Source organism: Schistocerca cancellata, unplaced genomic scaffold, assembly GCF_023864275.1.
Source record: "Schistocerca cancellata isolate TAMUIC-IGC-003103 unplaced genomic scaffold, iqSchCanc2.1 HiC_scaffold_1148, whole genome shotgun sequence".
Taxonomy (NCBI): domain Eukaryota; kingdom Metazoa; phylum Arthropoda; class Insecta; order Orthoptera; family Acrididae; genus Schistocerca; species Schistocerca cancellata.
The window spans coordinates 5,922,386-6,058,020 of NW_026047147.1; the positions used below are offsets into that span (position 1 = coordinate 5,922,386).

The 135,635-nt window shown below is 51.9% G+C and overlaps 21 protein-coding genes across 21 annotated transcripts; 4 read left to right on the forward strand and 17 right to left on the reverse strand.

The window, feature by feature from the left end:
* Positions 1-51,966: 51,966 nt before the first annotated feature.
* On the reverse strand, positions 51,967-53,391 carry LOC126159860 (trophinin-like). The gene has a single exon (XM_049916670.1). The coding sequence runs from the start codon at positions 53,389-53,391 to the stop codon at positions 51,967-51,969; it is 1,425 nt and encodes a 474-aa protein (XP_049772627.1).
* A 2,916-nt stretch (positions 53,392-56,307) lies between these two features.
* Positions 56,308-56,916, reverse strand: LOC126159861 (uncharacterized). Its single transcript, XM_049916671.1, has one exon. The coding sequence runs from the start codon at positions 56,914-56,916 to the stop codon at positions 56,308-56,310; it is 609 nt and encodes a 202-aa protein (XP_049772628.1).
* Positions 56,917-57,055: 139 nt separating this feature from the next.
* Positions 57,056-57,871, reverse strand: LOC126159862 (uncharacterized). The gene has a single exon (XM_049916672.1). It carries the CDS (start codon positions 57,869-57,871, stop codon positions 57,056-57,058), a length of 816 nt encoding a protein of 271 aa, XP_049772629.1.
* Positions 57,872-57,905: 34 nt separating this feature from the next.
* LOC126159863 (uncharacterized) lies at positions 57,906-58,934 on the reverse strand. Its single transcript, XM_049916673.1, has one exon. It carries the CDS (start codon positions 58,932-58,934, stop codon positions 57,906-57,908), a length of 1,029 nt encoding a protein of 342 aa, XP_049772630.1.
* An 86-nt stretch (positions 58,935-59,020) lies between these two features.
* On the reverse strand, positions 59,021-59,998 carry LOC126159865 (ice-structuring glycoprotein-like). The gene has a single exon (XM_049916674.1). The coding sequence runs from the start codon at positions 59,996-59,998 to the stop codon at positions 59,021-59,023; it is 978 nt and encodes a 325-aa protein (XP_049772631.1).
* Positions 59,999-63,792: 3,794 nt separating this feature from the next.
* LOC126159866 (60S ribosomal protein L22-like) lies at positions 63,793-64,389 on the forward strand. Its single transcript, XM_049916675.1, has one exon. It carries the CDS (start codon positions 63,793-63,795, stop codon positions 64,387-64,389), a length of 597 nt encoding a protein of 198 aa, XP_049772632.1.
* An 817-nt stretch (positions 64,390-65,206) lies between these two features.
* On the reverse strand, positions 65,207-68,386 carry LOC126159867 (ice-structuring glycoprotein-like). The gene is made up of 3 exons (XM_049916676.1): positions 67,472-68,386; positions 67,110-67,358; positions 65,207-65,476 (listed from the first exon to the last, which is right to left on the reverse strand). The coding sequence occupies exons 1-3, from the start codon at positions 68,384-68,386 to the stop codon at positions 65,207-65,209; spliced, it is 1,434 nt and encodes a 477-aa protein (XP_049772633.1).
* A 4,695-nt stretch (positions 68,387-73,081) lies between these two features.
* LOC126159868 (60S ribosomal protein L22-like) lies at positions 73,082-73,678 on the forward strand. Its single transcript, XM_049916678.1, has one exon. It carries the CDS (start codon positions 73,082-73,084, stop codon positions 73,676-73,678), a length of 597 nt encoding a protein of 198 aa, XP_049772635.1.
* Positions 73,679-74,495: 817 nt separating this feature from the next.
* LOC126159869 (ice-structuring glycoprotein-like) lies at positions 74,496-77,495 on the reverse strand. The gene is made up of 3 exons (XM_049916679.1): positions 76,581-77,495; positions 76,219-76,467; positions 74,496-74,765 (listed from the first exon to the last, which is right to left on the reverse strand). Exons 1-3 carry the CDS (start codon positions 77,493-77,495, stop codon positions 74,496-74,498), a joined length of 1,434 nt encoding a protein of 477 aa, XP_049772636.1.
* Positions 77,496-77,529: 34 nt separating this feature from the next.
* Positions 77,530-78,558, reverse strand: LOC126159870 (ice-structuring glycoprotein-like). Its single transcript, XM_049916680.1, has one exon. The coding sequence runs from the start codon at positions 78,556-78,558 to the stop codon at positions 77,530-77,532; it is 1,029 nt and encodes a 342-aa protein (XP_049772637.1).
* Positions 78,559-78,644: 86 nt separating this feature from the next.
* Positions 78,645-79,586, reverse strand: LOC126159871 (alanine and glycine-rich protein-like). The gene has a single exon (XM_049916681.1). It carries the CDS (start codon positions 79,584-79,586, stop codon positions 78,645-78,647), a length of 942 nt encoding a protein of 313 aa, XP_049772638.1.
* Positions 79,587-83,685: 4,099 nt separating this feature from the next.
* LOC126159872 (uncharacterized) lies at positions 83,686-84,084 on the forward strand. The gene has a single exon (XM_049916682.1). It carries the CDS (start codon positions 83,686-83,688, stop codon positions 84,082-84,084), a length of 399 nt encoding a protein of 132 aa, XP_049772639.1.
* Positions 84,085-89,329: 5,245 nt separating this feature from the next.
* Positions 89,330-90,235, reverse strand: LOC126159873 (uncharacterized). Its single transcript, XM_049916683.1, has one exon. It carries the CDS (start codon positions 90,233-90,235, stop codon positions 89,330-89,332), a length of 906 nt encoding a protein of 301 aa, XP_049772640.1.
* Positions 90,236-90,436: 201 nt separating this feature from the next.
* Positions 90,437-90,835, forward strand: LOC126159874 (uncharacterized). Its single transcript, XM_049916684.1, has one exon. The coding sequence runs from the start codon at positions 90,437-90,439 to the stop codon at positions 90,833-90,835; it is 399 nt and encodes a 132-aa protein (XP_049772641.1).
* Positions 90,836-94,559: 3,724 nt separating this feature from the next.
* On the reverse strand, positions 94,560-95,534 carry LOC126159876 (uncharacterized). Its single transcript, XM_049916685.1, has one exon. It carries the CDS (start codon positions 95,532-95,534, stop codon positions 94,560-94,562), a length of 975 nt encoding a protein of 324 aa, XP_049772642.1.
* Positions 95,535-100,777: 5,243 nt separating this feature from the next.
* On the reverse strand, positions 100,778-101,647 carry LOC126159877 (ice-structuring glycoprotein-like). Its single transcript, XM_049916686.1, has one exon. The coding sequence runs from the start codon at positions 101,645-101,647 to the stop codon at positions 100,778-100,780; it is 870 nt and encodes a 289-aa protein (XP_049772643.1).
* Positions 101,644-103,017, reverse strand: LOC126159878 (ice-structuring glycoprotein-like). The gene has a single exon (XM_049916687.1). It carries the CDS (start codon positions 103,015-103,017, stop codon positions 101,644-101,646), a length of 1,374 nt encoding a protein of 457 aa, XP_049772644.1.
* Positions 103,018-109,587: 6,570 nt separating this feature from the next.
* On the reverse strand, positions 109,588-110,511 carry LOC126159879 (uncharacterized). The gene has a single exon (XM_049916689.1). It carries the CDS (start codon positions 110,509-110,511, stop codon positions 109,588-109,590), a length of 924 nt encoding a protein of 307 aa, XP_049772646.1.
* Positions 110,512-110,615: 104 nt separating this feature from the next.
* On the reverse strand, positions 110,616-111,557 carry LOC126159880 (ice-structuring glycoprotein-like). Its single transcript, XM_049916690.1, has one exon. The coding sequence runs from the start codon at positions 111,555-111,557 to the stop codon at positions 110,616-110,618; it is 942 nt and encodes a 313-aa protein (XP_049772647.1).
* Positions 111,558-112,491: 934 nt separating this feature from the next.
* LOC126159881 (ice-structuring glycoprotein-like) lies at positions 112,492-113,433 on the reverse strand. Its single transcript, XM_049916691.1, has one exon. The coding sequence runs from the start codon at positions 113,431-113,433 to the stop codon at positions 112,492-112,494; it is 942 nt and encodes a 313-aa protein (XP_049772648.1).
* LOC126159882 (trophinin-like) lies at positions 113,430-114,458 on the reverse strand. The gene has a single exon (XM_049916692.1). The coding sequence runs from the start codon at positions 114,456-114,458 to the stop codon at positions 113,430-113,432; it is 1,029 nt and encodes a 342-aa protein (XP_049772649.1).
* Positions 114,459-135,635: the final 21,177 nt, after the last annotated feature.

Genomic DNA, 135,635 nt, shown 5'->3' on the forward strand with positions numbered 1-135,635 from the left:
AAGCGATGAATATGATGGGTAGTTTCTGTTGGAACGAACGACGACTTTTGCGATTCGCTTTCCACGTCTGCATACGAGTTTTAACCGCTGTTTCACTGCAATAAGACATTATCACTCCATGTTAACAAACCGGTGCTCGAAGCTCACGTAACGTATGTGACTGCCGACATGACAATTAACAAGTAAGAAGACGATAATCTTTTATATCTCGTCCACTACTATTGCGAAAATACTGAAATGCTTTAATATGCGGACAGTGTTTAATACAGCACACAATCGTTTGCTGCAGGGAGGTGGAACTGTTATGCAAGCACGACGCCAGAAGTGATTAGTGGAAGTCAGTGGCATTTTTCACTGAAGAATACGATGCGTAATCTCGATTCGACAGAACGATAACTTTTGCGAGTTTGTATGTGGAAGGCCTAACTTTGAATGTGGTCTTATATAGACGAAGTACAGTTACGTCTACCCCACAGACGTTATTTATCGTTTAAAAGTTTACCTGTTTCTAACGCCGAAAATTGTAAAGTTTGACTGGTGGTTGTGCATTTACTATAATTTTTTTCCGTTTTCATTTTCTCCATAAAAACGCCATTATTTGCAAGAAAGTTCTAAACTGCCGATATTGTGGAGCGCCAGCGGTAACAATCAATCACTCGCTGAGACAGCGACAGAGCCCTGGGGGCCGCAGGAGACGGACAATTAACGGAAAGATAAACTCAACTGTCTATATTTCTATGATTTGCAAGCGCGATTAAATGTGCTCAAAGTCAGTACCGTGTCATAATGGGAGTCCGACGCTGGTTTTCCGATTTTGTGTAACCCGTGAGGGCGTTCGAGTGGCGTGGCGGAACGCAGGCGGACATCTCGTCTGGAAGTCATTCAGTGACGAATGTGAAGAAAGGCAAACGCAAGCAGTGGTGTCTGAGCGATGTTTTGCCACCCAGCACCGTTACACGCGCCAGACATGACGTGACAAGGGTGCTGCCCACAATCTCAGGAGCTCCGTACGTATTCTTGGATAAAATGAAAGTCCTTAAAACGGGAGAAAGAGCGACGACGACTGTTCAAACCCTTGTCCGGCCATCCTGATTTAGGTTTTCCGTATTTTCCTGAATCGCTACAGGCAAATGCCGAGATGGTTCCTTTGAAAGGGCTCGGCCGACTTCCTTCCCCCCCCCCCCCCCCTTCCCTAACCCGATGGCACAGATTGCGTCGCTGTTTGGTCCCCTCCCCCCATCCAACTAACTAAAACGGTAAAATAATGGAATGCTGTGGTAGTGTTATTTCCCTTCAAAATATAGTACGAAAACCGGCATCGGTGACCAGGTTTCGGGTATCGATACGATGTCGTTCACATGACGAAACGGAAGCGGTAGTGGCAGACCGGTTTCTGAAAAGCAGATTTGCTAGCCGTATGTAGAACTGTTAAAGAACGTTTCATATTTTGTTTGACACAATGAAAGCGATTATTAACATACTGTTTCTTTTTCAAAGCGGAAACACAGAGAAACAAATGCTTTATTTTTAAGCTTAACATTTCTCCTCAGTTCGTCATTCATAATTTTCTATAAAAAAGATATCAGAATTTCCGTGTCCATATTATGTACAAGGTCCTTGACCGTTGTATGAAAGAACTGCGTCCGGAGACATAGTCTTCTTCGAGTTGTTTAATCCGTTCCAACGACTTACTCCTTAAAGCAAAGCTGAACACCGCAAGTCGCATACTGCCATCTGTCGGCCATTTACTACACTGCGTCCTCTTCTGCAACACGGGGCTCCATGAGAACGTGTCTTTCGATGCCCCTGGTTCGGACGCGAATCACGCCCTTTCAAGAAATTAGAACTGAACATCCGTACGTCGAAATCTCTTGTTGTGGGCCCCGAGGTAAGGCTGCAGCCTATTTGTGTGAAAGAAGGTAAAGTGAGATACTGTGAGTGGACAAGACTGCCACGTCAGAGAGACATGCGGCTGCGATTTCAAATCCGCCTCCACACGGCAACAGAGAATGTCGTATAACGCAGTCAGGCGACGCAGAATAAATTTCAGACTCTCTTCGTTCTGGAGCAAAGCGTTAGCCGGCGCTTTCAAATAAGTAGTAGCATATTAAGACATGAAATAAGTTTATAATTTGTATTTCTTTTGTAATAGACTCGGAATAAATACATTCTTTGTTTCGTCACATTCGACACTACCCGGAACTTTTTTTTTTTTTTTCCCTGAGAGGGAACATTTGATTTCAATGACAGATGCGAGTCTATTCCCTATGAAGTGTACTTTTGAACTACTTAAGATAATACGATGCATTATTTCTCATTCAGTTCTTCAGTAAAAAGGCACCACTCATGGCATGGAGTAGCAGAAGCCAGCACCCGTCTGATGAGTCGCTGGGAGAAACGTTACCTGAACGGAGAATGAGCTAAACTAACAACCGGCGGCGGACTTCAGAGAAAGCGGTCGCGAGTCACGGGTTGGGAGCGACCGACTGTCTGGCGGATCATGGAACGGAAAGTCTGAACTCCAACAACAGCAGCGGAAGGCAAAGGCCGGGCAAGTTCTGTTACGCAGGAGGACTATCCAGAAATTTGTGGGCGGCGATATGGCACCGTGTGGACAGACTAAAATCGGCGTAACTGATCAGTGATTGGGACACGGTACTGGAACGCATCTTACAACTGGCAGCAGACGCGAAATTGTGCTGTGTTTGGAGTTTCGCACATTAATCCGCTAGCTTGAGTAGGGAGAGACTCCAGTGTTTCTCTTTATCAGATATACGGACTGACATCTGTCTTTTACGTGGAAGATCGCATTTTGCAGATAAATTATAAAGATATGTTATGAGCCTAATCCTCCCCCAAGAACCATGGACCTTGCCGTTGGTGGGGAGGCTTGCGTGCTTCAGCGATACAGATAGCCGTACCGTAGGTACAACCACAACGGAGGGGTATCTGTTGAGAGGCCAGACAAACGTGTGGTTCCTGAAGAGGGGCAGCAGCCTTTTCAGTAGTTGCAGGGGCAACAGTCTGGATGATTGACTGACCTGGCCTTCTAACATTAACCACAATGGCCTTGCTGTGCTGGTACTGCGAACGGCTGAAAGCGAGGGGAAACTACAGCCGTATTTTTCCCGAGGGCATGCAGCTTTACTGTATGGATAAATGATGATGGCGTCCTCTTGGGTAAAATACTCCGGAAGTAAAATAGTCCCCCATTTGGGTCTCTGTGCAGGGACTACTCAGGAGGGCGTCATTATCGGGAGAAAGAAAACTGGCGTTCTACGGATCGCAGCGTGGAATGTCAGATCCCTTAATCGGGCAGACAGGTTAGAAAATTTAAAAAGGGAAATGGATAGGTTGAAGTTGGATATCGTGGGAATTAGTGAAGTTTGATGGCAGGAGGAACAAGACTTCTGGTCAGGTGAATACAGGGTTATAAATAGAAAATCAAATAAGGGTAATGCAGGAGTAGGCTTGATAACGAAAAAAAAAATAGGAATGCGGGTAAGCTACTACGAACAGTATAGCGAACGCACTATTGTAGCCAAGATAGATACAAAGCCCACGCCTACCACAGTACTACAAGTTTATATGCCAACTGGCTCCGCAGATGACGAGGAGATTGATGAAATGTATGATGAAAGAAATTATTCAGATAGTGGAGGGAGACGAAAATTTAATAGTCATGGGTGACTGGAATTCGGTAGTAGGAAAAACAAGAGAAGGAAACGCAGTAAGTGAATATGGAATGGGGGTAAGAAATGAAAGAGAATGCCGCCTGGTAGAACTTTGCATAACTTACTCATAGCTAACACTTGGTTCAAGAGTCATGAAAGAAGGTTGTATACATGGAAGAGCCATGGAGATACTATAAGGTTTCAGATAGATTATATAATGGTAAGACAGAGATTTAGGAACCAGGTTTTAAATTGTAAGACGTTTCCTGGGGCAGATGTGAACTCCGACCACAATCTATTGATTATGAACTGTAGATTAAAACTGAAGAAACTGCAAAACGATGGAATTTAAGGAGATGGGATCTGGATAAACTGATACAACCAGAGGTTGTAGAGGGTTTCAGAGAGAGTATTAGGGAACGATTGACAGGAATGGGGGGAAAGAAATACAGTAGAAGAAGAATGGGTAGCTCTGAGGGATGAAGTAGTGAAGGCAGCAGAGGATCAGGTGGGTCAAAAGACGAGGGCTAGTAGAAATCCTTGGGTAACAGAAGATATATTGAATTTAATTGATCAAAGGAGAACATATAAAAATGCATTAAATGAAGCAGACAAAACGGAATACAAACGTCTCAAAAATGAGATCGACAGGAAATGCAAAATGGCTAAGCAGGAATGGCTACAGGACAAACGGAAGAATGTAGAGGCATATATCACTAGGGGTAAGATAGATACTGACTACAGGAAAATTAAAGAGACCTTTGGAGAAAAGAGAACCACTTATATGAATATCTAGAGCTCAGATGGAAACCTAGTTCTAAGCAAAGAGGGGAAAGCAGAAAGGTGGAAGAAGTATATAGAGGGTCTATACAGGGGCAATGTTCTTGAGGACAATATCATGGAAATGGAAGAGGATGTAGATGAAGATGAAACTAGAGATATAATACTGCGTGAAGATTTTGACAGAGAACTGAAAGACCGAAGTCGAAACAGGGCCCTGGGAGATTACAACATTCCATTAGAACTACTGACAGCCTAGGGAGAGCCAGCCCTGACAAAACTCTATCATCTGGTGAGCAAGATGTATGAGAAAGGCGAAATACCCCCAGACTTCAAGAATAATATAATAATTCCAATCCCAAATAAAGCAGGTGTTGACAGATGTGAATATTACCGAACTATCAGTTTAATAAGTCACAGCTGCTAAATACTAACACGAATTCTGTAGAGACGAATGGAAAAACTGGTAGATGCCGACGTCGGGGAAGATCAGTTTGGATTCTGTAGAAATACTGGAACACGTGAGGTAATACTGACCCTACGACTTATCTTAGAAAATAGGTTAATGAAAATCAAACCTACATATCTAGCATTTGTAAACATAGAGAAAGCTTTTGACAATGTTGGCTGGAATACTCTCTTTGAAATTCTGAAGGTGGCAGAGGTAAAATACAGGGAGCGAAAGGCTATTTACAATTTGTACAGAAACCAGATGGCAGTTGTAGGAGTCGAGGGGTATGAAAGGGAAGCAGTGGTTGGGAAGGGAGTGAGACAGGGTTGTACCCCATCCCTAGTGTTATTCAGTCTGTATATTGATCAATCAGTAAAGGAAACAAAAGAAAAATTTGGAGTAGTAATTAAAATCTATGGAGAAAAAATAAAAACTTTGAGGTTTGCCGATGACAATGTAATTCTATCAGATACAGCAAAAGACCTGGAAGAGCAGTTGAATGGAATGGACAAAATCTTGAAAGGAGGATATAAGATGAACATCAACAAAAACAACACGAGGATAGTGGAATGTAGTCGAGTTAACTCGGGTGATGTGAGGGAATTAGATTAGGAAATGAGACGCTTTAAGTAGTAAATGAGTCTGGGTATTTGGCGAACAAAATAACTGATGCACTGCTGCAAACACATTTCACCAAAAGGCGTTAGGCGTTTAGGCACGGCGACAAAACTTCTCAAAGACTGAAGACCCATTCAGACCGCTGTGCACAGAGTCAGGGGGTGTCTTGTCACCGGCCACTGTTTGCCGTGGCCCTCGCCACTAAGCGAGAGGCTGGCTGTGGCTATAAGCACATTTCCAGGATCGATATCACAGAGTTTGCGTAATAAGACAGAACAGCTATTCGCAGATCGGTTTGGTAAGACGGCCCTATGTACTACGCAGTAGCAGCCCTACTATTTGACGTTCACAGAAACAGACTGAGTACCAGATACACTTCCCTACGTCATTATTTTACTGAGAAAACGGAGATTCGAATACTAGATAACAATTCTATCATCGCAAATGTCCCGCAGATGTGTTTCTCTCATATTGGGCAGTGACTTCGAGATAGTCTCGTAGATATAAAAGTCGCGCCGATTTGTGGTACAGCTTTGCGATGTCGACTGTTGAAACACGACGGATAGCACGTTTAATAAGAGGAAATAAAAATGACAAATTTGTTGTCTTGGTCATCAAAAAAATTGCGGGTTTGTTTTAACATATATCAAGAATGTGAAACCGTCTACGATAGAATTTCGAGATGTGAGACGCTGCAGGAATAATACTAGCATGTTGCCAACAGAGAGCACGTGACCTGTTTGTCGAGGCGAACACAAAGCCACGAGGAGCGTAAAGTCTTGCGCTTGTAGGCCGGTGAGTTAAAACACGATCGGACAGATATCTACCATTTACACGCTTTCAAAGTGTGTTTGTATCTATACTAACAAAAAGAGTCGTATTAAATGGGGAAAAAATAATCTGTCCAGAAAAGCGTGATCTTTTTAGTGTACTTAATGTATCGTTCTAGTGAGAAGCTAAAAGGCCCTGCTCACTCGATTCCAGGGCTAGGATATGTGGCAGTGCAGAACTGTTCGTAATGAATGAGACGCCAGTCTGGATGTTACGACGTCACCATAGGGTATCAGCAAGAGACGCCTGCCGTTGCCTTTAGTTAATGAAGTACTATCCAAGAAAATAAAAATAAACTGCACAGATACTCACTAAACTCTTGATAGTACGAGAGAAAATAATAAAAACTTTTTCTTTTCGCGTCGGAAAATGCCATAATAAGGTCAACATATCAAGCAGTCAGCTCCTAGAAAACGAGTAAGGCCACAATAATTACATGTAGGCGACAGAGTTGGAAACGCTTCCATACAAACGGCTGAGATGTTTTTAGAGTGTATCGAAGCTAGAGCCAGACGAAAAGTAAGCCCTCGAAATTCCTCAACTTCCTACAACGACGGAGCTGCTCGGGTGCTCAATGTATTGTCTTAGTGTGGCCAATAATAGACCAAGCTCTGTCGGTTCCAGAATACTTGCAAGCTATAATAACCAGTTTCCTAGGCTAGCAAATTCGTCTCAGATGCTGGTTTGACGGCGGTGAGTTTTCTGCACTGCTAATGGTGCATTTGCTTGCCGAGGGCCAAAAAAAAAACTTGGGAAAACGGTGAAGATATTACGAAACCTGAATATGTTTAGGACGACAATGCGAGAAAACAGTAATAAATGTAAATATTCGCTGCAGTGTTTTAGGCTAAATTAATTACGTTATTTATATTCAGATACAACCAAGCGACATCAGTTCCGTGAAAAGACAGGCCGCAGAGACGACAATGTGCGGCGGCGACTTCTACCGCCACGCCGACTGTTGTCGTAGCGTCGAGAAGCTACAAAGGATCTCCGAGAGCTGATGACGTTTCAAGCATGGTGGAAGCAGCGTCGCAGACATCGACACCTTGTTTACCGTTTTAGTTAGTTTGATGGGGGAGGGAACCAAACAGCCACGTCATCGCATTAGGGAAGGACGGGGAAGGAAGTCGGCAGTGCCCTTTCAAAGAAACCATCTCGGCATTGACCTGAAGCGATTCAGGGAAATACGGAAAACCTAAATGAGGATGGCCGCATGCGGGTTTTAACCGTGGTCCTCCCGAATGCGAGTCCAGTGTGCTAACCGGTGCATCACGTCGTTCGGTGTACCGTTTTAAGCACATTCATTTTATCGAGGAGTGAGTGCGGAGCTCTTGAGATTGCGGGCAGCACGTCATGTGTAACGGTGCCGGATGGCAAAACATCGTTCCAACAACACAGCTCACGTTTGCTTTTTTCCACATACGTCGCTGAATGACTTGTAGAAGAGACATCCGCCTATGTTACTCCACGTCACTCGACCGCCAGCACGGGTTCCACAAAATCGTAAAAGCAGCGTCGGATTCACAAGGGCACGGTACTGACTTTCAATGCATTTAATCGCGATCGCAGACCGTAGAAATATAGAAGGTTGAGTATATTTTTCCGTTAATTCTCCGTCTCCTGCGGCCCACAGAGCTTTGTCGATGCTTCAGCGACTGATTGTTGCTGCTGGCGCTCCACAATATCGGCAGTTCATAACATTCTATTCTCGCGAATGATGGCGGTTTTATGGAGAAAATGAAAACGGGGAAAAATTATAACAAATGCACAATCACCAGTCAAACATTACGTTTATCCAAGTTGTAAGCGAGTAAAGTTTTAAACTGTAAATTACCTCGATGGGGCATGCCTAACTGTATGTAGTCTATACAAACCAGCATTTAGAGTTAGGTCTTCTACACACAAACTCGAAAAGGTATCGTTCCGTCCAATCGAAATTACGCGTCGTATTCTTCAATGAAAAATGCTACTGACCTCTGCTAATGACTTGTGGTGTCTTGCTCGCGTAAAACTTCCACCTTTCGACAGCAAACGATTGTGTACTACTTTACACATTCTGTCCGCACATAAAGCACTTCAATATTTCGCAGTAGTAATGGGCGAACTATAAAGATTTATCGCTTCTTAATTATCATGTCGGCATTCTCATACGTAATGTGAGCTTCGAGCACCGGTTTGTTAACATGCAGTGATAACGTTTTATTGCTGTGAAATAGCGGTTAAAACTCGATTGCAGACGTGGAAAAAGAATCGCAAAAGTCGTCGTTCGTTCCAAGAGAAACTACCTACCGTATGCATCACTAGAAAATGATATTACCTGATATAAGCCACAATAATCTACATAATCGATCTCCTTCCAAAGCTAATTGGTTTGTAGACTCATCATCGTAGACTGAGGAAAGACAGGAACTGACGAATAAGTACCCGACAAAATAGAATGTAAAATTGTTAATAATCATTCTGGTCGTAACAAGGTATTATAAAGATGGTTTAAATTGATTATATTGATACCTACAAAATATACTGGTGTTCGAATGTGATGATATGCTCGATAAGGCGAAATAAATGATTAGATACAGCGAAACACGTGGCGCGTGCTCCAGGGAGACAGCGGTGCCATGTGACGTCACACGTCCGTCTGGGCTGCCGCTACGTCTGTAACGGACATCAGCCGCTGTGGCCGCCATTAAGACTTGACGGACGTCTCAGCTGCCACTGCGGCTCTGTGATGGCAGACATCTGTAGCCGAGTCTCAGTATTTTGTGCTCGTTGTTCTTTGTTGCCGCCAAAATTGCAGCATTCATTCACACTATGCTGTACGTAATTCGGTTCGCCCTTTTACTAAATATTCAGTTTATAAAGTTCAATATGAATTACATGCACAGGTAACTGTAAAATCATTCCTGTGTCGCAAAAGGAATTGCTGTGGCAGGAGGAATTATTTCCTGGATGACTGCATGGCAGACGCAAGACTGCTGTCTCGTGTGAGCATTTTGCTCATTCCTTACCTAAGAAAAATACGAGAGTGGTAGTAGAAATAGTCAACTTCGCCATGAATTACTGGCTCGGTTATGTGTAGTTCATAAGAAATAGTGTAATTTAGTTGTGTTTAAATGAAAGTTGGCAAGGACGGTAACTGTAGTGAGTTTGTCTGTGGAGGACCCAACTTAAAACCTGGGTTTGTGTAATTGCTGATAACTCAATCGCATCACGAAGCTCATCGTTCAAAATTGTCGCCGCATTAAACTAACAGAAACGTACTGTTTGATTCCTAGTGGCCCCGTCCGTTACTTCTTTGTTTTCATTGCTTTAACAGAAGCCCAGTTACTCCGGAGTAACTCTGGACGTAACTGCCTTCATTCTGTGGCGCCAGCAGCAACAATCGACCGCTCATGCAGCGACAGAGCTCTGTGGTCTGCAGCAGACGGAGAATTAACGGAAAGATAAACTCGGCTTCTACATTACTATGATCTGCATTTGCGATTAATGTCTGAATGTGCTTACAATCAGCACAGTGTCACTATGCGAATCTGGAAGTGGTTTCGTGATTTTGTGGATCGCGTGCTGGCTTTCCAGAGACGTGGCGGAACATAGGGGGACAACCTGGCTGGGTGTCATTCAGTGACATACGTGTAACGAACGTATGAAGTGAATAACTTAAACAGTGCTGTTTGAGCGAGTTTTGCCATCCAGCACCGATATACAGGGCGTGGAGAAACAATTTGACCAAGATTGTAGGGCGAAAGGACAGCATGTAACATAGGAATTTGTGTATGGCAACTAAAAGTCGTAAATGTATATTTTCAGTGGTGCAGGAACGTAATTGAAATCTGACATACGGAGATCCTTGTTCAAAATGATAGGTAATTTACAGAAAATGTATACATAAACAGAACGTTCGGACTAACCAGTCGTCACGATGGGAACAAGATACATTTAAAACATCACTAACACGTCTATCGTATTCAGCTGACGAACGAGATAGTACTTCTTCAGGAATGAGGACAATCACATGTCCGTGTTTCTTGTTTGGATATATCTCAAAAAAGTCAAAATTAGTGAAAAATGAGGCACCACTTGGTTAACATGAGTATGTATAGAAAATGTTCAAAGTGACCACCGTTTTCATGCTGGCATAGTGGTTTAAGGATTTAATTGCGACCTGTATTTTCTGTACTCAGATTCCTTCATTTGATACTGTCTTCGTCAGACTGGTTTTCCGCGACCTGTGTACGCCAGACGATGCCTTACACTCTGTTGTTCGAATTCTCACGAGTCCAGTACACTTAATCTTTGGTAGAAAGTGCTAAGAAAGGCAAAATGGCGGGAATACGTTAGTAGCGACTAGTAATTTTAAAATTCAGTCGACAATAACTACGTAAAAGGTTATGTGACACTTATAACGAAGCACTACTGAATTAGACGTGAATTACGTTTCTTGATTACAAAAAGTCCTCTAGTAGAGTGGTGGACGCAGAAATGTCGGACAAGAGTGTCTGTCACGCTATTGTAGGGCAACGCATGAGGCCCCACAGAACAGGTATTAGTGAAAGCAAGCACCGTTGGCCGGTTGCCAAAGCGTTTAAAATTAAAGACGAAATAAATTTATACCGTCTATGATGTTGAAGTAATGTTTCGGAGCAGCATGAATACGGTGAAATTGATTACTCTTTCTTAGTTCGATATCTATCTACGACACAAGTACGATACTCTGTGGAACCAAGTAGCCCCTACTCCAAGTCCTGACCAGAGGCAAACACTATTCTACTGTTTTGATTATACTGAAATGTTGTGACTATTGCTTCTAGCCCTGCATCAAGGCGGGCTAACAGAGTCGGATACCTGCTGCGAGTTCCCATGTTTGTACTGAGCAGTCAAGGCGAACGGCGCGCCACAGACGGCGACCACGCGGGACGCAACATTGGGATGACCAAAATTTCGGAAACCACTTTTCTGTAGTCGTGTTTACATGTTAAACCTTAATCGATTCTACTAGCCGGAACGAACGTCTGCGGTACGTTCCAAGATTCATACGTTTCAGACCCATGGTCTCCGCTGAGCAACTCTCGACGATGAAACAAACTTGGTGGTGTTTTCGTATTGCGAAACGAAGAGGTCAACAAGTAATGTAGAGTACGAATCCCTTACGGACGCCAGTGAAAATATAAGATGGAAGAGTATGACGAGAAGATCAGACGTAAGGGGATGTTCAAAAGTCTTGTCCAGGCCCACTACATCGTAAGTGGCTCCTCTGCTAACCGACCAGGATTACGCTCGTTGTCGAAAGCAATGCGAGGCGGGCACTGGTGGAAGGGTTTTGCACCTGAAAAGATTAGGCGTTTAGGGATGGCCAGAAAACTTGTGATAGAGCAATCAATCAGTGTTGTGTGCTGGAGCCTATGCCCCTAAGCGAGAGGTTGGCTGTGGTTATAAGGACATTTGCAGCATCGATATTGCAGTGTTTCCGTGATAAGACAGAACTGCTATTGGCAGATCGATTTGCAATGACGGCCCTATGTGGAATGCATTAACAGTCCTTCTATTTTACTGTCAAAGAGACGATTTGAAGACGTCACGCACATCCCTAAATATGTATATTATCAACAAATCAGAGATTCAAACAGTAGATAATAATTGTATGATAACAACTTTCTCGCAGATGTGCCAGAAGCAACTGTTGGACACATGGCCCACGGAAGGAAACAGTTTCTCACACTACCTTTAAATTCCGCATCCGCACAAAACAGATGGTATTGTCGACTATTTTTATTACGTCTTCACAATCGATGCCTGTTGATAAAATACACGTTGACAGTGCGGACATGACTAAGATTTCGCCTGTGGAATGATTTAGAAAGAGTACATAGATATAAAAATCGCACTGACTTGTGGGACAACTCCGCGATGCGACACGAGTGACAGCTCATTCAATAAGAGGAAATCAAAATGATAACTTTTGTTTCACGTGATAATAAAAAAAATTGTCAGAGAGTTTTAAAATGTGTCAAGAATATGAAGGACACTAAGGCAGAATTTCGAGGTTGGTCGAAGGTACGAAAAATGGTGCGAGTCCAAATTTTTTTACTGGCCATCTAGCGGCATATAACGCATTCAGGCAGCGTGAATGAAGCTTTGGTGGCGTTCGATCACGCGACCGTCTCTGCCCAGCAACAGGACAAAAGAATATGAATGACACAAAGTTTTTGTTCTAATTTTCTGCCGCCTTCTCAGTCAACTGCTGTTTGTCTCGAACGTGATCTTTGTTCTCACAGGTGCAGTGTGTCAAGGTCCTGGATAGATCTTTCTTCATCAGGAGCCAGTTACGAATGGAATATGTCGAAACAGAGAAGCAACTGTTGGACACATGGCCCACGGAAGGAAACAGTTTCTCACACTACCTTTAAATTCCGCATCCGCACAAAACAGATGATATTGTCGACTATTTTTATTACGTCTTCACAATCGATGCCTGTTGACAAAATACACGTTGACAATGCGGACATGACTAAGATTTCGCCTCGATTCAACCGTTGCAAGTCTTCATAACCTTGGACCGTAAATACGTTATACCTCTTACCATCCAGGTGAGCATAGTAAAACAGAATCACGTGCCTTACCTGACACGGATAAAAATGTTTTGACGGTATTTTTTGACGATTTCTATCCGTGTATCCTGGAACATTTTCTCACACAAGCTCCTCCTCGTCAGAAGTTTAGGATAGCATCAGCTGCAGGCAGCTGTGACAGAAGTCCACCCATGACTGTGCGGACTGCCGAACAGCAGTGTCCGGGTGCAATAAAACAGCGCGACTGGCCAGCGACTAGGAGTGTGATTATGACATGCGGGAACGGACACGCATCTCGTAAGTGGCAGGCGACGCGACGTTAAGCTGTGGGCATATTTGAAAAACTTTTCTCGCTTTCATGTACGTCAGAAAACCGCCATTACTCGCGAGAGAGTTGAACTGCCGACTGTTCGGAACGCCAGCGGCAACAGTCAGTCGCTGAGGCAGTCACGAAGCTCTGTCGGCCGCAGGAGACGGAGAACCGACGGAAAAATGTATTCGGCTTAACTATATATAATATTTCGCGCTTTTGTTTTAAGCAAAAATATTTAAGGTACTGTTATCAGCGTGAAACTGAGGAATACAAACTCTGCCATCAAAGAGGCTGCACAGATCAGACTTTGCAATAGTAATTACAACCTGGACAGCAGCTGTAGTCCACAGCAACTCGTCAAATTATTTACGTCCCGGTGTGGGGAAACAGAGTCGCAGACATCGGTATGTTCCCTGGCAGCACGACGGCAGTGATACGGTATCCAAAAAAAGGGCGATGGACCTTTTTAAAATAATCATGAACTACTACTAAAGTTTAACTCGCCAAGAACACGGACAGCAGCTCCCTTCCCAGTTGTAACGGAATTCTCGGCCCTCAGCAGGTTTCGCGGCAATTTAGTAAGAATACTGTAAGGCCGAGCTGTGTCGATGGCAGGGGCTGCACGTGTGGCGCTGCAGAGTCGGCCGAGATAAACAGGGCGTGTGTGTCCGTGTTGTGACGTCACGGTTGTGTACCACGTAACGACGATGAGTACAGAGCGTGCGTACACTTTCCAAAGTAGGTGTCTACATCTGCATATTGTGCGTTTCCCGGGCTGGGTGGACGGCAGTGAGTTATCAGCACTGCTTACTATACAAGTGCTTGCAGTCCGTCTCAAACACACGTGTAACAAAAGTCGTTACAGTTTGCCCGGTGGCGGAGCACTGAGGAATGTTTGGACACACTCTTTAAAAAGGGAGAATTTTAACCCAACTGACTCCACAAGCTACGCACCAAACCTGCTTCAGAATCGTTGCATAGGTAGAAAGTAGGCATGCGTGTCGGTCGTCAGGTCTAAAACGCTACGAATGGCGAAGATCTTGAGACGACAGTATGTTAATCTCTAACTCGGTATATTAATGTCTTCCATGAGTGACGTATTCGGTACATCACGCTTCATATCTCGATACTGCGTCGCTACCTGTACTGGATTCTGCAGGGATCATAGCCTCGTATTCTGTGTAAATTCGGACATCACGGATGTTAGTTGTTAAAGCATAACAACACACCTCACACGTACTCCCGATGAAACGGCCAGAAAACTATATGCTTCCCGCTAAACCGATTCTGTGGAAGCGGCCAGCTAAATGAGCCACATTCCAACAAGAACAGGAATTCGTCGTATTACTGTATTCTGTCGTTTGTGAAAATAAAGAATTGTCAGGGCAGTGTTTGGAACGTTTGATGTCGTTTCACGTGGCCAACTGCAATAAGGACAGTTATCGGATTAACACTGCGAGTCTTGGGGAAATTAGCTCAACTTCATTACTACGTGTGTGATACTAATACAACAAGGAGATCAGTTGTTGAAATCAGTCCTTGATTCTACCTATAAATACTGCAGAATGAAATTTTTATAAATACTGCAACTGCCTTGGTTTCGAACCTCAAGACAGTAAGGATAGATGCACGTGCCTTAATATGTGTATCTCTATGGCCTAAGGTATGAAACGTGGTGTGCCGGCCGGAGTGGCCCAGCGGTTCTAGGCGCTACAGTCTGGAACCGCGCGACCGCTACGGTCGCAGGTTCGAATCCTGCCTCGGGCATGGATGTGTGTGGTGTCCTTAGGTTAATTAAGTTTAAGTAGTTCTAAGTTGTAGGGGACTTATGACCTCAGCAGTTGAGTCCCATAGTGCTCAGAGCCATTTGAACCGTTTTGAAACGTGGTGTGTGTCCGCATGCGCCAAAGAGCAGCGTATAACGCAGTCAGGCGCCGTAAAATAAGGCCTTGGTGACTTTAGTTCTCGCGATCATTGCTCTCCGGCGACATGCCAGAGTAATATCGCGGACCGAAGATTTTTTGTTTTTTGTTTTTATCTCCTTTCCAGTAAACTAGTTGTGACCCTCAGTGCGGTTCTCGTCTTCACATATGCAGTGTGTAAAAGCCGACGATGGATCATTTTTCTTATCCGTTACCAGATACGAACGCAATCTGTAGAAACGGAAGGACAACAGCTGGACACATTGTACGAAGTAAAACGCGTTCTGACACCGCGATTATATTCCGCGTCGATACGAAACACACGACGCTGTCAACTTCTTTATTACGTCTTGACAATCGATGGGTGGTGACTACATATCTGCTAATCCTATGTACGTGTCTAAGGTTTCGCCTTGACTCGAGAGGAATTTTTCTAGTCATCATACGTCTTCAAAACCGTGGAGCTCCATCCCTTATCGCTACGCATACTCCGCACAACGCATGTCATGCAAGTGAGCATAATAAAAGTACGATTATGCCATAGGTGGTAAATCATTGGAAGCGGTAACGACCGTAAAATACTTAGGAGTTACTATCCGGAGCGATCTGAAGTGGAATGATCACATAAAACAAATAGTGGGAAAAGCAGGCGCCAGGTTGAGATTCATAGGAAGAATTCTAAGAAAATGTGACTCATCGACGAAAGAAGTAGCTTACAAAACGCTTGTTCGTCCGATTCTTGAGTATTGCTCATCAGTATGGGACCCTTACCAGGTTGGATTAATAGAAGAGATAGACATGATCCAGCGAAAAGCAGCGCGATTCGTCATGGGGACATTTAGTCAGCGCGAGAGCGTTACGGAGATGCTGAACAAGCTCCAGTGGCGGACACTTCAAGAAAGGCGTTACGCAATACGGAGAGGTTTATTATCGAAATTACGAGAGAGCACATTCCGGGAAGAGATGGGCAACATATTACTACCGCCCACATATATCTCGCGTAATGATCACAACGAAAAGATCCGAGAAATTAGAGCAAATACGGAGACTTACAAGCAGTCGTTCTTCCCACGCACAATTCGTGAATGGAACAGGGAAGGGGGGATCAGATAGTGGTACAATAAGTACCCTCCGCCACACACCGTAAGGTGGCTCGCGGAGTATAGATGTAGATGTAGAAAAGTAACACATGCGGTAATTGGCTTGGATAAAAACGTTTTGACGGTATTTTTTGACGATTAGTATACGTGCTTTCCGGAAGATTTACTCACAGTATCTCCTCAGGAGTGTAGGGTAAGATCAGCTGAGACAGAAGGCTATCCATGTAGGTGCGGAGTGCGAAACAGCACACTTGGAATGCATTACAATGGTACAACTACCAGCGACTAGGAGTGTGATTCACGTGTGGGAATGGACACGCATCTCGCAATTGGCGGACAACGCAAGATTCTGCTGTTCCTAATTATTAAAAATTAAGTCGCTGTGCCAATTAGGGATTCACTATCGTTTCGATGACGAACACTTGCATATATATTTTCCTCCCGTTTTCGTTTATCTCTGAAAATCGCCATTACTCGCGGGAGAGCTAAGATTTACACCGATCCTAGTGGTAGCAGCAACAGTCAGTCACTGAGGCAGCGACAAAGCTCTGTCGGCTGCAGGAGACGGAAGACTAGGAGAGAAAGAAATTCAGCTTCTACATTACTACTGTCTACATTTGTGATTAACTTTTAAATTTGCTCACACTCTGTACAGTGTAGTTATGAGTATCTGATGCTGGTTTCACGGTTTGTGTGTCGCGTGCCAGCGTTCCAGTGACGTAGCAAAATATAGGTGGACGATCGGCGTGGCAGTCATTGAATGACATACGTGCAGAGCACGTAAAAAATTAAAAATTTAAGCAGTGCTGATTCAGCGAAGTTTGCCATCCCGTATCGTTGTACAGGGTACATAGAAAATATATGATGAAAAGTGTAGCCTGGAAAGGCTGCATGAAACACAGAAATTTGAGAATAGCATTTAGGCGTCGCAATTGCACATTTTCGGCGGCACCGGAACGTAATTAAAATCTCCCACACGGCCATCTTGGCAGCAAATGATGGTTAACTTACCGAAAATGTATACCTATGAAATGATCGATAAAAATAAATGATTAATTGCAGCGGATACGAGAAGACTTGGTTGCCAAGTGACGTCACACGTCAGTGTGGGCTGCTGCCGTCTCTAAACGCCCCTCAGCCGCTGTCGTCACCATTAAGACGTCACGGAAGACTCAGCTGTCACGACAGCCCTGTGATGGCAGACATCTATAGCCAAGTCTTTCTATTTTTTTGCTTGTTTATCGTTGCTGCCGAGAAAACTGCCGCATTCATTCACGCAATGTAGTAGGCCTACGTAATTCAGTTTGGAAGGTCACACTTGAATTACATGTAGATGTAATGACAAAATCATTCATGTGTGGCAACAGGAAATGCTCTGGCTGGAGGTATTGTTTCCCGGGTGATAGCGTGCTAGACACAAGACTACTATCTCATGTGAGCGTTTTGCTCGTTCGTTACGTAAGGAAGATACAACAGTAGGAATAGTAACACACAACTTCGTCATGAATTACAGGCTTAATTATGTGTAGCTCATAAGAAAAAAAGTCTGATTCAGTTGTGTGTAAAATGAAATGTGGCAAGGACGGTAACTTTTAGTGAGTTTGTCCGTTGCGAGCGTAACTTTAAACTTTGATTTTTTTAATAGATAAAACTCTTTATCTTTTAAAATCGTCGTCGCATTAAACTAAAAGGAAAGTGCTGTCTGAGTGCTAGCTGCCGCGTTCGTTACTTCTTTCTGTTTTCATTTCTTTAATAGAATCCCAGTTACTCCAGAGAAAGTCAGAATCTAACTGCCATCTTTCCGTGGCGCCTACAGCAACAATCGACCGCTGATGCACCGACAGAGCTCTGTGGTCTGCGAGAGATGGAGAATTAACGGAGAGATAAAGTCGGCTTCTATATTACTACGATCTGCATTTGCAGAACGTGTATACGTAAACAGAATATTTGAAGAACAGGATAAATTTAAAGTATCACACGTGTATCGGACTTGGCTGACACACCATGTTTCGTTTTTCAATATCTCATAAAAGAACCCAAATGAATGACGGATAAGCAGCCACTTAATTAACATAATTATCTGTAGCAAATGTTCAAACCGACGACCGTTGTCATGCTGACATAGCGCCTTAAATATTCACGTGCGGCCTCTGGCTTCTACATTGAGATTCTTTCATTTGATGCCGTCCTTGTGGCCTACACTTTTGGTCAAATTGTGTTTCCGCACCCTGCATATGCCAGACGAGGTATGACAGAGGGTTGGTCGAATTCTCTAGAGTCCAGTACACTTAATCATTGATGGAAAGTGTGGAAAACGGCAAAATGACGGAATGCGTTGGTAGCAATTTGTAACTTTAAAATTCAGTGGATGATAACTATGATACGTTTAAGAAAGGCGCTAAGGAAATAGATGTGAAATACGTTTCTTGATTACAAAATGTCCTCAGGTAAAGTAGTAAATGTACAAGTGTCGTGACAAGCGTATCAGTCACGCTATTATGGGGCAACACGTGAGACCGCACAGAGTCAATATTAATGAAAGTAAAGACTATGCACCGTCGGTCAACTGCCAAAGCATTGAAAACGAAGCAAAATTTTTAACTGCGTTGGTCACATTGTTACCATCAACGTGACTAATGGCGGTACTCTTTTTTTATCGTCTGTGATTCGGTATTGATGACTCAGAGGCTGTCGAATACGGCGATATTAACTTCTCTTTGTATTTCAATAAACATCTGAAACATGTGGATAACAATCTATGAAACCACGTAGACCTCGACCAGAATTTAATATTTTCTATGATTTAACACCTAGCCTGGTTACTGAGCAGGTAAGGTGGACGGTACGACAGATATGACGTTTACACGGGACACAACATTCACAAGACGAAACTTTGGGCAACTGCTTTTCTCTAGTCATGTTTGCATATGAAACGTTAGTCCGAAGAAGCCCCTATTTTGCGAGCTTCATAACAATTACGCTCATAGCCTCTGCAATGCAACTATCCTCGGTACAGCGAACTTTTCGGTGTTTCCCTAATATCGAGAGGAGACATTAACAAATGGTGGAGGGTACGGACTTGCTACGGACGCCAGTGAAAACATGGGGAGCGGGAGAAGGTTGCACATAAACGGATCTTCAAAAGTATCCACGTCCGTTAAAGCGTTGGAAGGTGCTGTATTGAGCGACAAAAGTTTAACTCGGCAAGAGCACGGACAGCGTCTGACGCAAGAATGACGTCGCCAGCGACTCCGTTCCCCGTTGTAACGGAATTTTAGGCGCACAGGTGTTTTCGCAACAGTATATTGTAGACACTGCGTCATTTGAATTGTCCGTTTATCTGATTGTGACGAATTACAGGGCGGTGAACTGGAAGGAACTGCGATTACGACGAGAAGTTGAAGGTTTTTCTTAGCTGTAGATTAATCGGAAGAACGTAAGATTTCTTATCGTATCTTCTGTGGATTAGGGGAGACCACACTATGCTGATTCAGTCTATTCACCTATGCGATGAAATTAAAAAAATTAAACACATTTACCCCTAGTTCGCAAATGCCTTCATCGCCTCGCTAGTACGGACGACCTCCAGATTGAGCCGTTGACAAAAGTTTGTTACCGACGCTTCCTCCTTTCCCAAACAGAGCAGGGCACACAGCGAGAGGTGAATAACGTACACAGAAATGAATGACTTCGTTAAATATACTGATATCAGCTGTCTTTTTTTTTCCTTTCTGCTCTCACTATAAAGCTACGGCACAAGAGTAACACACGCTGCGTGACGTGGTGGTTGTACGTGCAGGAACGGTAAAGTATAATCTGCCGGAACCAAGAGGTGCTATCAGTTTCTTCTGACCAGAAGAGAAAGTAGCTTCAGATGTTACCAATACTGACTAAACTGAAAGCAGCAAAATACTTCCTCCAGAACCATATCTTCAATGGCTCCAAAACTTTAATAGCAACTGGAAGTTTCGATGTTTACGTCGAGGCATCGGTCTGAAAGAAACAGAAGTGCCGTAGCATGCATTATTCATGCAAATCTCCTGAGTACAACAGACGCTTTGTTACGCCAAAGTCAGTGTATCAATGGCAAATTAAGACTTCTAGTAGTAGAGAGTGGTTCTAGTACAGCAACTGTGTTTCCCGTAATTGGGTCACAGTTTTCAAAGATTACGTACATGTATGACTGGCGCCAGTTTCTACGACAGTCTTCTAGTAAGGACCATTTAAACACGACGGAGAGTGCACAACGCGTTTTGTAGAAGCAGGTATTAATGAGTAATTTACTCTGTGTCGTCATCAAGGCAACTCCGATATTGATTTGATACGTGGCCGGAATGTGTGAGATGTCGCAGAACTACTTTGCGGGGGAAGATGCAACTACAACGTTAACACGGAGGAATCTTTTGGAACACTGAACGTATCGTCTTGGTGAACAGAGGATAAGGTAGGGGCTGCATATGTGGGCTGTGACAATCTCTCGTAATAAACAGGACGGGAGTGTAGATGTTATAACGTCACGGTTGTGTATCATGGAACGCCATGTGTATGGAACATATGTAAATTTTCCACAGTATGTCTACACATCTGCATATGCTGGGCTGACAGCGGTGAGCTCCCGCGCTTGCCGATCATCACAAAGACACGTGAAACAAAAGTCGTTACAGTTTGCCCACTGACGGATCACTCAGGAATGTTTGGACACTCTTTCAAAAGCGAGAATTTCAACCGAAATGACAACAGCACACGCTACGCGGCAAACATTTCCCAAAATCCTTGGGTTGGATGAAAGCAGGGATGTTGGCTGTGTCGGTCGTCATTTCTAAAACTCTACGAATGGCCAGAATTTTTGACACGACAGAACGTTAATCTCTAGCGCACTACTATGAATTTACTCTACAAGCAACGTTTTCTGGTACATCACGCTTCTTATCTCGATATTGTGTCTGCATCTGTACTAGATCAAGCAGAAGTCGTAGCTTTTTATTCCGCCTAAAAATAGGGCGTTACGGATGTCACTTCTTAAAGCATATGCCACACATGAGACGTAGTCGTCAGGAATGGCCACAAAACTGTATGCTTCCCGCCAACCGATTCTGTGGAAGCGGACAGCTAAATGAGCCACACTCCAACAAGAACAGGAATTGGTCGCATTACTGTAAGTCTGCCATTTGTGAAAGTAAGGAGATGACAGGACATTGTTTGAAACGTTTGCTGTCGTTCCACGTGGCCAAACGTAACAAGGATAGTTACCGCATTAACGTCGCGAATGTTTGGAAAAGTAGGTTAACTGAATTAGTAGATGTGTGCCATTAATACAAAAAGATCAGTTGTTGAAGTCAGTACTTGATTCCAGTTACAGATAATGTAACCGTCTAATCCATTTGGCTTCGAACCTCAACACGGCAAGGATGGACGAATGCTCCGTGTATGTGAGTATCTCTATGATCGAACCAATGAAACGTGGTGTGGGTGCACAGTTTCACATACGCCAGCGAGAAGCATATAACGCTTTCGGGCACCGTAAACCAAAGTTGTGGCGGCCTTCGTTCTCGCGATAGCCGCTACCCAGCTACACGACAAAATAATACCGCTGGCGCAACCTTTTTCCTTTTCTTTGCCTTTACAGTGAATTAATTGTTGATTTGAATGTGGGGGCAATCGCCTCCTTCTCGGGAGTGTAGGGTAAAATCAGCTGCAGGCAGCTGTGACAGAGGGCCATCCACGAATGTGCGGAGTGCGAAACAGCACAGTCGAGATGCGTTACAGTGGTACAACTGGCCAGCGACTAGGAGTGTGACTCACATGTGGGGCGGACACGCGTCTCGCAACTGGAGGGATACGCGAGATCCCGCCGTGGGCAGACATGCGTCATGTAGGGATTCACTCTCATTTCGGTGATGAACACCTGCATCTAACCTTTTCTCCCGTTTTCGTTTATTTCAGAAAACCGCCATTACTCGCGGGATAGTTAAAACTGCCAACATTCCGCGGTGCTGGCAGCAACAATCGGTCTCAGAGGCAGCGACAAAGCTCTGCTTGGGCAGTTCCCAATGCACTGAAAATGAAACACAACTTTTAATGTCGTTGGTCGCATTGCTCCTATCATCGTGAGTAGAGACGATCTAATTTTATAGTTTCTGTGATGTTGAAGTGATGACCCAGAGATCGGTGAATACTGTGATATCGACTGCTCTCTGTATCTCGATATATACCTGCGACACAGTAACCTACGAGACCGAGTTGCCCTGATTTGTTCTCCTGGCAGAGGCGAACTATATTCTATTTACGGTTTTCGCTGTACTGAAATGTCGTGAAATTTGCCTCAGGTCCTCCATGTAGGTATCTGACACCTGCAGCAAGTTTCCATGTTTGCACTGAGCAGTCGGGATGAACGGTACGACAGAGACGACGACTGCACGGAAAACAACATTCAGGGGAGGAAAATTTCGGAAACAGTTTTAATCATGTGGTTACACGTTAAACAGTAATCGACTTTGCTAGAATGAGCAAACGTCGATGTCCCGGGCTTCTTAATTATTACACGCGTGGTCTCTGCAACGCAGATGTCCTTCACGAAGCAGACTTATCAGTCTTTGCGTAATACGCGGTGGAGACATTAACAAGTAGTGGAGAGTACGGCTTCCTGGCAGAGATGTGGTGGAGGGTGAAGAGGAGATTGGAAGTAGAGCAACGTTCAAAAGTCACGTGCACGGCCATTGAAGCGTTCGCAGGTGATTTCTTGAGCGATCAGGATTACGCTCGTTGTGGAAAGGAGTGCGAGATGGACACAGTTGCAAACACATTTCACCAAAAAGCTTTAGGCGTTTAGGCACGGCGACAAAACTTGTCAAAGACTACAAACCCACCCACACGGCTGTGCACAGAGTTAGGGGGTGTCTTGTCTCCGGCCACTGTTTGCCGTGGCCCTTGGCCCTAAGCGAGAGGCTGGCTGTTGTCATAAGCACATTTCCAGGATCCATATCGCAGAGGTTGCGTGATAAGACAGAACTGCTATTGGCAGATCCGTTTGCAGAGACTGCTGTATGTAATAAATAGTAGCTGTCCCACTATTTGACGATCACAGAAACGGACTGAGTACCAGATACGCTCCCCTACGCAAGTATATTACTGAGAAATCGGAGATTCGAATAGTAGAGAACATTTGTGTCATCGCAAATGCCCCGCAGTTGTGTTTGTCCCATATTGGGCAATCACTTCGAGAGAGTGTGTAGGTATACAAATCGCGCCAATCTGTGGTACAGCTTTGCGATGTCGACTGTTGAACGGCGACGAATGGTACGTTTAAGAAGAGGAAATAAAAATGACAACATTTGTTTTCGTGGTCATTCAAATAAATCGCGGGATTGTTTTAATATATACCAAGAATGTGGAACCGACTACGGTAGAATTTCGAGATGTAAGACGCTGCAGGAATAAAATCAAAATGTTGGCAACAGAGATCACGTAATCCGTTTGTGGAGGCGAACACAAAGCCATGAGGAGTACAAGTTTTGCGCTTGTAGCCCGGTGAGTTAAACACGATCGGACAGATATCCGCCGATTACACGCTTTCCAAGTGTGTTAATACCTGTAGTAAAAGAAAAGTTGTATTAAATGGAAAAAATCGTCTGTCCAGAAATGCATGGCTCTTTTGAGAGTAGTTGCCGTGTTATTCTAGTGAGAAGGAAAAAGGCCGGGCTCACCCGATTTCAGGGCTAGCATATATGGCAGTGCGCAACCGTTCATAATGAATGAGACGCGGGTGTGGATGTTATGTCGTCACTGTGGTGTACGAGCAAGTAACGCCGGCCGTGGTCTCTAGTTAATGAAGTACTGTCGCAAAGAGACTGCACAGCCACGCACTAAGGTCTCCATAACACGAGATACAATAATAACAACAAGTAATTCTCTATCCATTATCATCACGACAATTGTAACACGCTTTTAGTATGTGGCCGGAATATGTAAAGAGCCACAGCACCGCGTCGCAATGGAAGGTGCCAAATGAAGGAGAACATGTCAAGCAGTCAGCTCCTAAAAGACAAGTTTAAACCAGAATAATTATATGTAAGCGACAGAGTTGCAGACGGTAAGATAAACACCTCTGAGATGATTTTAGAATGTATTGAAGCTAGAGCCAAACAAAAAGTATGCCCTTGAAATTCCTTAACTTCCTAAAACGACGGTCTTTTTCGAGTGCCACATGTCCTCTCTTAGTGTGGTCAACAACAGGCCAAGCTGTGTCGGCTCTAGAATAGATGTAAACCTTCACAAGTTGCTTTCTCGGTAAGCAAATTTGTCTCCGATGCTGGATTGACGACGGAGTTTCCTGCACTCCTAATGGTGCATTTGATTGCCGGCGGCCACAAACACGTGTGAAAACAGTGACGGTATTAGGAAACCTGAATATGCTTAGGACGATAATGCGAGAAAACAGTTAGTAATAAATGTAAATATTCGCCGTAGTGTTTTGGCAACATTATTTACGTTATTTATATTCAGGTAAAACCGAGGAACATGTGTTCCGTGAGAAGACAGGCCGCAGAGGCGAGAGTGTAGAGCAGTAACTTGTACCGTCACGGCGGCTGCTGGGAAGCTGCAGAGGCTCCCCTAGACTTGATAACTTTTAACCCGTGGTGGAAGCAGCGTCGCAGACATCGACACCTTGTTTTCCAGCACGGCTGCAGTCGGCTGGTTCAGAAAGAGGCGACGGAGAGATTCGTCCGAAGCTCGGTTTGTTATTCACGGCTAATCCGGCGAAGAACGCCGAAAGCGTGTGTCAGGGCAATGTCGCTGCGATACTCTCCGTTCCCATTTGTAGTCTCTGTAATTGTTCGTTTACGTATTGCTGAAGAAACAAAAGCCTCTGAACTAATTACGATGGTAATTAACGAAACATTCAGCTTTGCGAAGACAACGGCTATGGAAATTACTCTCGCTTATATAAGTTACTATCATTTTCTAGCGACCAGTATCATGGGTAGTTTCTGTTGGAACGAACGACGACTTTTGCGATTCGGTTTCTACGTCTGCATACGAGTTTCAGCCGCTGTTTCAGAGCGATAAAACATTATCAATCCCTGTTAACAGGGAGCTCACACAACGTTTGTGAATGCCGACATGATAATTAAGCAGTATCAGGACGAAAAATCTTTTTAGCTCGTCAATTACTATTGCGAAAATATTGAAATGCTTTTATATGCGGACAGTGTTTAATATAGCAGACAATCGTTTGCTACAGGGAGGTGGAACTGTCACGCAAGCACGACGCCACAAGTGATTAGTGGAAGTGAGTAGCATTTTTCATTGAGGAATGCGATGCGTAGTTTCGATTGGACAGAATGATAACTTTTGCGAGTTTGTGTGTGGAAGGCCTAACTCTAAATGAGGGTTTAAATGGACTACGTACAGTTATGTGTGCCCCACCGACGTTGTTTATCGTTTAAAGGTTTATCGTTTATATATGACGATAGTATCTGGTCCCGAAAGAACAGTTACCGTTGATGACCTTGCAGCTTTGCTAGAAATGATAGGTAAATGGACACCCTAGCTGCAACAGGCGTTGATATACTTCACTGGGGACATGTTGAAAATGTGTGCCCCGGAGATCCCGGGTTCGAGTCCCGGTCGGGGCACACATTTTCAACATGTCCCCAATGAAGTATATCAACGCCTGTTGCAGCTAGGGTGTCCATTTACTTATCATTTCATTTAGTTTATCGTTTACATGTAAAGTTTGATTGGTGGTTGTGCATTTACTATAATTTCTCCGTTTTCATTTTCTCCATAAAACCGCCTTTGTCAGCGAGCAAGTGATAAACTGCCGACATTGTGGAGCGCCAGCAGCAACAATAGGTCGCTGGGGCAGCGACAAAGCACTGTGGGCTGCTGCAGACGCAGAATTAACGGAAAAATACACTCAGCTTTCTCTTTCTACGATGTGCAAGCGCGATTAAAAGTGCCCAACGTCAGTACCGTGTCATTATGCGAATGCGACGCCGCTTTTACGATTTTGTGTAACCCGTGCTGGCGTTCGAGTGGCGTCCCTTTTGGTAGTCGGTCAGCGACGTGTGTGAAAAAAAGCAAACGTAAGCAGTGGCGGTTGGGCGGGGTTTTGTCATCCTGCACTGTTACACATTATCAGACATGACCGCAGTCTCAATTCTTCGATAAAATGAAAGTGCTTAAAACCGTAAAATGATGGAATGCTGTGGTAGTGTTTTTTTCGCTTCAAATTACAGTTCGAAACCCGGCATCGGTAACGAGGTTTCGGGAGTCGATGTGATAGCGTTTACATGACGAACCAGCAGCGGTAGTGGCAGATCGGTTTATGAAAAGCACATTCGTTAGCCGTGTGTAGAACTGTTAAATAACGTTTATATTTTGTTTGACAGAATGGAAGCGATTATTAACATACCGTTACTTTCTCGAAACGGAAACACAAGAGATTCAAATATTTTATTTTTACGCTAAAGATTCTCCTCCGTTCGACATTTATAATTTACTATAAAAAGGTATCAGAATTTCAGTGTCCATATTATACACAATGGAGCCCGTAATATTTTTCGCGCTGTGTATTCCGTTTACCGTCATATTCCCTATATGAAAGCTTAACACGGCAAGTCGCATGCTGCCATCTGTCGGCCATCGACTACACTGCGTCCTCTGTAACTCCTTTTGCAGTTACCTTCTTCTGCTACACGGGGCGCCATCACAGCGTATACCGCTGATTCGGGTGCGAATCAAGCACTTTCAAGAAATAAAAGCGGAACATCCGTACATCGAAATCTCTTCCTGTGGACGACGGGTGAAGGCTGTAGCCTATTTGTATGACAGAAGGTAAAATGAGACGACTGTGAGTGGACAAGACTGCCACACCAGAGAAACGGGCGGCTGCGATTTCAAATCCGCCTCCACACAGCACCAGAGAATATCGTATAACGCAGTCAGGAGCCGTAGAATAAATTTCAGACTGTTTTCGTTCTCGAGCGAAGCGTTGGTCAGCACTTTCAAATAAGTAGTAGCATATTGAAACATGAGATAAGTTTATATTTCGTATTTCTTTTGAAAAGAATGGAAATAAATAAAGTTTTTTTCGTCACATTCCAACACTCCCCTGAGAGGAAAGAAATTGATTTCAATGTCAGGTGCAAGTATATTGCCTACGAAGCGTACTTTTCAACTACTCAAAATAATACGTGGCATTAATTTTTCTTTAGTTCTTCAGTAAAAGGGCACAATTCGTGGCATGGAGTAACAAGAGGCATAAGCAGTTAGGTGCGACGCTGGAAGATACATTATCTGAATGGAGAAAGAGCTAAATTAACAACCGGCGGCAGTCTATAGAGAAAGTGGTCACGGACCACCTCTTGCGAGCGATCGACTGTCTGGCGGATCTTGAAACGGAAAATCTGAACTACATCGACAGCAGCGGGAGGCAAAGAGCGGAAAAGTTCTGTTACATAGGCAGAGTATCCAGGAATCTGTGGGCGGCGATATGGCACCGGGTGGACAGATTAAAATCGGCGTAACTGGTCAGTGAGTGGGACACGTTAATGGAATGCATCTTACAACTGGCAGCAGACGCGAAATGACGTCTGCCTTTTTCGTAGAAGATCAAGTTTTGCTTGCAAATCATACAGACGTGTTAAGCACCTAATACTACTAGAGATGTACCTTGTAAAGGCGGGCCAAGTTTCAGAGGTGAACGTAACTTGCTTGACGCTGGGTTTAGAATGAGGAAATACAGTAAATAACGAACAAGTACTGGACAAAAATTGAATGTAAAATTGGTAATAATCGTGCCGCTCGTAAAAAAGTATTATACAGGGCGTTTAAATTGATTGTATTGATACCGAGAAAATATACTGGAGTTCAAAGGTGACTAAGTATGGAAATGCTCGATGAAGAGAAACAAGTGATTAGATATAGTTAAACACGTCGTGCGTTGTCTTGGAGACAGGGGTGCCCTGTGACGTCACCCCACACTGTGGGCTGCTGCTGCATCTGTAGACGAGCCTCGGCAGCCGTGGCCGCCATTAAGATTTCACGGATGACTCAGCTGCCGCTGCAGCTCGGTGACGGCAGACATCTGTAGCCGAGTCTCAGCATTTCGTGCCCGTCGTTCTTTGTTGGAAAATCGCAGCATTCATTCACACCATGCAGTACTTAACTCGGTTCGCCCTTTTACTAAATATTCAGTTTATACAGTGAAGTATGAATTACATGCAAAGGTAATTGTAACATCATTCCTCTGTCGGAGAAAGAAATGCTCTGGATAGAGGAATTGTTTCCACGATGATTGCGTGACAGACGCAAGACTGCTTTCTCGTCTGAGCATTTTGCTAATTCCTTACCTGAAAAAAATACGAGAGTGGTAGTAGTAGTAATAGTCAACTTGGTCATGAATTACAGGCTCAGTTAAGTGTAGTTCATTGGAAATAGTACAATTCCGTTGTGTTTAAAATGAAACTTGGCACGGACGATAACTATAGTGAGTTTGTCTGTGGAGGGCCCAACTTAAAACCTGGGTTTCTGTAATTGCTGGTAACGCAGTCGCATCACCAAAGTTATCATTCAAAATTGTCATCGCATTAAACTACCAGAAACGTACTGTTTGATTCCGAGTTGCCTCATTCGTTACTTCTTTCTGTTTTCATTCCTTTAACAGAATCCCAGTTACTCCGGAGAAACTCTGAATGTTAACTGCCATCATTCCGTGGCGCCAGCAGCAACAATCGACCGCTGATGCAGCGACAGAGCTCTGTGGTCTGCGGGAGACGGAGAATTAACGGAAAGATAAACTCAGCTTCTACATTACTATGATCTGCAATTGCGATTAACGTCTGAATGTGGTTACGACCAGTACAGTGTCACTATGCGAATCTGGTGCTGGTTTCGTGATTTTGTGGATCGCCTGCTGGCTTTCCAGTGACGTGGCGGAATATAGGCGGACGACCTGGCTGGGTGTCATTCAGTGACGTATGTGTAACGAACGTATGAAGCGACTAATTTAAACAGTGCTGTTTGAGCGAGGTTTGCCATCCAGCACCGTAATACAGAGCGTGGAGAAACAGTTTGACCAAAAGTGCAGGGCGGAAGGACAGCATGAAACATAGGAATGCGTGTATGGCAACTAAGAGTCGTAAATGCATATTTTCAGCGCTACGGGAACGTAATTGAAATCTGCCATACTGAGGCCCTTGTTCAAAATGATAGGTATTTTACAGAAAACGTATACATAGATAGAATGTTTGCACTAACCAGTCGTCACGACGAGAACAAGATAAATTTCAAGCGTCACAAACACGTGTATCGCATTTAGCTGACGAACGAGACAGTACTTGTTCAGAAATGAGGACAATCACATGCCCATGTTTCTTGTTTGAGTATATTTAAAAAAAGTGAAAAACGAGCCACCACTTAATTAACAGGAGTATGTATGGAAAATGTAACTGACCACCGTTTTCATGCTGCCGCAGCGCCTTAAATATTTAACTGCGACCTGTATTTTGTATACTCAGATTCCTTCGTTTGACGCTCTCTTTGTGTCCTACGCTTTTGGTCAAATAGTTTTTCCGCCCTGTAAATGCCAGATGATGCGTTACAGAATGTTGTTCGAATTCTCAGGAGTCCAGTACACTTAATCGTTCGTAGCATGTTCTAACAATGGCAAGATGTCAGAATGCGTTGGTAGCGATTTGTAACTTTAAAGTTCAGTAGACAGTAACTATGTAAAAGGAAATGTGACACATATAACGAGGCACTACGGAATTAGACGTGTAATATGTTTCCTGATTACAAAAATTTCTCTACTGGAGCGGTAACCGCATAAATGTCGTGACAAGCGTGTGTGTCACGCTATTATGGAGCAACGTATGAGACCCCACAGAATCGGTATTAGTGAAAGCATGCACCGTTGCTCAGTTGCCAAAGCGTTCAAAATTAAACAAAACACTTAACTGGGCCTATGACATTGGAACTATCATCGTGAATGAAGACGAAATAAATTTATAGTGTTTATGATGTGGAAGTGTGGATTCAGAGACTGATGAATACGGTGAAATTAATTCCTCTATTTTTTTTTTTTTTTTGTTCGATAAATATCTACGACACTATGGAACCAAGTAGCCCCTATTCCGTCTCCCGACCAGAGGCAAACACTATTCTACTTATTAACTGTTTTGACAATACTGAAATGTGAATATTGCTTCTAGCCCTGCACCAAGGTGGGCTAACAGAATCGGATACCTGCCGCGAGTTTCCATGTTTGTACTGAGCAGTCAAGATGAAAGGCGCGGCAGAGACATCGACTACACGGGACACAACATTTAGATGAGCAAAATTTCTGAAACCAATTTTCTGTTGTGGTGGTCACATGTGAGACCTTAATAGATTCCACTAGCCGGAACGAACGCCTGCGGTACGTTCCAAGCTCCATACGTTTCACACCCATGGTCTCCGCTGAGCAACTGTCGACGATGAAACAAACTTGGCGGTGTTTTCGTATTGTGAAGGAAAGACGTCAGTATGTAATGTAGAGTACGAATTCCTTACGGACGCCGGTGAAAATATAAGGTGGAGAAATGTGAGGAGGAGATGACACGTAAAGGGTTGTTCAAAAGTCTTATCCAGGCCCATTAAAGCATTCGTGGCTGCTTTATTAGTAGACCGGAATTACGCCCGTTGTCGAAAGAAATACGAGGCGGGCACTGGTGGAAGCGTTTTGCACCTGAAAAGATTAGGCGTTCAGATATGGGCAGGAGACTTGCAGTAAATTCACTTTCCCACCGCTGTACGCAGCGCTAGGGGACGTTTCTGTCACCATCCACTGTTGTGGGGCGGAGCCTTTGCCACTAAGCGAGAGGCGGCTGCGGTTGTAGGGACACATCCAGCACCGACATCGCAGATGTGTAATGTAGTAGCAGTCCTACTATTTTACTGTCACAAAACGGTTTCAAGGCCACATACACCTCCCGAAATATGTATATAACCGACAAATCAGAGATTCGAATACTAGATAATAATTGTATCATAACGAATTTCCCGCAGACGTGCTTGTCCCACACTGGGCACTTATGCAGTTTAGCAGGTACGGAAAAAATTTTTCATTTTTTTTCAAAATTTGATCGATTATAGTCAAATTTGATACGATGATTACGAATACGATATTCATTTTCGCCCCAGTCAATTATTTACATCAAAAAAATTGTTCTAAATTTTTTTAAAATTTTTTTATTTTTCAATATTTTGTCGATATAGTGAATTCTGATGCGGTGATTTCGAATATAACATCCATTTTCATTTTCCCTTGACCGTCGGCGATATCTTCTGCCCGATAAGCGCGGCGCTGCCGATGACGCAACATTGCGTAATACACTAACTAATCAGTATTTTCAAATCATAGGCGGCCGCTGCCGCGGCCGCATTCCAAAAAAAAAACTCCCAACCTAACCTCAAGTGGGCTACGCTACAGATCACTTTATTTATGAAAATACAAAGTACAATCAACAACAAACTTTACATATTCACCCACAAAGCTCTCCAAGGCAGATACATTTGGAATGAAAAATTTTTTCCGTACCTGCTAAACTGTATAAGTGCCCCACACTGGGCAATCATTTACAAATAGTACATAGACATACAAATCCCACTGGCTCGTGGGACAACTTTGCGATGTCGACTATTGAAACATGAGTGATAGCACGTTTAATAAGAGACAATCAAAATACTAATTTTTGTTTTACGTGACAATCAAAAAAAATTTGCAAGATTGTTTTAATATATGGCAAGAATATGAAGGACACTACGGCAGAGTTTCGTGATTGGCCGAAGGTACGGAACACGGTTTGTGTCCAAAATTTTGCACAGGCGGACGTGCAGCGTGTAACGCATTCAGGCACCGTGAACAAAGCTCCTGTGGCGTTGGTTCTCGCGACCTGCTCTGCCCAGCAACAGGACAAAAGATTATGGATGAGACAAGTTTTTTTGTTTTAATTTTCTACCGCCTTGTCAGTGAATTACTGCTTGACTTGAACGTGTCCTTTGTCCTCACAGGTGCAGTGTGTAAAGGTTCTGGATAGATATATTTTAATCTGTTTCCAGTTACGAATGGAATCTGTCGATGCACACCGCATTTAAATTCCGCATCGGCACAAAGCAGGTGACATTGTCGACAATTTTTTATACATCTTCACAATCGATGTCTGTTGACGATATAGACGCTGATAATGCGTATATGATTAAGACTTGGCCGTGACTCAAGACGAGTCTTTCTAACCGTTCCAAGTCTTCATAACTTTGAAGCGTAAATACGTAACAACTCTTACCACACAAAGCGTGTGATCCGTGTGAGCATAATGAAACAGAATCTCATGCATTAACTGATCCGGATAAAAATGACGATTTCTATACGTGTTTTCTGGAAGATTTTCTCACACAACCTCCTCCTCCTCCTCCTCAGAAATTTAGGATACCGTCAGCTGGAGGCAGCTGGAACAGAAGGCCGCCCATGAATGTGCGGACTGCGAAACAGCACTGTCGGGATGTATTAAAATGGTGCAACTGGCCATCGACTAGGCGTGTGATTCACATGTTGGAACGGACACGCATCTCGTGAATGGCGGGCGACGCGACATCCTGCTGTGGGTAGATTTTAAGAAAGGTCAGATAACAGCCGTCACTCGCGAGACAGTCGAACTGCTGTCCTTTCGGAGCGCCATCAGTGGCCAAGCTCTGTAGGCCGCAGGGGACGGAGAACTGACGGAGAAATATGTTCGGCTTAACTATGTATAATATTTCGCACTTGGGTTTTAAGCAAAAATATTGGCAGCTCTGTTAACGACGCAAAACCGAGACAAACAGACTTTTTTATTTCATACAAGGGTTTTACGTATTCTGTCATCAGAGAGGCCGCACAGATCAGATTTCGCAACTGTAGTTTCATCCTGGACAGCGGTTGTACTCCAGAGTAATTCGTCGAATCATTGACGCCCCGACGTGGGGAAACAGCGTCGCAGACATCGACATCTTCCCTGGCAGCACGACGACAATGATACGGTCACCGAAAGAAGAGCCGTGGAACTTTATAAGATAATCCTGAATCGCTACTCAAGTTTAACTCGGCGAGAACACGGACAGCGTCTGACGCAAAAATGCCGTCGCGAGCAATTCCATTCCCAGTCGTGACGGAATTTTCGGCCCACAGCAGGTTTCGTGGCAATTTATAAACAACTCGTCATTTTAGTTGTCCGTTTATCTCATAGCGAAGAGCTATAGAGCGGTGAACGAGAAAGAAATGCGATTACGATGATGAAGTGAAGGCTTTTCTGAACTGTAGTTTAATCGGAAGACCGTAATATATCTTGTCGTCTTTTCTATTGGTTAAGGGAGACAACACTATGGTCTTTCAGTGAGTTCCCCTAGGCAATGAAAGTAAAAAAAACAGATTTACCCAGAGTTGGGAAATCGCTTCATCGCCTCACTACTAAAGGCGACCTCATTTCATGGCAGATGTGGTTTGGAAACTGAGTTTCAGCTGTGGGCAAAAGTTTGCTACCGAAACTAACTAGAGACGCTCCTTACTTCCCAAATAAAGCATCGCATACGGCGAGAACTGAATAACAGGCACAGAAGTGAAAGAGAGGAACTCATATATAATGATTTCATCATTTTTTTTCCTTTCTGGTCTCAATATACACCTGCGGCACAACCTGAGCAAAACGCGTGTGACGTTGTGGTCCACGTGCAGGAACGGTCAAGCATAGTCTGTCGGAACAAAGAGGTGCTATCAGTTTCTTAAGACCAGAAGACAACACAGCTTCATTTGTCACCAATCCTGATTAGACTGAAAGCTGCTACACGTAGCCTCTGGAACCGTACGTGGATAAACTCCAAAGCAGTTTCGATATTTACTTCGAAGCGTCGTTCGGAACGAAAGAAAAGTAGTAAGCGTCATTCACAGAAATATTCAGAGTACGTTATAGTGCTACAACGATGAAAAATAATATTACGACAATGTCAAACCTTATTTTCATAAAATAAAGAATAACTGACGATATTAAAAATGTAATTACAATTTTATTATTTTAATTTTTGTGCTCAGTGAATCAAAGACTTTCTATTGCACGGAATAAACTAGCATTGTTTGTACTACGAAACTATATATGATTGTTAAGTGAGAACTAATTCTATGTAAGACATTTTGTCTGGGCGGGTTTTGTTCTCGCACTGGTCGGTAGAGAAAGAAAAGTTTCTTAATCGATGTATGTAATGTGAATTTATAAAGGCTATAAAAAGGTGAGAGAGAGAGAGAGAGATAATCCTTGCGGACAATGACCATATTGTATTACAAAAGGTAAATACAAGTTATTCAAAACAAATATCTCTAAAGCGTATCGTACTGTGATTTAAAAAGACTGATAATTGCGGTGTTTAATCTAAACCTGTCCCGAATAACAGCGAAGAACATTTATGTCATCATATATTTTCTTCGTTTGACCACGGTTGTGATTCGCATGTTAGTTTTTGTTACGCAACGTGTTAGGAATATTTTCATTATACGCGCAAAAGTGCACACAGCTTTGATCGAACCTGCATCTTTCGGAAACGATAACTCTTAATCAGTACAATTACGCGAATACCGTCTGAATCGCAACCGTGATCACAAAAGTGTTTCCTGGACCTGATTTTTATAAATGTGTAGACTTGAAAGCGAACAATGTTGCACCGTCGCTGGCTCGCAACAATTGAAAGAAAACAAAACAGGGACTGAACAACTTTAAATTTTAAGGCCGTCAGCGTTACGAAATCTGAACGACGTAAGTTAATTAATTAAATATTAACAGGAAGAGAATTATTAAATTTTAAAGATTAAATGATAGCAAGAATTTAAAGCATTTTAGCATGAGTACGTTTCTTTGCATTAGTAGTTGAGTATCAGATACCATCATATCTATTTAAAAGATAGTGCGTAAATAACATTGCCACCTTTTATAATTATTGTTCTAGCAATTCAACGCGAGACGCTTTGCTATGTAAAGTCAGTGTATTGGAGACATATTAAACATTTTATTGGTAGACACTAGTTTTAGCTTAGCAACTGTGCTTGCCGTAATTGGGACACGGTTTTTAAAGATTATCAACATACACAATGCGTGCCATTTTGTAGTGCGGTTTCCTGGTATGGACTTTTCGGACACGTCGGAGAGCGGACACCACACTTCGTACGAGCACCTAGTGATGTCAAATTTTTTGTCTATTCTCATTAGGGCAACTTTCATGCTGACTTGATACGTGGATGGAATGTGTAAGAAATCACAGCACTACTTCGCAGAGGAGGAAGCGAACCACAACGAAAACTCTTTGGCAACAAAGTCTGTGCGATCCGATTGTCGATGCAGAAAATAAAGCGATGGCAATTTGTGCGTTTGGAACATGTAATCCCCGTTTTCCTAACGATCGATTAGATGTACGCCATTTATATGTTTAGATAACATAGTAAAGCAGTAGCAGAACAAACAGTACACCATTTAAACGCTAAAACTTAATAATAGGACAAATCTTTCGCAATACTAAACGCATCGTCTTAGTGAGAAGACTGTAAGGCCGAGCTCTGTCGAAGGCAGGGGCTGCACCTGTGGCGCTGCAGGGTCGGCCGTAATAAACAGGGCGAGTGTGTCCGTGTTGTGGCGTCACGGTTGTGTACCACGTAACGCGGCCTGCCGCGATGGGTACAGAATGTGCGTACACTTTCCAAAGTAGGTGTCTACACCTGCATATTGTGCGTTTTCCGGGCTGGCTGGACGGCAGTGAATTATCAGCACTGCTTACTGTGCAAGTGCTTGCAGACCGGCACAAACGCACGTGAAACAAAAGTCGTTACAGTCTGACCAGTGACGGAGCACTGAGTAACGGTTGGACACTCTTCTTTCAAAAGGGAGGATTTCAACCAAACTGGCTCCACAAGCTACGCACCAAACCTGCTTCAGAATCCTTCCATGGGTTGAAAGCCGGGATGCGTGTCGGTCGGCAGCTCTGAAACGCTACGAATGGCGAAGATTTTGAGGCGACGGGGTGTTAATCTCCAACTCAGTATACGGGCGTCCCCCATCAGTAACGTATTCGGTTCTTCACGCTTCATATCTCGATGCTGTGTCGCTATCTGTACTGGAGTATGCAGGGACCATAGCCTTTTATTCTGAGTAAATTCGGACATCACAGATGTCAGTTCTTAAAGCATAACAACACACATCACACGTACTCCCGATGAAACGGCCAGAAAACTGTTTGCTTCCCGCCAGGCCGATATTTGCTCTTCTGTAGAAGCGGACAGCTAAATGAGCCACAGTCCATCGTGAACAGGAATTCTGTCGTTCGTGAAAATAAAGACTTGTCAGGACAGTGTGTGAAACGTTTGCTGTCGTCCCACCTGACCAAACGCAACAAGGATAGATACCGGATTAGCACTGCGAGTCTTGGGGAAATTAGCTTAACGGAATTGCTACACGGGTGACGCTAATACGACACGGAGATCCGTCGTTGAAATGAGTGCTTAATACTGCAACTGTCGTATCCGCCTGGTTTCGAACCTCGACACGGCAAGGATAGATGCACGGTCTAAAGTATGAAACGCTGTGTGTGTCCAAAGTTCCACGTGCGCCAACGAGCGCCGTACAACGCAAACAGGCGCCGTAAAATAAAATAAAGCTTTGGTGGCGTTCGTTCTCGCGTTCGGCGCTGCCCAGACACGACAGAATAATATCGCTGACGCAAGATTTTTTTTTATTTTTATCAACTTTCCAGTAAATAACTTGTTAGTTTCCATACGGTGCTCCTCTTCACATGCGCAGTGTGTTATGGCCGGTTATAGATCTTTTTCCTTATCCGTTACCAGATACGAATGCAGTCTGTAGAAACACACAAGGACAACAGCTGGACACATTGCCACGAAGTAAGACAGGTTCTCACACTGCGATTATATTCCGCCTCGATGCGAAACGGACGACGCTGTCAACTTGTTTATTAAACCTTCACAATCGATGGATGGTGACGACATATCTGCTAATCCTGTGTACTTGTTTAAGGTTTCGCCTCGAGTCGACAGGAATTTTTCTAGCCATCACACGTCTTCAAAGCCGTGGAGTGTAAATAAGTTCCATCCCTTACCGCTACGCATATTCTGCACCACGCGTGTCATTAAAGTGAGCATAATATAAGTAGCACAAGCGTTAACTGGCTTGGATAGAAAGGTTCTGAAGGTATTTTTTGACAATTTCTATACGTGTTTTCCTGAACATTTTCTCACAGAATGGTCTCCTTCTTAGGAGTGTAGGATACCATCAGCTGGACGCAGCTGAGACACAAGTCCATCCATGTAGATGCGGTGTGCGAAAGAGCACACTTCGAATGCATTACAATGTTACAAATGCCAGCGCCTGGGGGTGCGATTCACGTGTCGGAATGGACACGCATCTCGCAACTGGACGGCTACGCCAGGCTCTGCTGCTCGTAAATATTAAAAATTAAGTCGCTGTGCTAATTAGGGATTCACTCTCGATTAGATTATGCACATACATTTTTCTCCCGTTTTCGTTTGCTTTAGAAAACCGCCATTACTCGCGGCTAACTTTAAAATTGACATCGTTCTGGGTAGTAGCGGCAACAATCAGTCGCTGAGGCAGCGACAAAGCTCTGTCGGTTGCAGGACGCGGAAGACTAACGGAAAAAGAAATTCATCTTTCACATTACTACTATCTACATTTGTCATTATCGTTTAAATATGGACATAATCGGTACAGTGTAATTACGCGGATCTGATACTGGTTTCGTGATTTTCTGTGTCGCGTGCTAGCCTTCTAGTGACGTGGCAGAATATGTGGGTGGCAGTCACCCAGCGTTCGTAAAAAAAGAAAAATTTAAGCTGTTGTGATTCAGCGAAGTTTGCCATCCGGCGTCGTCATACAGGGTGCATAGAAACAATCTGAGCAAAAGTGTATCGTGGAAACGCAGCATGAAACACAAAAATTTGAGTATAGCAACTAGGCTTCGCGATTGAATATTTTCGGCGGCACCGGATCGTAATTAAAATCCCACACACGAGCGTCTTGGCTCTAAATGATTGGTAGTTTACAGAAAATGTATACGTAAACACAGGCTGTGTGAACTAACCAACCGCCACCATGAGAACAAGATAAATTTAAAGCGCCACTTACACGTGTATGGCACTTGGCTGACTTAGGACACTGCACGTTTTTAGAGATGATCAGAATCAGATGTCCATGTCTCATGTTTCAATACGTCTTAAAAAGGTGAAAATGAGTAAGAAGGGAGCCGCCACTTATTGCTATAAGTATGTCATAGCAAATCTTCAAAGTGACCACAGTTGCCATGTTGGGATAGCGCCCGAAATATTCAACTGACACTTGCAATACCGAAATTCCTTCATTTGATGCTGCCTTCCTGCTCTGCACTTTCGGTCAAATTATTTTCCCCCACCCTGTTTCTTCTAGACGTGACGCAACAGTAATGGTCGAGTGCTGAGCCATCCAATACACTTCGTCTATGGTAGAAAGTGCTAAATACGGCAAAATGACGGAATGCGTTACGAGCGACTTATAACTTTGAAGTTCAGTAGACAGTAACTATGTAAAAACTCATGCGATACATTTAACCAAATCGTTAGGAAGCAAGGTGTAAAATACGTTTCTTGATTAGAAATCATTGCCCATAGTAGGCAATGATTTCTGAGGAGTATGTAGATACACAAGTCATACCAATCTCTGCTACAACTGTGCTATGTCGGTTACTTAAACGCGACGGATAGCACACTTCAGAAGAAGAAATAAAAATGATAATTTTGTTTTTCGTGGTCGACAAAAAAAATTGCAGTATTTTTTAACGTATAGCAGAAAGGTGAAACAGAATGCTGTAGAATTTCGAGGTGGAAGGCGTGACGGGAACAATGTCAGCATGTTGCCAACAGAGGACAGGAGATTCGTTGGTCGAGGCGAAGACAATGCCTTAAAAAAGTATTTTTGCGCTTATCGCCCAGAGAGTAAAACAGTCGAACAGATATCCGCCATTTCCACGTTTTCAAACTGTATTACACTTACACTAGAACAAAAATGAGACGCTTTGAAATAGCGAAGAGTGTGTGTGTGTGTATTTTGGAGGTTTACAGGCGCTAAACAGCGTGGTCATCAGCGCCCATACGCATAAAAACAGGAAAACACGCAGTGAAGGGACTAAGACGAACAGCATACAAGGATAACGGCTAAAAGACACAGACCTGACGCATGGCCAAATCCTCACATACGGAGGCAAAACGAGACGAGAATGAATGAGTCGCGAGTGTGGATGTCATGACGTCACCATAGAGTATCAGCAAAAGACGCCTGCCCTGATCATTAGATAATAAAGTACTGTCGCAAAGAAACTGCATAGGTACTCACTAAGCTCTTGACAGTACGAGACACAATAACAACAACTTTCTCTTTTCCATCATCATTGTCATCATGACAATCGTAACACTCTCTTAATATGTGGCCGGAATATGTAAAGGGCCACAGCCCCACTTCGCAATGGAAAATGCTGTAATAAGGAAAACATGTCACCAGTCAGCTAGTAGAAACACGGGTAAGGCGAGAAAAATAACATGTAAGGTGCAGAGTTGCAAACGGTTATATATACACGACTAAATGTTTTTATGGCGTTTTAAAGCTAGAGTCAAACAAAAAGTGCGCCCTTTGACATTCCCTGACTTCCTAAACAGAGGGAATTTTTCGAGTGCTAATTTTATTTTCTTAGTGTGGCCAATAACAGAGTAAGCTGTGTAGGTTCCAGAATACATGTAAACTCTCGTAAGTAGCTACCTTTCTAGGTACGCAAATTCGTCTCCGAAGTTGGTTTGACGACGATGAGTTTTCTGCGCTGCTAATGATGCACTTGCTTGCCGACGACCACAAGCACATACGAAAACAGTTAAGGTATTACGAAACCTGTATACATTTAAGATGAGTAATGCGAAAAAGCAGTTACTAGTAACTGTAAATATTGGCTGCGGTGTTGTACGCAAAAATAGTTACCTTACTTATATTCACGTAAAACCGAGCCCCATCACTTGTGTGAAAAGACAGGCCGCAGAGAGGAGAATGTACAGCAGCAACTTGTAGCCGCACGGCGGCTGTTGCCGTAGCATCGACAGGTGACAGAGGAGTCTCAAGACTCGTTTACGTTTTAAGCACGGGGGAAGCAGCGTCGCAGACGTCGACACCTAGTTTGGCAGCACGGCTGGAGTCAGCTGGTCCAGGAAGAGGCGGTGGAGACATTCATCCGAACCTCGATTTGTTACTCACGTCTAAGCCGGCTAAGAACGCCGGAAGTGTGTGTCGGAAGAATGTCGTTGCGACACATTCCGTTCCCAGTCGTAACGGAATTTTCGGCACAGTGCTGTTTTAGCGGCATTTCATAAATATCTAGTCTTTGAAACTGTAGCTTTATGTATTGCTGAAGAACTGAAAACCCTTGAACTAAGAAGAATCCAATTAACAGTTGACGAAACATTTAGCTATGGAAAGAGAACGGTTACGGAAATTACTGTCGCTTTTATCAATAAGTACAGTTTTCTAGAGACGAATACGATAGTTAACTCATGTTCGGATGAACGACGATTTTGGTGATTCGGTTTCCACATGTGCTGTTTGATGACAATAAATCATCATCTCTCCGTGTGAGCAAACCGGTGGTCGACGCTCACATAACATATGTGAATACTGACGTGATAATTAAGGGGACCAAAGGTGACAGCTTTGACTATTTCCTAAATTACTATTGCGGAAATATTGAAGTGCTTCTACATCGGACAGAATGTGTAATTGAGCTCACAGCCGTTTATTGTAGTGAGGTGGAAGTGTTATGAAGACATTACGCCACAAGTGATTAGTGGAAGTCAGTGGCATTTTTCATCGAAGAATACGATGCGTAATTTCGTTTGGACATAACGGTAACTTTTGCGACATTGTGCGTGGAAGGCCCAACTCTGAATGTGCATTTATGCAATAACGGTTATGTGTGCCCCATTGTCGTAATTTTTGGCCTAAGGCTTTGCTCGCCGATAACTTCGCTAAACGTTACGTTTGACTAGTGGTTGTGCAATTATTATCATTTCCCTTTTTTTCATTTACTTAATTAAATCGACATTACTAGCTAGAAAGTTCAACTGCCGACGTTGCGGAAGGCTAGCACCAACAATCAATGGCTGGGGCACTGACAAAGCTCTGTGGGCTGCAGAAGAGGGAGAATCAACAGAAAAACACATTCGGCTTCTACGTTACTAAGATCTGCAAGCATAATTAAATGCGTTCAAAGTGAATACAATGTCATTATTTGGCGATTTCGTGTAACCAGTGCTGGTACTCGAGTGGCGTGGCGGAACATGGGGGGACGACCCGTTTGGAAGTCATCCAGAGACGTATGTGCCACGTATGTGAAAAAAGGCATAACTTAAGCAGTGCTGTTTAAGCGAGGTTTTGTCATCGTGCACCGTCGTTCATGCCAGAGATGAGCCGACTAGAGCGCTGACCGCATTCCCAGGAGTTCAATACTTACTAAGTCTCTGATAAAATGATTGTGCTACAAACGGTAAAATGATGGAATGTGGTGGTAGTGTGTTTTACGTTTAAAATACAGTAAAAAATCCGTAACCGGTAACCGCATTTCGAAAGCCGATGTGACAGTGTTTACATGACGAACCACAAGCGGTGGTGGAAGATCGGTTTGTGAAAAACACACTCGGTAGACATATGTAGAACTGCTAAGGAATGTTTTACTTTTTGTTTCACGCAATGAAAGTAAATATTAACATACCATTCCTGTTACAAAACGGAAACACAGAGAAGAAAAGATTTTATTTTTACGCTTAACATTTCTCCCGCTTTCGATATTTTCAATTCTCAACAAAAGGCTATCAGAATTTTCGTGTGCACTATTATATACAATGTCCGTGATCGCCGCGGGTCACAAGATGCCCAGTAGACATGTTACTCTTTTCCGCGCTGTTTATTTCTTTTTAGCTTCTTATTGTTTATATCACTGCCGGACACTGCAAGTCGCCTACTGCCATCTGTCGACCGACGGCTGCACTGCGTCCTCCGAAACTCCTTTCGCAGTCAACGTCTTCTGCCACGCGAGGCGCCAATAGAACGTGTCTTTCCAAATCGCTGGTTCGGCGCGAATCACGCATTTTCGTGAAATGAACAAAAAAAAAATAGAAATCTGTTTTTGTGTGCGTGGAGAGAAGGCTGCGGTCTTTTAGCATGAAAGGAGGTAACACGAAATATGAAATAACTGTGAGCGAACAAGACTGCCACGTCACAGAGACAGGCGGCTGCGATTTCAAATCCGTCAGCACACAGCGCCAGAGAGTATCGCATAACGCAGTCTGGCGGTGTGGAATAAACTTTGTATTGCCTTCGTACGATCGTAGCGATGGCCAGCGCTTTCAAATAAATTTGTATTACAGATATGGGATAAGTTGATTTTTTTGTACTGCCTTTGTAGAGAATGGAAATAAATAGATTCCTTTTTTCGTCACAGCTTTCAACACTACACAGAACGTTTTTTCTCGTCCGAGGTAAACTCTGAATTGAATATCGGGTTCGAGGCTACTCGCTAAGAACTGTTACTTCCATCAGTTTAAAATAATAGTGTACGTTGCATTAATTTTCATTTAGCTCTTCGGAATGCAGATAACCATTCATGGCATGGAGTAACAAGAGGCATCAGTCATTAGAATAAACGTTGGAAGAAACGTTATGTGACTGGAAAAGGAGCTAAGTTCACAATCGGCGGCAGACTGCAAAGAAAGCGGTCGTGAAACACGGACTGGGAGCGACTGTCATTTGGCTAACCTTGAAACGGAAAGTCTAAAATACATAAACTGGATATAAAGGCCGTGCACGTTCTGTAATAATCTGTGGACGGCGAAACAACTCACTCTGGACAGATTACAATGGCGTAACTGATCAGTGACCACTGGGCGCGCACGTTGCAATCGGCAGTATATGCGAGGATGAGCTATGGGTGGAGTTTCGGACATACGTTCGCCGCTTCAAGTAGGGAGAGATTCCGACGCGTATCTTAAACAGAGATAAGGATTGACGTCTGTCTTTTTCGTAGAAGATTAAGTTCTGCGTGTAAATTACAAAGACATGTTATGTACCTAATACTTCTAGAGATGTACCTGGTAAAAAGGTCCAAGTTTCGAAGGTACGCGTGATTTGCTTGACGCTAACTGAGCGTAGAAAGAGGAAATGGGGTAACTAGCAAATAAGCTATTGATAAAAATTGAATGTAAAATTGTTAATAGTAATGTCCCTCGTAGGGGAGTATTATACAACACGTTTCATTTGTTCATACCGATCACAAAAAAAACTTACTAACGTTTCAGGTATGAGCAAATAGTGAATTGATCAAATGTAGCGAAACACGTTGTGGGTGGTCAACCGAGACAGGGGTGCCGTGTGACGTCACACCTCAGTGTGGGCTGCTGTGCGGTTGCTACGGCTGTAGACGCGCCTCACCCGCTGTGGTCACGGCCAAGGTTTCATGAACCACTCGGCTGCAACGGTAGCTCTGTGTTGCCACTATTCTACAGCCATATCTCGGCACTGACTAGTTGTTTGTTGTTGTTGCCACCAAAATTGCAGCAATTATTCACACTGTGCAGTATGTAATTGGGTTGGCCCTCTTACTAAATATTGAGTTCATAAAGTTACAGATGAATTGCATATAGAAGTAATCACATAATCATTCCTATGCCGCAACAGAAAATGAAAACTGCTATTTTGCTCGTTCTTTACCTAAGAAAGATACGATAGTAGTAATACAATAAGACGACTTGGACATGAGTTATGGCCTCAGTTAAGTGCAGTTCATAAGAAGTAGTCAGAATCAGTTGTCTGTAAAATGAGAAGTGGCAAGGACGAAAACTTTAATCAGTTTGTCCATCGAGGGTATATTGCAGATTCCTGTGATAGCTCTCAGTTCCACTGCGTAGTTTATTGTTTAAAATTGTCATAGCATTAAACCACCAGGAACGTTGAGTTTGACTGCTAGTTGCCGCTTTCGTTACTTCTTTCCATTTTCATTTATATCGTAGAATCCCTTATACTTGGAGGAAATTTGAATTTAACTGCCATCATTCCGTGGCGGCAACAGCAACAATCGACCGCTGATGCAGCGATAGAGCTCTGTGGGTCGCACAGTACGGGAAACGATCGGAGAAACGAGACGAGACATATTCATTGCTGCTTTCTGCAATTGCGATTAATATCGAAAGTAGCACACGTTTAATACAATAGCTTTACAAGAATGTGATGCATGTATCGTAATCAAAGTCTTAACTGTATTGTTCGCCGAAACTTTCAAAAATGACCATTCTACGTGAATCTATTGTGAAACGAATCAAAATTATATACACCTCTTAACCGAGCCAGTCAATTTACTTCCTCGCATCGTCAGTCAGGATGACCGTGTGTGTCTTTGCATTAAGCTTTTAGAAGATGTTCACTACAACAACAACTTGCAATGTCATTTTACTTACGAAATTTATATTATCTCAGCAAACAAGAAGTGAATCATGACGATGTGTGTAGCTTACCTGGCCCCATAAATTGAGTAGCTGTGACGTAAAGTCTTTATGTTATCTCGTTATATGCATACGACAGAGTAACGAATCTGCCCCTTGGATGGGACAGTGTACTGATACGAATTGTTAAGCTCTGTCTGTGGAAACAAATAATCGCTTTTAGTTTCTCCTGACCAGAGACTACTTTCATTCTACTTACTAACAATGACAACAATATCGGAAGGTGGTAAATGTTTCCCATTTTCCTTAATGTAGGTGAGCGACAAGAATAAAATACTTGCTGTAAGTTACACGATGGCGATATCGAGACGTCGGTATGAACCATGCAACAGAATTCTTTGCGGAGGTTTCAAACACATGGTGGCATTACACTAGGCCCTGAATCACAGCTATCGAACTAATTCGGTCAATTTAAGAGTTTCACATGTGTGTCTGTGCACGATTTTCGCTGGATGCTTACTAAGATTGCAAGGGGGGGCGGGAATGGTTACCTCATCCAAACTAAGCGACAGAGGTGGATACGTATGTGACACCTATCCATAGCTTTCATACTGACTGCATGCGATGAAAGAGTTGAGTTTATAAAATGTGATACATTATGAATCCATAAACAGCATAGGGAGCTCCCTAAAAGCAAGTAGGTTGAAAGACTTTATGTATGAGGCAAACACTGATATTATTCTAGTTACAGAAGTAAAGGATACTGCACTACACGATGTATTGGGATATAGTGCTGTAATTAATGCTGGAACTGGAGATGAATTAGAGACCGTGATACTCGCGAAAGAGGGCATAATAGTGGATCACGTTGAAAACTCACATGTAATACAGTTGTAGCTTGTACTGTTTACAACACCTGGCTATTTAATATATATGTTCCACCTGGTAGCAGTAAACGACGTAAACGAGCAGAGTTTCTTTAAATACGAAATTGTCCCTCTCTTCAGATTTCATTAAGGTAATATCATTTTGGCAGAAGATTTCAAAGGCGCCCGTCCATTGTCTTCTGCTTTTCTAGTGTTTGCAGCCTTTCAGTGTGTGCTGCCTATCCACATTGTGACACTTTACAGTGTGTTGTTATTTCATTGTATGCTTGCTTCCCAGTGCATGCTGGGTTTCAGTGTGCAGTACCTTGCCATTGTGTGACGCCTTTCCAATATGTGCTGACTTTTCAGTTTGTGCTGCCTTTCTCAGCATGGGCTGCCTTTGCAGTGTGTGTTGCCTAGTATTGTGCGCCGCCTTTGTAGCATGTGCTGCCTTCGTAGTGTGTGCTACCATTGCATCATGTGCTGCTGTTGCAGCATTTGCATCCTTTGCATGGTGTGCAACCTTTGTAGCATATGCAGCCTTTTTAGCATATGCAGCCATTGCAGCATGTGCTGCCTTTGCAGCTTGTGCTGCCATTCCATTGTGTGCTTGTTTTATAGTGCATATTTCCTTTATAGTGCATGCTGCCTTTCCAAGACAGCGAAGACAGTACGATTTCCAAAGGCAGTACACCGTGTGAAGATAGCACACCTTGTGTAGACAGCACGATTTGCAAAGATGGCACACCTTGCAAAGACAGCATGTCTTGCCAAGACAGCATGTCATGGCAACACAGCACGACTTGCATTGGCAGCACAACTCGTAAAGGCAGAATGACTTACAAAATCAGCTCACCTTGTGAGGACAGCACACCTTGTGAATGCAGAACTCGTAGTGACAAAGCTCGCCTTGCGAAGACAAATAGCCTTACAAAGGCAGCGCGGCTTGGAAAGACAGCACGCCTTGTGATGGAGGAATGCTTAGCAAAAGCAGGACTCCGTGTCGAGGCAGCCAACCTCAAGAAGGCAGCATGCCTTGCGAAGGCAGCATTCCTTGCGAAGGCAGGACGCCTTTTAAAGACAGCACGCCTTGCGAAGGCATCATGCCTTGTAGGGCAGCATGCCATGTGAAGGCAGCACTGCTTGCGAAGACAGCACATCTTGCAAAAACAGCACACCTTGCAAAGACAGCACGCCTTGCAAAGACAGCACACGTTTCAAAGATAGCATGCATTGTAGAGACAGCAGAATTTGCAGAGATGGCACGACTTGCAAAGACAGAACAACTTGCAAAGACAGCAAACCATGCAAATACAGCATGCCTTGCAAAGAATTCACAGCTTGCAAAGAATTCACACCTTGCAAAGATGGCACACATTTGAAAGATGGCACACCTTGCCAAGATGGAACACAATTCCCAGACAAAACACCTTGCATAGCCAGAACAGCATGCCTTGACAAGGCAGGACACCTTGACAAGACAGCATGCCTTGAGAAGACAGCACGCATTGCCAAGACAGCACACCTTGCCAAGAAAGCATGCCTTGCCAAGACAGCATGCATTGCCAAGACTGCACACCTTGCCAAGACAGCATGCCTTGCCAAGACAGCATGCCTTGCCAAGACAGCACAACTTCCTAAAGCAGCATGCCTTGCGAAAACAGGATGGCTAGCGAAGACAGCACGCCCTCAAAAGGTGCCATGGCATGCGAAAGCAGCATGCCTTGTGAAGACAGCACACCTTGTGTAGACAGCACGCCTTTTGCAGACAGCCATCCTTAAGTAGACAGCTCGCCTTGTGTAGGCAGCATGTCTTATGTAGACAGCACGCCTTGTGTAGACAGAACACATTGTGTAGGTAGAATGTCTTCCAAAGACATATTTAGACAGTACGCCATGTGTAGACAGCGTGTCATGTGTAGACTGAACGAAATCTGCAGACAGCATGTCATGTGTAGATAGCACGCCATCTGTAGAAAGCACACAATGTGTAGACAGCACGCCTTGATAAGACAGTATGCGTAGCGAAGATAGTATGCATTGCCAAGACAGCACACTTTGCCCAGAGAGCACACATAGCCAAGAAAGCATGCCTTGCCAAGACAGCACGCCTTGCTGAGAAAGCATGCCTTGCTGAGACAGCTGGCCTTAATAAATCAGCACTCCTTGCAAAGACAGCACACCTTGCCAAGACAGCACACCTTGCAAAGACTGCACCCCTTGCACAGACAGAAGGCTTGTAAAGACACCACGGCTTGTCAAGACAGTACGACTCACGAAGACAGCATGCCTTGCGAAGGCAGGACGCCTTTTAAAGACAGCACGCCTTGCGAAGGCATCATGCGTTGTAGGGCAGCATGCCATGTGAAGGCAGCACTGCTTGCGAAGGCAGCACATCTTGCAAAGACAGCACACCTTGCAAAGACAGCACACGTTTCAAAGATAGCATGCATTGCAGAGACAGCAGAATTTGCAGAGATGGCACGATTTGCAAACTCATAGCTGACTTAGGACACAGCACGTTTTTAGAGATGAAGAGAATCAGATGTCCATGTCTCATGTTTCAATACGTCTTAAAAAGGTGAGTAAGAAGGGAGCCGCCACTTATTGCTATTATGTATGTCATAGCAAATGTTCAAAGCGACCACAGTTGCCATGTTGGCATAGCGCCCGAAATATTCAACTGACACTTGCAATACCGAAATTCCTTCATTTGATGCTGACTTCCTGCTCTGCACTTCGGTCAAATTGTTTTTCCCCACCCCGTTTGTTCTAGACGTGACGCGACAGTAATGGTCGAGTGCTGAGCCATCCAATACACTTCGTCTACGGTAGAAAGTGCTAAATACGGCAAAATGACGGAATGCGTTACGAGCGACTTATAACTTTGAAGTTCAGTAGACAGTAACTATGTAAAAACACATGCGATACATTTAACCAAATCGTTGGAAATAGTAGTAGAATTGCTGTACCCATAATTTTCCATACCTTCAACTGCAGCCACGAACTTCCTCGATCGATCTGCGATTCACGGTATATCCACCACACATATATCCTACTTCCGACACATCTTCATTACAGCTGCAAATTGCGTCTTCCTCCTTTCGAAACAAGCAGGAAGGTTTAGTTTTGGAAAGCCTATATCGTGTTTACAGTAAAGCAGTCCAATTTACTTTTGTTTTCCTGTTTATTTTTCTGCTCTGCCCAACCCGTAACTTTTATCGATTTGTTCGTTGCATGTTTGTTTTTTGCCAGCACTCCTAGCGAACGCACCACTCCTTGCGAAAGCAGCACTCCTTGCGAAGGCAGCAGTCTGTGCAAAGGCAGCACTCCTTGCGAATGCAACACTCCTTGCGAATGCAGCACTCCTTGCGAAGGCACCACCCCTTGCAAAGGCAGCACTCCCTGCGAAGGCAGCCCTAATTGCGAAGGCAGCACTCCTTCCAAAGGCAGCGCTCCTTGTGAAGGCAGCACTCGTTGCGAAGGCAGCACTCCTTTGAAGGCAGCACTCCCTGCGAAGGCAGCACTCCTTGGAAGGCAGCACTCTTTGCAAAGGCAGCACTCCTTGCGAAGGCAGCACTCCTTGCGAAGGCAGCACTCCTTGCAAAGGCAGCATTCACTGCGAAGGCAGCACTCCTTGCGAAGGCACCACCCCTTGTGAAGGCAGCACTCCCTGCGAAGGCAGCACTCCGTGCGAGGGCCGCACTCCCTGCGATGGGGGCACTCCTAGTGAAAGCAGCACTCCGTGCGAAGGCAGCAATCCTAGCAAACGCAGCACCCCCTGTGAAGGCATCACTCCTAGCGAAGGCAGCACTCCTAGCGAAGGCAGCACTCCTTGCGACGGCAGCACTCCGTGCAAAGGCAGCACTACATGCAAAGGCACCATTCCTAGCGAGGGCAGCACTCCGTGTGAAGGCACCACTCCTTGCGAAGGCAGCACTCCCTGCGAAGGCAGCACTTGTAGCGAAGGCTCACTCCTAACGAAGGCAGCACTCCTAGCGAAGGCAGCACTCAGAGCAAAAGCAGCACTCCATGCGAAGGCTGCACTCTGTGCGAAGGCAGCACTCCCTGCAAAGGCAGGAACCTGTGCGAAGGCAGCACTATGTGCATAGGCACCACTCCTTGCGAAGGCAGCACTCCCTGCGAAGGCAGCCATCCCTGCTGAGGCAGCCCTCTTTGTGAAGGAAGGACTCCTTGCGAAGGCAGCACTCCTTGCAAAGGCAGCACTCCTTGCAAAGGCAGCACTCCTTGCGAAGGCAGAACTACTTGCAAAGGCAGCATACCGTGCAAAGGAAGCACTACTTGCGAAGGTTGCTTTCCGTGCGGGGACAGCACTCCGTGCAAAGAGAGCACTCCGTGCGAAGGCAGCACCCCTTGCGAATCCACCACTACTTGCGAAGGCAGCACTCCATGCGAAGGCAGCACTACGTGCGTAGGCACCATCCCTTGTGAAGGCAGCACTCCCTGTGAAGGCAGCACTCCTAGAGAACGCAGCACTCCTTGCGAAGGCATCACTCCTTGTGAAGGCAGCACTCTGTGCAAAGGCAGCACTCCCTGCGAAGGCAGCATACCTTGCAAAGGCACCACCCCATGCGAAGGCAGCACTCCCTGCGAAGGCAGCCCTCATTGCGAAGGCAGCACTCCTTGCGAAGGCAGCACTCCTTGCAAAGGCAGCACTCCTTGCGAAAGCAGCACTCCTTGCGAAGGCAACATTCCTTGGGAGGCAGCACTCCTTGGAAGGCAGTACTCCTTGCAAAGGCAGTACTCCCTGCGAAAGCAGAACCACTTGCGAAGGCATTACTCCTTGCGAAGGCAGCACTCCCTGCGAAGGCAGCACTCCCTGTGAAGGCAGCCCTCTTTGCGAAGGCAGCCCTCCTTGCGAAGGCAGCACTCCTTGCGATGACAGTGCTCCTTGCAAAGGCAGCACTCCTTGCGAAGGCAGAACACCTTGCGAAGGCAGCACTCCTTGCGGATGCAGCACTCCCTGCGAAGGCAGCACTAATTGCGAAGGCACCACTCCTTGCGAAGGCAGCACTCCCTGCAAAGGCAGCACTCCCTGCGAAGGCAGCCCTCCTTGCGAAAGCAGCACTCCTAGCGAAGGCAGCACTCCTTAGGAAGGCAGCTCTCCTTAGAAGGGCAGCACTCCTAGCGAAGGCAGAACTTTTTGCGAAGGCATATCTCCTTGCGAAGGCAGCACTCCTTGCAAAGGCAGCACTCCTTGCGAAGGCACCACCCCTTGCGAAGGCAGCACTCCCAGCAAAGGCAGCCCACATTGCGAAGGCAGCACTCCTTGCATAGGCAGCACTCCTTGCGAAGGCAGCACTCCTTGCGAAGGCAGCACTCCTTGCAAAGGCAGCACTCCTTGCGAAGGCACCACCCCTTGCGAAGGCAGCACTCCCAGCAAAGGCAGCCCACATTGCGAAGGCAGCCCTCTTTGCGAAGGCAGCCCTCCTTGCGAAGGCAGCACTCCTTGCGATGACAGTGCTCCGTGCAAAGGCAGCACTCCTTGCGAAGGCAGAACACCTTGCGAAGGCAGCACTCCTTGCGGATGCAGCACTCCCTGCGAAGGCAGCACTAATTGCGAAGGCACCACTCCTTGCGAAGGCAGCACTCCCTGCAAAGGCAGCACTCCCTGCGAAGGCAGCCCTCCTTGCGAAAGCAGCACTCCTAGCGAAGGCAGCACTCCTTAGGAAGGCAGCTCTCCTTAGAAGGGCAGCACTCCTAGCGAAGGCAGCCCTCATTGTGAAGGCAGCACTCCTTGCGAAGGCAGCACTCCTTGCGAAGGCAGCACTCCTTGCGAAGGCAGCACTCCTTGCGAAGGCGGCACTCATTGGAAGGCAGCACTCGTTCAAAGGCAGTACTCCCTGAGAAGGCAGCACTACTTGCGAAGGCATTACCCCTTGCGAAGGCAGCACTCCCTGCGAAGGCAGCCCCCCTCTCGAAGGCAGCCTTCCTTGCGAAGACAGCACTGCTAGCGAAGGCAGCACTCCTTGTGAAGGCAGCAATCCTTGCGAAGGCAGTACTCCTTGCGAAGGCAGTACTCCTTGCGAAAGCAGCACTCCTTGCGGAGGCACCACTCCTTGTGAACGCAGCACTCCTTGCGAAGGCAACACTCCTTGCGAAGGCACCACCCCTTGCGAAGGTAGCACTCCCTGCGAAGGCATTAGCCCTTGCGAAGGCAGCACTCCCTGCGAAGGCAGCCCTCCTTGCGAAGGCAGCCCTCCTTGCGAGGGCAGCACTCCTAGCGAAGGCAGCACTCATTGCGAAGGCATCACTTCTTGCGAAGGCAGTACTCCTTGCAAAGGCAGCACTCCTTTCGAAGGCAGCACTCCTTGCGAAGGCAGTACTCCTTGCAAAGGTAGCACACCTTGCGAAGGCAGCACTCCTTGCGAAGGCTGCACTCTGTACGAAGGCAACACTCCTAGGGAAGGCAGCACTCTGTCCCAAGGCAGCACTCCTTGGGAAGGCAGCACTCCTTGTGAAGGCAGCACTCCTTGCGAAGGAGCACTCCTTGCGAAGGCAGCACTCCTTGCGAAGGCAGCACTCCTTGCGAAGGCAGCACTCCTTGCGAAGGCAACACTCCTTGCGAAGGCAACACTCCTTGCGAAGGCACCACCCCTTGCGAAGGCAGCACTCCCTCCGAAGGCATTACCCCTTGCAAAAGCAGCACACCTTGCGAAGGCAGCACTCCTTGCGAAGGCTGCACTCTGTACGAAGGCAACACTCCTAGGGAAGGCAGCACTCTGTCCCAAGGCAGCACTCCTTGGGAAGGCAGTACTCCTTGCGAAGGCAGCACTCCTTGCAAAGGCAGCACTCCTTGCGAAGGCAGCACTCCTTGCGAAGGCAGCACTCTTTGCGAAGGGAGCACTCTGTGCGTAGGCTGCATTCCGTGCGAAGGCAGCAATCTGTGCAAAGGCAGCCCTCCTTGCGAAGGCATTTCTCCTTGTGAACGCAGCACTCCTTGCGAAGGCAACACTCCTTGCAAAGGCAGCACTCCCTGCGAAGGCAGCACTCATTGCGAAGGCGCCACCCCATGCGAAGGCAGCACTCCCTGCGAAGGCAGCACTTCTTGCGAAGGCAGCACTCTGTGCGTAGGCTGCATTCCGTGCGAAGGCAGCAATCTGTGCAAAGGCAGCACTCCTTGCGAAGGCATTTCTCCTTGCGAAGGCAGCACTACTTGCGAAGGCAGAACTACTTGCAAAGGCAGCATACCGTGCAAAGGAAGCACTACTTGCGAAGGTTGCTTTCCGTGCGGAGACAGCACTCCGTGCAAAGGCAGCACTCTGTGCAAAGACAGCACTCCGTGCGAAGGCAGCACCCCTTGCGAATCCACCACTACTTGTGAAGGCAGCACTCCGTGCGAAGGCAGCACTACGTGCGTAGGCACCAACCCTTGTGAAGGCAGCACTCCCTGTGAAGGCAGCACTCCTAGAGAACGCAGCACTCCTTGCGAAGGCATCACTCCTTGTGAAGGCGGGAATCTGTGCAAAGGCAGCACTCCCTGCGAAGGCAGCATACCTTGCGAAGGCGCCACCCCATGCGAAGGCAGCACTCCCTGCGAAGGCAGCCCTCCTCTCGAATGCAGCCCTCCTTGCGAGGGCAGCACGCCTAGCGAAGGCAGCACTCCTTGCGAAGGCAGCACTCCTAGCGAAGGAAGCACTCCTTGCAAAGGCAGCACTCATTGGAAGGCAGCACTCGTTGCAAAGGCAGTACTCCCTCTTTGCGAAGCCAGCCCTCCTTGCGAAGGCAGCACTCCTAGCGAAGGCAGCACTCCTTGAGATGGCAGCGCTCCTTGCAAAAGCAGCACTCCTTGCGAAGGCAGCACACCTTACGAAGGCAGCACTCCTTGCGGATGCAGCACTCCCTGCGAAGGCAGCACTCCTTGCGAAGGCACCACTCCTTGCGAAGGCAGCACTCCCTGCAAAGGCAGCACTCCCTGCAAAGGCAGCACTCACTGCGAAGGCAGCCCTCCTTGCGAAAGCAGCACTCCTAGCGAAGGCAGCACTCCTTGCGAAGGCAGCTCTCCTTAGAAGGGCAGCACTCCTAGCGAAGGCAGCACTCCTTGCGAATGCATATCTCCTTGCGAAGGCAGCACTCCTTGCAAAGGCAGCACTCCTTGCGAAGGCACCACCCCTTGCGAAGGCAGCACTCCCAGCAAAGGCAGCCCTCATTGCGAAGGCAGCACTCCTTGCGAAGGCAGCACTCCTTGCGAAGGCAGCACTCCTTGTGAAGGCACCACCCCTTGCGAAGGCAGCACTCCCTGCAAAGGCAGCCCTCATTGCAAAGGCAGCACTCCTTGCGAAGGCAGCACTCCTTGCGAAAGCAGCACTCCTTGCGAAGGCAGCACTCCTTGCGAAGGCAGTACTCCTTGCGAAGGCAGTACTCCTTGCGAAGGCAGCACTCATTGGAAGGCAGCACTCGTTCAAAGGCAGTACTCCCTGAGAAGGCAGCACTACTTGCGAAGGCATTACCCCTTGCGAAGGTAGCACTCCCTGCGAAGGCAGCCCTCCTCTCAAAGGCAGCCCTCCTTGCGAAGACAGCACTCCTAGCGAAGGCAGCACTCCTTGTGAAGGCAGCACTCCTTCCGAAGGCAGTACTCCTTGCGAAGGCAGTACTCCTTGCGAAAGCAGCACTCCTTGCGGAGGCAGCACTCCTTGTGAATGCAGCACTCCTTGTGAAGGCAACACTCCTTGCGAAGGCACCACCCCTTGCGAAGGCAACACTCCCTGCGAAGGCATTACCCCTTGCGAAGGCAGCACTCCCTGTGAAGACAGCCCTCCTTGCGAAGGCAGCCCTCCTTGTGAGGGCAGCACTCCTAGCGAAGGCAGCACTCCTTGCGAAGGCAGCACTCCTTGCGAAGGCAGCACTCCTTGCGAAGGCAGCACTCCTTGCAAAGGCAGCACTCCTTGCGAAGGCAACACTCCTTGGGAAGGCACCACCCCTTGCGAAGGCAGCACTCCCTCCGAAGGCATTACCCCTTGCAAAGGCAGGACACCTTGCGAAGGCAGCACTCCTTGCGAAGGCTGCACTCTGTACGAAGGCAACACTCCTAGGGAAGGCAGCACTCTGTCCCAAGGCAGCACTCCTTGGGAAGGCAGTACTCCTTGCGAAGGCAGCTCTCCTTGCAAAGGCAGCACTCCTTGCGAAGGCAGCACTCCTTGCGAAGGCAGCACTCTTTGCGAAGGGAGCACTCCTTGCGCAGGCAGCACTCCTTGGAAGGCAGCACTCCTTGCAAAGGCAGTACTCCCTGCGAAAGCAGAACTACTTGCGAAGGCATTACCCCTTGCGAAGGCAGCACTCCCTGCGAAGGCAGCCCTCCTTGCGAAAGCAGGACTCCTTGCGAATGCAGCACTCCTTGCGAAGGCAGCACTCCTTGCGAAGGCAGCACTCCTTGCGAAGGCAGCACTCCTTGTGATGGCAGCGTTCCTTGCAAAGGCAGCACTTCTTCCGAAGGCAGCACACCTTGCGAAGGCAGCACTCCTTGCGGATGCAGCACTCCCTGCGAAGGCAGCACTCCTTGCGAAGGCACCACTCCTTGCGAAGGCAGCACTCCTTGCAAAGGCAGCACTCCCTGCGAAGTCAGCCCTCCTTGCGAAAGCAGGACTCCTAACGATATCAGCACTCCTTGCGAAGCCAGCTCTCCTTAGAAGGGCAGCACTGCTAGCGAAGGCAGCCCTTCTTGCGAAGGCAGCACTCCTTGCAAAGGCAGCACTCCTTGTGAAGGCACCACCCCTTGCGAAGGCAGCACTCCCTGCAAAGGCAGCCCTCATTGCGAAGGCAGCACTCATTGCGAAAGCAGCACTCCTTGCGAAGGCAGCACTCCTTGCGAAGGCAGCACTCATTGGGAGGCAGCACTCGTTGCAAAGGTAGTACTCCATGAGAAGGCTGCACCACTTGCGAATGCATTACCCCTTGCAAAGGCAGCACTCCCTGCGAAGGTAGCCCTCCTCTCGAAGGCAGCCCTCCTTGCGAAGACAACACTCCTAGCGAAGGCAGCACTCCTTGCGAAGGCAGCACTCCTTTTGAAGGCAGTACTCCTTGCGAAGGCAGCACTCCTTTTGAAGGCAGCACTCCTAGCGATGGCAGCACACCTTGCGAAGGCAGCACTTCTTGCGAAGGCACCACACCCTGCGAATGCATGTCTCTGTGCAAAGGCAGCACTCCGTGGGAAGGCAGCCCTCATTGCGAAGGCAGCCCTCCTTGCGAAGGCAGCACTCGTAGCGAAGGCAGCACTCCTTGCGAAGGCAGCACACATTGTGAGGCAGCACTCTTTGCAAAGGCAGTACCCCTGAGAAGGCAGCACTACTTGCGAATGCATTACCCCTTGCGAAGGCAGAACTCCCTGGGAAGGCAGACCTCCTCTCGAAGGCAGCCCTCCTTGCGAAGACAACACTCCTAGCGAAGGCAGCACTCCTTGCGAAGGCAGCATTCCTTTCGAAGGCAGTACTCCTTGCGAAGGCAGCACTCCTTTTGAATGCAGCACTCCTAGCGAAGGCTGCACACCTTGCGAATTCAGCACTTCTTGCGAAGGCACCACACCCTGCGAATGCAGATATCTGTGCAAAGGCAGCACTCCGTGGGAAGGCAGCACTACGTGCTTAGGCTGCACTCCGTGCGAAGGCAGCACCCCTTGCGAAGGCAGCACCCCGTGCGTAGGCAGCACTCCTAGCGAAGGCAGCACTCCATGCGAAGGCAGCACTTCTTGCGAAGGCACCACTCAATGCGAATGCAGATCTCTGTGCAAACGCAGCACTCCATGCGAAGGTAGCACTACGTGCGAAGGCTGCACTCCGTGTGAAGGCAGCACTCATTGCGAAGGCAGTACTCCTTGCGAAGGCAGCACTCCTTGCGAAGACAGCACTACTTGCGAAGGCAGCACTCACTGCGTAGACAGCACACCCCGCAAAGGCAGCACTCCTAGCGAAGGCAGCACTCCTAGCGAAGGCAGCACTCCTAGCGAAGGCAGCACTCCTTGCAAAGGCAGCACTCCTTGCAAAGGCAGCACTCCTTGCAAAGGCAGCACTCCTTGCGAAGGCAACAGTCCATGCAAAGGCAGCACTCCTTGCGGAGGCAGCACTCCTTGTGAAGGCTGCACTCCTTGTGAAGGCTGCACTCCTTGCGAAGGCAGCACTCTGAGCAAAAGCAGCACTCCATGCGAAAGCTGCACTCCATGCGAAGGCAGCACTCCTTGCAAAGGCAGCACTCATTGGAAGGCAGCACTCGTTGCAAAGGCAGTACTCCCTGCGAAGGCAGCAGTACTTGCGAAGGCATTACCCCTTGCGAAGGCAGCACTCCCTGCGAAGGGAGCCCTCCTTGCGAAGGCAGCCCTCCGTGCGAAGGCAGCACTTATAGCGAAGGCAGCACTCCTTGGAATGCAGCCCTCCTTGCGAAGGCAGCACTCCTTGCAAAGGCAGCTCTCCTTGCGAAGGCAGCACTCCCTGCGTAGGCAGCACTCCCTGCGTAGGCAGCACTCCTTGCGAAGGCTGCACTCCTAGCGAAGGCAGCACTTCTAGCGAAGGCAGCACTCCTTGCGAAGGCAGCACTCCTTGCAAAGGCAGCACTTTTTGCGAAGGCAACAGACCATGCAAAGGCAGCACTCCTTGCGGAGGCAGCACTTTCTGCAAAGGCAGCACTCCCTGCAAAGGCAGCACTCTGTGCAAAGGCAGCACTCCTTGCGAAGGCAGCACTCCTTGCGAAGGCATTTCTCGTTGCGAAGGCAGCACTCCTTGCAAAGGCAGCACTCCTGGCGAAGGCAAAACCCCTTGCGAAGACAGCACTCCCTACAAAGGCAGCCCTCGTTGCGAAGGCAGCACTCCTTGCGAAGGCAGCACTCCTAGCGAAAACAGCACTCCTTGCAAAGGCAGCACTTATTGGAAGGCAGCACTCGTTGCAAAGGCAGTACTCCCTCTTTGCGAAGGCAGCCCTCCTTGCGAAGGCAGCACTCCTAGCGAAGGCAGCAAACCTTTCGATGGCAGCGCTCCTTGCAAAGGCAACACTCCTTGCGAAGGCAGCACATCTTACGAAGGCAGCACTCCTTGCGGATGCAGCACTCCCTGCGAAGGCAGCACTCCTTGCGAAGGCACCACTTATTGCGAAGGCAGCACTCCCTGCAAAGGCAGCACTCACTGAGAAGGCAGCCCTCCCTGCGAAAGCAGCACTCATAGCGTGGCAGCACTCCTTGCGAAGGCAGCTCTCCTTAGAAGGGCAGCACTCCTAGCGAAGGCAGCACTGCTTGCGAAGGCATATCTCCTTCGAATGCAGCACTCCTTGTAATGGCAGCACTCCTTGCGAAGGCACCACCCCTTGCGAAGGCAGCACTCCCAGCAAAGGCAGCACTCCCAGCAAAGGCAGCCCTCATTGCGAAGGCAGCACTCCTTGCGAAGGCAGCACTCCTTGCGAAGGCATTTCTCGTTGCGAAGGCAGCACTCCTTGCAAAGGCAGCACTCCTGGCGAAGGCAAAACCCCTTGCGGAGACAGCACTCCCTACAAAGGCAGCCCTCGTTGCGAAGGCAGCACTCCTTGCGAGGGCAGCACTCCTAGCGAAGGCAGCAGTCCTTGCGAAGGCAGCACGCCTTGCGAAGGAAGCACTCCTTGCAAAGGCAGCACTCATTGGAAGGCAGCACCCGTTGCAAAGGCAGTACTCCCTCTTTGCGAAGCCAGCCCTCCTTGCGAAGGCAGCACTCCTAGCGAAGGCAGCACTCCTTGAGATGGCAGCGCTCCTTGCAAAAGCAGCACTCCTTGCGAAGGCAGCACACCTTACGAAGGCAGCACTCCTTGCGGATGCAGCACTCCCTGCGAAGGCAGCACTCCTTGCGAAGGCACCACTCCTTGCGAAGGCAGCACTCCCTGCAAAGGCAGCACTCCCTGCAAAGGCAGCACTCACTGCGAAGGCAGCCCTCCTTGCGAAAGCAGCACTCCTAGCGAAGGCAGCACTCCTTGCGAAGGCAGCTCTCCTTAGAAGGGCAGCACTCCTAGCGAAGGCAGCACTCCTTGCGAAGGCATATCTCCTTGCGAAGGCAGCACTCCTTGCAAAGGCAGCACTCCTTGGGAAGGCACCACCCATTGCGAAGGCAGCACTCCCAGCAAAGGCAGCCCTCATTGCGAAGGCAGCACTCCTTGCGAAGGCAGCACTCCTTGCGAAGGCAGCACTCCTTGCGAAGGCAGCACTCCTTGCAAAGGCACCACCCCTTGCGAAGGCAGCACTCCCTGCAAAGGCAGCCCTCATTGCGAAGGCAGCACTCCTTGCGAAGGCAGCACTCCTTGCGAAGGCAGCACTCCTTGCGAAGGAAGCAGTCCTTGCGAAGGCAGCACTCATTGGAAGGCAGCACTCGTTGCAAAGGCAGTGCTCCCTGAGAAGGCAGCACTACTTGCGAAGGCATTACCCCTTGCGAAGGCAGCACTCCCTGCGAAGGCAGCCCTCCTCTCGAATGCAGCCCTCCTTGCGAGGGCAGCACTCCTAGCGAAGGCAGCACTCCTTGCGAAGGCAGCACTCCTTGCGAAGGAAGCACTCCTTGCAAAGGCAGCACTCATTGGAAGGCAGCACTCGTTGCAAAGGCAGTACTCCCTCTTTGCGAAGCCAGCCCTCCTTGCGAAGGCAGCACTCCTAGCGAAGGCAGCACTCCTTGAGATGGCAGCGCTCCTTGCAAAAGCAGCACTCCTTGCGATGGCAGCACACCTTACGAAGGCAGCACTCCTTGCGGATGCAGCACTCCCTGCGAAGGCAGCACTCCTTGCGAAGGCACCACTCCTTGCGAAGGCAGCACTCCCTGCAAAGGCAGCACTCCCTGCAAAGGCAGCACTCACTGCGAAGGCAGCCCTCCTTGCGAAAGCAGCACTCCTAGCGAAGGCAGCACTCCTTGCGAAGGCAGCTCTCCTTAGAAGGGCAGCACTCCTAGCGAAGGCAGCACTCCTTGCGAAGGCATATCTCCTTGCGAAGGCAGCACTCCTTGCAAATGCTGCACTCCTTGGGAAGGCACCACCCATTGCGAAGGCAGCACTCCCAGCAAAGGCAGCCCTCATTGCGAAGGCAGCACTCCTTGCGAAGGCAGCACTCCTTGCGAAAGCAGCACTCTTTGCGAAGGCAGCACTCCTTGCGAACGCACCACCCCTTGTGAAGGCAGCACTCCCTGCAAAGGCAGCCCTCATTGCGAAGGCAGCACTCCTTGCGAAGGCAGCACTCCTTGCGAAGGCAGCACTCCTTGCGAAGGCAGCACTCCTTGCGAAGGCAGCACTCCTTGCGAAGGCAGCACTCCTTGCGAAGGCAGCACTCCTTGTGAAGGCAGCACTCATTGGAAGGCAGCACTCGTTGCAAAGGCAGTGCTCCCTGAGAAGGCAGCACTACTTGAGAAGGCATTACCCCTTGCGAAGGAAGCACTCCCTGCGAAGGCAGCCCTCCTCTCGAAGGCAGCCCTCCTTGCGAGGGCAGCACACCTAGCGAAGGCAGCACTCCTAGCGAAGGCTGCACTCCTTGCGAAGGCAGCACTCCCTGCAAAGGCAGCCCTCCTTGCGAAGGCAGCCCTCCTTGCGAGGGCAGCACTCCTAGCGAAGGCAGCACTCATTGCGAAGGCATCACTTCTTGCGAAGGCAGTACTCCTTGCAAAGGCAGCACTCCTTTCGAAGGCAGCACTCCTTGCGAAGGCAGTACTCCGTGCAAAGGCAGCACACCTTGCGAAGGCAGCACTCCTTGCGAAGGCTGCACTCTGTACGAAGGCAACACTCCTAGGGAAGGCAGCACTCTGTCCCAAGGCAGCACTCCTTGGGAAGGCAGCACTCCTTGTGAAGGTAGCACTCCTTGCGAAGGAGCACTCCTTGCGAAGGCAGCACTCCTTGCGAAGGCAGCACTCCTTGCGAAGGCAGCACTCCTTGCGAAGGCAACACTCCTTGCGAAGGCAACACTCCTTGCGAAGGCACCACCCCTTGCGAAGGCAGCACTCCCTCCGAAGGCATTACCCCTTGCAAAGGCAGCACACCTTGCGAAGGCAGCACTCCTTGCGAAGGCTGCACTCTGTACAGAGGCAACACTCCTAGGGAAGGCAGCACTCTGTCCCAAGGCAGCACTCCTTGGGAAGGCAGCACTCCTTGGGAAGGCAGTACTCCTTGCGAAGGCAGCACTCCTTGCGAAGGCAGCACTCCTTGCGAAGGCAGCACTCCTTGCGAAGGCAGCACTCTTTGCGAAGGGAGCACTCTGTGCGTAGGCTGCATTCCGTGCGAAGGCAGCAATCTGTGCAAAGGCAGCCCTCCTTGCGAAGGCATTTCTCCTTGTGAACGCAGCACTCCTTGCGAAGGCAACACTCCTTGCAAAGGCAGCACTCCCTGCGAAGGCAGCACTCCTTGCGAAGGCGCCACCCCATGCGAAGGCAGCACTCCCTGCGAAGGCAGCACTTCTTGCGAAGGCAGCACTCTGTGCGTAGGCTGCATTCCGTGCGAAGGCAGCAATCTGTGCAAAGGCAGCACTCCTTGCGAAGGCATTTCTCCTTGCGAAGGCAGCACTACTTGCGAAGGCAGAACTACTTGCAAAGGCAGCATACCGTGCAAAGGAAGCACTACTTGCGAAGGTTGCTTTCCGTGCGGAGACAGCACTCCGTGCAAAGGCAGCACTCTGTGCAAAGACAGCACTCCGTGCGAAGGCAGCACCCCTTGCGAATCCACCACTACTTGCGAAGGCAGCACTCCGTGCGAAGGCAGCACTACGTGCGTAGGCACCATCCCTTGTGAAGGCAGCACTCCCTGTGAAGGCAGCACTCCTAGAGAACGCAGCACTCCTTGCGAAGGCATCACTCCTTGTGAAGGCAGGAATCTGTGCAAAGGCAGCACTCCCTGCGAAGGCAGCATACCTTGCGAAGGCGCCACCCCATGCGAAGGCAGCACTCCCTGCGAAGGCAGCCCTCATTGCGAAGGCAGCACTCCTTGCGAAGGCAGCACTCCTTGTGAAGGCAGCACTCCTTGCGAAGGGAGCACTCCTTGCGAAGGCAGCACTCCTTGGAAGGCAGCACTCCTTGGAAGGCAGCACTCCTTGCAAAGGCAGTACTCCCAGCGAAAGCAGAACTACTTGCGAAGGCATTACTCCTTGCGAAGGCAGCACTCCCTGCGAAGGCAGCCCTCTTTGCGAAGGCAGCCCTCATTGCGAAGGCAGCACTCCTAGCGAAGGCAGCACTCATTGCGATGGCAGCGCTCCTTGCAAAGGCAGCACTCCTAGCGAAGGCAGCACTCCTTGCGAAGGCACCACTCCTTGCGAAGGCAGCACTCTTAGCGAAGGCAGCACTCCTTGCGAAGGCATCTCTCCTTAGAAGGGATGCACTCCTAGCGAAGGCAGCACTCCTTGCGAAGGCATATCTCCTTGCGAAGGCAGCACTCCTTGCAAAGGCAGCACTCCTTGCGAAGGCACCACCCCTTGCGAAGGCAGCACTCCCAGCAAAGGCAGCCCTCATTGCGAAGGCAGCACTCCTTGCGAAGGTAGCACTCCTTGCGAAGGCAGCACTCCTTGTGAAGGCAGCACCCCTTGCGAAGGCAGCACTCCCTGCAAAGGCAGCCCTCATTGCAAAGGCAGCACTCCTTGCGAAGGCAGCACTCCTTGCGAAAGCAGCACTCCTTGCGAAGGCAGCACTCCTTGCGAAGGCAGTACTCCTTGCGAAGGCAGTACTCCTTGCGAAGGCAGCACTCATTGGAAGGCAGCACTCGTTCAAAGGCAGTACTCTCTGAGAAGGCAGCACTACTTGTGAAGGCATCACCCCTTGCGAAGGCAGCACTCCCTGCGAAGGCAGCCCTCCTCTCGAAGGCAGCCCTCCTTGCGAAGACAGCACTCCTAGCGAAGGCAGCACTCCTTGTGAAGGCAGCACTCCTTGCGAATGCAGTTCTCCTTGCGAAGGCAGTACTCCTTGCGAAAGCAGCACTCCTTGCAGAGGCAGCACTCCTTGTGAATGCAGCACTCCTTGCGAAGGCAACACTCCTTGCGAAGGCACCACCCCTTGCGAAGGCAGCACTCCCTGCGAAGGCATTACCCCTTGCGAAGGCAGCACTCCCTGCGATGGCAGCCCTCCTTGCGAAGGCAGCCCTCCTTGTGAGGGCAGCACTCCTAGCGAAGGCAGCACTCCTTGCGAAGGCAGCACTCCTTGCAAAGGCAGTACTCCTTGCAAAGGCAGCACTCCTTGCGAAGGCAGCATTCCTTGCGGAGGCACCACGCATTCCGATCGCAGCACTCCCCTCGAAGGCAACACTGCTGGCGAAGGCAGCACTCCTTGCGAAGGCAGCACTCCTTGCGAAGGAAGTACTCTTTGCAAAGGCAGCACTCCTTGGAAGGCAGCACTCCTAGCAAAGGCAGTACTCCCTGCGAAAGCAGAACTACTTGCGAAGGCATTACCCCTTGCGAAGGCAGCACTCCCTGCGAAGGCAGCCCTCCTTGCGAAAGCAGGACTCCTTGCGAATGCAGCACTCCTTGCGAAGGCAGCACTCCTTGCGAAGGCAGCACTCCTTGCGAAGGCACCACTCCTTGCGAAGGCAGCACTCCTTGCAAAGGCAGCACTCCCTGCGAAGTCAGCCCTCCTTGCGAAAGCAGGACTCCTAGCGATGCCAGCACTCCTTGCGAAGCCAGCTCTCCTTAGAAGGGCAGCACTCCTAGCGAAGGCAGCACTCCTTGCGAAGGCAGCACTCCTTGCGAAGGCAGCACTCCTTGCAAAGGCAGCACTCCTTGCAAAGGCAGCACTCCTTGTGAAGGCACCACCCCTTGCGAAGGCAGAACTCCCTGCAAAGGCAGCCCTCATTGCGAAGGCAGCACTGCTTGCGAATGCAGCACTCCTTGCGAAGGCAGCACTCCTTGCAAAGGCAGCACTCCTTGCGAAGGCAGCACTCATTGGAAGGCAGCACTCGTTGCAAAGGTAGTACTCCCTGAGAAGGCTGCACCACTTGCGAATGCACTACCCCTTGCAAAGGCGGCACTCCCTGCGAAGGTAGCCCTCCTCTCGAAGGCAGCCCTCCTTGCGAAGACAACACTCCTAGCGAAGGCAGCACTCCTTGCGAAGGCAGCACTCCTTTCGAAGGCAGTACTCCTTGCGAAGGCAGCACTCCTTTTGAAGGCAGCACTCCTAGCGATGGCAGCACACCTTGCAAAGGCAGCACTTCTTGCGAAGGCACCACACCCTGCGAATGCAGATCTCTGTGCAAAGGCAGCACTCCGTGGGAAGGCAGCACTACGTGCGAAGGCTGCACTCCGTGCGAAGGCTGCACTCCTTGCGAAGGCAGCACTCCTTGCGAAGGCAGCACTCCTAGCGAAGGCAGCACTCCTTGCGAAGGCAGCACTTCTTGCAAAGGCACCACTCCCTGCGAATGCAGATCTCTGTGCAAAGGCAGCACTCCGTGCGAAGGCAGCACTACGTGCGAAGGCTGCACTCCATGCGAAGGCAGCACTCCTTGCAAAGGCAGCACTCCTTGCGAAGGCAGCACTCTTTGCGAAGGCAGCACTCCTTGCGAAGGCAGCACTCCTTGCAAAGGCAGCACTCCTTGCAAAGGCAGCACTCCTTGTGAAGGCACCACCCCTTGCGAAGGCAGAACTCCCTGCAAAGGCAGCCCTCCTTGCGAAGACAACAGTCCATGCAAAGGCAGCACTCCTTGCGGAGGCAGCACTCTGTGCAAAGGCAGCACTCCCTGCAAAGGCAGCACTCCCTGCGAAGGCAGCACCCCCTGCGTAGGCAGCACTCCCTGCGAAAGCAGCCCTCCTTGAGAAGGCAGCATTCCTTGTGAAGGCAACTCTCCTTGCGAAGGCAACAGTCCATGCAAAGGCAGCACTCCTTGCGGAGGCAGCACTCTGTGCAAAGGCAGCACTCCCTGCAAAGGCAGCACTCCCTGCGAAGGCAGCACTCCCTGCGTAGGCAGCACTCCCTGCGAAGGCAGCCCTCCTTGCGAAGGCAGCACTCAGTCAAAGGAAGCACTCCGTGTGAAGGCAGCACTATGTGCGAAGGCTGCACTCCGTGCGAAAGCAGCACTCCTTGCGAAGGCAGCACTCCTTGCGAAGGCAGCATTCCTTGTGAAGGCAACTCTCCTTGCGAAGGCAGCACTCCCTGCGTAGGCAGCACTCCCTGCGAAGGCAGCACTCCTAGCGAAGGCAGCACTCCTAGCGAAGGCAGAACTCCTTGCGAAGGCAGCAATCCTTGCAAAGGCAGCACTCCTTGCGAAGGCAACAGTCCATGTGAAGGCAGCAATCCTTGCGAAGGCAGCACTCCTTGCGAAGGCAGCACTCCTTGCGAAGGCTGCACTCCTTGCGAAGGCTGCAATCCTTGCGAAGGCAGCACCCTGAGCAAAAGCAGCACTCCATGCGAAGGCTGCACTCCGTGCGAAGGTAGCACTCCTTGCAAAGGCAGCACTCATTGGGAGGCAGCACTCGTTGCAAAGGCAGTAATCCCTGCGAAGGCAGCAGTACTTGTGAAGGCATTACCCCTTGCGAAGGAAGCACTCCCTGCGAAGGGAGCCCTCCTTGCGAAGGCAGACCTCCGTGCGAAGGCAGCACTTCTAGCGAAGGCAGCACTCCTTGGAAGGCAGCACTCCTTGGAAGAGCAGCTTTCCTTGCGAAGGCAGCTCTCCTTGCGAAGGCTGCACTCCCTGCGTAGGCAGCACTCCCTGCGAAGGCAGCACTCCTAGCGAAGGCAGCACTCCTAGCGAAGGCAACACTCCTTGCAAAGGCAGCACTCCTTGCGAAGGCAGCACTCCTTGCGAAGGCAACAGTTCATGCAAAGGGAGCACTCCTTGCGGAGGCAGCACTATGTGCAAAGGCAGCACTCCCTGCAAAGGCAACACTCTGTGCAAAGGCAGCACTCCTTGCGAAGGCAGCACTCCTTGCGATGGCATTTTTCCCTGCGAAGGCAGCATTCCTTGCAAAGGCAGCACTCCTGGCGAAGACAAAACCCCTTGCGAAGACAGCACTCCCTACAAAGGCAGCCCTCGTTGCGAAGGCAGCACTCCTTGCGAAGGCAGCACTCCTTGCGAAGGCAGCACTCCTTGCAAAGGCAGCACTCATTGGAAGGCAGCACTCGTTGCAAAGGCAGTACTCCCTGCGAAGGCGGCAGCACTTGCAAAGGCATTACCCCTTGCGAAGCAGCACTCCCTGTGAAGGGAGCCCTCCTTGCGAAGGCAGCCCTCCGTGCGAAGTTAGCACTTCTAGCGAAGGCAGCACTCCTTGGAAGGAAGCACTCCTTGCGAAGGCAGCACCCTTGCGAAGGCAGTACTACTTGCGAAGGCAACACTCCTTGCGAAGGCAGCACTCCTTGCGAAGGCAGCACTCGTTGTGAACGCAGCACTCCTTGCGAAGGCAACACTCCTTGCAAAGGCAGCACTCCCTGCGAAGGCAGCACTCCTTGCGAAGGCGCCACCCCTTGCGAAGGCAGCACTCCCTGCGAAGGCAGCACCTCATGCGAAGGAAGCACTCTGTGCGTATGCTGCACTCCGTGCGGCGGCAGCAATTTGTGCAAAGGCAGCACTCCTTGCGAAGGCTGCACTCCGTACGAAGGCAGCACACCTAGCGAAGGCAGCACTCTGTCCTAAGGCAGCACTCCTTGGGAAGGCAGCACTCCTTGCGAAGGCAGCACTCCTTGCGAAGGCTGCACTCCTTGGGAAGGCAGCACTCCTTGCGAAGGCAGCACTCCTTGCGGATGCAGCACTCCCTGCAAAGGCAGCCCTCATTGCGAAGGCAGCACTCCGTGCGAAGGCAGCACTCCTTGCGAAAGCAGCACTCCTTGCGAAGGCATCACTCCTTGCGAAGGCAGCACTCCTTGCGAAGGAAGCACTCATTGTGAGGCAGCACTCTTTGCAAAGGCAGTACCCCTGAGAAGGCAGCACTACTTGCGAATGCATTACCCCTTGCGAAGGCAGAACTCCCTGGGAAGGCAGACCTCCTCTCGAAGGCAGCCCTCCTTGCGAAGGCAGCACTCGTAGCGAAGGCAGCACTCCTTGCGAAGGCAGCATTCCTTTCGAAGGCAGTACTCCTTGCGAAGGCAGCACTCCTTTAGAATGCAGCACTCCTAGCGAAGGCTGCACACCTTGCGAATGCAGCACTTCTTGCGAAGGCACCACACCCTGCGAATGCAGATATCTGTGCAAAGGCAGCACTCCGTGGGAAGGCAGCACTACGTGCGAAGGCTGCACTCCGTGCGAAGGCAGCACCCCTTGCGAAGGCAGCACTCCTTGCGAAGGCAGCACTCCTAGCGAAGGCAGCACTCCATGCGAAGGCAGCACTTCTTGCGAAGGCACCACTCAATGCGAATGCAGATCTCTGTGCAAACGCAGCACTCCGTGCGAAGGTAGCACTACTTGCGAAGGCTGCACTCCGTGTGAAGGCAGCACTCATTGCGAAGGCAGTACTCCTTGCGAAGGCAGCACTCCTTGCGAAGGCAGCACTACTTGCGAAGGCAGCACTCACTGCGTAGGCAGCACTCCCCGCGAAGGCAGCACTCCTAGCGAAGGCAGCACTCCTAGCGAAGGCAGCACTCCTAGCGAAGGCAGCACTCCTTGCAAAGGCAGCACTCCTTGCAAAGGCAGCACTCCTTGCAAAGGCAGCACTCCTTGCGAAGGCAACAGTCCATGCAAAGGCAGCACTCCTTGCGGAGGCAGCACTCCTTGTGAAGGCTGCACTCCTTGTGAAGGCTGCACTCCTTGCGAAGGCAGCACTCTGAGCAAAAGCAGCACTCCATGCGAAAGCTGCACTCCATGCGAAGGCAGCCCTCCGTGCGAAGGCAGCACTTATAGCGAAGGCAGCACTCCTTGGAATGCAGCACTCCTTGCGAAGGCAGCACTCCTTGCAAAGGCAGCTCTCCTTGCGAAGGCAGCACTCCCTGCGTAGGCAGCACTCCCTGCGTAGGCAGCACTCCTTGCGAAGGCTGCACTCCTAGCGAAGGCAGCACTTCTAGCGAAGGCAGCACTCCTTGCGAAGGCAGCACTCCTTGCAAAGGCAGCACTCCTTGCGAAGGCAACAGACCATGCAAAGGCAGCACTCCTTGCGGAGGCAGCACTTTGTGCAAAGGCAGCACTCCCTGCAAAGGCAGCCCTCATTGCGAAGGCAGCACTCCTCGCGAAGGCAGCACTCCTTGCGAAGGCATTTCTCCTTGCGAAGGCAGCACTCCCTGCGTAGGCAGCACTCCCTGCGTAGGCAGCACTCCTTGCGAAGGCTGCACTCCTAGCGAAGGCAGCACTTCTAGCGAAGGCAGCACTCCTTGCGAAGGCAGCACTCCTTGCAAAGGCAGCACTCCTTGCGAAGGCAACAGACCATGCAAAGGCAGCACTCCTTGCGGAGGCAGCACTTTGTGCAAAGGCAGCACTCCCTGCAAAGGCAGCCCTCATTGCGAAGGCAGCACTCCTCGCGAAGGCAGCACTCCTTGCGAAGGCATTTCTCGTTGCGAAGGCAGCACTCCTTGCAAAGGCAGCACTCCTGGCGAAGGCAAAACCCCGTGCGGAGACAGCACTCCCTACAAAGGCAGCCCTCGTTGCGAAGGCAGCACTCCTAGCGAAGGCAGCACTCCTTGCGAAGGCAACACTCCTTGCGAAGGCAGCACATCTTACGAAGGCAGCACTCCTTGCAGATGCAGCACTCCCTGCGAAGGCAGCACTCCTTGCGAAGGCACCACTCCTTGCGAAGGCAGCACTCCCTGCAAAGGCAGCACTCACTGAGAAGGCAGCCCTCCTTGCGAAAGCAGCACTCATAGCGAGGCAGCACTCCTTGCGAAGGCAACTCTCCTTAGAAGGGCAGCACTCCTAGCGAAGGCAGCACTCCTTGCGAAGGCATATCTCCTTCGAATGCAACACTCCTTGTAATGGCAGCACTCCTTGCGAAGGCACCACCCCTTGCGAAGGCAGCACTCCCAGCAAAGGCAGCACTCCCAGCAAAGGCAGCCCTCATTGCGAAGGCAGCACTCCTTGCGAAGGCAGCACTCCTTGCGAAGGCATTTCTCGTTGCGAAGGCAGCACTCCTTGCAAAGGCAGCACTCCTGGCGAAGGCAAAACCCCGTGCGAGGACAGCACTCCCTACAAAGGCAGCCCTCGTTGCGAAGGCAGCACTCCTAGCGAAGGCAGCACTCCTTGCGAAGGCAGCACTCCTTGCGAAGGAAGCACTCCTTGCAAAGGCAGCACTCATTGGAAGGCAGCACTCGTTGCAAAGGCAGTACTCCCTCTTTGCGAAGCCAGCCCTCCTTGCGAAGGCAGCACTCCTAGCGAAGGCAGCACTCCTTGAGATGGCAGCGCTCCTTGCAAAAGCAGCACTCCTTGCGAAGGCAGCACACCTTACGAAGGCAGCACTCCTTGCGGATGCAGCACTCCCTGCGAAGGCAGCACTCCTTGCGAAGGCAGCACTCCTTGCGAAGGAACCACTCCTTGCGAAGGCAGCACTCCCTGCAACGGCAGCACTCCCTGCAAAGGCAGCACTCACTGCGATGGCAGCCCTCCTTGCGAAAGCAGCACTCCTAGCGAAGGCAGCACTCCTTGCGAAGGCAGCTCTCCTTAGAAGGGCAGCACTCCTAGCAAAGGCAGCACTCCTTGCGAAGGCATATCTCCTTGCGAAGGCAGCACTTCTTGCAAAGGCAGCACTCCTTGGGAAGGCACCACCCATTGCGAAGGCAGCACTCCCAGCAAAGGCAGCCCTCATTGCGAAGGCAGCACTCCTTGCGAAGGCAGCACTCCTTGCGAAGGCAGCACTACTTGCGAAGGCAGCACTCCTTGCGAAGGCACCACCCCTTGCGAAGGCAGCACTCCCTGCAAAGGCAGCCCTCATTGCGAAGGCAGCACTCCTTGCGCAGGCAGCACTCCTTGCGAAGGCAGCACTCCTTGCGAAGGAAGCAGTCCTTGCGAAGGCAGCACTCATTGGAAGGCAGCACTCGTTGCAAAGGCAGTGCTCCCTGAGAGGGCAGCACTACTTGCGAAGGCATTACCCCTTGCGAAGGCAGCACTCCCTGCGAAGGCAGCCCTCCTCTCGAATGCAGCCCTCCTTGCGAGGGCAGCACTCCTAGCGAAGGCAGCACTCCTTGCGAAGGCTGCACTCTGTACGAAGGCAACACTCCTAGGGAAGGCAGCACTCTGTCCCAAGGCAGCACTCCTTGGGAAGGCAGCACTCCTTGTGAAGGTAGCACTCCTTGCGAAGGAGCACTCCTTGCGAAGGCAGCACTCCTTGCGAAGGAAGCACTCCTTGCGAAGGCAGCACTCCTTGCGAAGGCAACACTCCTTGCGAAGGCAACACTCCTTGCGAAGGCACCACCCCTTGCGAAGGCAGCACTCCCTCCGAAGGCATTACCCCTTGCAAAGGCAGCACACCTTGCGAAGGCAGCACTCCTTGCGAAGGCTGCACTCTGTACAGAGGCAACACTCCTAGGGAAGGCAGCACTCTGTCCCAAGGCAGCACTCCTTGGGAAGGCAGCACTCCTTGGGAAGGCAGTACTCCTTGCGAAGGCAGCACTCCTTGCGAAGGCAGCACTCCTTGCGAAGGCAGCACTCCTTGCGAAGGCAGCACTCTTTGCGAAGGGAGCACTCTGTGCGTAGGCTGCATTCCGTGCGAAGGCAGCAATCTGTGCAAAGGCAGCCCTCCTTGCGAAGGCATTTCTCCTTGTGAACGCAGCACTCCTTGCGAAGGCAACACTCCTTGCAAAGGCAGCACTCCCTGCGAAGGCAGCACTCCTTGCGAAGGCGCCACCCCATGCGAAGGCAGCACTCCCTGCGAAGGCAGCACTTCTTGCGAAGGCAGCACTCTGTGCGTAGGCTGCATTCCGTGCGAAGGCAGCAATCTGTGCAAAGGCAGCACTCCTTGCGAAGGCATTTCTCCTTGCGAAGGCAGCACTACTTGCAAAGGCAGCATACCGTGCAAAGGAAGCACTACTTGCGAAGGTTGCTTTCCGTGCGGAGACAGCACTCCGTGCAAAGGCAGCACTCTGTGCAAAGACAGCACTCCGTGCGAAGGCAGCACCCCTTGCGAATCCACCACTACTTGCGAAGGCAGCACTCCGTGCGAAGGCAGCACTACGTGCGTAGGCACCATCCCTTGTGAAGGCAGCACTCCCTGTGAAGGCAGCACTCCTAGAGAACGCAGCACTCCTTGCGAAGGCATCACTCCTTGTGAAGGCAGGAATCTGTGCAAAGGCAGCACTCCCTGCGAAGGCAGCATACCTTGCGAAGGCGCCACCCCATGCGAAGGCAGCACTCCCTGCGAAGGCAGCCCTCATTGCGAAGGCAGCACTCCTTGCGAAGGCAGCACTCCTTGTGAAGGCAGCACTCCTTGCGAAGGGAGCACTCCTTGCGAAGGCAGCACTCCTTGGAAGGCAGCACTCCTTGGAAGGCAGCACTCCTTGCAAAGGCAGTACTCCCAGCGAAAGCAGAACTACTTGCGAAGGCATTACTCCTTGCGAAGGCAGCACTCCCTGCGAAGGCAGCCCTCTTTGCGAAGGCAGCCCTCATTGCGAAGGCAGCACTCCTAGCGAAGGCAGCACTCATTGCGATGGCAGCGCTCCTTGCAAAGGCAGCACTCCTAGCGAAGGCAGCACTCCTTGCGAAGGCACCACTCCTTGCGAAGGCAGCACTCTTAGCGAAGGCAGCACTCCTTGCGAAGGCATCTCTCCTTAGAAGGGATGCACTCCTAGCGAAGGCAGCACTCCTTGCGAAGGCATATCTCCTTGCGAAGGCAGCACTCCTTGCAAAGGCAGCACTCCTTGCGAAGGCACCACCCCTTGCGAAGGCAGCACTCCCAGCAAAGGCAGCCCTCATTGCGAAGGCAGCACTCCTTGCGAAGGTAGCACTCCTTGCGAAGGCAGCACTCCTTGTGAAGGCAGCACCCCTTGCGAAGGCAGCACTCCCTGCAAAGGCAGCCCTCATTGCAAAGGCAGCACTCCTTGCGAAGGCAGCACTCCTTGCGAAAGCAGCACTCCTTGCGAAGGCAGCACTCCTTGCGAAGGCAGTACTCCTTGCGAAGGCAGTACTCCTTGCGAAGGCAGCACTCATTGGAAGGCAGCACTCGTTCAAAGGCAGTACTCTCTGAGAAGGCAGCACTACTTGTGAAGGCATCACCCCTTGCGAAGGCAGCACTCCCTGCGAAGGCAGCCCTCCTCTCGAAGGCAGCCCTCCTTGTGAAGACAGCACTCCTAGCGAAGGCAGCACTCCTTGTGAAGGCAGCACTCCTTGCGAATGCAGTTCTCCTTGCGAAGGCAGTACTCCTTGCGAAAGCAGCACTCCTTGCAGAGGCAGCACTCCTTGTGAATGCAGCACTCCTTGCGAAGGCAACACTCCTTGCGAAGGCACCACCCCTTGCGAAGGCAGCACTCCCTGCGAAGGCATTACCCCTTGCGAAGGCAGCACTCCCTGCGATGGCAGCCCTCCTTGCGAAGGCAGCCCTCCTTGTGAGGGAAGCACTCCTAGCGAAGGCAGCACTCCTTGCGAAGGCAGCACTCCTTGCAAAGGCAGTACTCCTTGCAAAGGCAGCACTCCTTGCGAAGGCAGCATTCCTTGCGGAGGCACCACGCATTCCGATCGCAGCACTCCCCTCGAAGGCAACACTGCTGGCGAAGGCAGCACTCCTTGCGAAGGCAGCACTCCTTGCGAAGGAAGTACTCTTTGCAAAGGCAGCACTCCTTGGAAGGCAGCACTCCTAGCAAAGGCAGTACTCCCTGCGAAAGCAGAACTACTTGCGAAGGCATTACCCCTTGCGAAGGCAGCACTCCCTGCGAAGGCAGCCCTCCTTGCGAAAGCAGGACTCCTTGCGAATGCAGCACTCCTTGCGAAGGCAGCACTCCTTGCGAAGGCAGCACTCCTTGCGAAGGCACCACTCCTTGCGAAGGCAGCACTCCTTGCAAAGGCAGCACTCCCTGCGAAGTCAGCCCTCCTTGCGAAAGCAGGACTCCTAGCGATGCCAGCACTCCTTGCGAAGCCAGCTCTCCTTAGAAGGGCAGCACTCCTAGCGAAGGCAGCACTCCTTGCGAAGGCAGCACTCCTTGCGAAGGCAGCACTCCTTGCAAAGGCAGCACTCCTTGCAAAGGCAGCACTCCTTGTGAAGGCACCACCCCTTGCGAAGGCAGAACTCCCTGCAAAGGCAGCCCTCATTGCGAAGGCAGCACTGCTTGCGAATGCAGCACTCCTTGCGAAGGCAGCACTCCTTGCAAAGGCAGCACTCCTTGCGAAGGCAGCACTCATTGGAAGGCAGCACTCGTTGCAAAGGTAGTACTCCCTGAGAAGGCTGCACCACTTGCGAATGCACTACCCCTTGCAAAGGCGGCACTCCCTGCGAAGGTAGCCCTCCTCTCGAAGGCAGCCCTCCTTGCGAAGACAACACTCCTAGCGAAGGCAGCACTCCTTGCGAAGGCAGCACTCCTTTCGAAGGCAGTACTCCTTGCGAAGGCAGCACTCCTTTTGAAGGCAGCACTCCTAGCGATGGCAGCACACCTTGCAAAGGCAGCACTTCTTGCGAAGGCACCACACCCTGCGAATGCAGATCTCTGTGCAAAGGCAGCACTCCGTGGGAAGGCAGCACTACGTGCGAAGGCTGCACTCCGTGCGAAGGCTGCACTCCTTGCGAAGGCAGCACTCCTTGCGAAGGCAGCACTCCTAGCGAAGGCAGCACTCCTTGCGAAGGCAGCACTTCTTGCAAAGGCACCACTCCCTGCGAATGCAGATCTCTGTGCAAAGGCAGCACTCCGTGCGAAGGCAGCACTACGTGCGAAGGCTGCACTCCATGCGAAGGCAGCACTCCTTGCAAAGGCAGCACTCCTTGCGAAGGCAGCACTCTTTGCGAAGGCAGCACTCCTTGCGAAGGCAGCACTCCTTGCAAAGGCAGCACTCCTTGCAAAGGCAGCACTCCTTGTGAAGGCACCACCCCTTGCGAAGGCAGAACTCCCTGCAAAGGCAGCCCTCCTTGCGAAGACAACAGTCCATGCAAAGGCAGCACTCCTTGCGGAGGCAGCACTCTGTGCAAAGGCAGCACTCCCTGCAAAGGCAGCACTCCCTGCGAAGGCAGCACCCCCTGCGTAGGCAGCACTCCCTGCGAAAGCAGCCCTCCTTGAGAAGGCAGCATTCCTTGTGAAGGCAACTCTCCTTGCGAAGGCAACAGTCCATGCAAAGGCAGCACTCCTTGCGGAGGCAGCACTCTGTGCAAAGGCAGCACTCCCTGCAAAGGCAGCACTCCCTGCGAAGGCAGCACTCCCTGCGTAGGCAGCACTCCCTGCGAAGGCAGCCCTCCTTGCGAAGGCAGCACTCAGTCAAAGGAAGCACTCCGTGAGAAGGCAGCACTATGTGCGAAGGCTGCACTCCGTGCGAAAGCAGCACTCCTTGCGAAGGCAGCACTCCTTGCGAAGGCAGCATTCCTTGTGAAGGCAACTCTCCTTGCGAAGGCAGCACTCCCTGCGTAGGCAGCACTCCCTGCGAAGGCAGCACTCCTAGCGAAGGCAGCACTCCTAGCGAAGGCAGAACTCCTTGCGAAGGCAGCAATCCTTGCAAAGGCAGCACTCCTTGCGAAGGCAACAGTCCATGTGAAGGCAGCAATCCTTGCGAAGGCAGCACTCCTTGCGAAGGCAGCACTCCTTGCGAAGGCTGCACTCCTTGCGAAGGCTGCAATCCTTGCGAAGGCAGCACCCTGAGCAAAAGCAGCACTCCATGCGAAGGCTGCACTCCGTGCGAAGGTAGCACTCCTTGCAAAGGCAGCACTCATTGGGAGGCAGCACTCGTTGCAAAGGCAGTAATCCCTGCGAAGGCAGCAGTACTTGTGAAGGCATTACCCCTTGCGAAGGAAGCACTCCCTGCGAAGGGAGCCCTCCTTGCGAAGGCAGACCTCCGTGCGAAGGCAGCACTTCTAGCGAAGGCAGCACTCCTTGGAAGGCAGCACTCCTTGCAAGAGCAGCTTTCCTTGCGAAGGCAGCTCTCCTTGCGAAGGCTGCACTCCCTGCGTAGGCAGCACTCCCTGCGAAGGCAGCACTCCTAGCGAAGGCAGCACTCCTAGCGAAGGCAACACTCCTTGCAAAGGCAGCACTCCTTGCGAAGGCAGCACTCCTTGCGAAGGCAACAGTTCATGCAAAGGGAGCACTCCTTGCGGAGGCAGCACTATGTGCAAAGGCAGCACTCCCTGCAAAGGCAACACTCTGTGCAAAGGCAGCACTCCTTGCGAAGGCAGCACTCCTTGCGATGGCATTTTTCCCTGCGAAGGCAGCATTCCTTGCAAAGGCAGCACTCCTGGCGAAGACAAAACCCCTTGCGAAGACAGCACTCCCTACAAAGGCAGCCCTCGTTGCGAAGGCAGCACTCCTTGCGAAGGCAGCACTCCTTGCGAAGGCAGCACTCCTTGCAAAGGCAGCACTCATTGGAAGGCAGCACTCGTTGCAAAGGCAGTACTCCCTGCGAAGGCGGCAGCACTTGCAAAGGCATTACCCCTTGCGAAGCAGCACTCCCTGTGAAGGGAGCCCTCCTTGCGAAGGCAGCCCTCCGTGCGAAGTTAGCACTTCTAGCGAAGGCAGCACTCCTTGGAAGGAAGCACTCCTTGCGAAGGCAGCACCCTTGCGAAGGCAGTACTACTTGCGAAGGCAACACTCCTTGCGAAGGCAGCACTCCTTGCGAAGGCAGCACTCGTTGTGAACGCAGCACTCCTTGCGAAGGCAACACTCCTTGCAAAGGCAGCACTCCCTGCGAAGGCAGCACTCCTTGCGAAGGCGCCACCCCTTGCGAAGGCAGCACTCCCTGCGAAGGCAGCACCTCATGCGAAGGAAGCACTCTGTGCGTATGCTGCACTCCGTGCGGCGGCAGCAATTTGTGCAAAGGCAGCACTCCTTGCGAAGGCTGCACTCCGTACGAAGGCAGCACACCTAGCGAAGGCAGCACTCTGTCCTAAGGCAGCACTCCTTGGGAAGGCAGCACTCCTTGCGAAGGCAGCACTCCTTGCGAAGGCTGCACTCCTTGGGAAGGCAGCACTCCTTGCGAAGGCAGCACTCCTTGCGGATGCAGCACTCCCTGCAAAGGCAGCCCTCATTGCGAAGGCAGCACTCCGTGCGAAGGCAGCAATCCTTGCGAAAGCAGCACTCCTTGCGAAGGCATCACTCCTTGCGAAGGCAGCACTCCTTGCGAAGGAAGCACTCATTGTGAGGCAGCACTCTTTGCAAAGGCAGTACCCCTGAGAAGGCAGCACTACTTGCGAATGCATTACCCCTTGCGAAGGCAGAACTCCCTGGGAAGGCAGACCTCCTCTCGAAGGCAGCCCTCCTTGCGAAGGCAGCACTCGTAGCGAAGGCAGCACTCCTTGCGAAGGCAGCATTCCTTTCGAAGGCAGTACTCCTTGCGAAGGCAGCACTCCTTTAGAATGCAGCACTCCTAGCGAAGGCTGCACACCTTGCGAATGCAGCACTTCTTGCGAAGGCACCACACCCTGCGAATGCAGATATCTGTGCAAAGGCAGCACTCCGTGGGAAGGCAGCACTACGTGCGAAGGCTGCACTCCGTGCGAAGGCAGCACTCATTGCGAAGGCAGTACTCCTTGCGAAGGCAGCACTCCTTGCGAAGGCAGCACTACTTGCGAAGGCAGCACTCACTGCGTAGGCAGCACTCCCCGCGAAGGCAGCACTCCTAGCGAAGGCAGCACTCCTAGCGAAGGCAGCACTCCTAGCGAAGGCAGCACTCCTTGCAAAGGCAGCACTCCTTGCAAAGGCAGCACTCCTTGCAAAGGCAGCACTCCTTGCGAAGGCAACAGTCCATGCAAAGGCAGCACTCCTTGCGGAGGCAGCACTCCTTGTGAAGGCTGCACTCCTTGTGAAGGCTGCACTCCTTGCGAAGGCAGCACTCTGAGCAAAAGCAGCACTCCATGCGAAAGCTGCACTCCATGCGAAGGCAGCCCTCCGTGCGAAGGCAGCACTTATAGCGAAGGCAGCACTCCTTGGAATGCAGCACTCCTTGCGAAGGCAGCACTCCTTGCAAAGGCAGCTCTCCTTGCGAAGGCAGCACTCCCTGCGTAGGCAGCACTCCCTGCGTAGGCAGCACTCCTTGCGAAGGCTGCACTCCTAGCGAAGGCAGCACTTCTAGCGAAGGCAGCACTCCTTGCGAAGGCAGCACTCCTTGCAAAGGCAGCACTCCTTGCGAAGGCAACAGACCATGCAAAGGCAGCACTCCTTGCGGAGGCAGCACTTTGTGCAAAGGCAGCACTCCCTGCAAAGGCAGCCCTCATTGCGAAGGCAGCACTCCTCGCGAAGGCAGCACTCCTTGCGAAGGCATTTCTCCTTGCGAAGGCAGCACTCCCTGCGTAGGCAGCACTCCCTGCGTAGGCAGCACTCCTTGCGAAGGCTGCACTCCTAGCGAAGGCAGCACTTCTAGCGAAGGCAGCACTCCTTGCGAAGGCAGCACTCCTTGCAAAGGCAGCACTCCTTGCGAAGGCAACAGACCATGCAAAGGCAGCACTCCTTGCGGAGGCAGCACTTTGTGCAAAGGCAGCACTCCCTGCAAAGGCAGCCCTCATTGCGAAGGCAGCACTCCTCGCGAAGGCAGCACTCCTTGCGAAGGCATTTCTCGTTGCGAAGGCAGCACTCCTTGCAAAGGCAGCACTCCTGGCGAAGGCAAAACCCCGTGCGGAGACAGCACTCCCTACAAAGGCAGCCCTCGTTGCGAAGGCAGCACTCCTAGCGAAGGCAGCACTCCTTGCGAAGGCAACACTCCTTGCGAAGGCAGCACATCTTACGAAGGCAGCACTCCTTGCAGATGCAGCACTCCCTGCGAAGGCAGCACTCCTTGCGAAGGCACCACTCCTTCCGAAGGCAGCACTCCCTGCAAAGGCAGCACTCACTGAGAAGGCAGCCCTCCTTGCGAAAGCAGCACTCATAGCGAGGCAGCACTCCTTGCGAAGGCAACTCTCCTTAGAAGGGCAGCACTCCTAGCGAAGGCAGCACTCCTTGCGAAGGCATATCTCCTTCGAATGCAACACTCCTTGTAATGGCAGCACTCCTTGCGAAGGCACCACCCCTTGCGAAGGCAGCACTCCCAGCAAAGGCAGCACTCCCAGCAAAGGCAGCCCTCATTGCGAAGGCAGCACTCCTTGCGAAGGCAGCACTCCTTGCGAAGGCATTTCTCGTTGCGAAGGCAGCACTCCTTGCAAAGGCAGCACTCCTGGCGAAGGCAAAACCCCGTGCGAGGACAGCACTCCCTACAAAGGCAGCCCTCGTTGCGAAGGCAGCACTCCTAGCGAAGGCAGCACTCCTTGCGAAGGCAGCACTCCTTGCGAAGGAAGCACTCCTTGCAAAGGCAGCACTCATTGGAAGGCAGCACTCGTTGCAAAGGCAGTACTCCCTCTTTGCGAAGCCAGCCCTCCTTGCGAAGGCAGCACTCCTAGCGAAGGCAGCACTCCTTGAGATGGCAGCGCTCCTTGCAAAAGCAGCACTCCTTGCGAAGGCAGCACACCTTACGAAGGCAGCACTCCTTGCGGATGCAGCACTCCCTGCGAAGGCAGCACTCCTTGCGAAGGCAGCACTCCTTGCGAAGGAACCACTCCTTGCGAAGGCAGCACTCCCTGCAACGGCAGCACTCCCTGCAAAGGCAGCACTCACTGCGATGGCAGCCCTCCTTGCGAAAGCAGCACTCCTAGCGAAGGCAGCACTCCTTGCGAAGGCAGCTCTCCTTAGAAGGGCAGCACTCCTAGCAAAGGCAGCACTCCTTGCGAAGGCATATCTCCTTGCGAAGGCAGCACTTCTTGCAAAGGCAGCACTCCTTGGGAAGGCACCACCCATTGCGAAGGCAGCACTCCCAGCAAAGGCAGCCCTCATTGCGAAGGCAGCACTCCTTGCGAAGGCAGCACTCCTTGCGAAGGCAGCACTACTTGCGAAGGCAGCACTCCTTGCGAAGGCACCACCCCTTGCGAAGGCAGCACTCCCTGCAAAGGCAGCCCTCATTGCGAAGGCAGCACTCCTTGCGCAGGCAGCACTCCTTGCGAAGGCAGCACTCCTTGCGAAGGAAGCAGTCCTTGCGAAGGCAGCACTCATTGGAAGGCAGCACTCGTTGCAAAGGCAGTGCTCCCTGAGAGGGCAGCACTACTTGCGAAGGCATTACCCCTTGCGAAGGCAGCACTCCCTGCGAAGGCAGCCCTCCTCTCGAATGCAGCCCTCCTTGCGAGGGCAGCACTCCTAGCGAAGGCAGCACTCCTTGCGAAGGCAGCACTCCTTGCGAAGGAAGCACTCCTTGCAAAGGCAGCACTCATTGGAAGGCAGCACTCGTTGCAAAGGCAGTACTCCCTCTTTGCGAAGCCAGCCCTCCTTGCGAAGGCAGCACTCCTAGCGAAGGCAGCACTCCTTGAGATGGCAGCGCTCCTTGCAAAAGCAGCACTCCTTGCGAAGGCAGCACACCTTACGAAGGCAGCACTCCTTGCGGATGCAGCACTCCCTGCGAAGGCAGCACTCCTTGCGAAGGCACCACTCCTTGCGAAGGCAGCACTCCCTGCAAAGGCAGCACTCCCTGCAAAGGCAGCACTCACTGTGAAGGCAGCCCTCCTTGCGAAAGCAGCACTCCTAGCGAAGGCAGCACTCCTTGCGAAGGCAGCTCTCCTTAGAAGGGCAGCACTCCTAGCGGAGGCAGCACTCCTTGCGAAGGCATATCTCCTTGCGAAGGCAGCACTCCTTGCAAAGGCAGCACTCCTTGGGAAGGCACCACCCATTGCGAAGGCAGCACTCCCAGCAAAGGCAGCCCTCATTGCGAAGGCAGCACTCCTTGCGAAGGCAGCACTCCTTGCGAAAGCAGCACTCTTTGCGAAGGCAGCACTCCTTGCGAACGCACCACCCCTTGTGAAGCCAGCACTCCCTGCAAAGGCAGCGCTCATTGCGAAGGCAGCACTCCTTGCGAAGGCAGCACTCCTTGCGAAGGCAGCACTCCTTGCGAAGGCAGCACTCCTTGCGAAGGCAGCACTCCTTGTGAAGGCAGCACTCATTGGAAGGCAGCACTCGTTGCAAAGGCAGTGCTCCCTGAGAAGGCAGCACTACTTGCGAAGGCATTACCCCTTGCGAAGGAAGCACTCCCTGCGAAGGCAGCCCTCCTCTCGAAGGCAGCCCTCCTTGCGAGGGCAGCACACCTAGCGAAGGCAGCACTCCTAGCGAAGGCAGCACTCCTTGTGAAGGCAGCACTCCCTGCGAAGGCAGCCCTCCTTGCGAAGGCAGCCCTCCTTGCGAGGGCAGCACTCCTAGCGAAGGCAGCACTCATTGCGAAGGCATCACTTCTTGCGAAGGCAGTACTCCTTGCGAAGGCAACACTCCTTGGGAAGGCACCACCCCTTGCGAATGCAGCACTCCCTCCGAAGGCATTACCCCTTGCAAAGGCAGCACACCTTGCGAAGGCAGCACTCCTTGCGAAGGCTGCACTCTGTACGAAGGCAACACTCCTAGGGAAGGCAGCACTCTGTCCCAAGGCAGCACTCCTTGGGAAGGCAGCACTCCTTGTGAAGGTAGCACTCCTTGCGAAGGAGCACTCCTTGCGATGGCAGCACTCCTTGCGAAGGCAGCACTCCTTGCGAAGGCAGCACTCCTTGCAAAGGCAGCACTCCTTGCGAAGGCAACACTCCTTGGGAAGGCACCACCCCTTGCGAAGGCAGCACTCCCTCCGAAGGCATTACCCCTTGCAAAGGCAGCACACCTTGCGAAGGCAGCACTCCTTGCGAAGGCTGCACTCTGTACGAAGGCAACACTCCTAGGGAAGGCAGCACTCTGTCCCAAGGCAGCACTCCTTGGGAAGGCAGTACTCCTTGCGAAGGCAGCACTCCTTGCGAAGGCAGCACTCCTTGCGAAGGCAGCACTCCTTGCGAAGGCAGCACTCTTTGCGAAGGGAGCACTCTGTGCGTAGGCTGCATTCCGTGCGAAGGCAGCAATCTGTGCAAAGGCAGCCCTCCTTGCGAAGGCATTTCTCCTTGTGAACGCAGCACTCCTTGCGAAGGCAACACTGCTTGCAAAGGCAGCACTCCCTGCGAAGGCAGCACTCCTTGCGAAGGCGCCACCCCATGCGAAGGCAGCACTCCCTGCGAAGGCAGCACTTCTTGCGAAGGCAGCACTCTGTGCATAGGCTGCATTCCGTGCGAAGGCAGCAATCTGTGCAAAGGCAGCACTCCTTGCGAAGGCATTTCTCCTTGCGAAGGCAGCACTACTTGCGAAGGCAGAACTACTTGCAAAGGCAGCATACCGTGCAAAGGAAGCACTACTTGCGAAGGTTGCTTTCCGTGCGGAGACAGCACTCCGTGCAAAGGCAGCACTCTGTGCAAAGACAGCACTCTGTGCGAAGGCAGCACCCCTTGCGAATCCACCACTACTTGCGAAGGCAGCACCCCGTGCGAAGGCAGCACTACGTGCGTAGGCACCATCCCTTGTGAAGGCAGCACTCCCTGTGAAGGCAGCACTCCTAGAGAACGCAGCACTCCTTGCGAAGGCATCACTCCTTGTGAAGGCAGGAATCTGTGCAAAGGCAGCACTCCCTGCGAAGGCAGCATACCTTGCGAAGGCGCCACCCCATGCGAAGGCAGCACTCCCTGCGAAGGCAGCCCTCATTGCGAAGGCAGCACTCCTTGCGAAGGCAGCACTCCTTGTGAAGGCAGCACTCCTTGCGAAGGGAGCACTCCTTGCGAAGGCAGCACTCCTTGGAAGGCAGCACTCCTTGGAAGGCAGCACTCCTTGCAAAGGCAGTACTCCCGGCGAAAGCAGAACTACTTGCGAAGGCATTACTCCTTGCGAAGGCAGCACTCCCTGCGAAGGCAGCCCTCTTTGCGAAGGCAGCCCTCCTTGCGAAGGCAGCACTCCTAGCGAAGGCAGCACTCATTGCGATGGCAGCGCTCCTTGCAAAGGCAGCACTCCTAGCGAAGGCAGCACTCCTTGCGAAGGCACCACTCCTTGCGAAGGCAGCACTCCCTGCAAAGGCAGCACTCCCTGCGAAGGCAGCCCTCCTTGCGAAAGCAGCACTCTTAGCGAAGGCAGCACTCCTTGCGAAGGCATCTCTCCTTAGAAGGGCAGCACTCCTAGCGAAGGCAGCACTCCTTGCGAAGGCATATCTCCTTGCGAAGGCAGCACTCCTTGCAAAGGCAGCACTCCTTGCGAAGGCACCACCCCTTGCGAAGGCAGCACTCCCAGCAAAGGCAGCCCTCATTGCGAAGGCAGCACTCCTTGCGAAGGCAGCACTCCTTGCGAAGGCAGCACTCCTTGTGAAGGCACCACCCCTTGCGAAGGCAGCACTCCCTGCAACGGCAGCCCTCATTGCAAAGGCAGCACTCCTTGCGAAGGCAGCACCCCTTGCGAAAGCAGCACTCCTTGCGAAGGCAGCACTCCTTGCGAAGGCAGTACTCCTTGCGAAGGCAGTACTCCTTGCGAAGGCAGCACTCATTGGAAGGCAGCACTCGTTCAAAGGCAGTACTCCCTGAGAAGGCAGCACTACTTGCGAAGGCATTACCCCTTGCGAAGGAAGCACTCCCTGCGAAGGCAGCCCTCCTCTCGAAGGCAGCCCTCCTTGCGAAGACAGCACTCCTAGCGAAGGCAGCACTCCTTGTGAAGGCAGCACTCCTTGCGAAGGCACTACTCCTTGCGAAGGCAGTACTCCTTGCGAAAGCAGCACTCCTTGCGGAGGCAGCACTCCTTGTGAATGCAGCACTCCTTGTGAAGGCAACACTCCTTGCGAAGGCACCACCCCTTGCGAAGGCAGCACTCCCTGCGAAGGCATTACCCCTTGCGAAGGCAGCACTCCCTGTGAAGACAGCCCTCCTTGCGAAGGCAGCCCTCCTTGTGAGGGCAGCACTCCTAGCGAAGGCAGCACTCCTTGCGAAGGCAGCACTCCTTGCGAAGGCAGCACTCCTTGCGAAGGCAGCACTCCTTGCAAAGGCAGCACTCCTTGCGAAGGCAACACTCCTTGGGAAGGCACCACCCCCTGCGAAGGCAGCACTCCCTCCGAAGGCATTACCCCTTGCAAAGGCAGCACACCTTGCGAAGGCAGCACTCCTTGCGAAGGCTGCACTCTGTACGAAGGCACACTCCTAGGGAAGGCAGCACTCTGTCCCAAGGCAGCACTCCTTGGGAAGGCAGTACTCCTTGCGAAGGCAGCTCTCCTTGCAAAGGCAGCACTCCTTGCGAAGGCAGCACTCCTTGCGAAGGCAGCACTCTTTGCGAAGGGAGCACTCCTTGCGAAGGCAGCACTCCTTGGAAGGCAGCACTCCTTGCAAAGGCAGTACTCCCTGCGAAAGCAGAACTACTTGCGAAGGCATTACCCCTTGCGAAGGCAGCACTCCCTGCGAAGGCAGCCCTCCTTGCGAAAGCAGGACTCCTTGCGAATGCAGCACTCCTTGCGAAGGCAGCACTCCTTGCGAAGGCAGCACTCCTTGCAAAGGCAGCACTCCTTGTGATGGCAGCGTTCCTTGCAAAGGCAGCACTTCTTCCGAAGGCAGCACACCTTGCGAAGGCAGCACTCCTTGCGGATGCAGCACTCCCTGCGAAGGCAGCACTCCTTGCGAAGGCACCACTCCTTGCGAAGGCAGCACTCCTTGCAAAGGCAGCACTCCCTGCGAAGTCAGCCCTCCTTGCGAAAGCAGGACTCCTAACGATATCAGCACTCCTTGCGAAGCCAGCTCTCCTTAGAAGGGCAGCACTGCTAGCGAAGGCAGCTCTTCTTGCGAAGGCAGCACTCCTTGCAAAGGCAGCACTCCTTGTGAAGGCACCACCCCTTGCGAAGGCAGCACTCCCTGCAAAGGCAGCCCTCATTGCGAAGGCAGCACTCATTGCGAAAGCAGCACTCCTTGCGAAGGCAGCACTCCTTGCGAAGGCAGCACTCATTGGGAGGCAGCACTCGTTGCAAAGGTAGTACTCCATGAGAAGGCTGCACCACCTGCGAATGCATTACCCCTTGCAAAGGCAGCACTCCCTGCGAAGGTAGCCCTCCTCTCGAAGGCAGCCCTCCTTGCGAAGACAACACTCCTAGCGAAGGCAGCACTCCTTGCGAAGGCAGCACTCCTTTCGAAGGCAGTACTCCTTGCGAAGGCAGCACTCCTTTTGAAGGCAGCACTCCTAGCGATGGCAGCACACCTTGCGAAGGCAGCACTTCTTGCGAAGGCACCACACCCTGCGATTGCATGTCTCTGTGCAAAGGCAGCACTCCGTGGGAAGGCAGCACTACGTGCGAAGGCTGCACTCCGTGCGAAGGCTGCACTCCTTGCGAAGGCAGCACTCCTTGCGAAGGCAGCACTCCTAGCGAAGGCAGCACTCCTTGCGAAGGCAGCACTTCTTGCAAAGGCACCACTCCCTGCGAATGCAGATCTCTGTGCAAAGGCAGCACTCCGTGCGAAGGAAGCACTACGTGCGAAGGCTGCACTCCATGCGAATGCAGCACTCCTTGCGAAGGCAGCACTCCTTGCGAAGGCAGCACTCCTTGCGAAGGCAGCACTCCTTGCGAAGGCAGCACTCCCTGCGTAGGCAGCACTCCCTGCGAAGGCAGCACTCCTAGCGAAGGCAGCACTCCTTGCGAAGGCAACACTCCTTGCAGAGGCAGCACTCCTTGCGAAGGCAACAGTCCATGCAAAGGCAGCACTCCTTGCGGAGGCAGCACTCTGTGCAAAGGCAGCACTCCCTGCAAAGGCAGCACTCTATGCAAAGGCAGCACTCCTTGCGAAGGCAGCACTCTTTGCGAAGGCGGCACTCCTTGCGAAGGCAGCACTCTGTCAAAGGAAGCACTCCGTGTGAAGGCAGCACTACGTGCGAATGCTGCACTTCGCGTGAAGGCAGCACTCCTTGCTAAGGCAGTACTCCTTGCGAAGGCAGCACTCCTTGCGAAGGCAGCACTCCCTGCGAAGGCAGCACTCCCTGCGTAGGCAGCACTCCCTGTGAAGTCAGCCCTCCTTGCGAAGGCAGCACTCTGTCAAAGGAAGCACTCCGTGTGAAGGCAGCACTATGTGCGATGGCTGCACTCCGTGCGAAAGCAGCAGTCCTTGCGAAGGCAGCACTCCTTGCGAAGGCAGCTTTCCTTGTGAAGGCAGCTCTCCTTTCGAAGGCAGCACTCCCTGCGTAGGCAGCACTCCCTGCGAAGGCAGCAGTCCTAGCGAAGGCAGCACTCCTAGCGAAGGCAGCACTCCTTGCGAAGGCAGCAATCCTTGCAAAGGCAGCACTCCTTGCGAAGGCAACAGTCAATGCGAAGGCAGCAATCCTTGCGAAGGCAGCACACCTTGCGATGGCAGCACTCCTTGCGAAGGCTGCACTCCTTGCGAAGGCAGCACTCTGAGCAAAAGCAGCACTCCATGCGAAGGCTGCACTCCGAGTGAAGGCAGAACTCCTTGCAAAGGCAGCACTCATTGGGAGGCAGCACTCGTGGCAAAGGCAGTAATCCCTGCGAAGGCAGCAGTACTTGCGAAGGCACTACCCCTTGCGTAGGCAGCACTCCCTGCAAAGGGAGCCCTCCTTGCGAAGGCAGCCCTCTGTGCGAAGGCAGCACTTCTAGCGAAGGCAGCACTCCTTGGAAGGCAGCACTCCTTGCGAGAGCAGCACTCCTTGCGAAGGCAGCTGTCCTTGCGAAGGCAGGACTCCCTGCGTAGGCAGCACTCCCAGCGAAGGCAGCACTCCTAGCGAAGGCACCACACCTAGCGAAGGCAGCACTCCTAGCAAAGGCAGCACTCCTTGCGAAGGCAGCACTCCTTGAGAAGGCAACAGTTCATGCAAAGGGAGCACTCCTTGCGGAGGCAGCACTCTGTGCAATGGCAGTACTCCCTGCAAAGGCAGCACTCTGTGCAAAGGCAGCACTCCTTGCGAAGGCAGCACTCCTTGCGAAGGCATTTCTCCTTGCGAAGGCAGCACTCCTTGCAAAGGCAGCACTCCTTGCAAAGGCAGCACTCCTTGCAAAGGCAGCACTCCTGGCGAAAACAAAACCCCTTGCGAAGACAGCACTCCCTACAAAGGCAGCCCTCGTTGCGAAGGCAGCACTCCTTGCGAAGGCAGCACTCCTTGCGAAGGCAGCACTCCTTGCAAAGGCAGCACTCCTTGCAAAGGCACCACTCATTGGAAGGCAGCACTCGTTGCAAAGGCAGTACTCCCTGCGAAGGCAGCAGCACTTGCAAAGGCATTACCCCTTGCGAAGCAGCACTCTCTGCCAAGGGAGCCCTCCTTGCGAAGGTGCCCTCCGTGCGAAGTTAGCACTTCTAGCCAAGGCAGCACTCCTTGGAAGGAAGCACTCCTTGCGAAGGCAGCACTCCTTGCGAAGGCAGTACTACTTGCGAAGGCAACACTCCTTGCGAAGGCAGCACTCCTTGCGAAGGCAGCACTCGTTGTGAACGCAGCATTCGTTGCGAAGGCAACACACCTTGCAAAGGCAGCACTCCCTGCGAAGGCAGCACTCCTTGCGAAGGCAGCACTCCTTGCGAAGGCAGCACTCTGTCAAAGGAAGCACTCCATGTGAAGGCAGCACTATGTGCGAAGGCTGCACTCTGTGCGAACGCAGCACTCCTTGTGAAGGCAGCACTCCTTGCGAAGGCAGCACTCCTTGCGAAGGCAGCACTCCTAGCGAAGACAGCCCTCATTGCGAAAGCAGCACTCCTTGCGAAGACAGCACTCTTTGCGAAGGGAGCACTTCTTGCGAAGGAAGCACTCCTTGGAAGGCAGCACTCCTTGCAAAGGCAGTCCCCCCTACGAAAGCAGAACTACTGGCGAAGGCATTACCCCTTGCGAAGGCAGCACTCCCTGCGAAGGCAGCCCTCTTTGCGAAGGCAGCTTTCCTTGCGAAGGCAGCACTCCTATCGAAGGCAGCACTCATTGCGATGGCAGCGCTCCTTGCAAAGGCAGCACTCCTTGCGAAGGCAGCACACCTTGCGAAGGCAGCACTCCTTGCGGATGCAGCACTCCCTGCGAAGGCAGCACTTCTTGTGAAGGCACCACTCCTTGCGAAGGCAGCACTCCCTGCAAAGGCAGCACTCCCTACGAAGGCAGCCCTCCTTGCGAAAGCAGCACTTCTAGCGAAGGCAGCACTCCTTGCGAAGGCAGCTCTCCTTAGAAGGGCAGCACTCCTAGTGAAGGCAGCACTCCTTGCGAAGGCATATCTCCTTGCGAAGGCAGCACTCCTTGCAAAGGCAGCACCCCTTGCGAAGGCACCACCCCTTGCGAAGGCAGCACTCCCAGCAAAGGCAGCCCTCATTGCGAAGGCAGTACTCCTTGCGAAGGCAGCACTCCTTGCGAAGGCAGCACTCCTTGCGAAGGCAGCACTCCTTGCGAAGGCACCACCCCTTGCGAAGGCAGCACTCCCTGCAAAGGCAGCCCTCATTGCAAAGGCAGCACTCCTTGCGAAGGCAGCACTCCTTGCGAAGGCAGCACTCCTTGCAAAGGCAGCACTCCTTGCGAAGGCAGCACTCCTTGCGAAGGCAGTACTCCTTGCGAAGGCAGCACTCCTTGCGAAGGCAGCACCCCTTGCGAAGGCACCACCCCTTGCGAAGGCAGCACTCCCAGCGAAGGCAGCCCTCATTGCGAAGGCAGTACTCCTTGCGAAGGCAGCACTCCTTGCGAAGGCAGCACTCCTTGCGAAGACAGCACTCCTAGCGAAGGCAGCACTCCTTGCGAAAGCAGCACTCTATTGCGAAGGGAGCACTCCTTGCGAAGGCAGCACTCCTTGGAAGGCAGCACTCCTAGCAAAGGCAGTACTCCCTGCGAAAGCAGAACTACTTGCGAAGGCATTACCCCTTGCGAAGGCAGCACTCCCTGCGAAGGCAGCCCTCCTTGCGAAGGCAGCACTCCTTGCGAAGGCAGCACTCCTTGCGAAGGCAGCACTCCTTGCGAAGGCAGCACTCTTTGCGAAGGGAGCACTCTGTGCGTAGGCTGCATTCCGTGCGAAGGCAGCAATCTGTGCAAAGGCAGCCCTCCTTGCGAAGGCATTTCTCCTTGTGAACGCAGCACTCCTTGCGAAGGCAGAACTACTTGCAAAGGCAGCATACCGTGCAAAGGAAGCACTACTTGCGAAGGTTGCTTTCCGTGCGGAGACAGCACTCCGTGCAAAGGCAGCACTCTGTGCAAAGACAGCACTCTGTGCGAAGGCAGCACCCCTTGCGAATCCACCACTACTTGCGAAGGCAGCACCCCGTGCGAAGGCAGCACTACGTGCGTAGGCACCATCCCTTGTGAAGGCAGCACTCCCTGTGAAGGCAGCACTTCTAGAGAACGCAGCACGACTTGCGAAGGCATCACTCCTTGTGAAGGCAGGAATCTGTGCAAAGGCAGCACTCCCTGCGAAGGCAGCATACCTTGCGAAGGCGCCACCCCATGCGAAGGCAGCACTCCCTGCGAAGGCAGCCCTCATTGCGAAGGCAGCACTCCTTGCGAAGGCAGCACTCCTTGTGAAGGCAGCACTCCTTGCGAAGGGAGCACTCCTTGCGAAGGCAGCACTCCTTGGAAGGCAGCACTCCTTGGAAGGCAGCACTCCTTGCAAAGGCAGTACTCCCGGCGAAAGCAGAACTACTTGCGAAGGCATTACTCCTTGCGAAGGCAGCACTCCCTGCGAAGGCAGCCCTCTTTGCGAAGGCAGCCCTCCTTGCGAAGGCAGCACTCCTAGCGAAGGCAGCACTCATTGCGATGGCAGCGCTCCTTGCAAAGGCAGCACTCCTAGCGAAGGCAGCACTCCTTGCGAAGGCACCACTCCTTGCGAAGGCAGCACTCCCTGCAAAGGCAGCACTCCCTGCGAAGGCAGCCCTCCTTGCGAAAGCAGCACTCTTAGCGAAGGCAGCACTCCTTGCGAAGGCATCTCTCCTTAGAAGGGCAGCACTCCTAGCGAAGGCAGCACTCCTTGCGAAGGCATATCTCCTTGCGAAGGCAGCACTCCTTGCAAAGGCAGCACTCCTTGCGAAGGCACCACCCCTTGCGAAGGCAGCACTCCCAGCAAAGGCAGCCCTCATTGCGAAGGCAGCACTCCTTGCGAAGGCAGCACTCCTTGCGAAGGCAGCACTCCTTGTGAAGGCACCACCCCTTGCGAAGGCAGCACTCCCTGCAACGGCAGCCCTCATTGCAAAGGCAGCACTCCTTGCGAAGGCAGCACCCCTTGCGAAAGCAGCACTCCTTGCGAAGGCAGCACTCCTTGCGAAGGCAGTACTCCTTGCGAAGGCAGTACTCCTTGCGAAGGCAGCACTCATTGGAAGGCAGCACTCGTTCAAAGGCAGTACTCCCTGAGAAGGCAGCACTACTTGCGAAGGCATTACCCCTTGCGAAGGAAGCACTCCCTGCGAAGGCAGCCCTCCTCTCGAAGGCAGCCCTCCTTGCGAAGACAGCACTCCTAGCGAAGGCAGCATTCCTTGTGAAGGCAGCACTCCTTGCGAAGGCACTACTCCTTGCGAAGGCAGTACTCCTTGCGAAAGCAGCACTCCTTGCGGAGGCAGCACTCCTTGTGAATGCAGCACTCCTTGTGAAGGCAACACTCCTTGCGAAGGCACCACCCCTTGCGAAGGCAGCACTCCCTGCGAAGGCATTACCCCTTGCGAAGGCAGCACTCCCTGTGAAGACAGCCCTCCTTGCGAAGGCAGCCCTCCTTGTGAGGGCAGCACTCCTAGTGAAGGCAGCACTCCTTGCGAAGGCAGCACTCCTTGCGAAGGCAGCACTCCTTGCGAAGGCAGCACTCCTTGCAAAGGCAGCACTCCTTGCGAAGGCAACACTCATTGGGAAGGCACCACCCCTTGCGAAGGCAGCACTCCCTCCGAAGGCATTACCCCTTGCAAAGGCAGCACACCTTGCGAAGGCAGCACTCCTTGCGAAGGCTGCACTCTGTACGAAGGCACACTCCTAGGGAAGGCAGCACTCTGTCCCAAGGCAGCACTCCTTGGGAAGGCAGTACTCCTTGCGAAGGCAGCTCTCCTTGCAAAGGCAGCACTCCTTGCGAAGGCAGCACTCCTTGCGAAGGCAGCACTCTTTGCGAAGGGAGCACTCCTTGCGAAGGCAGCACTCCTTGGAAGGCAGCACTCCTTGCAAAGGCAGTACTCCCTGCGAAAGCAGAACTACTTGCGAAGGCATTACCCCTTGCGAAGGCAGCACTCCCTGCGAAGGCAGCCCTCCTTGCGAAAGCAGGACTCCTTGCGAATGCAGCACTCCTTGCGAAGGCAGCACTCCTTGCGAAGGCAGCACTCCTTCCAAAGGCAGCACTCCTTGTGATGGCAGCGTTCCTTGCAAAGGCAGCACTTCTTCCGAAGGCAGCACACCTTGCGAAGGCAGCACTCCTTGCGGATGCAGCACTCCCTGCGAAGGCAGCACTCCTTGCGAAGGCACCACTCCTTGCGAAGGCAGCACTCCTTGCAAAGGCAGCACTCCCTGCGAAGTCAGCCCTCCTTGCGAAAGCAGGACTCCTAACGATATCAGCACTCCTTGTGAAGCCAGCTCTCCTTAGAAGGGCAGCACTGCTAGCGAAGGCAGCTCTTCTTGCGAAGGCAGCACTCCTTGCAAAGGCAGCACTCCTTGTGAAGGCACCACCCCTTGCGAAGGCAGCACTCCCTGCAAAGGCAGCCCTCATTGCGAAGGCAGCACTCATTGCGAAAGCAGCACTCCTTGCGAAGGCAGCACTCCTTGCGAAGGCAGCACTCATTGGGAGGCAGCACTCGTTGCAAAGGTAGTACTCCATGAGAAGGCTGCACCACTTGCGAATGCATTACCCCTTGCAAAGCCAGCACTCCCTGCGAAGGTAGCCCTCCTCTCGAAGGCAGCCCTCCTTGCGAAGACAACACTCCTAGCGAAGGCAGCACTCCTTGCGAAGGCAGCACTCCTTTCGAAGGCAGTACTCCTTGCGAAGGCAGCACTCCTTTTGAAGGCAGCACTCCTAGCGATGGCAGCACACCTTGCGAAGGCAGCACTTCTTGCGAAGGCACCACACCCTGCGAATGCATGTCTCTGTGCAAAGGCAGCACTCCGTGGGAAGGCAGCACTACGTGCAAAGGCTGCACTCCGTGCGAAGGCTGCACTCCTTGCGAAGGCAGCACTCCTTGCGAAGGCAGCACTCCTAGCGAAGGCAGCACTCCTTGCGAAGGCAGCACTTCTTGCGAAGGCACCACTCCCTGCGAATGCAGATCTCTGTGCAAAGGCAGCACTCCGTGCGAAGGCAGCACTACGTGCGAAGGCTGCACTCCATGCGAATGCAGCACTCCTTGCGAAGGCAGCACTCCTTGCGAAGGCAGCACTCCTTGCGAAGGCAGCACTCCTTGCGAAGGCAGCACTCCCTGCGTAGGCAGCACTCCCTGCGAAGGCAGCACTCCTAGCGAAGGCAGCACTCCTTGCGAAGGCAACACTCCTTGCAGAGGCAGCACTCCTTGCGAAGGCAACAGTCCATGCAAAGGCAGCACTCCTTGCGGAGGCAGCACTCTGTGCAAAGGCAGCACTCCCTGCAAAGGCAGCACTCTATGCAAAGGCAGCACTCCTTGCGAAGGCAGCGCTCTTTGCGAAGGCAGCACTCCTTGCGAAGGCAGCACTCTGTCAAAGGAAGCACTCCGTGTGAAGGCAGCACTACGTGCGAAGGCTGCACTTCGCGTGAAGGCAGCACTCCTTGCTAAGGCAGTACTCCTTGCGAAGGCAGCACTCCTTGCGAAGGCAGCACTCCCTGCGAAGGCAGCACTCCCTGCGTAGGCAGCACTCCCTGTGAAGTCAGCCCTCCTTGCGAAGGCAGCACTCTGTCAAAGGAAGCACTCCGTGTGAAGGCAGCACTATGTGCGATGGCTGCACTCCGTGCGAAAGCAGCACTCCTTGCGAAGGCAGCACTCCTTGCGAAGGCAGCATTCCTTGTGAAGGCAGCTCTCCTTTCGAAGGCAGCACTCCCTGCGTAGGCAGCACTCCCTGCGAAGGCAGCAGTCCTAGCGAAGGCAGCACTCCTAGCGAAGGCAGCACTCCTTGCGAAGGCAGCAATCCTTGCAAAGGCAGCACTCCTTGCGAAGGCAACAGTCAATGCGAAGGCAGCAATCCTTGCGAAGGCAGCACACCTTGCGATGGCAGCACTCCTTGCGAAGGCTGCACTCCTTGCGAAGGCAGCACTCTGAGCAAAAGCAGCACTCCATGCGAAGGCTGCACTCCGAGTGAAGGCAGAACTCCTTGCAAAGGCAGCACTCATTGGGAGGCAGCACTCGTTGCAAAGGCAGTAATCCCTGCGAAGGCAGCAGTACTTGCGAAGGCATTACCCCTTGCGTAGGCAGCACTCCCTGCAAAGGGAGCCCTCCTTGCGAAGGCAGCCCTCCGTGCGAAGGCAGCACTTCTAGCGAAGGCAGCACTCCTTGGAAGGCAGCACTCCTTGCGAGAGCAGCACTCCTTGCGAAGGCAGCTGTCCTTGCGAAGGCAGGACTCCCTGCGTAGGCAGCACTCCCAGCGAAGGCAGCACTCCTAGCGAAGGCACCACACCTAGCGAAGGCAGCACTCCTTGCAAAGGCAGCACTCCTTGCGAAGGCAGCACTCCTTGAGAAGGCAACAGTTCATGCAAAGGGAGCACTCCTTGCGGAGGCAGCACTCTGTGCAATGGCAGTACTCCCTGCAAAGGCAGCACTCTGTGCAAAGGCAGCACTCCTTGCGAAGGCAGCACTCCTTGCGAAGGCATTTCTCCTTGCGAAGGCAGCACTCCTTGCAAAGGCAGCACTCCTTGCAAAGGCAGCACTCCTTGCAAAGGCAGCACTCCTGGCGAAGACAAAACCCCTTGCGAAGATAGCACTCCCTACAAAGACAGCCCTCGTTGCGAAGGCAGCACTCCTTGCGAAGGCAGCACTCCTTGCGAAGGCAGCACTCCTTGCAAAGGCAGCACTCCTTGCAAAGGCACCACTCATTGGAAGGCAGCACTCGTTGCAAAGGCAGTACTCCCTGCGAAGGCAGCAGCACTTGCAAAGGCATTACCCCTTGCGAAGCAGCACTCTCTGCCAAGGGAGCCCTCCTTGCGAAGGCAGCCCTCCGTGCGAAGTTAGCACTTCTAGCCAAGGCAGCACTCCTTGGAAGGAAGCACTCCTTGCGAAGGCAGCACTCCTTGCGAAGGCAGTACTACTTGCGAAGGCAACACTCCTTGCGAAGGCAGCACTCCTTGCGAAGGCAGCACTCGTTGTGAACGCAGCACTCGTTGCGAAGGCAACACACCTTGCAAAGGCAGCACTCCCTGCGAAGGCAGCACTCCTTGCGAAGGCAGCACTCCTTGCGAAGGCAGCACTCTGTCAAAGGAAGCACTCCATGTGAAGGCAGCACTATGTGCGAAGGCTGCACTCTGTGCGAACGCAGCACTCCTTGTGAAGGCAGCACTCCTTGCGAAGGCAGCACTCCTTGCGAAGGCAGCACTCCTTGCGAAGGCAGCACTCCTAGCGAAGACAGCCCTCATTGCGAAAGCAGCACTCCTTGCGAAGACAGCACTCTTTGCGAAGGGAGCACTTCTTGCGAAGGAAGCACTCCTTGGAAGGCAGCACTCCTTGCAAAGGCAGTACTCCCTGCGAAAGCAGAACTACTGGCGAAGGCATTACCCCTTGCGAAGGCAGCACTCCCTGCGAAGGCAGCCCTCTTTGCGAAGGCAGCTTTCCTTGCGAAGGCAGCACTCCTATCGAAGGCAGCACTCATTGCGATGGCAGCGCTCCTTGCAAAGGCAGCACTCCTTGCGAAGGCAGCACACCTTGCGAAGGCAGCACTCCTTGCGGATGCAGCACTCCCTGCGAAGGCAGCACTTCTTGTGAAGGCACCACTCCTTGCGAAGGCAGCACTCCCTGCAATGGCAGCACTCCCTACGAAGGCAGCCCTCCTTGCGAAAGCAGCACTCCTAGCGAAGGCAGCACTCCTTGCGAAGGCAGCTCTCCTTAGAAGGGCAGCACTCCTAGCGAAGGCAGCACTCCTTGCGAAGGCATATCTCCTTGCGAAGGCAGCACTCCTTGCAAAGGCAGCACCCCTTGCGAAGGCACCACCCCTTGCGAAGGCAGCACTCCCAGCAAAGGCAGCCCTCATTGCGAAGGCAGTACTCCTTGCGAAGGCAGCACTCCTTGCGAAGGCAGCACTCCTTGCGAAGGCAGCACTCCTTGCGAAGGCACCACCCCTTGCGAAGGCAGCACTCCCTGCAAAGGCAGCCCTCATTGCAAAGGCAGCACTCCTTGCGAAGGCAGCACTCCTTGCGAAGGCAGCACTCCTTGCGAAGGCAGCACTCCTTGCGAAGGCAGCACTCCTTGCGAAGGCAGCACTCTTTGCGAAGGCAGCACCCCTTGCGAAGGCACCACCCCTTGCGAAGGCAGCACTCCCAGCGAAGGCAGCCCTCATTGCGAAGGCAGTACTCCTTGCGAAGGCAGCACTCCTTGCGAAGGCAGCACTCCTTGCGAAAGCAGCACTCTATTGCGAAGGGAGCACTCCTTGCGAAGGCAGCACTCCTTGGAAGGCAGCACTCCTAGCAAAGGCAGTACTCCCTGCGAAAGCAGAACTACTTGCAAAGGCATTACCCCTTGCGAAGGCAGCACTCCCTGCGAAGGCAGCCCTCCTTGCGAAAGCAGGACTCCTTGCGAATGCAGCACTCCTTGCGAAGGCAGCACTCCTTGCGAAGGCAGCACTCCTTGCGAAGGCACCACTCCTTGCGAAGGCACCACTCCTTGCGAAGGCACCACTCCTTGCGAAGGCAGCACTCCTAGCAAAGGCAGCACTCCCTGCGAAGTCAGCCCTCCTTGCGAAAGCAGGACTCCTAGCGATGCCAGCACTCCTTGCGAAGCCAGCTCTCCTTAGAAGGGCAGCACTCCTAGCGAAGGCAGCACTCCTTGCGAAGGCAGCTCTCCTTGCGAAGGCAGCACTCCTTGCAAAGGCAGCACTCCTTGAAAAGGCAGCACTCCTTGTGAAGGCACCACCTCTTGCGAAGGCAGAACTCCCTGCAAAGGCAGCCCTCATTGCGAAGGCAGCACTGCTTGCGAATGCAGCACTCCTTGTGAAGGCAGCACTCCTTGCGAAGGCAGCACTCCTTGCGAAGGCAGCACTCATTGGGAGGCAGCACTCGTTGCAAAGGTAGTACTCCCTGAGAAGGCTGCACCACTTGCGAATGCATTACCCCTTGCAAAGGCAGCACTCCCTGCGAAGGTAGCCCTCCTCTCGAAGGCAGCCCTCCTTGCGAAGACAACACTCCTAGCGAAGGCAGCACTAATTGCGAAGGCAGCACTCCTTTCGAGGGCAGTACTCCTTGCGAAGGCAGCACTCCTTTTGAAGGCAGCACTCCTAGCGATGGCAGCACACCTTCCAAAGGCAGCACTTCTTGCGAAGGCACCACACCCTGCGAATGCAGATCTCTGTGCAAAGGCAGCACTCCGTGGGAAGGCAGCACTACGTGCGAAGGCTGCACTCCGTGCGAAGGCTGCACTCCTTGTGAAGGCAGCACTCCTTGCGAAGGCAGCACTCCTAGCGAAGGCAGCACTCCTTGCGAAGGCAGCACTTCTTGCAAAGGCACCACTCCCTGCGAATGCAGATCTCTGTGCAAAGGCAGCACTCCGTGCGAAGGCAGCACTACGTGCGAAGGCTGCACTCCATGCGAAGGCAGCACTCCTTGCGAAGGCAGCACTCCTTGCGAAGGCAGCACTCCTTGCGAAGGCAGCACTCCTTGCGAAGGCAGCATTCCTTGTGAAGGCAACTCTCCTTGCGAAGGCAGCACTCCCTGCGTAGGCAGCACTCCCTGCGAAGGCAGCACTCCTAGCGAAGGCGGCACTCCTAGCGAAGGCGGCACTCCTTGCGAAGGCAGCAATCCTTGCAAAGGCAGCACTCCTTGCGAAGGCAACAGTCCATGTGAAGGCAGCAATCCTTGCGAAGGCAGCACTCCTTGCGAAGGCAGCACTCCTTGCGAAGGCTGCACTCCTTGCGAAGGCTGCAATCTTTGCGAAGGCAGCACTCTGAGCAAAAGCAGCACTCCATGGGAAGGCTGCACTCCGTGCGAAGGCAGCACTCCTTGCAAAGGCAGCAATCATTGGGAGGCAGCACTCGTTGCAAAGGCAGTAATCCCTGCGAAGGCAGCAGTACTTGCGAAGGCATTACCCCTTGCGAAGGCAGCACTCCCTGCGAAGGGAGCCCTCCTTGCGAAGGCAGCCCTCCGTGCGAAGGCAGCACTTCTAGCGAAGGCAGCACTCCTTGGAAGGCAGCACTCCTTGCAAGAGCAGCTTTCCTTGCGAAGGCAGCTCTCCTTGCGAAGGCAGCACTCCCTGCGTAGGCAGCACTCCCTGCGAAGGCAGCACTCCTAGCGAAGGCAGCACTCCTAGCGAAGGCAGCACTCCTTGCAAAGGCAGCACTCCTTGCGAAGGCAGCACTCCTTGCGAAGGCAACAGTTCATGCAAAGGGAGCACTCCTTGCGGAGGCAGCACTATGTGCAAAGGCAGCACTCCCTGCAAAGGCAACACTCTGTGCAAGGGCAGCACTCCTTGCGAAGGCAGCACTCCTTGTGAAGGCATTTCTCCCTGCGAAGGCAGCATTCCTTGCAAAGGCAGCACTCCTGGCGAAGACAAAACCCCTTGCGAAGACAGCACTCCCTACAAAGGCAGCCCTCGTTGCGAAGGCAGCACTCCTTGCGAAGGCAGCACTCCTTGCGAAGGCAGCACTCCTTGCAAAGGCAGCACTCATTGGAAGGCAGCACTCGTTGCAAAGGCAGTACTCCCTGCGAAGGCAGCAGCACTTGCAAAGGCATTACCCCTTGCGAAGCAGCACTCCCTGTGAAGGGAGCCCTCCTTGCGAAGGCAGCCCTCCGTGCGAAGTTAGCACTTCTAGCGAAGGCAGCACTCCTTGGAAGGAAGCACTCCTTGCGAAGGCAGCACTCCTTGCGAAGGCAGTACTACTTGCGAAGGCAACGCTCCTTGCGAAGGCAGCACTCCTTGCGAAGGCAGCACTCGTTGTGAGCGCAGCACTCCTTGCGAAGGCAACACTCCTTGCAAAGGCAGCACTCCCTGCGAAGGCAGCACTCCTTGCGAAGGCGCCACCCCATGCGAAGGCAGCACTCCCTGCGAAGGCAGCACCTCTTGGGAAGGCAGCACTCTGTGCGTATGCTGCACTCCGTGCGGCGGCAGCAATTTGTGCAAAGGCAGCACTCCTTGCGAAGGCAGCACTCCTTGCGAAGGCTGCACTCCGTACGAAGGCAGCACACCTAGCGAAGGCAGCACTCTGTCGTAAGGCAGCACTCCTTGGGAAGGCAGCACTCCTTGCGAAGGCAGCACTCCTTGCGAAGGCAGCACTCCTTGCGAAGGCTGCACTCCTTGCGAAGGCAGCACTCCTTGCGAAGGCAGCACTCCTTGCGAAGGCAGCACTCTATCAAAGGAAGCACTCCATGTGAAGACAGCACTATGTGCGAAGGCTGCACTCTGTGCGAAGGCAGCACTCCTTGCGAAGGCAGCACTCCTTGCGAAGGCAGCACTCCTAGCGAAGGCAGCCCTCATTGCGAAAGTAGCACTCCTTGCGAAGACAGCACTCTTTGCGAAGGGAGCACTCCTTGCGAAGGCAGCACTCCTTGGAAGGCAGCACTCCTTGCAAAGGCAGTACTCCCTGCGAAAGCAGAACTACTGGCGAAGGCATTACCCCTTGCGAAGGCAGCACTCCCTGCGAAGGCAGCCCTCTTTGCGAAGGCAGCCCTCCTTGCGAAGGCAGCACTCGTAGCGAAGGCAGCACTCCTTGCGATGGCAGCGCTCCTTGCAAAGGCAGCACTCCTTGGGAAGGCAGCACTCCTTGCGAAGGCAGCACTCCTTGCGAAGGCTGCACTCCTTGCGAAGGCTGCACTCCGTACGAAGGCAGCACACCTAGCGAAGGCAGCACTCTGTCCTAAGGCAGCACTCCTTGGGAAGGCAGCGCTCCTTGCAAAGGCAGCACTCCTTGCGAAGGCAGCACTCCTTGCGAAGTCAGCCCTCCTTACGAAAGCAGCACTCCTAGCGATGGCAGCACTCCTTGCGGAACCAGCTCTCCTTAGAAGGGCAGCACTCCTAGCGAAGGCAGCACTCCTTGCGAAGGCAGCACTCCTTGCGAAGGCACCACCCCTTGCGAAGACAGCACTCCCTGCAAAGGCAGCCCTCATTGCGAAGGCAGCACTCCGTGCGAAGGCAGCACTCATTGTGAGGCAGCACTCTTTGCAAAGGCAGGACCCCTGAGAAGGCAGCACTACTTGCGAATGCATTACCCCTTGCGAAGGCAGAACTCCCTGGGAAGGCAGACCTCCTCTCGAAGGCAGCCCTCCTTGCGAAGACAACACTCCTAGCGAAGGCAGCACTCCTTGCGAAGGCAGCATTCCTTTCGAAGGCAGTACTCCTTGCGAAGGCAGCACTCCTTTTGAATGCAGCACTCCTAGCGAAGGCTGCACACCTTGCGAATGCAGCACTTCTTGCGAAGGCACCACACCCTGCGAATGCAGATATCTGTGCAAAGGCAGCACTCCGTGGGAAGGCAGCACTACGTGCGAAGGCTGCACTCCGTGCGAAGGCAGCACCCCTTGCGAAGGCAGCACTCCTTGCGAAGGCAGCACTCCCAGCGAAGGCAGCACTCCATGCGAAGGCAGCACTTCTTGTGAAGGCACCACTCAATGCGAATGCAGATCTCTGTGCACACGCAGCACTCCGTTCGAAGGTAGCACTATGTGCGAAGGCTGCACTCCGTGTGAAGGCAGCACTCATTGCGAAGGCAGTACTCCTTGCGAAGGCAGCACTCCTTGCAAAGGCAGCACTCCTTGCAAAGGCAGCACTCCTTGCAAAGGCAGCACTCCTTGCGAAGGCAACAGTCCATGCAAAGGCAGCACTCCTTGCGGAGGCAGCACTCCTTGTGAAGGCTGCACTCCTTGTGAAGGCTGCACTCCTTGCGAAGGCAGCACTCTGAGCAAAAGCAGCACTCCATGCGAAAGCTGCACTCCATGCGAAGGCAGCACTCCTTGCAAAGGCAGCACTCATTGGAAGGCAGCACTCGTTGCAAAGGCAGTACTCCCTGCGAAGGCAGCAGTACTTGCGAAGGCATTACCCCTTGCGGAGGCAGCACTCCCTGCGAAGGGAGCCCTCCTTGCGAAGGCAGCCCTCCGTGCGAAGGCAGCACTTATAGCGAAGGCAGCACTCCTTGGAATGCAGCACTCCTTGCGAAGGCAGCACTCCTTGCAAAGGCAGCTCTCCTTGCGAAGGCAGCACTCCCTGCGTAGGCAGCACTCCCTGCGTAGGCAGCACTCCTTGCGAAGGCTGCACTCCAAGCGAAGGCAGCACTTCTAGCGAAGGCAGCACTCCTTGCGAAGGCAGCACTCCTTGCAAAGGCAGCACTCCTTGCGAAGGCAACAGACCATGCAAAGGCAGCACTCCTTGCGGAGGCAGCACTTTGTGCAAAGGCAGCACTCCCTGCAAAGGCAGCACTCTGTGCAAAGGCAGCACTCCTTGCGAAGGCAGCACTCCTTGCGAAGCATTTCTCGTTGCGAAGGCAGCACTCCTTGCAAAGGCAGCACTCCTGGCGAAGGCAAAACCCCTTGCGAAGACAGCACTCCCTACAAAGGCAGCCCTCGTTGCGAAGGCAGCACTCCTTGCGAAGGCAGCACTCCTTGCGAAGGCAGCACTCCTTGCAAAGGCAGCACTTATTGGAAGGCAGCACCCGTTGCAAAGGCAGTACTCCCTCTTTGCGAAGGCAGCCCTCCTTGCGAAGGCAGCACTCCTAGCGAAGGCAGCACACCTTGCGATGGCAGCGCTCCTTGCAAAGGCAACACTCCTTGTGAAGGCAGCACATCTTACGAAGGCAGCACTCCTTGCGGATGCAGCACTTCCTGCGAAGGCAGCACTCCTTGCGAAGGCACCACTCCTTGCGAAGGCAGCACTCCCTGCAAAGGCAGCACTCACTGAGAAGGCAGCCCTCCATGCGAAAGCAGCACTCATAGCGTGGCAGCACTCCTTGCGAAGGCAGCTCTCCTTAGAAGGGCAGCACTCCTAGCGAAGGCAGCACTCCTTGCGAAGGCATATCTCCTTCAAATGCAGCACTCCTTGTAATGGCAGCACTCCTTGCGAAGGCACCACCCCTTGCGAAGGCAGCACTCCCAGCAAAGGCAGCACTCCCAGCAAAGGCAGCCCTCATTGCGAAGGCAGCACTCCTTGCGAAGGCAGCACTCCTTGCGAAGGCAGCACTCCTTGCGAAGGCAGCACTCCTTGCGAAGGCACCACCCCTTGCGAAGGCAGCACTCCCTGCAAAGGCAGCCCTCATTGCGAAGGCAGCACTCCTTGCGAAGACAGCACTCCTTGCGAAGGCAGCACTCCTTGCGAAGGCAGCAGTCCTTGCGAAGGCAGCACTCATTGGAAGGCAGCACTCGTTGCAAAGGCAGTGCTCCCTGAGAAGGCAGCACTACTTGCGAAGGCATTACCCCTTGCGAAGGCAGCACTCCCTGCTAAGGCAGCCCTCCTCTCGAATGCAGCCCTCCTTGCGAGGGCAGCACTCCTAGCGAAGGCAGCACTCCTTGCGAAGGCAGCACTCCTTGCGAAGGAAGCACTCCTTGCAAAGGCAGCACTCATTGGAAGGCAGCACTCGTTGCAAAGGCAGTACTCCCTCTTTGCGAAGCCAGCCCTCCTTGCGAAGGCAGCACTCCTAGCGAAGGCAGCACTCCTTGAGATGGCAGCGCTCCTTGCAAAAGCAGCACTCCTTGCGAAGGCAGCACACCTTACGAAGGCAGCACTCCTTGCGGATGCAGCACTCCCTGCGAAGGCAGCACTCCTTGCGAAGGCACCACTCCTTGCGAAGGCAGCACTCCCTGCAAAGGCAGCACTCCCTGCAAAGGCAGCACTCACTGCGAAGGCAGCCCTCCTTGCGAAAGCAGCACTCCTAGCGAAGGCAGCACTCCTTGCAAAGGCAGCTCTCCTTAGAAGGGCAGCACTCCTAGCGAAGGCAGCACTCCTTGCGAAGGCATATCTCCTTGCAAAGGCAGCACTCCTTGCAAAGGCAGCACTCCTTGGGAAGGCACCACCCATTGCGAAGGCCGCACTCCCAGCAAAGGCAGCCCTCATTGCGAAGGCAGCACTCCTTGCGAAGGCAGCACTCCTTGCGAAGGCAGCACTCCTTGCGAAGGCAGCACTCCTTGCGAAGGCACCACCCCTTGCGAAGGCAGCACTCCCTGCAAAGGCAGCCCTCATTGCGAAGGCAGCACTCCTTGCGAAGGCAGCACTCCTTGCGAAGGCAGCACTCCTTGCGAAGGCAGCACCCCTTGTGAAGGAAGCAGTCCTTGCGAAGGCAGCACTCATTGGAAGGCAGCACTCGTTGCAAAGGCAGTGCTCCCTGAGAAGGCAGCACTACTTGCGAAGGCATTACCCCTTGCGAAGGCAGCACTCCCTGCGAAGGCAGCCCTCCTCTCGAATGCAGTCCTCCTTGCGAGGGCAGCACTCCTAGCGAAGGCAGCACTCCTTGCGAAGGCAGCACTCCTTGCGAAGGAAGCACTCCTTGCAAAGGCAGCACTCATTGGAAGGCAGCACTCGTTGCAAAGGCAGTACTCCCTCTTTGCGAAGCCAGCCCTCCTTGCGAAGGCAGCACTCCTAGCGAAGGCAGCACTCCTTGAGATGGCAGCGCTCCTTGCAAAAGCAGCACTCCTTGCGAAGGCAGCACACCTTACGAAGGCAGCACTCCTTGCGGATGCAGCACTCCCTGCGAAGGCAGCACTCCTTGCGAAGGCACCACTCTTTGCGAAGGCAGCACTCCCTGCAAAGGCAGCACTCCCTGCAAAGGCAGCAGTCACTGCGAAGGCAGCCCTCCTTGCGAAAGCAGCACTCCTAGCGAAGGCAGCACTCCTTGCGAAGGCAGCTCTCCTCAGAAGGGCAGCACTCCTAGCGAAGGCAGCACTCCTTGCGGAGGCAGCGCTCCTTGCGAAGGCAGCACTCCTTGCAAAGGCAGCACTCCTTGGGAAGGCACCACCCATTGCGAAGGCAGCACTCCCAGCAAAGGCAGCCCTCATTGCGAAGGCAGCACTCCTTGCGAAGGCAGCACTCCTTGCGAAGGCAGCACTCCTTGCGAAGGCAGCACTCCTTGCGAAGGCAGCACTCCTTGCGAAGGCAGCACTCCTTGCGAAGGCAGCACTCCTTGCGAAGGCAGCACTCCTTGTGAAGGCAGCACTCATTGGAAGGCAGCACTCGTTGCAAAGGCAGTGCTCCCTGAGAAGACAGCACTACTTGCGAAGGCATTACCCCTTGCGAAGGAAGCACTCCCTGCGAAGGCAGCACTCCTTGCGAAGGCAGCACTCCTTGCGAAGGCAGCACTCCTTGCGAAGGCAGCACTCCTTGCGAAGGCAGCACTCCTTGCGAAGGCAGCACTCCTTGCGAAGGCAGCACTCTTTGCGAAGGCAGCACTCCTTGCGAACGCACCACCCCTTGTGAAGGCAGCACTCCCTGCAAAGGCAGCCCTCATTGCGAAGGCAGCACTCCTTGCGAAGGAAGCACTCCTTGCAAAGGCAGCACTCATTGGAAGGCAGCACTCGTTGCAAAGGCAGTACTCCCTCTTTGCGAAGCCAGCCCGCCTTGCGAAGGCAGCACTCCTAGCGAAGGCAGCACTCCTTGAGATGGCAGCGCTCCTTGCAAAAGCAGCACTCCTTGCGAAGGCAGCACACCTTACGAAGGCAGCACTCCTTGCGGATGCAGCACTCCCTGCGAAGGCAGCACTCCTTGCGAAGGCACCACTCCTTGCGAAGGCAGCACTCCCTGCAAAGGCAGCACTCCCTGCAAAGGCAGCACTCACTGCGAAGGCAGCCCTCCTTGCGAAAGCAGCGCTCCTAGCGAAGGCAGCACTCCTTGCGAAGGCAGGTCTCCTTAGAAGGGCAGCACTCCTAGCGAAGGCAGCACTCCTTGCGAAGGCATATCTCCTTGCGAAGGCAGCACTCCTTGCAAAGGCAGCACTCCTTGGGAAGGCACCACCCATTGCGAAGGCAGCACTCCCAGCAAAGGCAGCCCTCATTGCGAAGGCAGCACTCCTTGCGAAGGCAGCACTCCTTGCGAAGGCAGCACTCTTTGCGAAGACAGCACTCCTTGCGAACGCACCACCCCTTGTGAAGGCAGCACTCCCTGCAAAGGCAGCCCTCATTGCGAAGGCAGCACTCCTTGCGAAGGCAGCACTCCTTGCGGAGGCACCACTCCTTCTGAACGCAGCACTCCTTGCGAAGGCAACACTGCTAGCGAAGGCAGCACTCCTTGCGAAGGCAGCACTTTTTGTGAAGGCAGTACTCCTTGCAAAGGCAGCACACCTTGCGAAGGCAGCACTCCTTGCGAAGACTGCACTCTGTACGAAGGCAACACTCCTAGCGAAGGCAGCACTCTGTCCCAAGGCAGCACTCCTTGGGAAGCCAGCACTCCTTGCGAAGGCAGCACTCCTTGCGAAGGCAGCACTCCTTGCGAAGGCAGCACTCCTTGCGAAGGCAGCACTCCTTGCGAAGGCAGCACTCCTTGCGAAGGCAGCACTCCTTGCGAAGGCAGCACTCCTAGCGAAGGCAGCCTTCATTGTGAAGGCAGCACTCCTTGCGAAGGCTGCACTCTTTGCGAAGGCAGCACTGTTTGCGAAGGGAGCACTTCTTGCGAAGGCAGCACTCCTTGGAAGGCAGCACTCCTTGCAAAGGCAGTACTCCCTGCGAAAGCAGAACTACTTGCGAAGGCATTACCCCTTGCGAAGGCAGCACTCCCTGCGAAGGCAGCCCTCTTTGCGAAGGCGGCCCTCCTTGCGAAGGCAGCACTCCTAGCGAAGGCAGCACTCCTTGCGATGGCAGCGCTCCTTGCAAAGGCAGCACTCCTAGCGATGGCAGCACTCCTTGCGAAGCCAGCACTCCTTAGAAGGGCAGCACTCCTAGCGAACGCAGCACTCCATGCGAAGGCAGCACTCCTTGCAAAGGCAGCACTCCTTGCGAAGGCACCACCCCTTGCGAATGCAGCACTCCCTCTAAGGGCAGCCCTCATTGCGAAGGCAGCACTCCTTGCGAAGGCAGCACTCCTTGCGAAGGCAGGACTCCTTGCGAAGGCAGCACTCATTGGGAGGCAGCACTCGTTGCAAAGGCAGTACTCTCTGAGGAGGCAGCACTACTTGCGAAAGCGATACCCCTTGCGAAGGCAGCACTCCCTGTGAAGGCAGCCCTCCTCTCGAAGACAACACTCCTAGCGAAGGCAACACTCCTTGAGAAGGCAGCACTCCTTTCGAAGGCAGTACTCCTTGCGAAGGCAGCACTCCTTTTGAAGGCAGGACCCCTAGCGAAGGCAGCACACCTTGCGAAGGCAGCACTTCTTGCGAAGGCACCACACCCTGCGAATGCAGATCTCTGTGCAAAGGCAGCACTCCGTGGGAAGGCAGCACTACGTGCGAAGGCTGCACTCCGTGCGAAGGCAGCACTCCTTGCGATGGCAGCACTCCTTGCGAAGGCAACACTCCTTGCGAAGACAGCACTCCTTGCGAAGGCAGCACTTCATGCGAAGGCACCACTCCCTGCGAATGCAGATCTCTGTGCAAAGGCAGCACTCCGTGCGAAGGCAGCATTACGTGTGAAGGCTGCACTCCGTGCGAAGGCAGCACTCCTTGCGAAGGCAGAACTCCTTGCGAAGGCAACACTCCTTGCGAAGGCAACACCCCTTGTGAAGGCAGCACTCCCTGCGTAGGCAGCACTCCCTGCGAAGGCAGGCCTCCGTGTGAAGGCAGCACTCTGTCAAAAGAAGCACTCCGTGTGAAGGCAGCATTATGTGCGAAGGCTGCACTCCGTGCGAAAGCAGCACTCCTTGCGAATGCAGCACTCCTTCCGAAGGCAGCACTCCTTGCAAAAGCAGCACTCCTTGAGAAGGCAGCACTCCTTTCGAAGGCAGTACTCCTTCCAAAGGCAGCACTCCTTGCGAAGGCAGCACTCCTAGCGAAGGCAGCCCTCATTGTGAAGGCAGCACTCCTTGCGAAGGCACCACCCCTTGCGAAGGCAGCACTCCCTCTAAGGGCAGCCCTCATTGCGAAGGCAGCACTCCTTGCGAAGGCAGCACTCCTTGCGAAGGCAGCACTCCTTGCGAAAGCAGCACTCATTGGGAGGCAGCACTCGTTGCAAAGGCAGTACTCTCTGAGAAGGCAGCACTACTTGCGAATGCGTTACCCCTTGCGAAGGCAGCACTCCCTGTGAAGGCAGCCCTCCTCTCGGAGGCAGCCCTCCTTGCGAAGACAACACTCCTAGCGAAGGCAGCACTCCTTGCGAAGGCAGCACTCCTTTTGAAGGCAGTACTCCTTGCGAAGACAGCACTCCTTTTGAAGGCAGGACTCCTAGCGAAGGCAGCACACCTTGCGAAGGCAGCACTTCTTGCGAAGGCACCACACCCTGCGAATGCAGATCTCTGTGCAAAGGCAGCACTCCGTGGGAAGGCAGCACTACGTGCGAAGGCTGCACTCCATGCGAAGGCAGCACTCCTTGCGATGGCAGCACTCCTTGCGAAGGCAGCACTCCTAGCGAAGGCAGCACTCCTTGCGAAGGCAGCACTTCATGCGAAGGCACCACTCCCTGCGAATGCAGATCTCTGTGCAAAGGCAGCACTCCGTGCGAAGGCAGCACTACGTGCGAAGGCTGCACTCCGTGCGAAGGCAGCACTCCTTGTGAAGGCAGCACTCCTTGTGAAGGCAGCACTCCTTGCGAAGGCAACACTCCTTGCGAAGGCAACACTCCTTGCAAAGGCAGCTCTCCCTGCGTAGGCAGCACTCCCTGCGAAGGCAGGCCTCCGTGCGAAGGCAGCACTCTGTCAAAGGAAGCACTCTGTGTGAAGGCAGCACTATGTGCGAAGGCTGCATTCCGTGCGAAAGCAGCACTCCTTGCGAATGCAGCACTCCTTGCGAATGCAGCACTCCTTGCGAAGGCAGCACTCCTTGCAAAGGCAGCACTCCTTGCGAAGGCAACAGTCCATGCAAAGGCAGCACTCCTTGCGGAGGCAGCACTCTGTGCAAAGGCAGCACTCCCTGCAAAGGCAGCACTCTGTGTAAAGGCAGCACTCCTTGCGAAGGCAGCACTCTTTGCGAAGGCAGCCCTCCTTGCGAAGGCAGCACTCCGTGTGAAGGCAGCACTATGTGCGAAGGCAGCACTCCTTGCGAAGGCAGCACTCCTTGCGAAAGCAGCACTCCTTGCGAAGGCAGCACTCCATGCGAAGGCAGCACTCCTAGCGAAGGCAGCACTCCTTGCGAAGGCAGCACTTCATGCGAAGGCACCACTCCCTGCGAATGCAGATCTCTGTGCAAAGGCAGCACTCCGTGCGAAGGCAGCACTACGTGCGAAGGCTGCACTCCGTGCGAAGGCAGCACTCCTTGCGAAGGCAGCACTCCTTGCGAAGGCAGCACTCCTTGCGAAGGCAACACTCCTTGCGAAGGCAACACTCCTTGCAAAGGCAGCTCTCCCTGCGTAGGCAGCACTCCCTGCGAAGGCAGGCCTCCGTGCGAAGGCAGCACTCTGTCAAAGGAAGCACTCTGTGTGAAGGCAGCACTATGTGCGAAGGCTGCATTCCGTGCGAAAGCAGCACTCCTTGCGAATGCAGCACTCCTTGCGAATGCAGCACTCCTTGCGAAGGCAGCACTCCTTGCAAAGGCAGCACTCCTTGCGAAGGCAACAGTCCATGCAAAGGCAGCACTCCTTGCGGAGGCAGCACTCTGTGCAAAGGCAGCACTCCCTGCAAAGGCAGCACTCTGTGCAAAGGCAGCACTCCGTGCGAAGGCAGCACTCCCCGCGTAGGCAGCACTCCCTGCGAAGGCAGCCCTCCGTGCAAAGGCAGCCCTCCGTGCGAAGGCAGCACTCTGTCAAAGGAAGCACTCCGTGTGAAGGCAGCACTATGTGCGAAGGCTGCACTCTGTGCGAAAGCAGCACCCCTTGCGAAGGCAGCACTCCTTGCGAAGGCAGCACTCCTTGTGAAGGCAGCTCTCCTTGCGAAGGCAGCTCTCCTTGCGAAGGCAGCACTCCCTGCGTAGGCAACACTCGCTGCGAAGGCAGCACTCCTAGCGAAGGCAGCACTCCTAGCGAAGGCAGCACTCATTGCGAAGGCAGCAATCCTTGCAAAGGCAGCACTCCTTGCGAAGGCAACAGTCCATGAAAGGCAGCACTCCTTGCGGAGGCAGCACTCTGTGCAAAGGCAGCACTCCCTGCAAAGGCAGCACTCTGTGCAAAGGCAGCACTCCTTGCGAAGGCAGCACTCCTTGCGAAGGCAGCACTCCTTGCAAAGGCTGCACTCCTTGCGAAGGCAGCACTCCTTGCGAAGGCAGCACTCTGAGCAAAAGCAGCACTCCATGCGAAGGCCTCACTCCGTGCAAAGGCAGCACTCCTTGCGAAGGCAGCACTCATTGGAAGGCAGCACTCGTTGCAAAGGCAGTACTCCCTGCGAAGGCAGCAGTACTTGCGAAGGCATCACCCCTTGCGAAGCCAGCACTCCCTGCGAAGGGAGCCCTCCTTGCGAAGGCTGCACTCCGTACGAAGGCAGCACTCCTAGCGAAGGCAGCACTCCGTCCTAAGGCAGCACTCCTTGGGAAGGCAGCACTCTTTGGGAAGGCAGCACTCCTTGCGAAGGCAGCACTCCTTGCGAAGGCAGCACTCCTTGCGAAGGCAGCACTCTGTCAAAGGAAGCACTCCGTGCGAAGGCTGCACTCCGTGCGAAGGCAGCACTCCTTGCGAAGGCAGCACTCCTTGCGAAGGCAGCACTCTGTCAAAGGAAGCACTCCGTGCGAAGGCTGCACTCCGTGCGAAGGCAGCACTCCTTGCGAAGGCGCCACCCCATGCGAAGGCAGCACTCCCTGCGAAGGCAGCACCTCTTGGGAAGGCAGCACTCTGTGCGTATGCTGCACTCCGTGCGGCGGCAGCAATTTGTGCAAAGGCAGCACTCCTTGCGAAGGCAGCACTCCTTGCGAAGGCTGCACTCCGTACGAAGGCAGCACACGTAGCGAAGGCAGCACTCTGTCCTAAGGCAGCACTCCTTGGGAAGGCAGCACTCCTTGCGAAGCAGCACTCCTTGCGAAGGCGGCACTCCTTGCGAAGGCTGCACTCCTTGCGAAGGCAGCACTCCTTGCGAAGGCAGCACTCCTTGCGAAGGCAGCACTCTATCAAAGGAAGCACTCCATGTGAAGACAGCACTATGTGCGAAGGCTGCACTCTGTGCGAAGGCAGCACTCCTTGCGAAGGCAGCACTCCTTGCGAAGGCAGCACTCCTAGCGAAGGCAGCACTCCTTGCGAAGGCAGCACTCCTAGCGAAGGCAGCACTCCTTGCGAAGGCAACACTTCTTGCGAAGGCACCACTCCCTGCGAATGCAGATCTCTGTGCAAAGGCAGCACTCTGTGCGAAGGCAGCACTACGTGCGAAGGCTGCACTCTGTACGAAGGGAGCACTCCTTGCAAAGCAGCACTCCCTGCAAAGGCAGCACTCCCTGCGAAGGCAGCCCTCATTGCGAAGCAGCACTCCTAGTGATGGCAGCACTCCTTGCGAAGGCAGCTCTCCTTAGAAGGGCAGCACTCGTAGCGAGGGAAGCACTCCTTGCAAAGGCATATCTCCTTACGAAGGCAGCACTCCTTGCAGAGGCAGCACTCCTTGCGAAGGCACCACCCCTTGCGAAGCCAGCACTCGCTGCAAAGGCAGCCCTCATTGCGAAGGCAGCACTCCTTGCTAAGGCAGCACTCCTTGCGAAGGCAGCACTCCTTGCGAAGGCAGCACTCCTTGCGAAGGCAGCACTCCTTGCGAAGGCAGCACTCATTGGAAGGCAGCACTCATTGGAAGGCAGCACTCGTTGCAAAGGCATTACTCCCTGAGAAGGCAGCACTACTTACGAAGGCAGCACTCTTTGCGAAGCCAGCACTCCTTGTGAACGCAGCACTCCTTGCGAAGGCAACACCCCTTGCAAAGGTAGCACTCTCTGCAAAGGCAGCACTCCTTTCGAAGGCACCACCCCATGCGAAGGCAGCACTCCCTTCGAAGGCAGCACTTATTGCGAAGGCAGCACACTGTGCGTAGGCTGCACTCCGTGTGAAGGCTAGCTATCTGTGTGAAGGCTGCACTCCGTGCGAAGTTAGCACTCCTTGCGAAGGCAGCACTCCTTGCGAAGGCAGCACTCCTTGCGAAGGCAGCACTCCTTGCAAAGGCAGCACTCCTTGCAAAGGCAGCACTCCTTGCAAAGGCAGCACTCCTTGCGAAGGCAGCACTCACTGCGTAGGCAGCACTCCCTGCGAAGGCAGCCCTCCTTGCGAAGGCAGCACTCTGTCAAAGGAAGCACTCCGTGTGAAGGCAGCACTATGTGCAAAGGCTGCACTCCGTGCGAAAGCAGCACTCCTTGCGAAGGCAGCACTCCTTGCGAAGGCAGCACTCCTTGTGAAGGCAGCTCTCCTTGCGAAGGCAGCACTCCAGGCATAGGCAGCACTCCCTGCGAAGGCAGCACTCCTAGCGAAGGCAGCACTCCTAGCGAAGGTAGCACTCCTAGCGAAGGCAGCAATCCTTGCAAAGGCAGCACTCCTTGCGAAGGCATCACTCCTTGCGAAGGCAACAGTCCATGCAAAGGCAGCACTCCTGGCGGAGGCAGCACTCTGTGCAAAGGCAGCACTCCCTGCAAAGGCAGCACTCTGTGCAAAGGCATTTCTCCTTGCGAAGGCAGAACTCCTAGCAAAGGCAGCACTCCTGGCGAAGGCAAAACCCCTTAGGAAGACAGCACTCCCTAGAAAGGCAGCCCTCGTTGCGAAGGCAGCACTCCTTGCGAAGGCAGCACTCCTTGCGAAGGCAGCACTCCTTGCAAAGGCAGCACTTATTGGAAGGCAGCACTCGTTGCAAAGGCAGTACTCCCTGTTTGCGAAGGCAGCCCTCCTTGCGAAGGCAGCACTCCTAGCGAAGGCAGCACTCCTTGCGATAGTAGCGCTCCTTGCAAAGGCAGCACTCCTTGCGAAGGCAGCACACCTTGCGAAGGCAGCAATCCTTGCGGATGCAGCACTCCCTGCGAAGGCAGCACTCCTTGCGAATGCACCACTCCTTGCGAAGGCAGTACTCCCTGCAAAGGCAGCACTCCCTGCGAAGGCAGCCCTCCTTGCGAAAGCAGCACACCTTGCGAAGTCAGTACTCATTGGAAGGCAGCACTCGTTGCAAAGGCAGTACTCCCTGAGAAGGCAGCACTACTTGCAAAGTCATTACCCCTTGCGAAGGCAGTACTCCCTGCGAAGGCAGCCCTCCTCTCGAAGGCAGCCCTCCTTGCGAAGACAGCCTTCCTAGTGAAGGCAGCACTCCCTGCTAAGGCAGCCCTCCTCTCGAATGCAGCCCTCCTTGCGAGGGCAGCACTCCTAGCGAAGGCAGCACTCCTTGCGAAGGCAGCACTCCTTGCGAAGGCAGCACTCCTTGCGAAGGAAGCACTCCTTGCAAAGGCAGCACTCATTGGAAGGCAGCACTCGTTGCAAAGGCAGTACTCCCTCTTTGCGAAGCCAGCCCTCCTTGCGAAGGCAGCACTCCTAGCGAAGGCAGCACTCCTTGAGATGGCAGCGCTCCTTGCAAAAGCAGCACTCCTTGCGAAGGCAGCACACCTTACGAAGGCAGCACTCCTTGCGGATGCAGCACTCCCTGCGAAGGCAGCACTCCTTGCGAAGGCACCACTCCTTGCGAAGGCAGCACTCCCTGCAAAGGCAGCACTCCCTGCAAAGGCAGCACTCACTGCGAAGGCAGCCCTCCTTGCGAAAGCAGCACTCCTAGCGAAGGCAGCACTCCTTGCGAAGGCAGCTCTCCTCAGAAGGGCAGCACTCCTAGCGAAGGCAGCACTCCTTGCGAAGGCATATCTCCTTGCGAAGGCAGCACTCCTTGCAAAGGCAGCACTCCTTGGGAAGGCACCACCCATTGCGAAGGCAGCACTCCCAGCAAAGGCAGCCCTAATTGCGAAGGCAGCACTCCTTGCGAAGGCAGCACTCCTTGCGAAGGCAGCACTCCTTGCGAAGGCAGCACTCCTTGCGAAGGCACCACCCCTTGTGAAGGCAACACTCCCTGCAAAGGCAGCCCTCATTGCGAAGGCAGCACTCCTTGCGAAGGCAGCACTCCTTGCGAAGGCAGCACTCCTTGCGAAGGCAGCACTCCTTGCGAAGGAAGCAGTCCTTGCGAAGGCAGCACTCATTGGAAGGCAGCACTCGTTGCAAAGGCAGTGCTCCCTGAGAAGGCAGCACTACTTGCGAAGGCATTACCCCTTGCGAAGGCAGCACTCCCTGCGAAGGCAGCCCTCCTCTCGAATGCAGCCCTCCTTGCGAGGGCAGCACTCCTAGCGAAGGCAGCACTCCTTGCGAAGGCAGCACTCCTTGCGAAGGAAGCACTCCTTGCAAAGGCAGCACTCATTGGAAGGCAGCACTCGTTGCAAAGGCAGTACTCCCTCTTTGCGAAGCCAGCCCTCCTTGCGAAGGCAGCACTCCTAGCGAAGGCAGCACTCCTTGAGATGGCAGCACTCCTTGCAAAAGCAGCACTCCTTGCGAAGGCAGCACACCTTACGAAGGCAGCACTCCTTGCGGATGCAGCACTCCCTGCGAAGGCAGCACTCCTTGCGAAGGCACCACTCCTTGCGAAGGCAGCACTCCCTGCAAAGGCAGCACACCCTGCAAAGGCAGCACTCACTGCGAAGGCAGCCCTCCTTGCGAAAGCAGCACTCCTAGCGAAGGCAGCACTCCTTGCGAAGGCAGCTCTCCTCAGAAGGGCAGCACTCCTAGCGAAGGCAGCACTCCTTGCGAAGGCATATCTCCTTGCGAAGGCAGCACTCCTTGCAAAGGCAGCACTCCTTGGGAAGGCACCACCCATTGCGAAGGCAGCACTCCCAGCAAAGGCAGCCCTCATTGCGAAGGCAGCACTCCTTGCGAAGGCAGCACTCCTTGCGAAGGCAGCACTCCCTGCAAAGGCAGCCCTCATTGCGAAGGCAGCACTCCTTGCGAAGGCAGCACTCCTTGCGAAGGCAGCACTCCTTGCGAAGGCAGCACTCCTTGCGAAGGCAGCACTCCTTGCGAAGGCAGCACTCCTTGCGAAGGCAGCACTCCTTGCGAAGGAAGCAGTCCTTGCGAAGGCAGCACTCATTGGAAGGCAGCACTCGTTGCAAAGGCAGTGCTCCCTGAGAAGGCAGCACTACTTGCGAAGGCATTACCCCTTGCGAAGGCAGCACTCCCTGCGAAGGCAGCCCTCCTCTCGAATGCAGCCCTCCTTGCGAGGGCAGCACTCCTAGCGAAGGCAGCACTCCTTGCGAAGGCAGCACTCCTTGCGAAGGAAGCACTCCTTGCAAAGGCAGCACTCATTGGAAGGCAGCACTCGTTGCAAAGGCAGTACTCCCTCTTTGCGAAGCCAGCCCTCCTTGCGAAGGCAGCACTCCTAGCGAAAGCAGCACTCCTTGAGATGGCAGCGCTCCTTGCAAAAGCAGCACTCCTTGCGAAGGCAGCACACCTTACGAAGGCAGCACTCCTTGCGGATGCAGCACTCCCTGCGAAGGCACCACTCCTTGCGAAGGCACCACTCCTTGCGAAGGCAGCACTCCCTGCAAAGGCAGCACTCCCTGCAAAGGCAGCACTCACTGCGAAGGCAGCCCTCCTTGCGAAAGCAGCACTCCTAGCGAAGGCAGCACTCCTTGCGAAGGCAGCTCTCCTCAGAAGGGCAGCACTCCTAGCGAAGGCAGCACTCCTTGCGAAGGCATATCTCCTTGCGAAGGCAGCACTCCTTGCAAAGGCAGCACTCCTTGGGAAGGCACCACCCATTGCGAAGGCAGCACTCCCAGCAAAGGCAGCCCTAATTGCGAAGGCAGCACTCTATGCGAAGGCAGCACTCCTTGCGAAGGCAGCACTCCTTGCGAAGGCAGCACTCCTTGCGAAGGCACCACCCCTTGTGAAGGCAGCACTCCCTGCAAAGGCAGCCCTCATTGCGAAGGCAGCACTCCTTGCGAAGGCAGCACTCCTTGCGAAGGCAGCACTCCTTGCGAAGGCAGCACTCCTTGCGAAGGAAGCAGTCCTTGCGAAGGCAGCACTCATTGGAAGGCAGCACTCGTTGCAAAGGCAGTGCTCCCTGAGAAGGCAGCACTACTTGCGAAGGCATTACCCCTTGCGAAGGCAGCACTCCCTGCGAAGGCAGCCCTCCTCTCGAATGCAGCCCTCCTTGCGAGGGCAGCACTCCTAGCGAAGGCAGCACTCCTTGCGAAGGCAGCACTCCTTGCGAAGGAAGCACTCCTTGCAAAGGCAGCACTCATTGGAAGGCAGCACTCGTTGCAAAGGCAGTACTCCCTCTTTGCGAAGCCAGCCCTCCTTGCGAAGGCAGCACTCCTAGCGAAGGCAGCACTCCTTGAGATGGCAGCGCTCCTTGCAAAAGCAGCACTCCTTGCGAAGGCAGCACACCTTACGAAGGCAGCACTCCTTGCGGATGCAGCACTCCCTGCGAAGGCAGCACTCCTTGCGAAGGCACCACTCCTTGCGAAGGCAGCACTCCCTGCAAAGGCAGCACTCCCTGCAAAGGCAGCACTCACTGCGAAGGCAGCCCTCCTTGCGAAAGCAGCACTCCTAGCGAAGGCAGCACTCCTTGCGAAGGCAGCTCTCCTCAGAAGGGCAGCACTCCTTGCAAAGGCAGCACTCCTTGGGAAGGCACCACCCATTGCGAAGGCAGCACTCCCAGCAAAGGCAGCCCTCATTGCGAAGGCAGCACTCCTTGCGAAGGCAGCACTCCTTGCGAAGGCAGCACTCTTTGCGAAGGCAGCACTCCTTGCGAACGCACCACCCCTTGTGAAGGCAGCACTCCCTGCAAAGGCAGCCCTCATTGCGAAGGCAGCACTCCTTGCGAAGGCAGCACTCCTTGCGAAGGCAGCACTCCTTGCGAAGGCAGCACTCCTTGCGAAGGCAGCACTCCTTGCGAAGGCAGCACTCCTTGCGAAGGCAGCACTCCTTGTGAAGGCAGCACTCCTTGTGAAGGCAGCACTCATTGGAAGGCAGCACTCGTTGCAAAGGCAGTGCTCCCTGAGAAGGCAGCACTACTTGCGAAGGCATTACCCCTTGCGAAGGAAGCACTCCCTGCGAAGGCAGCACTCCTTGCGAAGGCATCACTCCTTGGGAAGGCAGCACTCCTTGCGAAGGCAGCACTCCTTGCGAAGGCAGCACTCTTTGCGAAGGCAGCACTCCTTGCGAACGCACCACCCCTTGTGAAGGCAGCACTCCCTGCAAAGGCAGCCCTCATTGCGAAGGCAGCCCTCCTTGCGAAAGCAGCACTCCTAGCGAAGGCAGCACTCCTTGCGAAGGCAGCTCTCCTTAGAAGGGCAGCACTCCTAGCGAAGTCAGCACTCCTTGCGAAGGCATATCTCCTTGCGAAGGCAGCACTCCTTGCAAAGGCAGCACTCCTTGGGAAGGCACCACCCATTGCGAAGGCAGCACTCCCAGCAAAGGCAGCCCTCATTGCGAAGGCAGCACTCCTTGCGAAGGCAGCACTCCTTGCGAAGGCAGCACTCTTTGCGAAGGCAGCACTCCTTGCGAACGCACCACCGCTTGTGAAGGCAGCACTCCCTGCAAAGGCAGCCCTCATTGCGAAGGCAGCACTCCTTGCGAAGGCAGCACTCCTTGCGGAGGCACCACTCCTTCTGAACGCAGCACTCCTTGCGAAGGCAACACTGCTAGCGAAGGCAGCACTCCTTGCGAAGGCAGCACTTTTTGCGAAGGCAGTACTCCTTGCAAAGGCAGCACACCTTGCGAAGGCAGCACTCCTTGCGAAGACTGCACTCTGTACGAAGGCAACACTCCTAGCGAAGGCAGCACTCTGTCCCAAGGCAGCACTCCTTGGGAAGGCAGCACTCCTTGCGAAGGCAGCACTCCTTGCGAAGGCAGCACTCCTTGCGAAGGCAGCACTCCTTGCGAAGGCAGCACTCCTTGCGAAGGCAGCACTCCTTGCGAAGGCAGCACTCCTTGCGAAGGCAGCACTCCTTGCGAAGGCAGCACTCCTAGCGAAGGCAGCCTTCATTGTGAAGGCAGCACTCCTTGCGAAGGCAGCACTCTTTGCGAAGGCAGCACTGTTTGCGAAGGGAGCACTTCTTGCGAAGGCAGCACTCCTTGGAAGGCAGCACTCCTTGCAAAGGCAGTACTCCCTGCGAAAGCAGAACTACTTGCGAAGGCATTACCCCTTGCGAAGGCAGCACTCCCTGCGAAGGCAGCCCTCTTTGCAAAGGCGGCCCTCCTTGCGAAGGCAGCACTCCTAGCGAAGGCAGCACTCCTTGCGATGGCAGCGCTCCTTGCAAAGGCAGCACTCCTAGCGATGGCAGCACTCCTTGCGAAGCCAGCACTCCTTAGAAGGGCAGCACTCCTAGCGAACGCAGCACACCTTGCGAAGGCAGCACTCCTTGCAAAGGCAGCACTCCTTGCGAAGGCACCACCCCTTGCGAAGGCAGCACTCCCTCTAAGGGCAGCCCTCATTGCGAAGGCAGCACTCCTTGCGAAGGCAGCACTCCTTGCGAAGGCAGGACTCCTTGCGAAGGCAGCACTCATTGGGAGGCAGTACTCGTTGCAAAGGCAGTACTCTCTGAGGAGGCAGCACTACTTGCGAAAGCGAAACCCCTTGCGAAGGGAGCACTCCCTGTGAAGGCAGCCCTCCTCTCGAAGACAACACTCCTAGCGAAGGCAGCACTCCTTTCGAAGGCAGTACTCCTTGCGAAGGCAGCACTCCTTTTGAAGGCAGGACCCCTAGCGAAGGCAGCACACCTTGCGAAGGCAGCACTTCTTGCGAAGGCACCACACCCTGCGAATGCAGATCTCTGTGCAAATTCAGCACTCCGTGGGAAGGCAGCACTACGTGCGAAGGCTGCACTCCGTGCGAAGGCAGCACTCCTTGCGATGGCAGCACTCCTTGCGAAGGCAGCACTCCTTGCGAAGGCAGCACTCCTTGCGAAGACAGCACTCCTTGCGAAGGCAGTACTTCATGCGAAGGCACCACTCCCTGCGAATGCAGATCCCTGTGCAAAGGCAGCACTCCGTGCGAAGGCAGCACTACGTGCGAAGGCTGCACTCCGTGCGAAGGCAGCACTCCTTGCGAAGGCAGAACTCCTTGCAAAGGCAACACTCCTTGCGAAGGCAACACTCCTTGTGAAGGCAGCACTCCCTGCGTAGGCAGCACTCCCTGCGAAGGCAGGCCTCCGTGCGAAGGCAGCACTCTGTCAAAAGAAGCACTCCGTGTGAAGGCAGCATTATGTGCGAAGGCTGCACTCCGTGCGAAAGCAGCACTCCTTGCGAATGCAGCACTCCTTCCGAAGGCAGCACTCCTTGCAAAGGCAGCACTCCTTGCGAAGGCAGCACTCCTTTCGAAGGCAGTACTCCTTCCAAAGGCAGCACTCCTTGCGAAGGCAGCACTCCTAGCGAAGGCAGCCCTCATTGTGAAGGCAGCACTCCTTGCGAAGGCACCACCCCTTGCGAAGGCAGCACTCCCTCTAAGGGCAGCCCTCATTGCGAAGGCAGCACTCCTTGCGAAGGCAGCACTCCTTGCGAAGGCAGCACTCCTTGCGAAGGCAGCACTCCTTGCGAAGGCAGCACTCATTGGGAGGCAGCACTCGTTGCAAAGGCAGTACTCTCTGAGAAGGCAGCACTACTTGCGAATGCGTTACCCCTTGCGAAGGCAGCACTCCCTGTGAAGGCAGCCCTCCTCTCGAAGGCAGCCCTCCTTGCGAAGGCAGTACTCCTTGCGAAGACAGCACTCCTTTTGAAGGCAGGACTCCTAGCGAAGGCAGCACACCTTGCGAAGGCAGCACTTCTTGCGAAGGCACCACACCCTGCGAATGCAGATCTCTGTGCAAAGGCAGCACTCCGTGGGAAGGCAGCACTACGTGCGAAGGCTGCACTCCATGTGAAGGCAGCACTCCTTGCGATGGCAGCACTCCTTGCGAAGGCAGCACTCCTAGCGAAGGGAGCACTCCTTGCGAAGGCAGCACTTCATGCGAAGGCACCACTCCCTGCGAATGCAGATCTCTGTGCAAAGGCAGCACTCCGTGCGAAGGCAGCACTCCCTGCGAAGGCAGGCCTCCGTGCGAAGGCAGCACTCTGTCAAAGGAAGCACTCTGTGTGTAGGCAGCACTATGTGCGAAGGCTGCACTCCGTGCGAAAGCAGCCCTCCTTGCGAAGGCAGCACTCCTAGCGAAGGCAGCACTCCTTGCGAAGGCAGCACTTCATGCGAAGGCACCACTCCCTGCGAATGCAGATCTCTGTGCAAAGGCAGCACTCCGTGCGAAGGCAGCACTACGTGCGAAGGCAGCACTCCTTGCGAAGGCAGCACTCCTTGCGAAGGCGGCACTCCTTGCGAAGGCGGCACTCCTTGCGAGGCAACACTCCTTGCAAAGGCAGCTCTCCCTGCGTAGGCAGCACTCCCTGCGAAGGCAGGCCTCCGTGCGAAAGCAGCACTCTGTCAAAGGAAGCACTCTGTGTGAAGGCAGCACTATGTGCGAAGGCTGCACTCCGTGCGAAAGCAGCACTCCTTGCGAATGCAGCACTCCTTGCGAATGCAGCACTCCTTGCGAAGGCAGCACTCCCTGCAGAGGCAGCACTCCCTGCAGAGGCAGCACTCCCTGCGGAGGCAGCACTACATGCGGAGGCAGCACTACATGCGAAGGCTGCACTCCGTGCAAAGGCAGCACTACGTGCGATGGCTGCACTGCGTGCGAAGGCAGCACTCTGTGCAAAGGCAGCACTCTGTGCAAAGGCAGCACTCTGTGCAAAGGCAGCCCTCCTTTCGAAGGCAGCACTCCCTGCGAATGCAGCACTCCCTGCGAATGCAGCATTCCCTGCGAAGGCAGCACTCCCTGCGAAGGCAGCACTCCCTGCGAAGGCACCCCTCTGTGCAAAGGCAACACTCCTTGCGAAGGCAGCACTCCTTGCTAAGGCAGCACTCCTTGCGAAGGCAGCACTCCTTGCGAAGGCAGCACTCCTTGCGAAGGCAGCTCTCTGTGCAAAGGCAGCACCCGCTGCGAAGGCTGCACTGCTTGTGAAGGCGGCACTCTGTGCAAAGGCAGCCCTCCTTTCGAAGGCAGCACTCCCTGCGAATGCAGCACTCCTAGCGGAGGCAGTACTCCCTGCGAATGCAGCACTCCCTGCGAAGGCAGCACTCTGTGCAAAGACAGCACTCCGTGCGAAGGCAGCACTTCTTGCGAAGGGAGCACTATGTGCGAAGGCAGCACTCCTTGCGAAGACAGCACTCCTTGCAAAGGCAGCACTCCTTGCGGAGGCAGCAGTCTGTGCAAAGGCAGCACTCCCTGTGAAGGCAGCACTCTGTGCAAAGGAAGCACTCCTTTCGAAGGCAGCACTCCTAGCGAAGGCCGCACTCCATGCAAAGGCAACACTCCGTGCGAAGGTAGCACTCTGTGTGAAGGCTGCACTCCTTGCGAAGGCAGCACTCTCTGCGAAGGCAGCACTACGTGCGAAGGCTGCACTTCGTGGGAAGGCAGCACTCCGTGCAAAGGCTGCACTCCGTGCAAAGGCTGCACTCCGTTCAAAGGCAGCACTCCTTGCGAAGTCAGCACTCCTTGCGGAGGCAGCATTCTGTGCAAAGGCAGCACTCCCTGCGAAGGCAGCACTTTGTGCAAAGGCAGCACTCCGTGCGAGGGCAGCACTCCCTGCAAAGGCAGCACTCCCTGCGAAGGCAACACTCCGTGCGAAGGCAGCACTACATGCGAAGGCTGCACTCCGTGCGAAGGCTGCACTCCGTGCGAAGGCTGCACTGCGTGTGAAGGCAGCACTCTGTGCAAAGGCAGCACTCTGTGCAAAGGCAGCACTCTGTGCAAAGGCACCACTACATGCAAAGGCAGTACTCCGTGCAAAGGCAGCACTCCCTGCGAATGCAGCCCTCCCTGCGAATGCAGCACTCCTTGTGATGGCAGCACTCTGTGCAAAGGCAGCACTCCGTGCGAAGGCGGCACTCCTTGCGAAGGCAGGACTACGTGCGAAGGCAGCACTCCTTGCGAAGGCAGCACTCCTTGCGAAAGCAGCACTCCCTGCGAAGGCAGCACTCTGTGCAAAGGCAACACTCCGTGCGAAGGCAGCACTACATGCGAAGGCTGCACTCCTAGCGAAGGCAGCACTACGTGCGAAGGCAGCACTACGTGCGAAGGCAGCACTCCTTGCGAAGGCAGCACTCCTTGCGAAAGCAGGACTCCCTGCGAAGGCAGCCCTCCCTGCGAATGCAGAACTCCCTGTGATGGCAGCACTCCTTGCGAAGGCAGCACTCCTTGCGATGGCAGCACTCCTTGCGAATGCACCACCCTTTGTGAAGGCAGTACTCCCTGCGAAGTCAGCACTCCGTGCGAAGGAAGGCAGCACTCCTTGCGAAGGCAGCAATCGTTGCGAAGGCAGCACTCCTTGCGAAGGCAACACTCCTTGCGAAGGCAACACTCCTTGCGAAGGCAACACTCCTTGCGAAGGCAACACTCCTTGCGAAGGCAACACTCCTTGTGAAGGCAGCACTCCTTGCGAAGGCACCACCCTTTGTGAAGGCAGCACTCCCTGCGAAGGCAGCACTCCCTGCGAAGGCAGCATTCCGTGCGATGGCTGCACTCCGTGAGTAGGCAGCATTCCGTGCGAAGGCAGCACTCTGTGTGAATACTGCACTCCGTTCGAGGGCTGCACTCCATTGGCCGGCATGACTCTGTATGAAAACTGCACTCTGTGGAAAGACTGCTCTCTGTGTGAAGGGTTTAACCCTTGCGGAGGCTGCACTCTCTGCGAAGGTTGTACTCTCTGTGGAGACCGCACTCCATCTGGATGCTGTACTCCATGCAGATGCTGCACTCCCTGTGGTGGCTGCATTCCTAGTGCAGGCTGTACTCAGTTTGAAGGCTGCAGTCATTGTGAAGACTGCAGTCATTGAAAGTCTCACTTTTTGCCAGGGCTGCTCGCCTTAACAGGGCTTCACACCTTGTAAAGTGTGCACACACTGTGAATGCTGCCTAGTCTGATTGCAATCTTCTATTAAGTGACAAGATCTTTGTGGACGTCATGCAGTGTAAGGACTGGAAACCATGTCAAAGCAGCATGACTTGCGTACTCAGTTCACCTTGTGGGACAGCACTCTTAATGAAATAAGCCCAGATTGTGGGGAAGATATATTTAAGAAAGAGACATGTTGTTAGAGGTAGAGGAGCAGACGTTCTGATATCAATAGCTCTTGTCAGCACAGCTCACAGCTTACGATGAAAGGAAAGCACACCTACCAGGGGCAGCCCACATTCGAAAGACAGTACAGATGGTGTGAGATTACACTTACATATTATTAGGAAGCCACTCTATCGAAGGACAGAACGTCAAGTGTGGACACCACTCATTTTGAGGGCAGCATCCCTACTGAGGACAGCGCATTATGTGATGACAGAACATCTTAGGATGGTAGAACCACATAATGTGAGGGTGGCTTGCACTGCAAGGGGGGGCTTTCCATGCATTGTATGTGAGTACAGCACACCTTGCAAGTTTGGCACTCCTTGCAAAGACGGCACAACTTGTGAGGATGGCACACCTTGTGAGGATGGCACACCTTGCGAGTATGGCACACCTTGCAAGGATGGCACACCTTGCAAGGATGGCACACCATGTGAGGATGGGACACCATGTGATGATGGCACACCATGCGAGGATGGCACACCGTGCGAGGATGGCACACCGTGCGAGGATGGCACACCATGCGAGAATGGCACACCATGCAAGGACAGCACAACTCGCAAGCACTGCACATCTAGTGAAGACAGCACACCTGTGAAGTTAGCATGCCATGTGAAGACAGGTCGCCCTGCAAAGTCTCCTTCAGAACACAAGACACCAATAAAATTGCACACCTGCTGAGTGCATCAAGTGTTAAGAAGATGGCAGATATGCAGAGGACAGCTCACTATAGGCAGTCCGCACACCTTAAAGGGAGAGCACATGTTGGAATGAGAGGACATTTTATAAGGGAGGCACACCCTAAGAGGAGAGTATGCCTTGTAATGTTAGTACACTGTGTGGGGATAGGACAATATATGATGATGGCATATTTTCTGAAAAATATATGTTCGAATGACTGCATGCCTTCTGATTGCTGCACTCGTTATGAGGTTACCACATGTTGGCAGTACAGAATAATTTTCACGTGCAGCACTACCAGTGAGGACAGTTCACCTCGCACAGAATGCACTCCCCTTGTAAGGACCAAACAGCCAGCAATTAAAGCTCATCTTTCGAGGACAGCACACCTTGTGCAGCAGCATACTTCTTGAGGACAGCGTATCTTATGAGAACAGCAAATAAATTCAGGACCGTTAAACAAGCGAGGACAGAGCACCATATTAAGGTACAACATGTTGGGGGGAAAAACACACTTTGTGATGAGTGCATATTGTGCCATTCCTGCACACATTGTGATGAGTACAAAACCTGTGAGGACAGTACAGCTTACATTGACAGCACAGATATTGACACTGGCAATCCTCACAATGACAGAACACATTGCAAGGACAGCATACCTTGCGAGGGAAGCACACCTTGCGGGGACAGCACAAGTTGCAAGGACAGCACCACTTGCGAGGACAGCACAAGTTGCGAGTACAGCACAACTTGCGAGGACAGCACAAGTTGCAAGTACAGCACAAGTTGCGAGTACAGCACAGCTTACGAGGACAGCACAGCTTACGAGGACAGCACAGCTTGCGAGGACAGGACAGCTTGCGAGGACAGGACAGCTTGCGAGGACAGGACAGCTTGTGAGGACAGGACAGCTTGAAAGGACAGCACAGCTTGAAAGGACAGCACAACTTGCAAGGACAGCAGACATTGAGATTAACGTTGTGGATGCTATAACTCTTGTACATTCAGTAACTGTTTCACTTGTAGCAAACTTTCTGTATACAGTAACACTTGCATGTACAGGTATACCGAAACGAATAGGAAGAACTTTGCAATCAGCAGTTTTAGCTGATAGAACACGAATAGTGTATGCAGCAACTCTTGCGTGCAGAGTATCTCTAATGTACAGAGTAAGTGTTGCGTAAGCAGTCACTCCTGCATGCAAGGTATCTCTTGCAAGTTCAGTAACAGATGCTTTTGCAGCTGAGTTGTGTGTAGTAACTACAGAGCTTGAATAGACTGCTTTGCATGCTGCAATGCAGAAAGAAAGAGATGGGGAGGAGAAAAATCAGTATGTAGAAAGAAGCGAGGGAGGGAGTGTATGAGGAAAGTATGTTTGAGAGAGCTGAAGAGGATAGTAATATGGGGAAGGATGAGAGGAGGAGAAGGAAGCCATGGTGAGAAGAGGGAGGATGTATGGGGCAAAGAGGAAACGAAGGAGAGAAGTAAGGAAGGAACGAGAGTAACAGGTAATATAACTGTAAAGTGGATGGAGGAGGATAGAGAAAAGTAATATATGTACATAGTGTGTAGATGGTATGTTAACTACAATAGAGAACGCACAAAAACGCAGCATAGGCAGTGAAGTGGAGACTCATGAGGAGAAAGGAAGCACTAAGTCTGTGGTGAAACAAGAAGGAAGAACTTCCATAACATTAGGCATTACTGAGTAATAAAGAGGGGAAACCAAATTGTAGAATGATTGTCGAGCCACATGGTGGCTAGAATGAAAGACACTCGTCGGTGTGGTGTCTATTATCAGTCATGCGGCAGTCAAGAAAACAGGAACGTACAGATCAAACACGCACACCGTAATTCCCGACGATTGGAGCATTAAAATAAACAGTACCATAAGCAGTGCTGTGTGGCGCCAATTAACAAGTTGTCAGATGAGAATGAAAGGCAAGAAATCCACTGTAATACAGTAGGTGAGAGATAGACGTAGCAGTACTGCTAGATATGTATAAAAGCCGCATAAATCAACGCTGCCACTTGTGACGCCCATTCACGTAACGTAGAGCAACAGATGAAGTGCCTGCCGAAAACGTGGAGGGATTTCTATAGACTGTAACAATAAAAAAAAGGGAAAGTATGAAGAGCGTGGGACACAGGGCTGCCGACACATAATACGCCAAGGACGGAATGCGTCGGAAAGCACGGTCCAGTATTGCTATAGGGGGGGTGGTGGGGGGGGTGTGTTAAGGGGCGCAGAGTGCGGCCGTCGTTCGTCGGAATTCGCAGCTCGCGGCCGATATGCCGTGGTGCGCTTCCAGGGATGATCTAGCTTCTCAACCTAGCAGGCAAAGCAGAAATTTACAGATAAAACACACACACAAAAATCGCCGTCAATTGGAGTGCATAAAAATAATTAAACCACTAGCAGTGATGTGGGGCAGCGGTCGGTGGGGGGGGATGGGGGAATCCTCCGAGATTCCTTCAACACAAAATAGAGTGCTTCTGACCTACGTATTTCAAATTAGATTTCTGTTTCCTTAAAAATAAATAAGTCAGTAAGAAACACCGTTTAACACAAAAGAGCTTAAGGACGATTCATTATGATGTTCTTGCGTTTACGCCTTTTTCTATTCACTTTGCACACTGCACCACGTAACTGTATGCACTGAAACATGTTGCGAAGTTCCTCTCGCAGTTTCCCGCCTCAGCGACGCACGCGCCGCCCCGCGGCCCGCTCGTGGCCGGCGTGCGTGCGGCGACCCACCCAGCGCCCGCCCGCCTCGCTCCCCTCTGCTGGCAGGTGGTGCGTTGTCTGTCCTCTTAGCCGGTTTACAGCATCCCTTCATTCACGCGGCACGTCGCTACGATTAAAAACAATTGGAAGGCAAGGTATGGGGAGTAGAGTTCGTGTTATCGTGGCTAACAATTTTCCGATAACTCACCAGATGTCCTTCACTTGAGCGCGTACGAACCTCGCCTGCTGTCAGGCCGTAGTTCTCTCACGTGCTGCCGACCACCCAGGTGGACTGCCTCAAGTCTCGCTTTGGTTGCTACTTTCCTGTTTACTGCCTTCTACCGAGTAGTTTTCACACTTGTTGGTAGGTGAGGGGTGCCGATGTTTGTCCAAATGGCCCTCCAGCCGTACTGCGGCTACTTTTGTACAGTCACGTTTCCGCTTTTGCTTCTCATTAATTCCACGTACATGTTCTTGACTTTCACCATATTCGACGGCCAACTCTGGTTTGAGTATAACTGAGTTGGAATCAAAATTGTTCAAAATGATAAAAGCCATTGGCGACGTGCCGTACATCTGTGGGTGGATCCCAGACAGTGGGAGTAATTTCGTCTGGTAAGTGCGGCGTGAGGGCCGTCTGTGTGTCTTCTTCCGCATGTCGCTTTTGCGTGCGTTTGTGTAATCCGTGTTTCTTTTCGGTTTGTGTTTACGTCTTTGAGTGCGTTTTTGCCTGGGACGGTGAGGTCGTATCTAGTTGAAATTGATATCACGTACTGAGAACGGTAGTCGCTTGGCGGTGTCAAAGTTTTAAAATTGTAAGTGAAGGCATCGAGGAGCTACGGACGTTTCTGCAGCGTGTTTTGAAACACGAAGAGCAGAGACGCGCCGCGCCGCCTGGCCCAGTAGCGTAGTTTGCTTTGATATAGGACCGTGTGGCGACGTAAAAGAAGACTAGTTTCCACAGTGGAATGAAAGGAGAGTAACGGAAAGTGTTTAATTTGTAACTACATAAGACGAAGACGTAGCTTTTGCGTGCGTTTGTGTAATCCGTGTTTCTTTTCGGTTTGTGTTTACGTCTTTGAGTGCGTTTTTGCCTGGGACGGTGAGGTCGTATCTAGTTGAAATTGATATCACGTACTGAGAACGGTAGTCGCTTGGCGGTGTCAAAGTTTTAAAATTGTAAGTGAAGGCATCGAGGAGCTACGGACGTTTCTGCAGCGTGTTTTGAAACACGAAGAGCAGAGACGCGCCGCGCCGCCTGGCCCAGTAGCGTAGTTTGCTTTGATATAGGACCGTGTGGCGACGTAAAAGAAGACTAGTTTCCACAGTGGAATGAAAGGAGAGTAACGGAAAGTGTTTAATTTGTAACTACATAAGACGAAGACGTAGCTTTTGCGTGCGTTTGTGTAATCCGTGTTTCTTTTCGGTTTGTGTTTACGTCTTTGAGTGCGTTTTTGCCTGGGACGGTGAGGTCGTATCTAGTTGAAATTGATATCACGTACTGAGAACGGTAGTCGCTTGGCGGTGTCAAAGTTTTAAAATTGTAAGTGAAGGCATCGAGGAGCTACGGACGTTTCTGCAGCGTGTTTTGAAACACGAAGAGCAGAGACGCGCCGCGCCGCCTGGCCCAGTAGCGTAGTTTGCTTTGATATAGGACCGTGTGGCGACGTAAAAGAAGACTAGTTTCCACAGTGGAATGAAAGGAGAGTAACGGAAAGTGTTTAATTTGTAACTACATAAGACGAAGACGTAGCTTTTGCGTGCGTTTGTGTAATCCGTGTTTCTTTTCGGTTTGTGTTTACGTCTTTGAGTGCGTTTTTGCCTGGGACGGTGAGGTCGTATCTAGTTGAAATTGATATCACGTACTGAGAACGGTAGTCGCTTGGCGGTGTCAAAGTTTTAAAATTGTAAGTGAAGGCATCGAGGAGCTACGGACGTTTCTGCAGCGTGTTTTGAAACACGAAGAGCAGAGACGCGCCGCGCCGCCTGGCCCAGTAGCGTAGTTTGCTTTGATATAGGACCGTGTGGCGACGTAAAAGAAGACTAGTTTCCACAGTGGAATGAAAGGAGAGTAACGGAAAGTGTTTAATTTGTAACTACATAAGACGAAGACGTAGCTTTTGCGTGCGTTTGTGTAATCCGTGTTTCTTTTCGGTTTGTGTTTACGTCTTTGAGTGCGTTTTTGCCTGGGACGGTGAGGTCGTATCTAGTTGAAATTGATATCACGTACTGAGAACGGTAGTCGCTTGGCGGTGTCAAAGTTTTAAAATTGTAAGTGAAGGCATCGAGGAGCTACGGACGTTTCTGCAGCGTGTTTTGAAACACGAAGAGCAGAGACGCGCCGCGCCGCCTGGCCCAGTAGCGTAGTTTGCTTTGATATAGGACCGTGTGGCGACGTAAAAGAAGACTAGTTTCCACAGTGGAATGAAAGGAGAGTAACGGAAAGTGTTTAATTTGTAACTACATAAGACGAAGACGTAGCTTTTGCGTGCGTTTGTGTAATCCGTGTTTCTTTTCGGTTTGTGTTTACGTCTTTGAGTGCGTTTTTGCCTGGGACGGTGAGGTCGTATCTAGTTGAAATTGATATCACGTACTGAGAACGGTAGTCGCTTGGCGGTGTCAAAGTTTTAAAATTGTAAGTGAAGGCATCGAGGAGCTACGGACGTTTCTGCAGCGTGTTTTGAAACACGAAGAGCAGAGACGCGCCGCGCCGCCTGGCCCAGTAGCGTAGTTTGCTTTGATATAGGACCGTGTGGCGACGTAAAAGAAGACTAGTTTCCACAGTGGAATGAAAGGAGAGTAACGGAAAGTGTTTAATTTGTAACTACATAAGACGAAGACGTAGCTTTTGCGTGCGTTTGTGTAATCCGTGTTTCTTTTCGGTTTGTGTTTACGTCTTTGAGTGCGTTTTTGCCTGGGACGGTGAGGTCGTATCTAGTTGAAATTGATATCACGTACTGAGAACGGTAGTCGCTTGGCGGTGTCAAAGTTTTAAAATTGTAAGTGAAGGCATCGAGGAGCTACGGACGTTTCTGCAGCGTGTTTTGAAACACGAAGAGCAGAGACGCGCCGCGCCGCCTGGCCCAGTAGCGTAGTTTGCTTTGATATAGGACCGTGTGGCGACGTAAAAGAAGACTAGTTTCCACAGTGGAATGAAAGGAGAGTAACGGAAAGTGTTTAATTTGTAACTACATAAGACGAAGACGTAGCTTTTGCGTGCGTTTGTGTAATCCGTGTTTCTTTTCGGTTTGTGTTTACGTCTTTGAGTGCGTTTTTGCCTGGGACGGTGAGGTCGTATCTAGTTGAAATTGATATCACGTACTGAGAACGGTAGTCGCTTGGCGGTGTCAAAGTTTTAAAATTGTAAGTGAAGGCATCGAGGAGCTACGGACGTTTCTGCAGCGTGTTTTGAAACACGAAGAGCAGAGACGCGCCGCGCCGCCTGGCCCAGTAGCGTAGTTTGCTTTGATATAGGACCGTGTGGCGACGTAAAAGAAGACTAGTTTCCACAGTGGAATGAAAGGAGAGTAACGGAAAGTGTTTAATTTGTAACTACATAAGACGAAGACGTAGCTTTTGCGTGCGTTTGTGTAATCCGTGTTTCTTTTCGGTTTGTGTTTACGTCTTTGAGTGCGTTTTTGCCTGGGACGGTGAGGTCGTATCTAGTTGAAATTGATATCACGTACTGAGAACGGTAGTCGCTTGGCGGTGTCAAAGTTTTAAAATTGTAAGTGAAGGCATCGAGGAGCTACGGACGTTTCTGCAGCGTGTTTTGAAACACGAAGAGCAGAGACGCGCCGCGCCGCCTGGCCCAGTAGCGTAGTTTGCTTTGATATAGGACCGTGTGGCGACGTAAAAGAAGACTAGTTTCCACAGTGGAATGAAAGGAGAGTAACGGAAAGTGTTTAATTTGTAACTACATAAGACGAAGACGTAGCTTTTGCGTGCGTTTGTGTAATCCGTGTTTCTTTTCGGTTTGTGTTTACGTCTTTGAGTGCGTTTTTGCCTGGGACGGTGAGGTCGTATCTAGTTGAAATTGATATCACGTACTGAGAACGGTAGTCGCTTGGCGGTGTCAAAGTTTTAAAATTGTAAGTGAAGGCATCGAGGAGCTACGGACGTTTCTGCAGCGTGTTTTGAAACACGAAGAGCAGAGACGCGCCGCGCCGCCTGGCCCAGTAGCGTAGTTTGCTTTGATATAGGACCGTGTGGCGACGTAAAAGAAGACTAGTTTCCACAGTGGAATGAAAGGAGAGTAACGGAAAGTGTTTAATTTGTAACTACATAAGACGAAGACGTAGCTTTTGCGTGCGTTTGTGTAATCCGTGTTTCTTTTCGGTTTGTGTTTACGTCTTTGAGTGCGTTTTTGCCTGGGACGGTGAGGTCGTATCTAGTTGAAATTGATATCACGTACTGAGAACGGTAGTCGCTTGGCGGTGTCAAAGTTTTAAAATTGTAAGTGAAGGCATCGAGGAGCTACGGACGTTTCTGCAGCGTGTTTTGAAACACGAAGAGCAGAGACGCGCCGCGCCGCCTGGCCCAGTAGCGTAGTTTGCTTTGATATAGGACCGTGTGGCGACGTAAAAGAAGACTAGTTTCCACAGTGGAATGAAAGGAGAGTAACGGAAAGTGTTTAATTTGTAACTACATAAGACGAAGACGTAGCTTTTGCGTGCGTTTGTGTAATCCGTGTTTCTTTTCGGTTTGTGTTTACGTCTTTGAGTGCGTTTTTGCCTGGGACGGTGAGGTCGTATCTAGTTGAAATTGATATCACGTACTGAGAACGGTAGTCGCTTGGCGGTGTCAAAGTTTTAAAATTGTAAGTGAAGGCATCGAGGAGCTACGGACGTTTCTGCAGCGTGTTTTGAAACACGAAGAGCAGAGACGCGCCGCGCCGCCTGGCCCAGTAGCGTAGTTTGCTTTGATATAGGACCGTGTGGCGACGTAAAAGAAGACTAGTTTCCACAGTGGAATGAAAGGAGAGTAACGGAAAGTGTTTAATTTGTAACTACATAAGACGAAGACGTAGCTTTTGCGTGCGTTTGTGTAATCCGTGTTTCTTTTCGGTTTGTGTTTACGTCTTTGAGTGCGTTTTTGCCTGGGACGGTGAGGTCGTATCTAGTTGAAATTGATATCACGTACTGAGAACGGTAGTCGCTTGGCGGTGTCAAAGTTTTAAAATTGTAAGTGAAGGCATCGAGGAGCTACGGACGTTTCTGCAGCGTGTTTTGAAACACGAAGAGCAGAGACGCGCCGCGCCGCCTGGCCCAGTAGCGTAGTTTGCTTTGATATAGGACCGTGTGGCGACGTAAAAGAAGACTAGTTTCCACAGTGGAATGAAAGGAGAGTAACGGAAAGTGTTTAATTTGTAACTACATAAGACGAAGACGTAGCTTTTGCGTGCGTTTGTGTAATCCGTGTTTCTTTTCGGTTTGTGTTTACGTCTTTGAGTGCGTTTTTGCCTGGGACGGTGAGGTCGTATCTAGTTGAAATTGATATCACGTACTGAGAACGGTAGTCGCTTGGCGGTGTCAAAGTTTTAAAATTGTAAGTGAAGGCATCGAGGAGCTACGGACGTTTCTGCAGCGTGTTTTGAAACACGAAGAGCAGAGACGCGCCGCGCCGCCTGGCCCAGTAGCGTAGTTTGCTTTGATATAGGACCGTGTGGCGACGTAAAAGAAGACTAGTTTCCACAGTGGAATGAAAGGAGAGTAACGGAAAGTGTTTAATTTGTAACTACATAAGACGAAGACGTAGCTTTTGCGTGCGTTTGTGTAATCCGTGTTTCTTTTCGGTTTGTGTTTACGTCTTTGAGTGCGTTTTTGCCTGGGACGGTGAGGTCGTATCTAGTTGAAATTGATATCACGTACTGAGAACGGTAGTCGCTTGGCGGTGTCAAAGTTTTAAAATTGTAAGTGAAGGCATCGAGGAGCTACGGACGTTTCTGCAGCGTGTTTTGAAACACGAAGAGCAGAGACGCGCCGCGCCGCCTGGCCCAGTAGCGTAGTTTGCTTTGATATAGGACCGTGTGGCGACGTAAAAGAAGACTAGTTTCCACAGTGGAATGAAAGGAGAGTAACGGAAAGTGTTTAATTTGTAACTACATAAGACGAAGACGTAGCTTTTGCGTGCGTTTGTGTAATCCGTGTTTCTTTTCGGTTTGTGTTTACGTCTTTGAGTGCGTTTTTGCCTGGGACGGTGAGGTCGTATCTAGTTGAAATTGATATCACGTACTGAGAACGGTAGTCGCTTGGCGGTGTCAAAGTTTTAAAATTGTAAGTGAAGGCATCGAGGAGCTACGGACGTTTCTGCAGCGTGTTTTGAAACACGAAGAGCAGAGACGCGCCGCGCCGCCTGGCCCAGTAGCGTAGTTTGCTTTGATATAGGACCGTGTGGCGACGTAAAAGAAGACTAGTTTCCACAGTGGAATGAAAGGAGAGTAACGGAAAGTGTTTAATTTGTAACTACATAAGACGAAGACGTAGCTTTTGCGTGCGTTTGTGTAATCCGTGTTTCTTTTCGGTTTGTGTTTACGTCTTTGAGTGCGTTTTTGCCTGGGACGGTGAGGTCGTATCTAGTTGAAATTGATATCACGTACTGAGAACGGTAGTCGCTTGGCGGTGTCAAAGTTTTAAAATTGTAAGTGAAGGCATCGAGGAGCTACGGACGTTTCTGCAGCGTGTTTTGAAACACGAAGAGCAGAGACGCGCCGCGCCGCCTGGCCCAGTAGCGTAGTTTGCTTTGATATAGGACCGTGTGGCGACGTAAAAGAAGACTAGTTTCCACAGTGGAATGAAAGGAGAGTAACGGAAAGTGTTTAATTTGTAACTACATAAGACGAAGACGTAGCTTTTGCGTGCGTTTGTGTAATCCGTGTTTCTTTTCGGTTTGTGTTTACGTCTTTGAGTGCGTTTTTGCCTGGGACGGTGAGGTCGTATCTAGTTGAAATTGATATCACGTACTGAGAACGGTAGTCGCTTGGCGGTGTCAAAGTTTTAAAATTGTAAGTGAAGGCATCGAGGAGCTACGGACGTTTCTGCAGCGTGTTTTGAAACACGAAGAGCAGAGACGCGCCGCGCCGCCTGGCCCAGTAGCGTAGTTTGCTTTGATATAGGACCGTGTGGCGACGTAAAAGAAGACTAGTTTCCACAGTGGAATGAAAGGAGAGTAACGGAAAGTGTTTAATTTGTAACTACATAAGACGAAGACGTAGCTTTTGCGTGCGTTTGTGTAATCCGTGTTTCTTTTCGGTTTGTGTTTACGTCTTTGAGTGCGTTTTTGCCTGGGACGGTGAGGTCGTATCTAGTTGAAATTGATATCACGTACTGAGAACGGTAGTCGCTTGGCGGTGTCAAAGTTTTAAAATTGTAAGTGAAGGCATCGAGGAGCTACGGACGTTTCTGCAGCGTGTTTTGAAACACGAAGAGCAGAGACGCGCCGCGCCGCCTGGCCCAGTAGCGTAGTTTGCTTTGATATAGGACCGTGTGGCGACGTAAAAGAAGACTAGTTTCCACAGTGGAATGAAAGGAGAGTAACGGAAAGTGTTTAATTTGTAACTACATAAGACGAAGACGTAGCTTTTGCGTGCGTTTGTGTAATCCGTGTTTCTTTTCGGTTTGTGTTTACGTCTTTGAGTGCGTTTTTGCCTGGGACGGTGAGGTCGTATCTAGTTGAAATTGATATCACGTACTGAGAACGGTAGTCGCTTGGCGGTGTCAAAGTTTTAAAATTGTAAGTGAAGGCATCGAGGAGCTACGGACGTTTCTGCAGCGTGTTTTGAAACACGAAGAGCAGAGACGCGCCGCGCCGCCTGGCCCAGTAGCGTAGTTTGCTTTGATATAGGACCGTGTGGCGACGTAAAAGAAGACTAGTTTCCACAGTGGAATGAAAGGAGAGTAACGGAAAGTGTTTAATTTGTAACTACATAAGACGAAGACGTAGCTTTTGCGTGCGTTTGTGTAATCCGTGTTTCTTTTCGGTTTGTGTTTACGTCTTTGAGTGCGTTTTTGCCTGGGACGGTGAGGTCGTATCTAGTTGAAATTGATATCACGTACTGAGAACGGTAGTCGCTTGGCGGTGTCAAAGTTTTAAAATTGTAAGTGAAGGCATCGAGGAGCTACGGACGTTTCTGCAGCGTGTTTTGAAACACGAAGAGCAGAGACGCGCCGCGCCGCCTGGCCCAGTAGCGTAGTTTGCTTTGATATAGGACCGTGTGGCGACGTAAAAGAAGACTAGTTTCCACAGTGGAATGAAAGGAGAGTAACGGAAAGTGTTTAATTTGTAACTACATAAGACGAAGACGTAGCTTTTGCGTGCGTTTGTGTAATCCGTGTTTCTTTTCGGTTTGTGTTTACGTCTTTGAGTGCGTTTTTGCCTGGGACGGTGAGGTCGTATCTAGTTGAAATTGATATCACGTACTGAGAACGGTAGTCGCTTGGCGGTGTCAAAGTTTTAAAATTGTAAGTGAAGGCATCGAGGAGCTACGGACGTTTCTGCAGCGTGTTTTGAAACACGAAGAGCAGAGACGCGCCGCGCCGCCTGGCCCAGTAGCGTAGTTTGCTTTGATATAGGACCGTGTGGCGACGTAAAAGAAGACTAGTTTCCACAGTGGAATGAAAGGAGAGTAACGGAAAGTGTTTAATTTGTAACTACATAAGACGAAGACGTAGCTTTTGCGTGCGTTTGTGTAATCCGTGTTTCTTTTCGGTTTGTGTTTACGTCTTTGAGTGCGTTTTTGCCTGGGACGGTGAGGTCGTATCTAGTTGAAATTGATATCACGTACTGAGAACGGTAGTCGCTTGGCGGTGTCAAAGTTTTAAAATTGTAAGTGAAGGCATCGAGGAGCTACGGACGTTTCTGCAGCGTGTTTTGAAACACGAAGAGCAGAGACGCGCCGCGCCGCCTGGCCCAGTAGCGTAGTTTGCTTTGATATAGGACCGTGTGGCGACGTAAAAGAAGACTAGTTTCCACAGTGGAATGAAAGGAGAGTAACGGAAAGTGTTTAATTTGTAACTACATAAGACGAAGACGTAGCTTTTGCGTGCGTTTGTGTAATCCGTGTTTCTTTTCGGTTTGTGTTTACGTCTTTGAGTGCGTTTTTGCCTGGGACGGTGAGGTCGTATCTAGTTGAAATTGATATCACGTACTGAGAACGGTAGTCGCTTGGCGGTGTCAAAGTTTTAAAATTGTAAGTGAAGGCATCGAGGAGCTACGGACGTTTCTGCAGCGTGTTTTGAAACACGAAGAGCAGAGACGCGCCGCGCCGCCTGGCCCAGTAGCGTAGTTTGCTTTGATATAGGACCGTGTGGCGACGTAAAAGAAGACTAGTTTCCACAGTGGAATGAAAGGAGAGTAACGGAAAGTGTTTAATTTGTAACTACATAAGACGAAGACGTAGCTTTTGCGTGCGTTTGTGTAATCCGTGTTTCTTTTCGGTTTGTGTTTACGTCTTTGAGTGCGTTTTTGCCTGGGACGGTGAGGTCGTATCTAGTTGAAATTGATATCACGTACTGAGAACGGTAGTCGCTTGGCGGTGTCAAAGTTTTAAAATTGTAAGTGAAGGCATCGAGGAGCTACGGACGTTTCTGCAGCGTGTTTTGAAACACGAAGAGCAGAGACGCGCCGCGCCGCCTGGCCCAGTAGCGTAGTTTGCTTTGATATAGGACCGTGTGGCGACGTAAAAGAAGACTAGTTTCCACAGTGGAATGAAAGGAGAGTAACGGAAAGTGTTTAATTTGTAACTACATAAGACGAAGACGTAGCTTTTGCGTGCGTTTGTGTAATCCGTGTTTCTTTTCGGTTTGTGTTTACGTCTTTGAGTGCGTTTTTGCCTGGGACGGTGAGGTCGTATCTAGTTGAAATTGATATCACGTACTGAGAACGGTAGTCGCTTGGCGGTGTCAAAGTTTTAAAATTGTAAGTGAAGGCATCGAGGAGCTACGGACGTTTCTGCAGCGTGTTTTGAAACACGAAGAGCAGAGACGCGCCGCGCCGCCTGGCCCAGTAGCGTAGTTTGCTTTGATATAGGACCGTGTGGCGACGTAAAAGAAGACTAGTTTCCACAGTGGAATGAAAGGAGAGTAACGGAAAGTGTTTAATTTGTAACTACATAAGACGAAGACGTAGCTTTTGCGTGCGTTTGTGTAATCCGTGTTTCTTTTCGGTTTGTGTTTACGTCTTTGAGTGCGTTTTTGCCTGGGACGGTGAGGTCGTATCTAGTTGAAATTGATATCACGTACTGAGAACGGTAGTCGCTTGGCGGTGTCAAAGTTTTAAAATTGTAAGTGAAGGCATCGAGGAGCTACGGACGTTTCTGCAGCGTGTTTTGAAACACGAAGAGCAGAGACGCGCCGCGCCGCCTGGCCCAGTAGCGTAGTTTGCTTTGATATAGGACCGTGTGGCGACGTAAAAGAAGACTAGTTTCCACAGTGGAATGAAAGGAGAGTAACGGAAAGTGTTTAATTTGTAACTACATAAGACGAAGACGTAGCTTTTGCGTGCGTTTGTGTAATCCGTGTTTCTTTTCGGTTTGTGTTTACGTCTTTGAGTGCGTTTTTGCCTGGGACGGTGAGGTCGTATCTAGTTGAAATTGATATCACGTACTGAGAACGGTAGTCGCTTGGCGGTGTCAAAGTTTTAAAATTGTAAGTGAAGGCATCGAGGAGCTACGGACGTTTCTGCAGCGTGTTTTGAAACACGAAGAGCAGAGACGCGCCGCGCCGCCTGGCCCAGTAGCGTAGTTTGCTTTGATATAGGACCGTGTGGCGACGTAAAAGAAGACTAGTTTCCACAGTGGAATGAAAGGAGAGTAACGGAAAGTGTTTAATTTGTAACTACATAAGACGAAGACGTAGCTTTTGCGTGCGTTTGTGTAATCCGTGTTTCTTTTCGGTTTGTGTTTACGTCTTTGAGTGCGTTTTTGCCTGGGACGGTGAGGTCGTATCTAGTTGAAATTGATATCACGTACTGAGAACGGTAGTCGCTTGGCGGTGTCAAAGTTTTAAAATTGTAAGTGAAGGCATCGAGGAGCTACGGACGTTTCTGCAGCGTGTTTTGAAACACGAAGAGCAGAGACGCGCCGCGCCGCCTGGCCCAGTAGCGTAGTTTGCTTTGATATAGGACCGTGTGGCGACGTAAAAGAAGACTAGTTTCCACAGTGGAATGAAAGGAGAGTAACGGAAAGTGTTTAATTTGTAACTACATAAGACGAAGACGTAGCTTTTGCGTGCGTTTGTGTAATCCGTGTTTCTTTTCGGTTTGTGTTTACGTCTTTGAGTGCGTTTTTGCCTGGGACGGTGAGGTCGTATCTAGTTGAAATTGATATCACGTACTGAGAACGGTAGTCGCTTGGCGGTGTCAAAGTTTTAAAATTGTAAGTGAAGGCATCGAGGAGCTACGGACGTTTCTGCAGCGTGTTTTGAAACACGAAGAGCAGAGACGCGCCGCGCCGCCTGGCCCAGTAGCGTAGTTTGCTTTGATATAGGACCGTGTGGCGACGTAAAAGAAGACTAGTTTCCACAGTGGAATGAAAGGAGAGTAACGGAAAGTGTTTAATTTGTAACTACATAAGACGAAGACGTAGCTTTTGCGTGCGTTTGTGTAATCCGTGTTTCTTTTCGGTTTGTGTTTACGTCTTTGAGTGCGTTTTTGCCTGGGACGGTGAGGTCGTATCTAGTTGAAATTGATATCACGTACTGAGAACGGTAGTCGCTTGGCGGTGTCAAAGTTTTAAAATTGTAAGTGAAGGCATCGAGGAGCTACGGACGTTTCTGCAGCGTGTTTTGAAACACGAAGAGCAGAGACGCGCCGCGCCGCCTGGCCCAGTAGCGTAGTTTGCTTTGATATAGGACCGTGTGGCGACGTAAAAGAAGACTAGTTTCCACAGTGGAATGAAAGGAGAGTAACGGAAAGTGTTTAATTTGTAACTACATAAGACGAAGACGTAGCTTTTGCGTGCGTTTGTGTAATCCGTGTTTCTTTTCGGTTTGTGTTTACGTCTTTGAGTGCGTTTTTGCCTGGGACGGTGAGGTCGTATCTAGTTGAAATTGATATCACGTACTGAGAACGGTAGTCGCTTGGCGGTGTCAAAGTTTTAAAATTGTAAGTGAAGGCATCGAGGAGCTACGGACGTTTCTGCAGCGTGTTTTGAAACACGAAGAGCAGAGACGCGCCGCGCCGCCTGGCCCAGTAGCGTAGTTTGCTTTGATATAGGACCGTGTGGCGACGTAAAAGAAGACTAGTTTCCACAGTGGAATGAAAGGAGAGTAACGGAAAGTGTTTAATTTGTAACTACATAAGACGAAGACGTAGCTTTTGCGTGCGTTTGTGTAATCCGTGTTTCTTTTCGGTTTGTGTTTACGTCTGTGAGTGCGTTTTTGCCTGGGACGGTGAGGTCGTATCTAGTTGAAATTGATATCACGTACTGAGAACGGTAGTCGCTTGGCGGTGTCAAAGTTTTAAAATTGTAAGTGAAGGCATCGAGGAGCTACGGACGTTTCTGCAGCGTGTTTTGAAACACGAAGAGCAGAGACGCGCCGCGCCGCCTGGCCCAGTAGCGTAGTTTGCTTTGATATAGGACCGTGTGGCGACGTAAAAGAAGACTAG

Excerpts from the sequence above, each read along its gene's own strand:
- LOC126159860 (XM_049916670.1), bottom strand. The coding sequence starts at position 53,391 with ATGAGTGCTGCCTTTGCAAGGAGTGCTTCCTTCGCTAGGAGTGCTGCC.
- LOC126159861 (XM_049916671.1), bottom strand. The coding sequence starts at position 56,916 with ATGAGTGCTGCCTTTGCAAGGAGTGCTGCCTTCGCATGGAGTGCAGCT.
- LOC126159862 (XM_049916672.1), bottom strand. The coding sequence starts at position 57,871 with ATGAGTGCTGCTTTCGCAGGGAGGGCTGCCTTCTCAGTGAGTGCTGCC.
- LOC126159863 (XM_049916673.1), bottom strand. The coding sequence starts at position 58,934 with ATGAGGGCTGCCTTTGCAGGGAGTGCTGCCTTCGCAAGGGGTGGTGCC.
- LOC126159865 (XM_049916674.1), bottom strand. The coding sequence starts at position 59,998 with ATGAGTGCTGCCTTCACAAGGAGTGCTGCCTTCGCAAGGAGTGCTGCC.
- LOC126159866 (XM_049916675.1), top strand. The coding sequence starts at position 63,793 with ATGGCAGCACACCTTGCAAAGGCAGCACTTCTTGCGAAGGCACCACAC.
- LOC126159867 (XM_049916676.1), bottom strand. The coding sequence starts at position 68,386 with ATGAGTGCTGCTTTCGCAAGGAGGGCTGCCTTCTCAGTGAGTGCTGCC. Across the intron at positions 67,359-67,471 it reads TTGCAAGGAGTGCTGCCTTC|AGTGCTGCCTTCGCAAGGAG; the intron begins GCAAGGAGTGCT and ends GCTTTTGCTCAG. Across the intron at positions 65,477-67,109 it reads CGGGGAGTGCTGCCTACGCA|GGAGTGCTGCCTTTGCACAT; the intron begins GTGAGTGCTGCC and ends TTGCCTTTGCAG.
- LOC126159868 (XM_049916678.1), top strand. The coding sequence starts at position 73,082 with ATGGCAGCACACCTTGCAAAGGCAGCACTTCTTGCGAAGGCACCACAC.
- LOC126159869 (XM_049916679.1), bottom strand. The coding sequence starts at position 77,495 with ATGAGTGCTGCTTTCGCAAGGAGGGCTGCCTTCTCAGTGAGTGCTGCC. Across the intron at positions 76,468-76,580 it reads TTGCAAGGAGTGCTGCCTTC|AGTGCTGCCTTCGCAAGGAG; the intron begins GCAAGGAGTGCT and ends GCTTTTGCTCAG. Across the intron at positions 74,766-76,218 it reads CGGGGAGTGCTGCCTACGCA|GGAGTGCTGCCTTTGCACAT; the intron begins GTGAGTGCTGCC and ends TTGCCTTTGCAG.
- LOC126159870 (XM_049916680.1), bottom strand. The coding sequence starts at position 78,558 with ATGAGGGCTGCCTTTGCAGGGAGTGCTGCCTTCGCAAGGGGTGGTGCC.
- LOC126159871 (XM_049916681.1), bottom strand. The coding sequence starts at position 79,586 with ATGAGTGCTGCCTTCACAAGGAGTGCTGCCTTCGCAAGGAGTGCTGCC.
- LOC126159872 (XM_049916682.1), top strand. The coding sequence starts at position 83,686 with ATGGCAGCACACCTTGCGAAGGCAGCACTTCTTGCGAAGGCACCACAC.
- LOC126159873 (XM_049916683.1), bottom strand. The coding sequence starts at position 90,235 with ATGGAGTACTACCTTTGCAACGAGTGCTGCCTCCCAATGAGTGCTGCC.
- LOC126159874 (XM_049916684.1), top strand. The coding sequence starts at position 90,437 with ATGGCAGCACACCTTGCGAAGGCAGCACTTCTTGCGAAGGCACCACAC.
- LOC126159876 (XM_049916685.1), bottom strand. The coding sequence starts at position 95,534 with ATGATTGCTGCCTTTGCAAGGAGTGCTGCCTTCGCACGGAGTGCAGCC.
- LOC126159877 (XM_049916686.1), bottom strand. The coding sequence starts at position 101,647 with ATGAGTGCTGCCTTCACAAGGAGTGCTGCCTTCGCAAGGAGTGCTGCC.
- LOC126159878 (XM_049916687.1), bottom strand. The coding sequence starts at position 103,017 with ATGAAGGCTGCCTTCGCTAGGAGTGCTGCCTTCGCAAGGAGTGCTGCC.
- LOC126159879 (XM_049916689.1), bottom strand. The coding sequence starts at position 110,511 with ATGAGGGCTGCCTTTGCAGGGAGTGTTGCCTTCACAAGGGGTGGTGCC.
- LOC126159880 (XM_049916690.1), bottom strand. The coding sequence starts at position 111,557 with ATGAGTGCTGCCTTCGCAAGGACTGCTTCCTTCGCAAGGAGTGCTGCC.
- LOC126159881 (XM_049916691.1), bottom strand. The coding sequence starts at position 113,433 with ATGAGTGCTGCCTTCACAAGGAGTGCTGCCTTCACAAGGAGTGCTGCC.
- LOC126159882 (XM_049916692.1), bottom strand. The coding sequence starts at position 114,458 with ATGAAGGCTGCCTTCGCTAGGAGTGCTGCCTTCGCAAGGAGTGCTGCC.